Source organism: Beta vulgaris, chromosome 5 (genome assembly GCF_026745355.1).
Source record: "Beta vulgaris subsp. vulgaris cultivar EL10 chromosome 5, EL10.2, whole genome shotgun sequence".
NCBI lineage: Eukaryota > Viridiplantae > Streptophyta > Magnoliopsida > Caryophyllales > Amaranthaceae > Beta > Beta vulgaris.
Window position 1 is genome coordinate 6,102,965 of NC_079206.1, and position 144,179 is coordinate 6,247,143.

The 144,179-nt window shown below is 34.7% G+C and overlaps 9 protein-coding genes and 1 non-coding gene across 13 annotated transcripts; 3 read left to right on the forward strand and 7 right to left on the reverse strand.

Annotated features, from left to right (window-relative positions):
* Positions 1–17,836: 17,836 nt before the first annotated feature.
* On the forward strand, positions 17,837–22,091 carry LOC104892414 (hypothetical protein). The gene is made up of 5 exons (XM_010678341.4): positions 17,837–18,983; positions 20,176–20,243; positions 20,400–20,531; positions 20,969–21,130; positions 21,535–22,091. The coding sequence occupies exons 1-5, from the start codon at positions 18,599–18,601 to the stop codon at positions 21,763–21,765; spliced, it is 978 nt and encodes a 325-aa protein (XP_010676643.2). The 5' UTR covers positions 17,837–18,598; the 3' UTR covers positions 21,766–22,091.
* A 6,954-nt stretch (positions 22,092–29,045) lies between these two features.
* On the forward strand, positions 29,046–31,547 carry LOC125497361 (uncharacterized). The gene has a single exon (XM_048643925.2). It carries the CDS (start codon positions 30,352–30,354, stop codon positions 30,985–30,987), a length of 636 nt encoding a protein of 211 aa, XP_048499882.1. The 5' UTR covers positions 29,046–30,351; the 3' UTR covers positions 30,988–31,547.
* Positions 31,548–36,858: 5,311 nt separating this feature from the next.
* On the reverse strand, positions 36,859–40,600 carry LOC104892415 (ATP-dependent Clp protease proteolytic subunit-related protein 2, chloroplastic). The gene is made up of 9 exons (XM_010678342.3): positions 40,438–40,600; positions 40,300–40,343; positions 40,122–40,194; positions 38,859–38,979; positions 38,441–38,578; positions 38,216–38,332; positions 37,472–37,540; positions 37,272–37,367; positions 36,859–37,138 (listed from the first exon to the last, which is right to left on the reverse strand). The coding sequence occupies exons 1-9, from the start codon at positions 40,509–40,511 to the stop codon at positions 37,001–37,003; spliced, it is 870 nt and encodes a 289-aa protein (XP_010676644.2). The 5' UTR covers positions 40,512–40,600; the 3' UTR covers positions 36,859–37,000.
* Positions 40,601–42,902: 2,302 nt separating this feature from the next.
* LOC104892416 (protein cornichon homolog 1) lies at positions 42,903–54,754 on the reverse strand. The gene is made up of 4 exons (XM_010678343.4): positions 54,427–54,754; positions 48,418–48,599; positions 43,369–43,491; positions 42,903–43,283 (listed from the first exon to the last, which is right to left on the reverse strand). The coding sequence occupies exons 1-4, from the start codon at positions 54,496–54,498 to the stop codon at positions 43,244–43,246; spliced, it is 417 nt and encodes a 138-aa protein (XP_010676645.1). The 5' UTR covers positions 54,499–54,754; the 3' UTR covers positions 42,903–43,243.
* A 1,916-nt stretch (positions 54,755–56,670) lies between these two features.
* On the reverse strand, positions 56,671–57,894 carry LOC104892417 (hypothetical protein). Its single transcript, XM_010678344.4, has 2 exons — positions 57,560–57,894; positions 56,671–57,023 (listed from the first exon to the last, which is right to left on the reverse strand). The coding sequence occupies exons 1-2, from the start codon at positions 57,810–57,812 to the stop codon at positions 56,833–56,835; spliced, it is 444 nt and encodes a 147-aa protein (XP_010676646.2). The 5' UTR covers positions 57,813–57,894; the 3' UTR covers positions 56,671–56,832.
* Positions 57,895–92,824: 34,930 nt separating this feature from the next.
* LOC104892419 (hypothetical protein) lies at positions 92,825–97,936 on the reverse strand. Of its 3 annotated transcripts, none has more exons than XM_057394917.1 (2): positions 95,091–97,936; positions 92,825–93,742 (listed from the first exon to the last, which is right to left on the reverse strand). In XM_057394917.1, the coding sequence occupies exons 1-2, from the start codon at positions 97,573–97,575 to the stop codon at positions 93,696–93,698; spliced, it is 2,532 nt and encodes an 843-aa protein (XP_057250900.1). In that variant the 5' UTR covers positions 97,576–97,936; the 3' UTR covers positions 92,825–93,695. The 3 variants fall into 3 exon arrangements, with proteins under 3 accessions (XP_057250900.1, XP_010676647.1, XP_048501049.1); XM_010678345.3 differs by having other exon boundaries at positions 92,825–93,745; XM_048645092.1 differs by having other exon boundaries at positions 92,825–93,745; positions 95,068–97,936.
* A 6,163-nt stretch (positions 97,937–104,099) lies between these two features.
* On the forward strand, positions 104,100–111,764 carry LOC104892420 (hypothetical protein). 2 transcript variants are annotated; one of them, XM_010678347.3, is made up of 5 exons: positions 104,100–104,251; positions 108,073–110,407; positions 110,549–110,649; positions 110,947–111,118; positions 111,215–111,764. In XM_010678347.3, the coding sequence occupies exon 2, from the start codon at positions 108,113–108,115 to the stop codon at positions 110,399–110,401; it is 2,289 nt and encodes a 762-aa protein (XP_010676649.1). In that variant the 5' UTR covers positions 104,100–104,251; positions 108,073–108,112; the 3' UTR covers positions 110,402–110,407; positions 110,549–110,649; positions 110,947–111,118; positions 111,215–111,764. The 2 variants fall into 2 exon arrangements, with proteins under 2 accessions (XP_010676649.1, XP_048501047.1); XM_048645090.2 differs by lacking the exon at positions 104,100–104,251 and adding an exon at positions 104,263–104,471.
* A 2,275-nt stretch (positions 111,765–114,039) lies between these two features.
* TRNAK-CUU (transfer RNA lysine (anticodon CUU)) lies at positions 114,040–114,112 on the reverse strand. Its single transcript has one exon. It is a non-coding gene; the product is annotated as a tRNA-Lys (tRNA).
* An 8,065-nt stretch (positions 114,113–122,177) lies between these two features.
* Positions 122,178–124,676, reverse strand: LOC104892705 (uncharacterized). Its single transcript, XM_010678693.1, has one exon. The coding sequence runs from the start codon at positions 124,674–124,676 to the stop codon at positions 122,178–122,180; it is 2,499 nt and encodes an 832-aa protein (XP_010676995.1).
* A 6,929-nt stretch (positions 124,677–131,605) lies between these two features.
* On the reverse strand, positions 131,606–140,869 carry LOC104892421 (methylsterol monooxygenase 1-1). Its single transcript, XM_057395353.1, has 6 exons — positions 140,834–140,869; positions 139,744–139,773; positions 134,876–135,198; positions 132,737–132,884; positions 132,600–132,632; positions 131,606–131,851 (listed from the first exon to the last, which is right to left on the reverse strand). Exons 1-6 carry the CDS (start codon positions 140,867–140,869, stop codon positions 131,840–131,842), a joined length of 582 nt encoding a protein of 193 aa, XP_057251336.1. The 3' UTR covers positions 131,606–131,839.
* Between the last annotated feature and the right edge of the window lie 3,310 nt (positions 140,870–144,179).

Sequence of the window (144,179 nt, forward strand, 5' to 3'; positions counted from 1 at the left end):
TCTTGCCGCAGCAATGCGTGTTTTGTAATAATGCAGGTGAATCTATAGGCCATATTTGTTTTGCCTGCCCTTTTACTTTAGATATTTTTTCCCATCTTAAGGCCTCGTTTGATTGGCCGAGCCCCCCTTCTTGTTTAGCTAATATAGATCTTACTTCGTTCCGTTCTGTTTTGGAAGCTTGTCTCTCGCTGTCGTCTAAGTCAGAAATATCTCTTTTTTCCTTTGTTTGGTGGTTTGTGTGGTTTTTCAGGAATAAGCTTGTTTTTAATGATGAAGTGGTTTCCTCTAGGAAGGCTAGTTTCATTATTAGTAATTTTGCTACCTCGTGGTCAAAAGCTCTTAATTCGGAAGAAATGGGCTCTAAGCCTATTCTAGCTGCAAACACCAAGAGAGATAAACCTCGCACAGGTCCTGGTTCAGTCTGGTCCCCCCCTGCGCCTGGCTTTTGCAAACTTAATTTCGATGGCTCCAAATTAAATAATGGTAATGCTGCTTTGGGCTTTGTGATCCGGGATTCTTCAGGTGATGCTCTTATGGCTGGAGCTCGCTCGCTTGGTTCTAACATTTCTATCCTGCAAGCTGAAGCTTGGGGTCTTAAGGAAGGCCTTAGTGCGGCTTTGTCGCTTAATATTTCTAATCTAGAGATTGAAGGCGATAATCTCGCTGTTATTAATGCTGTTAGGAATATCTGGAAAGTCCCTGGGAAATTAATAATATCATTTTAGATGTCAATGCTAATCTGCTTAAATTTGATAATTTTCAGGTTCATCATTGTTTTCGGGAAGCAAACAAGACAGCGGACCTTATGGCGCATCGGGGACACTCTCACTCGGATCTCGCCTATAATTATCCTCCTTATGATATTGATTTTTCTCTTTTCATCCGCAAGGATGTTTTAGGTTGGCCCCCTGATTGAAGGGTCTTCCTAAGTTTTCTCTCCTTATCAAAAAAAAAAAAAAAAAAAAAAAAAAAAAATATATGTCGTCAAATTCTACTTATCTAGCAAACGAAAAATTGATAAACCAGTCAATCAAAAGCTAGGAGCCTAGGACAAATTAGAATTTATTGATCATATAATTTACTTTTTTGTGATTGTGGTTTTGCATTTCAATTTTTTTGTGATTGTTTGTCCATGATTCAAGATTAGAAATGAGATTAGACTTTAATGTGAGCTGCAGCCGAATCACGAAACTTGCTTTGATAGTTTGATTGGGCTTCTCAACACTACAAAAGTGAAAACCCATGAATCATGACGGCGTAATATTGAGCACCAAATGTACATAAACGATAATAGTTTTATGGCTATAAAGCATGGATACTTCATTTTTTCATTTATCTTTTTATATGTGCAATACGATACGAATACTTAAAAAAGGAGAAGGGGATTCAAACCTGTAGTCTATCGTGCACAACACCTCAATTTTAACCATTAGGCCAAGACATCATTAGTTGAAGATATATACTTAGTTTAATTATATCTCTGTATGTAGATTACAAATGCTGTATGAATTATGTAAGAAGATAGTATACCACTTGTAAAATCAACAAAAGGAAATGATAGATCTAGTAGTAAAGGGGTAAAGGAGAAATCGTCATTGGAATAAGGATAAGGCTAGAAAGTAGAAACAAAGCAAGGCGTGGTAATGGACAGGATACATATTTTTGCCATGACAACGCATATCCCCATATAGATATATGAAATTAGTAGTTGAGATTATTTGTTATTATTATGTTACTAAAAAGCAGAACCCCTAGACAAAACTTTTTTCTATTAGAGCACCTCCATCCATGAGGCACCCCATATTTTCTCTCTCCTCATCTTATTTGTCCACCTCATTTTCCACTACCTCCCCATTTTACCTTACTCAAATTTGAAACACATACCTCCACTCATCTACCTCCCCATTTATCTTCTCTCTCTTATTTCCTATACCCCACCACCTTTTCTCTCTCCTACTTTCCCATACCCCACCAATATTTTATCTATTGATTATATATTCCATATGTAACATGATTTCTTTGTAATTAAATAAAAAAATCGTAATTATCCTCATTAATTTCATAATTAATCAATAAATAATTGTTGCACTAATTAAATTCGGTAGTTGCTAATTACGCTATGTAAATTGGTAATCACGCTATTAAAACGATAAATCGTTAATTTATGCTCATCTTTTAATTAAGCTACTTAATTGAGATTTCTTACAACAATGGCTACACTTAATATTACAAACAATAATTCACTCATCATTGGTTGATTGGCGACAATTGTGCCAAATGTGTTGAGCCAAGTCCTTTTGTAAGGAGTTGTGAACATCTCTATCCCACGCATCAGCTCTATTTTGCAAATATTGTTGCATCCCTATATCATTGTAGCGACCAGGTTGAACAGAGAATGTTTCAAGCTTATAACTAAACTACTTCATAAACTCTTCTCTCAGCTTCTCATAGTATTCGAACTCAACAGCATCAAGAGATGGTTTGGTCATCAACAATTGATACATCTTGAACCTCATTTTCTTTTCATCTCGCTGCTTTTGGTAATCCATCATTTCTTCTATATTTTTCCTTATTGTAATTCGTTCACCTTGCATTTCACTTAAGGTGTTGTTGAAATCATCTAAACTTGTAGCTACTCCTTTCATCTTTCTTTGTGCCTTAGCCTTCTTCTGACCATCCGGGCGAACTGATACAACTTCATCACTTGACCTTTTTGAACTTGATTGACTCACAACAGTTGAATCATATCCGGGTTGCCATCTTGAAAGGTGTCTCATTCCCATCCAACAATGGTACAATTTGAAAGCTTTATTATTTTGTTTTTGTTTGTATAGTTCATGAGCTTTAGCCTCTACATCCGTAATAGCCATTCCACTTGATTTCATTCGCTCGGCTTCACCGAGTTGCGATACCACAAAGTCACGAGTCGGTTGATGGTTCTCCAGTGCGCTTTAATTGACTTCATGGTCCTTGGGTGGATGAGTGATGGTTTTTTTACCACTTCAGCATCGTAGATGCGCTTGATTTCTATCCAAAGCTTTGCCTTTGACTGATCTGTTCCCACAATGGATCACCACACAATTAAGGTATCCGGAGACCAATGCTATATCCTCATCATGTCCCCACCTTTCTTTTAGTATCTTATTTTTACCTTTTCCACCTTGGTCCGCTTCATCTTCATCATCATCATCATAAGCATCATCATCGTCTCCGAGTTGTTGAGTTTGGTAATAATCTCCAATCGGTATTCGGTTATTGCTCCCGTCTCCCCCTGGAGTTGAAGGATTTTGATCCATATATTGAGACATTGGAGATGAGAGATTCACCGGAGTATGGGGCGGGGTTTCGAAATTAGAAGGTTGTTGATTTTGGAGTACAAATGCTTGGAATAAGGCTTGGATTTGAGGGTTATTGAGCATATTTGGATCAAAAGCAATATTAGTATTTTGACGATTTGGGTTTTGTTCGAAATTTTGATGGAAATTTGGATTTTGTGGGGAATTTGAATTTTGTTGGAAATTTGGATTACTTTGGAAATTAGAATTTTGTGGGGAGTTAGAATTTTGTGGGAAATTTGGATTTTGTGGGTGGTTGAGATTAAATTGATAATTTGGGGTTCTTTGAGGCCTATTTCCATAATTAGAATTATTAGGATTCATAATTATGGATAATTTGTTTGGAAGTATTTAAAGAGTAGAGGAATAAAATATATAATTAAGAGGAGAAAAATTAGAGAAATTAAAGATTGGAAAAGGTAGAGAAATTTGAATGTATCTAAAATATGGCAAAATTGGTCTCTATTTATAGACAATTAAAAAATATGAACGTTGGTATAATTTTTTTTTTTTTTTAATTAGCAGATTTTTTTAAAATGGCAAAATTGTGCAACGGCTATTTTAAAAATAACCGTTGCTTTTAAAGGAGAAGGTGACATTTGTCACCTTCTGATTGGGCGCGCGTCATCCTTGCCAGCCAGCTCACCCTTTCTTTTTTTCTCCCTCTGCCGCGCGTCAGAAATCAGGGGAAGCAAGCTTTTTTTTTCTCTCTCTCACCCGCCATGTGTAACCTTCTGATTAGAGCACCATTTGGGCACCTCCCCTATTCTTTGAGCATCCTCATTAAATGGGGAACCAACCCCACTCATGGGGAGCCCCATTTGAGGAGAGAGAGTGTATATGGGGAGGGTAAAAAATACCATTGGAGGTGCTCTTAGCTCGTAAGATTGGACGACAAAATGCTTCAGAAGATCCTACACATCATGCATTGCCTGCCAACATCCTAAATAACGGAAAATTATACAAATAGAACTATAGAAGTAGTTGCTATTTATATCTATGCATTGCTGCAGTCGCACTTGTATAGTTGTATGTTTCTTTTTTCTTTTGTAACTTAACAATCAAACATGCATGCATGCATGATTGCATGCATACTTGATGCTTCATCCAGGATACGTCAATCAATTGTATATCAAGTATCTACCTCATAAAATATGCGCTTTTTTCTTTCTTTTTTCTAGCATTTGAAGGACCGATAATTGAATAGTTAGGATTCAAATTATTTTATCGACATGAGTGTTACATATTGAAAACTATTTTTTTAAAAAACTTTCATAGACAAATTCACTTAAAAATAATTCATTATCCTTTTCTTTGGTAAAAGTAGATGCACTTAACGAAAACTACTAGGTTTAGGGGGGGGGGGGCGATATGACCTAAACTCTATGTAATCTCTGCCAAATAAGGATAGTATTTTAGTGTTGATATGGGTAAATTTCATGATTTATCAGTTAGAAATTAGTTTAAGTTAATTACTCATCATGTTGTTCCAAATTAATTTGCAAAGTTATCAAGACAAAGAATTTTACAAGATAAGTTATTGTTGGGTGATGAAATACAAAGTACTTCTTCTACTCGTTATACTATGCTCACAAGAATGCTCCATTTCTTTTTAGTATCTTATGTGATCTCATTGCTTTCATATAAACAACATTTGATACCACCATTTCACTTTCTCATGTACTCTACTCAATCAAATATTAAAGTTGACGTCAAACATATAACTTCCTCAATTTTATTTACTTGCATCAATTCACACATTAGGTAATTCTCTCTTACTTTCATGTTTGATGTCAGCTTTCATAGAACGTAATATCTACTATGAGTCTATGAAAGATCAAAGTAATAGAGAATTGCCAAATGAACGAAACATTTGATTACTTTCATTTTTCACCGTAGATATTAAAAAGAACGAAAGTAGTATATTAGAAAGACGAGGTATTTCCAAGTTACAAGCGCCGAAAGACAGGTCCAATTATCCAAATACGTAAGAATCAATGGAAATGCATGAATGATGAAAAGAGAGCTTTAAAAGAAAAAAAAGGAGTAACGATTAACGAACATGCAGGTACTTAGTACATACTAATGACTAGACACTAGTATTAGTAGGGGCGCGGTTATAAATGCAAATAGAGTAAAGATTAAAGAAGAAAGAAAGGTGAGAAACGCGTGGATGTATTCGGGCTTTGGCTTTGAATACGGCAGACAACTCGGGCCTGCTTAGCTGGCATCAATTCTCAAGACACCTAATCACGTGCTCTGCACCTCTATTTTTTCTAAATCTTCTTTGATTGGCTCTTCTTTTTATAACAGTTGACTTCGATACTTTGACTGTTTTCCAATTGCTATTGTACGGTGGAATTCTATTTCCAAATCAGATAAACTAGCGTGCTAGACGTTGGTTTTTTGCGACCCAGGGATTCGATGCGAATAGTAATGTAGTACTCCCTCTATCATAAAATATATACTCCCTTCGTCTCATAATATAAAAAAACTAATATGAACCCGGTGCACATTAATTAGTGTGCCCCCGATCCATATCACGTGAGTTTATGATAGTGTATATTGATATGATATAGTGTATGTTAAAATGATATAGTGTATGTTAAAATGATATAGTGTATGTTAAAATGATATAGTGTATGTTACAGTTTTATAGTGTATGTTACAGTTATATAGTGTATGTTAAAGTGCACAACATTTGGGACACCCAAAGAGGAATGCAAGCACTATATTATGGGACAGGGGGAGTAGTTTTCATTTTCTCTTTTTCTCGGCAATTTATGTAACTAGGGATAGTAAAGTTTTTTTGTTTATTTAAATAAATGTTGTATGGGAAAAGATGATTTTAGAAGAGAGAATGAAGAATAATTGGTGAAAGAGCATTAATTGTAATATTTTGGTTGAATAAACAAAGGAAAAAACAAAATTCAAGAAGCAAATACATGATGTGACACGTTTTTTCTAGACAAATTACGGAAAATGTGGAACTAAATAAGGAAATGGGAACCATATTTTGGGACACTCAAAATGGAAATGGGAGCTATATTTTGGGACGGAGGGAGTATACTTAAGAAATGATAAATTACTAACTGGTAATGGATTGTCTAGTTACCCAGTATTTAAGGAAATTGATATAAATAAAGAGTGTTTTTAATACACGAACAAGAGTTTATAAATTACAAGATTATTCACATCCCATTATTTACTTTTTCTACGAATATTTCTATCTCAACCACCTACTATACAAAAAGGGGTTCAATTACGATTATATTCTGGATAGGCAATCCATTATCTGTTAGGGATTTATTAGTTCTCTATTGTATAGTTGTACATACCACTACTACCTCCATTTATTAATAATAGTGCACCAATTTTCTTTTTGGAATGTTTATTATCAGTTAACACGAATAAAACTTAATAAGGAAAAAACACAGAACACACGTTATACAAAGATTACTTTTACTACAATCTGGCATTATATTGCATAGTGGTGCATGTAACTAAGGTAATAATTCGCATTATTCTTCATAATTAGCGTATTTTTCTATAGATAGATGTAGTAATATATAACACATATTTCTTCTAAATTTTAATATTCTAGTCCTACTCATCATGTCAACAATCTTTATTATTATATGTTCCTATACACCGAAATGCACGAATCTAAAATTAAAGAATGAATAAAATTATAGATTGTATTTATTAGTGGATCATTTCGAATATTCTTTTGAGCACTCTCCGATGATAAAATATTTTATAACAGTTTAAAATAGGTAAGAAAAATAAAGTGTAATTAATTTATATAGTATATAATATAATTAGGTTGTTTATTCAAAATGAATCTCTAATTTCTCGTTAACTCTATATATGTATTTTGTTTTTTTTGCTATATATATGTATTTATATGTTTATATTTATATAACTCTAATTTCTCATAAATCATTGCTCATAAAAATTGGGAGATGCTAATTCTATTAAATATTTTTCTCTACTCACAAAATTTTCTATTTTGCTGAAATGGTAGGAGAAGTGAGAAGAAAAATAACCCTTCATTTTGATTCGATAGATTCAAATATACATTCCTTATAGTGTTCATAAATTCACTTAATTTGATAATAAGATCTAAAAGAAATTAGTGAACAAATTTAAAATTCTGTAGCAATTTTTCTAACCTAGCTATGGTTAGGGCCTTAGGGCAGAGAAAGGGCATGGAGTGATGAGCTTGGCTAGGCGTCCAACCGTTTGAGTCTCTTAGGGGATTCAGACGGGGGCAATTTGGTCATTTTATGTGTTGGAAATTTCACGCGCTGTGGCAAGGTTTTGCTTGGTACCAATGCTAGGTTATAATGGTACCATTGTCCGAAAATATTGATACCAAAGTAAGGTTTGCTTGGTACCAGTCCTGGTAACTATTTGATACCAATGCCAAGTTATAATGGTACCATTGTATTTTTTTTGGGTGTTTGAGTCTCTTTTGGACTCAAACAGTTGATTACCAAAGCTTTCTACAGTCAAAACTTTGCAAATCTGCAACCAGCTGCAACTGCAAGTGCAAGCAGCAGTAGAATGTCTAATGTGGTGAGTTTTCGTCGTATGTTTTTGGCAGTCAATATTTGTTCGTTTCACATTCGAGGGTATGAATCGTATGATCAACTGATCAAGTTGCCTTAAATTACCTCTTGTTGTGTTTTACTTGTCTCTAGTGCCTACCAAGGCATAGAGGCATAGAGTGACAGAAACAATACCGCTAGCGCCAAAAAAATTAGAAAAACGATACCGTTACTCGTTGGTTAGAGTTTTTCTCTCGATTTTAAGAGTTTTTGGGATTGATTCTCATCATTGACAAGTTAGGATTTCCTTTATTCCCCCACCCGTCAAGGTTTTTCCTTCCTTTATATATTAAGAAAAAGTCAAATGTGTAAACTAGACCACATTTCGTATAATATTTTCTATGCTCTCTTTCTATTGTAATAATTATTATTTTAGGTAGTTTCATATTTATTGTAACGGTTTCACTTTTGGTAAAAAAAAATAAACTTTAGTTGATAATATTTCTCTTACGTGATCTTACTAAAACCATAATTAATTACTCATTTTGTCCCATAAAATTTTTCTACTCTATTTAATTAAAGGCTACAATAATGCCAAATTATTCACTTTTTTCATTTCATTAAATACCGTGTTAAAACCTATTGTTGCAATAAAAGAAGGAAATATTAATTTACACCATTCTGTAGGCCAACGATTTTTATGTGAGTATATCAAAGATAGCTTTTTATGTAGGGTGGATCAATCTGTTATAATTTTAGGGTTGATTTTGATTTGATTTAATTGGTTGTAGACGAAAAAGTAATATATTTTGCAAAATCCTAGTGATTCTAATTAACAAACCAATTTAATATTCTGAACTTTTAGGCCTATTTATTTCGCTATAAAACAACTGAATTGAACTGAACTGATTGCAACTTAACTGAACTTAACAGAACTGAATAGCACTGAATTGAAATGAATCAAATTGTAACTTTTTTTTTTTTTGAAGAGAAATTTCATTAATTGAAGGCCAAACGGCATCTACAATAGGTATTAAAATAAAACAAGATACAATTAAACAAGACTAAATCAAATTCGTCTTCGAATAAACTACAATGAACCAGATCGAACAATACAGCACAGTCCTCTTGTATTTGCTGAATCAAGCAGCTATTGATGAGGAAGTCTATCATTCTGATATAGTTTGGGAAGAACATTCTTGATCGAGTCAGGTTGACCGCATCGGAGATTCCAATACCTTCATGTTGAGTCGCGAACTTCAACCAATGAGAATAATTTCTCATACCTAAAAACAAAAGAACCATACTCACAACTCCCATAGGGGAGAAGGAGATTTCCAAAACGGAAACTAAAAACCCCATAACAGGGTTTGAGAAAATCTCATAAAGAGAGACTAATTTATTGAACAAAACAAGAAAATGAATTAAAAACTGGAAATAAAAGGTGAAAAGGGGCTTACCATGGATGAAAACATCCATGGCAGCCCCTAATTGATGGATAAGGAGTAGGAGAGGCTAGGGTTTGAGAGAGAGAAAAAGAAAGGGGAGGCTAGGGTTTAATCAAATTGTAACTAATAGAAATGATAATTGAAGATAAACTGAACTGATTGCAATTGAACTGAAGATAAGTTGGGGAGAATAGACCCTTAATACGTGAAAGATATTTTAATTTATAAGCAATAAAATTATCCTTTAAAGAAAAGAAGGAAATTTATTCCGGACATTAACTTAATAACAAAAAAATAAAAGAGAATATTGGAGTTCATCATCACCCTAAAATACTGTGTCAGATGTCAACCTCTAAATTGATATATCGATAAGAAAAACCAAGGTTATTTATCTTAACTTTTTTCATCTTAATAGTGTTTGTTTTTTAGCCATCATGGTTTTAAAAAAAGTTATTATTAAGTTAAGATAAGTAACAACTTATATTTCATGTTAGATTGATTATGGTGGATTAAAGATAAATGGGAATGTTAAGTAGCTTTTGGGCCGTTGTTTAGGTCCGTTTAGTGGTGGAAATTCATATATGTTGACAGAAGTTTCCCTTGAATAATGGGCTTTCTTCTCTTGGTCCCAGAATTGCAATCATTGCATCGTCAACTGTCTTAACATATTGGGTCCTATTTTGCCAATTTAACGAGCTCAATGCGCTGAAAACCAATCGTGTTTCTTTCCATCTATTTTTTTTGGCAATTTGGCGGGCTTGAGCTAGGAGACCACTGTCAAATGGCCCCAGTCCCAAACCCAAACATCAATTTTTATTAAATACTACCTCCATTTTTTTAAATATTGTAATACTTTGACATTTTCTATGATTTATAATATTTTTTTTATCATCATTTGTGATTTATACATAAAGGAAATATAATCTAGTCTCGTGAGATCTTCTTATTTGAGCCCCACCAGCCCCAGGGATCCACTTAGTAAGAGAAGAATCCTACTGGACCAACATCTCTCATAGGTCAACCATCACTTGAGAGTTGAGGAAAAATATAGATATCCCTACTCCCAATCACAACTAGGTAATGAGTTCGAACTTGTGACCTTAAAGTTATAAGGTGAGTTTCCCACCACCTCTAGAAACAAGGTTGGAGGTCTTGTGTGATCTTGTTAGATGCGTAGTAATATGTATTTTGTGAATATTTATTGTTTCAAAATATTTGATACATTTATCTCAACATGTTTGTCAGTGCATATTTTTAACTATGACTATCTATAATTTCATATACGTGATAATAATAAAAAATTTATGCTCCAAAGTTATTTGTCGAGATAAGTCTAACAAGATCTCACACGATTACATTTTCCTTACTAAGAAATCACATAATAAGGTCAAAGGAAACTGTATGAATAGTGTGAAAGTTTGAAACAGATGTAGTATTGAAAATAGTTTTTTTTACATACATAACCAGAGATATTAATGCTCAATGTTTTTGCATGAAGTTAATTCATCATACACTCATGCGTAGAGATGGCAATGGGTCATGGACCCGACCCAGACCCGCTATGACCGAACCCATTTATAAGGGTCTAGGTCTAGAAGAGCATGAGTCGGGTCCGAGTCCACGTATGTAAACCCAGACCCGCCCCGCAGTCCCATTTACATATTAGAATTTTTTTTTTAACCTAAATTCTAAGGTTTTATGAGTTGTGATTTTGTGAACTCGTTAGTGTTGTAACTCAATCTAAGACTTGTAACTTTGTAAGTCATGATATATTAATATTTACGAGTTAATTCTTAAAATTTTATTTGGAGAATGCTTTAATTAATCATGGATACAAGACTTATATATATTTGGGCGATAATTTTTAATTGCATATATTCAAAAATGTGATGGAAACTTAAAACTAAGAAGGACCCATGAACCCGCTAGACCCAGTGGATCTGGGTCTGAAAAGTATAGACCCAGCGGATCTGGGGAGGGTTTCGGTCTGTAAAAAATAAACGGGTCTGGGTCCAGGTGGACTCGACCCAGACCTGTCCATTATCCCTACTCATGTGTACCATAATTTATGTGCATGGTACATCGAAGACTAATATATGCTCATTTGAAACTCTTCAATTTTTGTATATTTTGCTTATTTGAAAAAATAGATTTGGGTGTATCGTATACCATTCTCACCGTACACCCGGGTGTATACACAATACACAGGTGTATGATAAATCTTTTGTTTGCATTGATATGTATAAAAATGAAATTGTAACAATCTTTTAGAAACTGAGTTTGTATTAGCTCAATACTTTTTTTTTTTTACTTTAGAAAATTGATATTTCTCCACATTTTTAAGATGTAAAAACAGCATCTTAATAAAACTCAAACTACACAAAACAAATGTCTAAACACTGTGAAATTACTACAGTATAGAAGTGCTTTTTCCGACTTGAACATAAAGGTCATGAGATGATCCAATGAAGATTAACCTGTTGATTAGTGGCTGGTATCGTGTACTCCAAAAATAAATTTTTTAAACAAAGTACTTGATTAATCACTCATCTTTCAGCAATTTATTGATGCTTAGCATTAAATTTGGACGTTAACAATAAGTTAATGTTATTCACATCTTTTTATCTACACCTTACCTAATATCAATGGATGTTGAATATTAAATTGAGCAACTTGAAATATTATCATTTCTTAATTTAAGATAGTAATTTTTAATTAAAAAAGTTCCTTTCCACTATACTTTTTTTTGCTTATTTTTATATATATATGTGACAACCAATTTCTCTCAATACTTGAGATTTTTTTTAATATAAAAAGTCTTGAGTTGATAATTGTAGTGAAGAAAATGGCCTTCTTTGCATTGAATTTGCCGCCCCAGTTTGAAAAATACAGAGAGTGTATATAAAATTAGCCTGTTCTTATCTAAATTTGTTTGTTTCCCAACCCAAAAAAAACTAAATATATTAAAAATAAATAAAATGATTTGTTTAATAATAGATGATATATTTTCTAGACCTGCTTTAGAGATTCTCCATCTTTAAAATTAAATTAATGTCTTATGTGTAGATGTATTTGGATGCTTTTGGTCAATGTTTTGTAAAGTGGCTGAGTTGGCCCTTCAGAATTTCATTGAGTTATTTCTCTTTCTTTTTCATTATCTTTAATGCTTTAATGACCCAGAGAAAGAAATTTCTTCTTACTTTTATACAAGAATAATTAATTTGTCTCACAGTTTCATTTGAAAAACCCCCTTAAAGAAAAAGAAATAGTCTGGAGAATAAAAATGACCTTGTCTCTTTTTTTCCCCATTGACATAGTCAACTTCTGCCATCTTTCTTTTGAAGGGAATTTCTTCCGTCTTTTACCGTCTTGAATCAGTAAATCTATACAAATATATTAGAAGATGTTAGGTTATAGGTTCGAGTTTATAAAGCTAGAGGCCTATAGCTGATCATTTTTGCCCGGCCTGATTTTTGGGCGGCTTTAGGTAGAATTTTTTGGTACATGATCGGACTCGGATAGGTTCATTTTTTTTTTTGTTTTGGATCGGACAAGCTAAAAGTAACTTTTTAGTCTATTTTTTGACCTGGAAAGCCTGCTCATTTTGGCACGAAATAGCGGGCTTTGGGCACAAAATTTTGGTCTGAATTTTGCCTGACCCGACCAATGGGCAATTTTTAGGGGCGGTCCGACTCGAACCCGACCCTTGATCACCTCTATCTCAAGCTTATATATACTAGTCGTATGTGCATGCGCCAACAACCTTATGTAGCTATATATATATATGGACATGTTTTTTAAATCTAAAATTATGTTGGTAGTGATGTAAATTATTGAGGTTTTTTTTGTAGATAATATTATCTTTTTAAATTGAAGGTGATCGACTTTAACTGTTTAATACTGTCACTGAAAAATTTGGTTGATGATTTAATAATTCTTTGTTAGAGGCTTAAGTATATACAATATTTTTAGTGATTATCAACGTTAATAAACCATATTGTTTGAACTTTGTAAATACGAAATATTATGTTGTTAGGATATTACGACTTACATTTTTTGTTGTTGAAGATTCTAATTAGTTTCGTGAATTGATTGTGTCAATCAATTTTGTCAAGTTATTAATGGTGATTGCATATTCCATTTTTGACTTATTTCATATACCAAGTTGCATTAATTTTTTTTAATTTACTTTTTATAAAAAGAAAATATTATTTTAATTTATTATATTCTAGTTATTTCAAAGGGGGACACTACACCTCTTCTCTTGTCTTATATAATAAAGATATTTTTTTTATAAGGAAAGAAAAACTAGGTTTGACTCTTAGGATAGGACCATCCTGGCAACATCCTTGCGGATGATGGATGAAAAAACATTTTTAGAAAAGGAAAACAATTTCACAAGCGAAAGAATCTCATGGTCGTAAAGAAGAACATGTTACATCTTTTTAGAAAGAACCCTAGCCCTCAAACGCGAGAAACCCGGCGACGATTCTCTACTCCCCCTGGTTGCCGGCAAGCCAAGGTCATCCTCTCCCTTTCACTCCTTCCATAGTTTTCGATGCTCCCTTCACCTCTTTCTCTTACTCCTTTAGTTTTTTTTTTTTTGATTTCCCTATCTCAATTAGTTTTTCTCAAGTGTTGTTCTCAATCAGTGTATAGTACCCATTTCGTCCTGATGATAACGTCCTCTGTTGCATGGTACTCGAATCCGACCTCGAGTTTGTTGCAGAGGTTCAATCGCATTGTGAATTTTAGTGCTGGAACTGGAATCGTGCTTATTATTACTGCTCAAAGGCAAACCAGATTTCACGGGCGCTTGAGTCGAGTTTGGTCGATTGAAGTCTAAATATGAGAAATCAAATCAAAGGTAAAGCTTTTCAATTGGAGTTCAGTCATGGTTTCTTAAAAATTGGTGAGTTCTATTACAATAGAAAATAGCGCATTAATTTTCTGGTTAAGTTGATTGAATGGATTTCCGGTATCCTTAAAGATTGTTCAAAGTTTAACTAACCTTCGAGAGGCAGGAGAAGTGGGAGGTATGTGATTTGTGACTAAATCATTGATAACACAGTTGGATGAGTAAGAGAAGGAGTACTATTTTGTGAGAGAGAGAAAGGTTTTACATTAGTGTTACCTCTCTGCTGAGCCCATTTAGAGATGCTTACGACTTCAAATAAAGTAGGTCTAGCCAAAGTGTTTGTTTTCCCCGTATTGGAGGATTCTCTAATTTCAAAATTAGGGTTTTCACTAGTGAAAGGAGGTAAGGGGTGCACTATAGGAATAATATAGGCAGATTGGTTTTCATTAGGGACAATATGAGAGTCCATGGCCCGAGAACACTCGTCTAGATCTGCAATATTCGACATATAATAAGGCCCATAAGGGTCCCCTTCTAAACCAAAGTGAGTGCCAGGAGATTTAATGACCAGCGATTGAGGCGAAGGAGTAATAAGAAAATTGTTTGACATAGGAGAAAAAATACCTTCATGCACCTTAAAACTACCATGCATGTCTTCTCCATCCATCGATTCTTCTCCAGTATCATAATCACTAGTGAAAGAGAAAGATAAATCCCAAATATTTACTTGTGAAGGGTCTTCATAAGGCCTCAAATGCCTAGGAGTTGCCGTGAAGCTGTCTGGTTATCTCTTCTCCATAGATTCAGGTGTGAATTCCTGAACCTAAATCTAGCCGGAAAGCTCATAATAAGTTTGGTGTATAATTGGACATTGTTTGGACCACAAAGAACCTTATGACCATTTCTTTCAAATTCAGCAAGACAATTTTGTGTTTCTTCTTTGAGCTTCTGAGGTAGAAAGATTACAACAAATAGTTAAATGCCCAACACAACCGCAAAGTTTACAAAACTTAAATACACCTTCTTACCTGAAATAGATCCAAATTAACTGATCTTCGTACAAGGATAGGTAGATAGCAACCCGATATTAAAGGATGTAAGAGATATGTAAGCACTTACGCTCTCACTTCTGGTTGAAGAGGAAGAGAATCTCTTGAAGTATCAACTTGATCCATATAATAGCCAACATGATATAACACTACATGCACCCAATATTGGTTCAAAAATCCAAGAAGAAGACCAACGATTCGAACCCAAAGCCTATCTGAGCGTAGCTGAGTTGAAGTTAAGATGATGTGGGATTATAGTCCAATACCCCCATCTGAAAGTGACAATTATACCATTGATGATAGCAGTGTGATACATAATGAGGCCATATACTTCTCGATGGTTGTCACATTCAAAAAGAATGAACCAGTTCTATGGACATTGATGTTACTTCTTCTCTCCTAGTGATTGTTAATTAAACCTTGATTCAAAAAGAATGAACCAACGATTCGAACCCAAAGCCTATCTGAGCGTAGCTGGGTTGAAGTTGAGATGATGTGGGATTATAGTCCAATGCCCCCCGTCTGAAAGTGACAATTATACCATTGATGATAGCAGTGTGATACATAATGAGGCCATACACATCTCGATGGTTGTCACATTCAAAAAGAATGAACCAGTTCTATGGACATTGATGTTACTTCTTCTCTCCTAGTGATTGTTAATTAAACCTTGAACTAAGAGAGGGATAGGTGTGTTTGGTCCAAAAAAGACCCCAATGACTGATGTCTTCCAGTGTATATTGGAAATGGGATTAAATGCAGGTGCATTTAAAAGCACCCCATTCTAGAGTAACTCGGAGAATTTGAAGGTTGCATGTTAAAGAGATTTTTAACTGGAACTAACATAAAGAGAAGAGGAGTAATAAAGAGAAGTAAATGAAAACGAGAAATAAAGTTACAAAAATGTAGAAGATGAAACAAATGTTGCAGAATTTATCTTGAAACGAGAATTGAAGAAGAGATAAGCTTGCTTTCTTGTGTGCATGTATGCCAAGTGCACAAAGTCTGCAAGAAGACGAGTAGAGTAGGTTATGAGACATAGAAGCAAGATAACCCGATTGCCCAACGCAAATTCTGAAAGACAAGAAGCAAAAACTCGAGCGCATGCTACAATGAGGAAGTTTTTGGGAGAAGAAGTGGGAAAGACTAGTTCCTTGTATGCTACATTGACTCTTTGACTACCACAATTTTAGTGGGAAAACAAAACTCTACAACACTAGAGAGAAAACGACAAGAGAGAGAAGTTAGAGAGAGAAGTATACCGAGTTGATATATGTGTGTGATACCCATAACTATGTTGAGATTGCAACAAATACATCAAGGAGAAGGTCACAAATAGGCTTTGTTTTAGGGATTCTAAAAACTTGTGAAAGGAATAATAATCATTATTAGCACGCATTTGCTCAGGCGCGGATGAAGACCATGTTATCGAGTAAGATCAGACAAGACATTTTTTTTTTTAACAAATTGGTATAGATATTTGAATTGAGTATAAGCAATAAAGGTCTAATATTTACATGAGTGTGAAGTGAGTATCATATAATTTCAGCACTAAAAAGTTATTTAAAATTAATTAAGTTATCCTAAGTAATATACATGTTTTTATTTAAATGTCAACCCTAGGGAAATAATATCTATAAAACTAATTATTATATATCAGTCTTGAGTCGCTATACTGATTTTATGTCAGTTTTAAATTATTCTCAATACAAATCAAAAAAATTTAAGCCACAAGTTAATATTCTTTATAATATCTAAAATTATTTTCGTAGAATTCTCATATATTGTAAACATTGACGATATTATTCTCTTCTCTAAAAGTACATTTCTCATATGGAGTAGTTAAATGTAATATATAACTTAAAAATATTGTCTAATATAGTGCCGATGAAATGCAGGACCGAAGGTATTAACAAGCGGAAGACTTTGAGTCACGCAATTTTTTTTTAATTGAAGTGGATTATTTATTTCCACTTTTTGCTTCTATTTATTTTCATGTAGTACATAGGCTGAACTATCGTGTTACTATTATTATATCTTTAATATTAATAATTTATAAATATCTATACCATAATTGTAGAGAAAATTAGTACATAGACTGAACTATCGTGTTACTATTATTATATCTTTAATATTTTATTAATAATTTATAAATATCTACACCATAATTGTAGAGAAAATATCACAAGAATCTTGAACCTATAGACCAATTTTTTTCATGCAACTTATACGAGTCTAGAAGTTATTTTTCTCTTTATATATATACATATTAGAATATAAAAACATTAGAATATAAGATTTGTTATGTTCTATAATTTCTTTTATATATATCTCTTAAAAATAAATTGTTTCCTTTTATTTTTGTCCTAGGTATTAACTAATAACACAAAATATCTAATACTTGCTTTGTTTTCACTGTTCAATTATCTTAAAGAAAAAAAAAGGATTAATAGTTATAACAGTTTTATATTTATAAAAGATATGTTTTGGTCATAATCAATTACTACTATTTAAAGTTCTTTCCTTGTGGATCTGCTTTTGATTTATCCTTATCTCTCAAGAAATGTCCTTTTGCGTTGGCAACCTAATTTAACTTTACCAAAATTATTTTATTTCTTTCCGGACACCAACCCATTTCCTTAACTAAAACGCATATCCCTTCTTTATTTTATGCCAAAATAATTTAATATAAATATTTATAGTGATCAATATGCAATAATTAATATTTATTTCCTTTTAGTTTATTATTAATTACATTTCCGACAATTTTTTTTTATCAACCTTTGTAATGTCTTTTATGCTGTCACCAATAAAACCCAGTTTACCTCTACCAAAATTAGACCTAATTTTTCATCATAAGAAAATTCCTCAAATTTCTTCTCCCCTTCTCCAAAATACCCAAAAATTATTTTCAAAATTATATTTTTTTGAAAAAAAGAAAAAAGATAAACACTCAGCTTCTATCAAAGCTTGCTTCTTTACTCTAATGGTGAAATCCCAATTTTAAGCTGCATAGATTTAATTTTCATCACTTGTTAAATTAAGCTTAGCTTCTACTCCCCTCAAAAAAAAAGCTTAGCTTCTACTCAAATCAATCAAATTAAAACCACCCTTTTCTATATTTTTTTAAAATCTTTTTTGTTGAGCTGTTTTTTTTTTTTTTTTTTTTTTTTTATGATGTTTCAAAATTTTTAAAAACAAAATCAGGAGCTAGCTAAGCTTGATTTGCTCAAATAATTTATGGGTTGTTCTTAAATTTAGAAAAAGATACTTTCTTTGTATTAATTCTTCCATTATAATTTCCTGAAAATAACAATAATAATATTGTTATAATAAAAAAAAAACAGTAAATGAAATGGAAGCAAAAGAAGGAGGAAATAGTGGTGGAGTAACAGTAGTAGGATCAGATGCACCAAATGAGTATCATTTAGCTCCTAGGAATGAAAATAACGTCGGTGCAATCATTGTTAGTGGGGCCCAACTCGCCGGAACAACGCCGGCGCCGGCGACCCAAATGGGCTTGCAAACTCCGGTGACGTCCATGAAGAAGAAAAGAGGACGGCCCAGAAAGTATGGGCCTGATGGGGCTGTTACTGTGGCTCTTTCTGCAAAGCCCATCTCTGCCTCAGCCCCGGCCCAAGCCAACGTTATTGATTTCTCCTCTGAGAAGCGGCCCAAGATGAAGCCCGCTGCTCCTGTGATCAAGCAACATCAACCCAAGTTTGAGTCTGATAGTCATGGTATGTTTTAACTGAATGAAATTATGACATACATACATGTAGTTTGCATTTGATCATAGTAAAGTTTTTATTATTTCTTTTGTTTTTGTGTGTGTTTGATGATTTTGCTAATATGCATGTGATGGGTTTTGGAATTTAGTGGGGGAGGTTGTGTATTTACTAGATCTAATTTTATGGTAAAATTTTATGAGTATAGCTGTATAGTTCTAACTTCTATAGTATAAGTTTCTGTATAAAAAGATATGAAAATTTGTGGGTTTGATGAGGTTTTTATGAGAACTTTATTGGGTGGGAAGTAAAAGTGGGACCTTTGAAAATGTGCACCCAAAAATAAGATCTTGGGAGGTTATGGTTTTAAATGGGTCATGTTTTGGGCCTCTGGGTAGAGCTGTCACAGGTTTGGAATCTTCCAGAAGGTATTAATCAGTTTGTACTTTGTTGTGGGTGAGAACTTTATATATGTTGTGAGAGAATAGGAGAATAAAGAAGATTGTGTAAGGTTACTTATAATGATTGGTAAGAAAAAGTCTATGCAGCTGATTCTGCAGAAAGCTTAAACTTGGTCATATGACCTGTCTATGCACAGCTGGTTGATAGGAGTATATAAACAAGGAAGCAAAGGTTGTTATCAGATTTTTGGCACTCCTTTTCGAGTGCTTCTTCTTGGATATGTAGCCTTGTTTATCACTATGTATGTATGACCTTTTTTTGGTCTTATCTTCTGTTTGTGCACATCTTTTTTGTTGCAACTGTGTAGAGCCAAACACCTTAGGGTTTATGTATCATGGTCTTGTTTGGGCTGTGCCTTGGCGTTTAGTTCTTAGATATAGAGCTGACGAGGTAAAATGAATAATGCTCGCTTAGTAGGAGGTAAGGTCTCTTGGTAACGAGAAGACTAAATACATACGAAATGATCATTGTAAGTTACGGTTGTCATCTTTAACCTAAAATATAAGTAGAAAAAAAAGCCTCCTGTGGGTTGGACAAATTTGAGAAACACAATCTGGAATGTTTCTGTATTTTCTTTGTCGGGGTAGGAGAGGAGGTTATGCTTAAGTAGTGTTGAATAATCTATATGTAGTTGAATGTTTAACTGCTGACAGTGAATTTACTAGCTTTTTAGCTAATTAATCTTTCTTTTCTTGAGTAAATCTAATTTAGTAATAACTTTTTGTAAAATAACTGGTTTCAGGTGAATGGGTATCTTGCTCTGTTGGTGCTAACTTCACACCTCATATCATCACCGTCAATGCTGGTGAGGTAAATATCGGAAGATCCACGCTATAACTTCGCTATAATCAGTAATTTTCTTCTACCTAAATTGAGGATGTGAAAGAACGTGCACTGGATGCACCAATCATGATAAGAACTGTGGAATTTACTCTACTAATAGCTCTGTTTTTCTCATTGTTTCAGGATGTTACCATGAAGGTCATATCATTTTCTCAGCAGGGCCCTCGAGCTATATGCATTCTTTCTGCAAATGGAGTAATTTCCAGTGTTACACTTCGTCAACCTGACTCTTCCGGTGGTACATTGACATACGAGGTGCTACATCTTATATCTATGAGACTATGACTAATATATTCTCAGAGATTCTCCCTCCCCCCCAATGATCTTGCAATTGATTTCACATGCTACAATTAAACCTCTCAAATCATACTCGACCTTTACCAAGCATACTATGCAGATTATTTATGTTTCAGATACTAGTGATCTTTTATTTCAAGTAAGAGAAGCCAAAAGGTTTTACAAATATTGAGGTGCCAACATTGACTTCTATTTTATCTCGGGTCATGCCCAAGATGTGCACGGAATCATGTGGGATTATTTGATGTTGTAGATGTGCATCCCCTAGTTCATGTTTTGTCCTTTCTACATTACCTTAATTACTATAGGGACTGCAGTTGTCCTAAATTTTTTGCGTAGTCTTGAGCTAGTTGCTAACCATCTTTTGGCCAAAACCTTTTGTGCTTTTGCAACAGGGCCGTTTTGAGATACTTTCCTTAACTGGTTCATTCATGCCTTCTGAGAGTGGTGGGATTAGAAACAGATCAGGAGGAATGAGTGTTTCACTGGCAAGCCCAGATGGCCGTGTGGTAGGAGGAGGTGTAGCTGGTTTGCTTGTTGCTGCTAGTCCTGTGCAGGTATTCTTCATCTCCAATATCCATATTACTAACTTGCTGGCCCATTTGATTGGCGGTACTAAATGACGATGACAGTAATGAAATCATATGTAATTTGTAAGGAATATCTCTTATTCATTACCATGATGATAGAATCCCATCCCCAAACATATACCGCAAATTTCAATTCTCACTCAATAGTGAATGCTATCTCTAAAGTGGTAAAGAAAATCATGAATCTGAGGGTGAACAAGCATTATATGGACATGGACTTCATACAATTTATACAAAAATACATATGAATTTATTACAATCACATCCATTTATTACCATCTACCAAACCCGTAAGGAAAATGACTGATCCTCTCCTATTTTGGGGCCGCTACTAGTGAGCAGTTTATTCATTTGTTTCCTGTTGGCTTCAGATTGTTGTAGGAAGTTTCTTGGCAGGAAACCAGCATGAACAGAAGCCAAAGAAACAAAAATCCGAGTACATCATCAGCGGTTCCACCGTACAGTTTTCAAATACAGGAATGCAGGACAGTTATGGGGGCCAAAGCCAAGGTTATCACGCCTCAGGTACCACATACTCGTCTTTTCACGGAGACACTAGGAATGGCTCGGCTGATCATAACGAATCTTTGCATGAAGGTTAGAAAAAACCAGATTGAGTTTGGTGATCTACACCACGAGATGAACGTGCAGTTTTGACTTTTGACAATAGTTAAAACTATTGAGAGTGCCTATGAAAATCGTCTTGTCTGTTTTATTACATCTGTATAATCTTGTGTGATATTCACACTTGCATGGGTCAAGTGCTTATTTACTACAGGTGTTGTTTATCCTTATTTATGTAGGAATGTTAGTCTTAGCTTAACTTACTAGATAGGGTTTTCTACAGGTGTTATTTTTATGTAGAATAAACTTGTATTCACACCACATCAATTCTGAGCATAATGGTTACTTGGTTATTATTGGTCTATATGATATTAGTGTTCTTGCAAGTTTGTTAGAAAGTAAATGGAATTTTGGGGACAAAAGAATGAGTTCTGATGTATCACATGAGTGTTTGATGACAGCTCCAAGAATGAGTTCTGATGTATCACATTATGAAAAGAGTATCAACGACTTGCACCCTTGGATCTTCCCGTTGATAGCTTGATTTACTTGTTTATTTATTTGGGTGCTAAAAGCTTGAGTTTAATTTTTTTAATATGCTTACTTCATGATATGAATAAGAATTATGCAACTTTCAAGTCTTCGAAAAGTCTATATTTGTATATTACTCATGCGGATTGGCAAGCAGGTCTGAGCTTAGGGCCTTACTCTTTAGAAGCGGTAGGAGTCTTAAATTAAATATTTTTTTAGTCATATGGTTCAAATTCGAGTTTTATTTTGTCAAAAATATTTTTAGTAATAATATATTTTGTAAAATATATTATTTTATACATTTAAAATTAATTTATGTATAATATTTTTATATTTAGGGTCTAATTTTATGATTGGCACAGATGCCTCAAAATTTTAAAGACGGCCTTACTTTGAGATTAGGAGGTCACAAGATCTAAACTTGTCACTGTAGCCTTTTGGCCTCAAGTCTAACTTGTGTATGGTTGCCTTTTATTTATCTTATTTAGAAGAAAAATAGGTTGTGTAAGTCATGTCAAACAGTTGAAAGTTTAGGTTTATTTTTTTTTTATACAGTTATACATATAATCCGGTAATAAAAAATGTTAAACACTAACTTGGTTTATGTGTTGAGAATGATAGATTAGATAGTCATGTTAATTTCTTTTAATGTAAGGGTCCATAATGGTCCAGTCCAAGAATGTTGGACCTTTTCTTAATTTTTGTTCAATGATATGTTGGCGCGGGATTCTAGGAAGATTCTAGGAAGGTGTCTGATATATTCCAGTTGTTATGTCACAAGGGTTCCCATATATAAGGAATACCTTACTGCTATAATGACACAAGAGAGAATGAATGAAAATATGGTTAACCTAAAACTAGCGCAACTTTCCTTCCTTACAATCTATCATTGATTGTCTTCATGGTATCAGAGCCTAGGCTCGAAAAACATCCATTGTTTCTTATTCTGAGTGCTTGATTCTTACAGTATAGTCTAAGGAAAGTCTGAAATATTTTTGAAAACATTAACGTTTTCATCTTTAGTGTTTATCCACAAAGATGACAACTAAAATAGAGTTAACTAGTCCTCCTTACTTGCATCCATCTGTTGGAGCATGTTTCATGGTGATAGAGAAGTTACAAGGCTCTACAAATTATAAGTCTTCGAAACGATCCCATGGAGATTGACTTAGCTTCAAAAAGAAAGCTTGGCTTTGTGACTAGAGCAGTAAAGAGAGACAACAATGATAATGTGAAACAAGTGCTTGGGACACCTGTAACAACATTATCATATCATGGATATTTAGATCTGTTGCTAAGCCTATAAAAAGATCTATCATGTTTGTAAGTGATCCAAAGCAAATTTGGATCAACTGGAAGAGAGATTTGCTCTTACAAATGGGTCTAGGAAATACAAGTTGAACAAGAACTTGTATGAAACAAAGCAAGAAGAAAAGCCTATAAGTGAGTATTATACTCAGATGAGAGTGTTGTGGGAAGAGTTGGAATCTTTAAATACTCCAATCACAACTGTGAACACTGAAATCACAACATTTATATGTGAGCTGAACAAGCACAAAGAAGAGCAGAGGCTATTCTTGTTCTTAAATGGTATGAAAACAGACTATAGTGCTCAAAGAAGCCAAATTTTGATGATGAGCTTGTGGAGACTGCTTGTAGTTACCTTGAGCAAGAACAAGCTCAGAGAGAAGTGCTTGGAGGAGTAAAAGAAGAGCTTGAGTCCCTGACTATGTTCAGCAAGGGCACATGGGGAGCATGTACTACTTGTGAAAAATTAGGTCACCTTGCTGAAAAGTGCTGGATTGTTGTAGGATTTCCTAAGGGTCATCCAAGACACAGATCACCTCTGGGACAACAAAGAGGAAGAACAAAGAACTACAACCAAAAACGGAACGAAGGTAGAAAATGGGGGAGGTACAAAAGTAGCATCAAATGCTCATGCTGGAAATCAAGGAGAAGGAAGTTCCAATGCTGGGTCTAGAAGCACCATTACTGAATACAATTAGCAAAACATCTCCTAAAACTTCTTCCAACTCCTTCAAAATCTCCAGACACAGATGATGAGATGAAGATGAGTTACTCAAGGAGTTATGCAGGTATGGTCTCATGTCATTTTGCTGATTGTGTCATTAATGAGAGGATCATAATTTCTAGAGCATCAAACCACTGGACAGGGTCATTTGATGCTCTAACAAATGCTATAAAAAGCAATAATAACCCACATATAAGCTTGCCTACTGGTGAAGTGTCAAACATTTCTCACTTTGGAAAAGTAAAGTTGATGAATGAGATGGAACTTAAAAATGTTTTGTATGTTCCAACCTTTAAACATAATTTGTTATCTAGTCAACAAATTAGCTATAGATACTGGTTGTAAGGTGTTGTTTCATCCCAAATTTTGTATAATCCTTGATGGTAAAAGTGGTGAAGTAAAGGGAGTAAGAAGAGTTAAGAATGGGTTGTATTATTACTTGCTGAATGAACCTGTTGATAAAACTCTCACCTGTATCAAACAACAAACCTTCTGTAATGAGAAATGCTCTAAAAACTTTGGTGTGTTCACAAACTTATGCAACTCAGTAACTAGTGATAACAAATGTCCATCTTGTGAGCAAAGAAACATTATGGCACCATAGACTAGATCATGCACCTATGTCTAGAATTGGTAAGATAGAAGAACTGAAGGATGTGAGTGATGAAGTGTGTGCCTAACCTGCCTTTTGTCCAGATTCACTAAGTTATCATATGCTGTGAGTGAGTCACATGCTAGTGAGCCCTTAGATCTCATTCATATTGACACATGGGGCCCTTATAAGGTGAATTCAAAAGGAAAATATGGGTACTTCTTGACTATGGTAGATGACCATACAATAGTTACATGGATACATTTGTTAGAAAGAAAAAAGTGATGCATTTGATGTCATTCAAAGTTTTGTGAACATGGCTAAAACTCAGTTTGAAAGAAAGGTGAAGGTGCTAAGATCAGATAATGCACCTGAATTTGACGACAAAAAATGTAGACCATGGTTCAGCAAACTTGATATTATACATGAGATATCATGTGTTGAGAGACCTCAACATAATGGCAGAGTAGAGAGAAGACACAGGAATATACTTGAGATGGGGAGAGCTCTCAGGTTTCAAGCAGGGCTTCCCTTGTATTTTTGGGGTGATTGTGTACTTGCAGCTGTTCATATCACAATAGATTGCCTAGTCATATATTGAAAGATAAGACTCCTTATGAGATCTTATACAAAGCAAAACCAAAGTATAATAATCTCAAGGCATTTGGATGCCTTAGCTTGCTATGGCAAGTAATCCTGACAACAAGAAAGATAAAATGGAAGCAAGAGGTGTTCCATGTATCTTCCTAGGTTACCCGTCAACTCAGAAGGGATATAAGCTACTAAACCTTGTCACTAAGCACACCTTTGTCTCAAGAGATGTGAAATTCTTTGAGAGCATCTACCCATATCACCTATTTCATTCCATTTCCTAAAACTTCACTGGTAATCCCTCTCATAATCCTACTGAACTAATACAACATCAACCTACTTGGGTAGATGACACAAACCTGATTGAAGAACCAGAAACTAACAGTGAGCAAAACACAAACCATTCCTACTACAAATGAACCTATCCATATGAGAAAATCCTCTAGAAAGCACAAATCACCAATCTGGCATCAAGACTATGTTATGTCCAACATGTTTGCTACCTCACCCTTCAAACTACAAAAATAAACCACCTCTACATATGTAACTCAACCTTTCTTCTGCTTCATGAGCCAACTTACATAACATTCTGACCCTACTCCCTTCAAAACTGCCATTTAGCACCTTCATTGGCTTCAAGCCATGAATGATGAACTAGAAGCTCTTAAGAGCAACTAGAGAAATCACTAAATTACCACCTGGCAAATATGCCATTGGATGCAAGTGGCTCTATAGGACAAAGTATAATCCTGATGGAAGTGTGGAGAGACACAAATCAAGGCTTGTCATACTGGAAAATAGACAAAGGTTTGGTGTTGATTATGGGGAGACCTTTGCTCCAATATTCAAGCTAGTAACTGTAAGGTCACTACTGTGGTTGCATTTCAGAAGTGGCATGTTCACCAAATGGATGTGAAAAATGCCTTCCTCCATGGGGATATAGATGAAACAGTCCACATGAAAATGCCTCCTGGATATCTAAGTGAAGGATACATGTTTAAGACTAAAGCGATGGACACTGAATCACTCTCTAAACCCTCTAACAAAGTGTGTAAACTTTTGAAAACCTTGTATGGCCTTGAACATGCTCCAAGGCATGAATTTGCCAAACTAAGCAGTGCTCTTAGTCAATATGGATTACAACAGTCCAGATCAGACTACAACTTGTTTATTGCTCACAACAAACATGAATTTGCGGATAAACCAACTTATGTTGTTGATGATCTTCTCATCATTGGAAACTCACTTCAAGCCATAAACAAAGCCAAGCATCTACTTAACTCTCAATTCAAAATTAAAGACATGGGAGAGTTAAGGTACTTCTTGGGAATTGAAGTAGACAGAACATCTCAAGGGATCTTTCTCTCATAGAAGAAATATGTGTGTGATCTTCTTGCAAAATATGGCATGACAGGTAGATGACCACTAAGACTGTTTATGGATGGTCACATTAAACTCCTCCCTATATCATGCAGTTTAGTAATAGATTGCGAAAGATATGATTGGGCCTGAAGGAGCCTTAAAACGGTCAAAATGGAAGGAGTCACACTTTTAGACGTCCACGGGACCCGTGCACCGAATGTCGTAGGATGGATCGAGGGGACATGTGATGGCATATTAAGAACTCCTACTTTTTTGAACGGGCATAAGAACAACTTTTACGACCGTTTCGGGGCCATTTTGTGGCTGCAACACAAAATCATAAATGGGTGGTTGATGGCATTCTGGGGCAGTTCAGATGGTGCGAAGTACCTGAAATGCATTATGAGTCGTGCCACACCCCATAGGAAGGTTTTCGGCGAAAAATATGACCGGGCCTGAAGGAGCCCTAAAATGGTCTAAATTGAAGGCTATAAGTCACGCTTTTTGACGTCAATGAGACCCGTGCACAAAATGTCGTGGGATGGCTCGAGGGGACATGAGATTGTATATCAAAAACTCCCACGGCTTTGAACGGGCATAAGAACAACTTTTACGACCGTTTTCGGCCATTCCGTTGTTGCACCACAAAATAATAAATGTGTGTTTTTATGGCATTCTAGGGCAATTTAGATGGTGGGAAGCACTTGGGGTGAATTATAAAGTCATGCCACACCCCATAGGAAGGTTTTCGGCGAAAAATATGACCGGGTCCGGAGGAACCCTAAAATTGTAAAAATTGAAGGCTATAACTCACGCTTTTAGACGTCCACGGGACCCGTGCACCGAATGTTTTGGGATGGCTTGAGGAGACATGAGATGGTTTATTAAGAACTCCCACGACTTCGAACGGGCATAAGAACAACTTATACGACCGTTTTTGGCCATTCCGCGGGTGCACCACGAAATCATAAATGGGTGGTTTATGGCATTATGGGGCAATTCAAACGGTGCGATGCACCCGAGTTGCATTATAAGTCGTGTCGTACCCTATAGGATGGTTTTTGAAGAAAAATATGATTGGGCCCAGAGAAGCCCTGAAACGGTCAAAATTGAAGCCTATAAGTCACTCTTTTAGACGTCCACGAGACCCGTGCATCGAATGTTGTTGGATGCCTCGAGGGGACATATGATGGCATATTAAGGACTCCCACGACTTTGAACGGACATAAAAACAACTTTTACGACCGTTTCGGTGCCAATCCGTGGCTGCACCACAAAATAAAAAATGGGTGGTTTTATGGCATTATGGGGCAATTCAAATAATGGTGTGAAGTACCCGAGATGCATTGTAAGTCGTGCGGCACCCCATAGGAAGGTTTTGGGCGAAAAATATGATCGGGCCAGGAGAAGCCTTAAACGGTTAAAATTGAAGGCTATAAGTCATACTTTTAAACGTCAACTGGACCCGTGCATCGAATGTCGTGGGATGGCTCGAGGGGGGAATGAGAAGGTTTATTAAGAACTCACACGGCTTTGAACGGGCATAAGAATAACTTTTACGACCGTTACAGGTCATTCCGTGGCTGCACCATAAAATTATAAATAGGTGGTTTGATAGCATTCTGGGGCAGTTCAGATGGTGCAAAGCACCCGTGATGCATTATAATTCGTGCCGCACCCCGTAGGAAGGTTTTCGGTGAAGAATATGATCGGGTCCGGAGGAGCCCTAAAAACGGTCTAAATTGAAGGCAATAAGTCACGCTTTTAGACGTCAACGGGACCCGTGCACCGAATGTTGTGGGATGGCTCGAGGGGACATGAGATTGTATATTAAAAACTCTCACGGCTTTGAACGGGCATAAGAACAACTCTTACGACCGTTTCCGACCATTCCGTTGTTGCACCACAAAATAATAATTGGGTGGTTTTATGGCATTCTGGGGCTATTCAGATGGTGCGCACCCGGAGTGCATTATAAGTCATGCAGCACCCTAGGAATGTTTTCGGCGAAAAATATGACCTCACCCGGAGGAACCCTAAAACTGTCAAAATTGAAGGCTATAACTCACGCTTTTAGACGTCCACGGGACCCGTGAATGTCGTGGGATGGTTTGAGGGGACATGGGATGGTACATTAAGAACTCCCACAGCTTTGAACGAGCATAAGAACAACTTTTACGAAAACCAAAAAATTGATAGGGATCTAATTGTGAGATAAGAACAATTACCTAATTAGCTATCTAATTCGCCTTTTAAATTCGCCAAAATCATTCAAAATGGGCCAAAAACATACCAAAACCAACCATAATTCGCTTGTCTCAATTCGCAATTGATAGGGGAATTAGATAACACTGGATAAGAATATTATATCTAACACATTTATACATACTGTTTATGCACAAATATGCAATATTTCTAAACTACTCTAAATTTCAACAATTCAACACAAACACCATATGATATCCTTACCAATTTTCCAAAAACCAATACCTTTCTACTATACTTTCTTAATACGTGTGTCTAAACCTAAAATGAGAATAAAATAAAGGATGGAAGGAGTATCATATTTTGAAGATCTTTGTATAACTCTTAAACTATTACTTATACTTTGTAACTTTTAATTTTGTTTAAGTATCAACTATATATATATATACTCCATCCGTTTCATAATATAATGTTCATTTCTCATTTTTCACGGGAATTAAGGAAAATGGATTGAGTAGTAGGATTTCCAAAAATTATATTTAATGAAGTGTTTTTTTTTTTATACTTTTGTATTGAAACTAGTTATTTATTTTATTTTTCTTTTAAACAAAATCAAAAGGTAATAAATGTTCCTTGGAATGGTGTAAACAATAAATAGGGTCACATGTTTTGAGATAAAAGTAAGGGTATTTTGGAAATTTTTTGTAGAATTTTAGATAATTTAGTCCAAATAAATTGATAAAAAAGAAAATAGGCGCAACATTTTGAAACATGAAAAAAAAGGAAGGTGAGCCCTAGGACGGAGGGAGTATAAGAATGTCTTTCCTGAGAGCTGAGACATTGCGAAAGCAGAAAGAGCTTGGCCGTCAAGTACCCAACATCTATTGCATCATCACTTGGCGACTTTTGCGGCGTAAATGTTCTCTTCTCCGAAATTCAGTATTACATCCTTAGATGACTCAACTCCCGCAAATATCGGTCTTCAAACTATCACAATCTAATATCTTATGATGATGGAGTCAAAATCAACTTATCAGTAAGTCTTCATAAAGTTGGTTTTTAACAAGTTATAAAATCATTAGACTGCCTTATTATATATACAATCAATCTTCTCTAAGAATTTCCAACCATATAAACTAATCCATATACTGATATACTACCTATAATCTCAAGTACGACGAAATATCCGGGTTATTATTACAGTATTACTAAACTGCATGCACATATATAAACAATATTGTGCTACAAATTTCCACGAAAATCACCGGCCTTATTTCAGTCAACACAAACATTCTCTTATATAAACACCAAATGTTTTTGTATCATTTTTGCAAACTTACAAAGAAAAACGACATGAAGACTAATGTTAGAATATTTATCCTCTTATTTTTGCCTCTTCTTTTAGCTACAATTCTCTTCATTTTACCTACCTTTTTGTCCCCAATCATATCCAAATATCTTCTTCCAAGAATATTTTCTCTTCATAATCTAATTGTTCACTTGTTATTCAACTTCTTATTTGTTGCACTTATAGCTAAGGAATGCTGCAGACAGTCGATCAGCGAATACGATACATTCTCTCCTATTGTAGGCTTTGCTTATGAGATGGAGGAGCATGGTGATCGAAAGACGAGCAAAGATGATGAAGAAAACGTTTACATGGATGATAAGGAAGGTGATGATGATGATGATGGTAAGTGCAAATATGATAATTATTATGTTGTTTATAGTGATGATGATGAAGACGATGAGTACTATTATGATGGTTCTGATGGTTACGATGAGGATGATGATGACAATGGGAGTGATGATGAGATAGGATGGAGTGACGACGATGATGAGGAGGAAGAATATGATTCTGATTTAGAAACAAGAATTGAGGCCTTCATTGCTAAGGTTCTCAATGGATGGAAAGAGGAATGGTTAAGCGACAACTTGAAAAACTAATGCATATTTTGTGTACTTTGTTTTTTGTTTAGCTTCGTTCGGTATCACCGTCAGTTTCCAGTTTTTGGTTTTTATGATTTTAGAATCATATGATATAGGTAGTATTATAAACTTAAACTTGGTTATAATGATAGTAATCATGCTAATTTTGAAAACTGACAACTAAAAACCGGAAACTATTTTTCGGGTTTTTATATTATGGTTTTTGGTTTTCAAAAAAACTGAAAAATGAAAACAGAAAATGATAACGAATAGGCCCTAAGATGATTATTGCTTGTTTGGCATGTAAATTAACTAGAGGGATAGATTAGGAAGTTCTTTTTATCACTTCCTGTCTGCTGTTATTTTGAGTTGTATATAATGACTCATGCTTATGGATGTGACTAAGTTTGCTCCTTTATCTAGGATTGAGAGGCGTTGTATATATACATTTGCCCCACAGGATATGTAGTAACTAGTAAGCTTGGTTTTTATTTTTAGTTTCTGTAATATCGCTTGTTCTGTACATAGTTTATTGTAATGTAAATTACAAGCAATTAATTATAGCAAGTTCTTCCCTGTATAAATGTTGTTTAAGGCTTCTGCCACAATAATGCAGCTCTATTTCAAACAAAACTTAAAATCATGATCTCTTTTAACTTTGGAAGATCATTGCTTGACACTAAATTTTTGGGTGTAAATGAGCAACTAAGCTCAATGTTGTAGATGGGTATCAGTCGTAGGTCTTGGGTACCACCACAAGACTTTACCAAGTGAGCTAGATGACATATACAGTGCTTGACATTCAATTATGATAACACTGAAAGTTTAATATCTCTATTATATAAGGGAAGGGGGAGCAATGGTGTCCCTTTTGAAATGCCTATTTTCCCCCCTTCTCTTTCTAAATTACAAAAGGAATGTCAAAATCAAAATCGGCACTCAATGAAAACTACGGAAAATTAATTTACAACACTCACTCACAAATCACTTAAAAGAAGAAACTTTACAAATCACTCATACAATTGAGAAAATCACGTTATAAAAATCACGCAAATCACTCAAATAATCAGGAAACTTTATTAAAACATAAAATTAACATACAAACCGTCAATACATACAAAAACATTTACAAAACTTTACTTAGAAATCACTATTCTCAAGAACCATTCACAATTAATGGTGGGTCATGATAAAAAAAATAGAGGTGTATTTGTAGTGAAATCAAATTTAGAAGTTAGACAGAGAAAAAAATTATTTACTTTTTTTATAGTGTTTCCTATATATAATGAAACTTTTACATATATTTGGACCTATCTTTTTCTATTATATAATAGCGATTAATTATCAAGGTAAAAAGGTTTATGTAAAATATCATTCAAGAATTAAAGTACAACATATCTCTATTATATAAGGGAAGGGGGAGTATGGTGTCCCCGAATGAAGAGACTATGTTACCCCCCTTCCCATTCTAAATTACAAATTACTTACAAATAAAAGGGGCTTCAAACAAAAATACCAAAAATATAATTATAACAATCACTCACAAGTCAACTAAAATCATAAAATTGCATAATTTCGTTATGCAAATCACTAAAATGAGGAAACTTTACAAAAACTTAAAAATTCACTTACAAACTACAACCTATGAAAAATTGACTTGAAATCAAAGTGTCCACTTTCTTTACAATTTATGAAGTACTGTACTTAATTCAAAAATCAACTAAAAAATTATAATATTAGAAATCATAAATAAATTCAATAAAATTTCTATTTGTTCATAGAATTTAACTTTGAAAAGTAAAAAAAAAAAAAAACAAAAAGAATGGTGAGAGACTTAAGTGACAGAAACTAAACCAATCTTTGCAACTAAAAACAATTATACTTCGTATGTCTAATGTTCAAATTTTGACTCTTATGCCGAAGAAAATCGAGTTTCTGTTTCGAAAAAAAACTCAAGCACGCATCGCGCTCAAAAAATTCTAGTTATTATTAAAGGTTCTATTCTCCTTAACTTAATAATAATGTTCACTATTTTTAGGAAAAATAATTTCAAATAATTTAAATGATTAACTATGAAAGACAATAAGTTTAAATAAGTTATATAGAACCAATATGTTCAGATTAGTTCACTTATCGAATTGTCGATTTAAATATATAAAATGGATCCGTTAATACTTGAACACATGACCTCATGTTTAATGATGTTGCATACATTTTGCCACGGTATAGCCTATAGTAACCCAATCATGATGACAAAATAGCAAAATAAAAAGGAGAAAAGTCAATTTCATAAAGAGAAGGTATCGTGTCGGACTCGTCCGACCATAATCTTTGGTCGGACGACTTTCAGGTGGTTCCAATTTTTTTCAGGTTCTTAATTTTTTTTCAGGTAGTCTTCATTTTTTTTCAGGTAGTCTTCATTTTGTTTTCAGTTAGTCTTCTTTTTTTTTCAGTTGGTTTTTGTACTTCAGTTAGACTTACTTTGGGTTTCAGTTGGTCTTTATTCTTTTTCAGGTAGTCTTCATTTTTTTCCAGGTAGTCTTCATTCTTTTTCAGGTAGTCTTCATTTTTTTTCAGGTAGTCCAACTGAAAAAAAACAAAGTCCAACTGAAACAAAACAAAGTCCAACTGAAAGAAACACAAAGTCCAACTGAAAGAAAACAAAGTCCAACTGAAAGAAAACAAAGTCCAACTGAAAAGAAAACAAAACACTAACCTCTGCTTTCTCTCACTTTCTCCATCTTCTTCATTCCTCTTAGCTGATACTCCATACTCATGTTCAGAACACCACCAGTCCACCACCATGTCGCCTCCAAGAACAGCATCAGAAATCGTCAAAAACCGATCATCCGCCATTTTTATAGTTACCAAAGTTTTTCTCCTCTCTCCTTTCACTCCAAAACCCTTCCTCCCCTCAGTCTTCGGTTGTTTCCTGTCTCCTCTGCTTCCTCCTTTCAATGCTACTTTTCTCCATTTCCATCCAAATAATCGCTACTCCACAGTTCTGTCACCCCGCTTCTCCACCAGAGCTCGCTCTCGCAATCCTCCGATTAGTTTTCGTGGGCTCTTCTTCCCTCACCAATGATTTTATCCGTCGAGCAAGGGCTTCTCTTAGTATAGCACTTCTTGTTATTGTTTCCGTGCTTTCTGGGTTCGACTCCGGGGTGTTGTTGCTGGTTTGCTTTATGGCTTCTACTGTGTTTTCAGTCCGACGGAAAGTATTGGGTCAGACGGTCTGACCCAATACTTTCACTTTCATAAATTATAGAAATACAAATACAATCTATTTTCTGGTAAGAATATAAATAACACAATTACACATCAACTCTCTTTATTTACTCATACAGAGCTAGTTCAAATTTAAAAGGTAATGATTAAGAATTCACAAAATTTTTAAAGATGCTACGTACACAGCTTAATCAATTTATCAACTTATTATATTCTTGTTACAAAACATAATTGCCAAAAATTATAAACTTTCTAGCTCAATGTACAATTTATACTTCGTGTATGCATGACTGAAAATTTAAAAATCTAGTTTTCAGCAAATCAAATTAATCTTTTTTTATATAAATACTTTACTAATGTGCTTCAGTGTGATTAAAAAATAAAAGAAACAAATGAATTTCGAAAGAAACTTTGAATATAAGTTACTCTCAAACTACATGCAACTTATATTTAATCTCAAAAGAATCGGACTTAATTCAAACAAAATCCAATCTTATACTACATCACACACTCAGGAGCCTTACATGGACCACTAACTAGTTTAAATCCATAATCTGTTTTAGACATATATTCACTTCGTTACTATTTTCTACGGTTGGACCACAAACCTCTGATTTCACTAATATTATCAGAGTTTCATCTACTTCATGATCTTAAGTCCTCAAGACCTCAACTACTTTAAGAAGTCGCAGGATTTGCACTAGGTGGACTAATTAGTTGAAAAAAATGAACGCCATATTGCATATTTGCATTACTTATTTTCTTTCTAGAGAGCGACTAAGATCAGGTTTTGGATACCACCCCGCAAATCTTTACCAAATAACGCTAGATGACATCTACTTCTTTTGAACAATTATGAATTTGTAATATAAACTTTGTGGTTCTTAATCTTTAGAACATTTCATGTTTTGGATTTGGCTTCCATATGGAGAAATTTGGTTATTGCAAAGATTGGAGAATCAAATAAAAAAGGTTCTTCAATTCCGGGCCACCAAATCCTGCAACTGATGAGAAGGCCCTATGAAATGAAGGAAAGCGTGTACGTTGTCACATTCCCTACCTTCCAAAGGTGTCTGGTATCATACGGTTGGAGGGTTTCATATGCACTCTACTTCATGGCACCAAGACTGATGCACGAACACTCTCTACGGGTCAACATGTCGCGTTTCCGACACTTTCGGACACTTTCAGACACTCTTAATTTTCTTTTGAAGATAAATGGTGAATTGAAATGAGACCGACATAGTTTTTTGTTACTAGAAGAAATGTTTTTCCTCTCAACCTTACTTTTTCCTTTCAATATCTCTAAATCTCTCAAAATATAGCCTAATCTACTATCAAAACTGTAAAATATCGTGTTCTCTGACGTTTCCCTCGCGTTTTTTCACTTTTAAAATTTGCGCTTTCCCGTGTCTACGTGTCCCCTTGTCCGTGTCAGTGTCCTGTGTCCGTGCAACTTATGCTACAAATTTTGTTACCTCTGCCAGAGGTTGGGTTTCATTTTGGTACACTCTTGTGGTTTGTTAACATGCTGTTAAGCTCACTGATTCTGCTACTACACTTCTTATACAGTCAACTAATGTCAGCCGCGTTAGTGACACATCAACATAACAAACTCTAACAGATTCTTACATTTTGTTATTCAGTTTATTGCTTTCTTTATCTGTATATATAAAGAGATGATTAGCTTGTAATGATTAATTTTATTCATTCAATAATATTCTTCGCTCTGATGTTTTCCTCTCTCAGATTCGCTCTCTTCTTTCTTACAATTAGTTTTAGTTCATCATAGAACTATCTGAGTTTATAACTGAAATGTATTGATTTCATGAAAACTTTCACATGCATGCTAACAAAACATCCTCTTAAATCTCAATGTTTCCTATAGCATAGCATTGATTAGATATATTCCTGCATCATGTGACGAGAAATTCACATTCTAGAATGGAAAATCGTATATCTTGGCTAAAATGAGATATTACATGTGATAATGAGCTCAATTATTTTAATCTCATTGGCTGATTATGTGAAATAATAATTTTAATTCAAAAGTGGTGGACCATAGTGATAATATCAACAAATAGACTAAAGTAACATGCAGATGGTATGCAAATCATGAGACTGGAGATTTTGATACTTCCTCCATTTCATTTTAAATGTAACAAAGGGATATTATTTGTGAGATATAGAATATTCATTTGTTGCATTTAAAACGAAAAGGAGGAAGTACAATATATTTGGTGCTTGGTAGCACTCACTAGCTTCAGTAGGCTACTTTTCTTGTGTTGAGGTTTATATTTGGATAATGTCTGTTGCAACGAGTTTACGATCAATATAATCTCTAAAATGACAAGAGATGAGCTTTGCTCAATTCAAGTACTTCCCTCGACTTATGACTTGCAACGAATGAACTTCCCCCACCACCAGATCAACCATAAATTCGCAATGCAAAACTCCATAGAACTAGCCCTGACATGCGGGCTTGGTGGATGAGGCCTCTAATCTGGACCGGTGGATAAAAAACCGTACAATGCAGGAGCATGTGTTACCTCAGCTTTTTTTCCTCCTAACTCTCAATCATATCTTGAAGCGTTGATCAAACGATGCACGGAAGGGGGAAAATAGGCGCTCCATGCAGGACAAATTTAAGAGGAAAGAAAATCCAACAAAAAAGAGAATATCAACCTTGGAATCAAGTAATATAAATCTCAACACTATATCGACTAAACAGCACATTCCGATCAATACAGCCAATCAGAATGGCAACAGGGTTAACTACATTGCATAACAGCAGACACACACACTAACCAAGTCCTGCTGTTGAATCTTTCCTAGGTGCATCAGCCTTAATACGAGGTGGCCGAACTACACGATCAATAAGCCCATATTCAAGAGCCTCCTGGGCATTAAAACGCTTCACTCGACTTAAATCTTGGTTAATCTGCACACATTATCAAATAGCAATACCTTTATCAGGACAATATCAAAACATAAAAGCAAATTGCACATATCATATCTGTTGTCTGTCAAAACATCAACTTAAATAAAAAAGGTAAGAAAATATAGGTGTGTGCCTTTTCTACTGGTTGGCCTGTATTTTTGGCCAACTCCTTGTAGAGATAATCTCTGATCCGAAGAAGTTCATCAGCTTCATTTCGGATGTCGTCAGCCTGCGAAAAAACAATTGTAAAATTCAGAAAAAAGGTGAAGGAACTATCATCCTAACCAACTACATATCCTTAAGAAGGAACAACTTAAATTAATGCAGGAATACCTGGCCACGAGCAGCACCAGCAGGAGATTGTAGGGCAATTCGCGAAAGAGGCATTGCAAAACGATGACCCTAAGTAATTTTAAAATTGTTAGTTCCATAAATAATTACACAGCAGATCATGTTTGAACCTATTTTTCTAATACCTTAAAGTGACTTTCTAGCAGCACAAATCAGACGAAGCAATATATCACAAAGAAATAGTAATGAAAGGGTTCTGAGATGAGATCTTCAGAGCAACTGCAAAGGTTAGTTAAGGAACCTTAACGATTTGTTCGGTAGGAGGTAACCGTAATGAACTTAACTGCAATTTTTTTAATGGAGTTACACGTCCATGTCATCATAATATTTGTCCATCCCGAACATCTTGTCTTCATAAATTTCATTACCATAATTACCACTTTGGAAGGTGTTATTGACTATTGAGTGACAATGAAAATGTAATGAATAAAAACATATACTATATGGGGTTGCATTTTCATTACAATGGACATTGACATGAGATTTCTCTTACAGATCTACGCTGCAATTTGTTACCATTACAACCATTTAAGATCACATAGTTGATGCTTGAACGGTGGAACATTAGAATTTTAGACGAGCAATAAACTTTATGATTATCTAATGATCATCTGCCTACACTTAAGATAACATTGCATCATGGAAAATAATTATAGTATCAAATTCTCTAAACAAGGGAATGGAAAATGACAAAACGGGTACATATGGAGGTTGAAAGAGTATTACCTTCTCACCAGCTGTTAGGAGAAATCCAGCCAAATTATAGGCGTAACCAACACAATGTGTGCCAATAGGACTTTTTAAGCTTGACATTGTGTCGTAGATTGCCAAACTTGGAGTTAGCTACAAAACCAAACATACCCAATAAAAGCCAGAAAGAATGTGCCGTCAAGCACAGCAACAATAGTTATTCAACCAACCAATTTCAAATATTTGGCAGAAATAACTCACATCCCCACCAGGACCATTGATATACATATATAGTCTCTTGCCATCATCAATACTGTCCAGATACAACATTGTTGCCAGTATTTGGTTGCTGAATTCTTCATCTATATGTTGCCCGATGAAGATGACACGTTCACGGTACTGTCAATAGAAAAAAGATAAACAGCAACACACTGAATATTTTCATTAAAAGTTGTTCTCTGTCTGGACTACACAATTCTCAGATATACAAATAAGTTTCATGGCAATGATACATAGATTACTTGATTGGTGAAGCAAATTCCACTCAACTGAATTGAAGAAAGATACTAGAATATAAAAGAAATACTGGACCCTACAAGTAATACACATCTTTTCTACAATCTTCAGTAGGAAAAGTCCCTAAATCAAAGGGAAAAACCGACTAGTTCCAACGACTTACAAGGGCATTCCATAGGTCCACCCATTGCCAAGTACCCTCACCAGGGGTTCTATAAGGTACTCTGGGGGTTCCAATAGGCATCATGTTGACCCTTCCTCGTGTTGGTTTACTCTTACTACATCTGAGAGAGAAAAAAACATAAATCATTCTAATAATTACAAGAGGATTAGAAGAATTTTTAAGGCTACATAGTGGAATACAAAGCCACATTTTTTTATGCCAAACATGAATTAGTTTACACTTAGCCGTCGATGATTTATCATTAAAGTTTACACACTATACATTATGAAAATATTGATATATAAATTAAAAACAACCAAATTCAAATGAAATCATGACGGGAGACTTTCAACATAGAAGAATTGAAGAAAGCAAAAAACATTTGCAATTTTTGTATAATTTTTTTGATAACAAGTACACTATTTCAGATATACTTCCTCCTTTCCAAAGGGGGCTAGGGACCCTTCTACCGGTATCGGGCGTTTGGCTTCCTGAGCTGGCAGGCCCCTGTCGGGGAACGCCCGTACATGAAGGCTTGCTCTCCTCACACTTGAAATTCTTTCTCTTTCTGCGCCATAATAATAGCAAAAGCAGAAGTTTCATCGGGCTAGGTTCAAGCTCAACTTCAAAAGCAGGGTCTGAGGCAAGCGGGAATTCCCTTAAAGCAAGAAAAAGAGAATTTCATTCTTTTGAGAGACGCTTCTAATTCTTTTCTTGTAACCAATTACGCGGAAGCATCATTTCTACTTTTACTAACTTTGTAGTGTGTAATCGTTATTCTCTGTCATAACTATAATTAATCACAGGGTGGCAAAGTGGTTGGACCGCGCCACAATTTGCCTTTTATTAAGTTTTGTGCCACCCCCATAGTCCCATACGACACACTCAACATAGAACGGAGGAAGTACTAAAGACTCGAATTCATATCACATTCATATCCAAGAATCTGTAGCCTAGGTGTTAAATAGGATATTCCCAAAAATGATTCACAATGTAATCCTGAGAAATGAGTAATTCAAACAAAAATCTATTCTAATTCACTCTACCAAACAAAACGTACACATGATACAACAATATTCAAGTTATAATTATAGCTAACATTTCCAATTAGCTAAGTCATATTCACATATTCATACAAACTTATTTCACATCACACAAAAAAAGAAAATAGAGCTACAATAGAACATTAAATGGGGATTCAAAATCAATAAGCAAAAATAGCGAAAACAAGAAAAATAATAGCGAATAAAGAAGAAGAATTACGTGGAATGTAGACTCTTATAAACTTTATCATAGAAATTAACCGTTAAATTAGGTCTGGCACTTCCAAAAGGACCTGAAAACACAACACAAAGACATGAATTCACCGAATTACAGAAGCTGGGAAATCTATACAATTAACAAAGAGTACAAAAATTAAGGTAAATTTTCGAGCTCTTACTTGAAGATTGAGGCTTTAATCCAACAAAAACTTTGGTTGCGCAGCTATAATTGCGTAAAAACGGAGTTAAGTACATCAATCAAAATTTGAAAGTATTGGATTAATTGCAGGAAATTGAGAGAAAGAAAGTGAGTAAACCTGAGAGGAGGGTGTGAAACTCCAGTTCTTGCGTGGAGGCATGATGTTGAACCAGGGGATTGAAGAGATACCATTGAAGCAATTTGGAGGAGAGAGAGAGAAAACAAGGAAATGATAATATTGAGAAAGTTTGATTTAACGAGTAATGATTTTTATTTCTATTTCCCTTTGGAGAATTGGAGTCATGGCCCAAATAGTAACTTCCATCATATTGCACAAATCGTTACATCGAGTAAATTGACGCTCTTTATCAATCAATTTTGATTCTATTTTCTCGCTATTATACATATAAAAAAAAAAAAATCGAATTATTTTGCTAGATTTGTCAGATGTATCTTTTTAAAATATTACTTGTATGCAATTAATGATAAAAGAAAAAAAAAATATTAGGGGAAGTACTTCCACATTTTTTTATTAATTAATTATTTGATATTTACATGTTTGTTAACATACTACTTTGAACAATTATATTTTTAATTTGTGAAAGTATTGGGTCAGACCGTCTGACCCAATATTCTCGTCAGACGGGCTGAGCCCAGTACTATACAATTTTAGTTTCGACTTCCCTCCACAAAACCAGCACCTCAATCTTCTGAAAACAGCCCGGGTATATTAAAATGGAGGCGACGTCGTCGACAACATCAACCTCGGTGGTTTCCGGTGACGGATCAACCGTAGATTCAAGCAGAACATCAACATCCACGACAGCAAGATCATCGATGATTGATTCATTACGAGGTTGCGGATTATCAGGGATTAGGATTGATAAAGAGGACCTCCGCACTCGTATATCGATTCCACAATATCTACGCCTGGCTATGCGCCGTGCTATAAATTCCAAAGATGTTCATTCAACGGATCAATCTCAAGAGGTGCATTTACCGCCTATTTCTCCCATGGTTGTTTTTATCAATTCCAGAAGTGGTGGAAGACATGGCACTGAACTCAAATTAAGGCTTCAGCAATTAATGGGTGAAGAACAAGTCAGCTGATTTTGATTAAGATGTGATGAAGATTACTGTTGCTAGAATGAAGAGTGGGGGAATGTACTTTTTTTCTTTCGGTTAGTATTTTTTTTCTTTCAGTTGGTTGTTTTTTATCTTTTAGTTGGTTTTTTTTAATTCTTCAGTTAGTTCTTTTTTCCTTTCAGTTGGACTTTGTTTTGTTTCAGTTGGACTTTGTTTCGTAATATGTATACCAACTGAAACACATAATGGACCAACTGAAACAAACAATGGACCAACTGAAAGAAATAATGGGCCAACTGAAACAAAAAATGGACCAACTGAAAGAAATAATGGGCCAACTGAAAGAAATAATGGACTAACTGAAAAAAAATGAAGACTACCTGAAAAAAATGAAGACTACCTGAAAAAAAAATAAGACTAACGAAAAACAATTGGAACCACCTGAAAGTCGTCCGACCAAAGATTATGGTCGGACGAGTCCGACACAATACGTTCTCTTTTAATTTTGATTAATTTGACAAGTATTTGGAATGTATAATATTTTTGAAGACTTGCATCATAGATAAGAAAACAAGCGTTGAAAGGCCTCCATGTGATGATTAATGAGGAGGGGTGAAGGGAAATACACGAATGTCAAGAAGGCATGTAACAACTATTTTAAATATTCCAAACAAGTTGTATCGCAACTAAAACATGTAGATGAAGGTTCATATTTGACAATTAGCAAATAATCGATAGCTAATAGTTGATTGTATTAATTGGTCTAACTAGCTAATTATATTAATTGTTTGTACATAAATGTTTGGTAGATAGCTGACAATTAATTTGTCACTTAATTATACAACATGACCAATATGGACATAGGCATAATCCATTATTGCACTTCTTATTGTTATTTTCAAGAACTTTAGGACGTAAATAAATGAAATCTGCTCCATTCATTCTGAAACCTCTAATTCCAAAAAGCTACTGCTCCATCTTTTCTAAAAAAAAAACTTTTGAACCCAATAAGTTATTTCAAACTTCTTTTTACTAAATACTCAAATTAGAGGATTAATAAGTCAAATCCTACAATATGAGTCGAAAGCTCTAATTTTTCTTTTCGAACTTCTTTTTATCAAACAAGGCCGAAGTATCTTCTAGAGTAGGACTTACGTCAAATTGGACCTCACATTCACCAGCCACTTTCTTCATTCTACATTTCTACTCTTTCACTTTCCCTAAAAATCGAGGACCAATGAAAACCATAGCAAACCTTGACCCCTCAAAAGTCCTTAATGGTCCCTTTTAGTTTTAGGCATATGATCGTAAAAAGTTTAAAAGATTAGTTTAAACCTTCTCTCCTCATGCACCATGTCACCAGCATAATGAGGGCAAAATTTGAATAACTTCAAATTTTGACAGGAAAACTCACCCAGAAATCAGTAAATCACTAGCATGTGACATGGGACTTTGCCAGAAATTTGTTCCAGATTCAGTACGAATATATGGCGTAACTCAATGCACAAACAAGTAAATTAATTACTGCAATAAGGAGAAGCCAACAATTCATAAGTTAGTGAAATAGAAAATACAAAAAAATGAGAGAAGGCTTCATCTTCAAAGCATAAACCTATATAAAATGGAAGTCAATTTAAATTGAAAGAAAAGGAATTATCATTATGGCACAATATATCCATTTCATGGAACAATAATAAATTAGGTGCCTATGAACTTGGGGCCAAACCCAGAACACCTCATCAAGTAGCACTTGCAGAAAAAGCCGGTCCTGGAGCAAGCCCACAAATTAGTCTTGGTGTTGCAAGACTTCAAAAGAAACGACAGTAAATCATCACGGCCTAGTATTGTTCATCATCTTCTAATGTCGTCCAAATCATCCTGAAACATTTGACAACAAAAATGCTTATTTTCTGATGACGGATGATCATTTGCACTCTCTGAAGCTACAGTAGAGGTTACATACCAAAATAATGAGAGAAACAGGATAAACAAAAGATATCCAAGTTTGATGAGACGCTTCTTCTTTTCCCAATTTAGTAAATTGAAGATCTCTGTCACATCTACCAGGTGCTGGTTGTTCATGTACCTGATAATACAGAAGAATGAGACTAGCTCAATATTATATGCAGGAGTTTGTACTGAAGCACAGCATTGCATATCTCCAGCAACCCTGAAGCATAATCAATTCACCAACAAGCTAATAGTGCAGTATGTGTCAATATTTAACATCACTATAAGCCAATTAGAGAGACTCTATGTTACTCAGACTCAGAATAAAGTGTCTACTTGGATTCGGGTCTCGGACTCGGCCATTTAGTAAAAATTTCAAGTTTTTGGTTTGAAATGAAGTATCCAAGTGTCGTATTATGTAAGACACGACAGGAGTCGACACGCCACAATTCGACTCTAGAATAGTATGTAAGTATTTTGAGAAACCTAGGTTCAGAACCAGGGTTGCAAACAACATCAGATACTGCAAGCCATGAGCACGAGATAGGTTTAACAACCTACTCGTATTCCTGAAGATCTCTAACTGTTAGCAGGATGAGAATGAAAGCATAAACTACTAGATTCATTACTAAACACTTTAGCCATGACGACAAGATAGTTAAAAACAACAAAATTTTAATCTAGAATCGAGCAATTACAAATGCCAAGCACACCCCCAACCCGGAAAGAGAAAAGGGGAGAGAAACAATTACTTTTCTGGCTCCATTTCTCCACATGAAAGGAGGACCCGGGAGTCCAAAAATGGCAAAGAAAACGATGATTCACATTTCTGCTACTTAGGGTCTGTTCGACAAGAGTAGTTGTTGGCTGTAACAGTAGTTGCCAGCTGGTGTAGTAGCAATTAGCTTAGCTATTAGATTTTGACTGCTTATATTGCTTCCATGATAATTAATGTTCGGTAAAACTAGCATCACTTTAGAAAAATACTTCAAAAGCTACTCCAAAGCTACTCTAAAGGCACCTCTACCCCAAAAGCTAATATTTATAGCTTTTCTAGAACACTAGTTCAACACTACTTTTCACCATTATTGCTGAACATGCCCTTAGCAGTGAAGGCAAAAGGAAATATGATTCAACGGAAATCTCATTGCTGTGATGTAGTGAACTATATTACTGGTTTTCTTTCACATAATTAACCGCCACATGCTTTATCAATGGTTGGCTGTGGGCTTCTGGCACTCTTGTTTGTCGTGGTTGGAAGTGCTCACTGTAACCAATTGAAAAGGCAGAAGAGCTCCAGCCATTGAGTCCATAAAAAGCATTATTGGTGCTGCCAATCATATCCTTAAATTTTTCTATGGACACAGCAACAAAGAAACTTTGTTACATTAGCAAAACTCCAAGTGCTAATTTGCACGTTCCCATTTCCAGTCTAGATCTAAAGGCTCCCCCTTAAAGCTTGGCAGAGCCCCAATAGAGCTTTCATCCTGGTGCGGTCTGATGCAATCCTACTCAATTGGAACAAAACATTGTCGAAGTTGGGAATCATCGTACTTTTCCATACACAACTGCTGAATAGCCTTTATACATTCAACGACAGTTATCATCAATCAGATTACTCTGACTTCCCAGGTGGCAACGGCCTTGCAGAGTTGTAGCTACACAGTGGATATAGACTTAGCCTAAACCTTCTAAAGGTTCACTTGCTTGGTTCTTCATTTCTCAAGACCCATAAGACGTGCAAGATCAACCCCTTGATACCTTAATGAGGTTTAGTTATCTATAGTTTAGCTATTTGGTATGTATATCCTAATACAAAATGAAGTTTAACCAAAATCAGCTGCACCATCTTTTCCTAAATTGCCCGTTTGCAATGGACTTGTTCAAAACAATAGCCAGATCATTTAAATGGCCAAGATGTTGGGAGATGACGTTCCAATCCGAAGAAATGGTGGAAGTCCTAAACAAATTACGAGCTTCCATGACATCGGAAGAACTACAAAAAATTATGATTGGATGGTGGTTCATTTGGTTTTTTAGAAACAAAGTGTGCTTCAATGAGGAAGCCATTAACATTCAAAATGCGGCTTTAATCATCATTAATTTTTGTGAGGCTTGGTCTAATTCTTTGGATGAGGATGTGGGTGGTAACCCATCCTCGAAAAGAGCTCCCACCCACCACCAGACAAATTGCCCTATTTCGGTCGCCTGGACCCCCCCTCCCCGCGATTGCTTCAAACTTAACTTTGACGGATCCAAGTCAGATTCTAATCACTGCTCTTTTGGGTTCATTATTAGAGATAGCTATGGTATACCAATCCATTTTGGGGCTAAGGCCCTGCCAGCCTCGTGGTCTATCCTTATGGCGGAAGCAATGGGCATGTATATTGGCATAAAGACAGCGATTTCCCTGGGCATTAGCAAGCTTCTTGTAGAAGGAGATAACTTAGTGGTAATTAATTCTATTAGGAGGGAGTGGCGTGTTCCTTGGAAGATTACTAACATCATCGAGGATGCAGGTCATGATATCAAGAGGATGGAGTTCTTCTCGGCCCAACACTGCTATAGGGAGGCTAATCAAGCGGCGGATCTGCTAGCAGATTGGGGCAACTCTGGGTTTCTTCTTCGGAGTTTCCTCCGGGGCTCCCTCTTATCATCCGCAAGGATGAGTTAGGTTTCACTTCCACTAGAGTGTAACCTAGTTTCCTTTCCTTTTCAAAAAAAAAAAAAAAAAAAAAAATCAGCTGCACCAGATAGCTCACACTGCTTCCATAATTCAGAGTGCTTCTGTTCCATCTATTGCTGATCAAGTGATCAGTTCAACTTTGACAAGTAATGCCCGAGAATATAAGATGTGCATAGTTCTAAGAGATGTGTCGCCATTAAGCACTTTGTTCAAGACCTCATTAAGGTATCTCTGATCTTGATGACATTTTATCTAATCTGAATACTCACCGCTTATCCAAGCATCCCTTTTTGGTTCACTTTACAGTTATACTGTGACTACCCTCCACTTTGCATCTATCATAGCTTTCAATTCTCATCTGATAAATCTCACGAGCATACTTTACCAACGTAAATTTTAAGTTCTATATCAATTTCATAATCGGTATACTGGTTTCTTCCTAGCTTCCACATCATTTAGCTTGCCACTCCACAAATGGATTTCCAGGATACTAGACACCTGCACATCATCTAGTACAACAATCTTCATAGGGTGCTCATTTGACACACTGAACATAAAGAACAACTCAGATAGGCAAGGGAGTCAACTAACTTCCAAAGTCCAATATGTTTTCATCTTAAAATATCATCACTGGCACATTAGTATCTCGTTCACACGAATACAATGACAAACCTGAACTCCTGAAGTCTTGTCTGCAGAGTGTCCTGTTAGACTACTCACTACCCAGCTTACAGGGAGCACCAAAGGACATTGAATTTTCTCTCGCTAGATGGCTAACCTAAGGATTCAAACTGCATTCACATGATCCTCTCAGGAAGATTCCCATTTGGCCAAGTAGATCTCCCATGACGACACCATTTCTTCTTAAGATTCAATTCTCACTACAGGCCCAACGTCACCCACCCTGTCTTCTCAAGATTCAATTCTCATCACAGGCCCAACATCACCCACCCTGTCTACATAGTGCGTACCATCATGATCACTTCCAGGTTAAACTTGGCATCATGAAAACGACCTCACTTTGTTCAGTTAAAACATCCAGATTTCCCACCCAAAGGCTCATGTCACCTTAAGCAAGGTATTGTGTCTCACAGGGTGATCAAGATTGGGAGCCCCAGTCCACCATGCAACATGCAATATTAAGCTCCGCAATTCCTTGATAGTGCTAATGAGACTCTTGACCTTTTAACAGTTGATGTCATATTGTGTGTGTAATATATGTATTCCCTAATTAGTCTATTAACGGTACTTGAGGAGGAAGATAGTCGGTTAGTAGGGGGAAAAGAGAATTAGAAAATGCTATATGTAAGGGAGAGTATGCCAAGAGAAAATCATTTAGAATATTGAGTCAACTCAGTTTGGTTTAGCTTTTGGGAGTGAATCAGGCCACTCAATATTTGATCATCTGTCGTTGACTTTCTGTTTTCCGTGATTTCAATCAATCTCTTTCTTCTTCTTTTAGTTTCTGCTCCAGCTGTGCTAATTCATTACAATATGTAAATAATATCAAGCCTAACCTCTTATAAGGTAGCCCACTTGGTTAACTCATGTCTGCCTACATGCATGCACACAAAGGAGGTGAGAGATAAAGTACTTGACAATGTATTGCTTGGTACGGATTACTTCGACATTGAACAAAGAACAGCCTCATACTTGCATCCATATACCCACTTCTCCATTTGGTAGTTCTTATTAATCTCACATCTTAAGTTGCAGTTATCCAACTATGCACTATGAAATGAAAAGAAAAGAAAACAAATGCATCACCTACTTGACAATTACCCATCCACATCTTCTACTTCAACTTCTGTCATTACAAAGTCAAGCAGAAAAAAGACACCAATAGAAGGTTTAGATATGAGCTATCTTTATTAGAGAGACCCTTGTACGAGTCCTTTTAAGTTTGACAAAGGACCAAAGCAATAAGTAATCACTGGACTCTCACCAAACTACCTGAACTTGTAACTGTAAACAGCTTTTAGAAAGATAATTAAGAAAGTTGGTGTTGAATTATCATAACCTAACAATGATGTCCACAAAGAAGTTCCACCAAGTTTAAGTTAGGGTCTCAGAGTATAGTGGGAAATATTTTCATTGAAAGATTAAGTTACAAAGTGGAGAAAGTTGATTCAATATCTGACATGTTTTCTCTTGTGATTTCAGTTAAGAGTTAAAGAATCAAACATTAAAATTACAAAACTTATTATGTGCAACTTTTCTTTTGAAGATGAATCTCAAATTTACAAAAATTTCAAAACTCAGTACCAGGAAGAAACGCATTTGAAATCAACCAACGGAAAAAGGAAAAACAAAAAGCACTTCCCTTTCCCCACAAGAAGGGGAAAAGGCAAAAGATGGAGCAGCAAAGAAGCTTACCTTGTGACATTGTAGTAGAGATACGGGGCACATAGAAGTGCCATAATCCAATGGCCTGTCAAAAGAAAAAGGAGGGAAAGTCCTGCTTGTATTACATATTCTGGCAAGACCACTTGGTTAATCCGAATAGCAGAGTCATATGGGTTGATGTAATCAAACTCTAGATCTGCCAAGCACATAAGCTGCAAAAAACTTCTGAGCAGTAAGAACAGATCTTCCATAATATGCCTTTAAAAATATATTACGTTCATCCCTAATCCTGCACCACTATATTATATTATGTTGTGAACTGACACTATAACTTCTTTTGAAGAAAGTTACTTCAGGACGAGGTTTCAAGACAGCACAAATATCAAGTACAAGTATACAACTGTATAGTAAACTATCTTTATGTCTAGCATATAAGCATATAGTTATCAGCTACCACTTCCATTTGTACAGCTGAAACAAAGGTCCAGGTCACATATTACAATATCCCATATTACTTGTTTGTTAATGAGAATCTCATGAATATTAGGTATATGATCTCATATGACAAATAAATCAAGTCATTGCCCCTGAAGTAACAATAGTTTTTTTAGAAATTATAACCATAAACATAGAAAGGTACCAAAGAAAAAAGTTGTAGTTTCCCCTGTAGTAGCTGCATAATAGATGCTATCAGTTCAATTTTGCATTACCTCCTTTGTGCAAAAACCCCACATCTCCTTCAGCACATCATCATCCTCCTCACCACTCAGAAATTCCCTTTGTTACTTGCACCAATTTGTTAAGAGACAACATGCTTATAAATTTCCCAAACACACAGACGATACTAAAGGATAAAGTTAATCTTTCCCATATATCTCCAATGAAACGCAACAGCACACAACCTTCTTCACAAGCAAATCATCTTGTAACTTACTAGCTAAACGTGTACATTTGCTCCATTCCTCCCAGATATAGTAGGTCGTAGCTGCTTAAAACTAAACATTTCTAGAATATTTTGTAGGCTGTAGCTTCTCAAAGAGGCTATACACTATACCAGATCATACTTTCAGTGTCACCTCAAATTACTTACACAAAGGCTCCGTTTGGTTGGATGTAAAACATTTTCAATGTAAAATGATTTTTCATGTAAAACATTTTACAATGGAAAATCCAAATGCAAAGCTAATTTTCCTTTGTTTGGTTCAATGTAAAAAAAGCTATGGAAAAGAGAAAAATAGAAGGGGAAGGGAGAGGATGGATAAGAGGATAGTAAAAAGTTGCTAAGGAAGAGAGAGGAAAATGTGTTTTCCCTTCTTTTTGAAAGGAAAATAATTTTCACCTAAAGCTCCCTTGATGGAAATCTTGTTTTACACCCCTTATCAAACCAAACAACGGAAAATGGAAGGAAAAGGAAAACTCATTTTCATGGAAAATATTTTACACCCTACGAAACGGAGCCAAAAACTTCAGCCCAGATATTTGTAGAACAGTACGAGACAATACATTATCCACGCTACTATGCAGTAAGAGAGGCATTGCAACCTAAAAACACTAGCGGCACTTTGCCTCCTCTGCAGTTCAAGACTCCATAAACATGTTCCTAATAAGAGCGAGTCCTTAAAACATGATATTTCTTCAACATACATCATTATCAGCAGGAAGCACTACGAGCAAAATTCTTCTTGCAGCAGAAGCATACTATACTTTAAAGGATTTCCACCATGTCAAATAGTATAAGAGTAGGCATGACAATTTCACCAAGATTATCTCCCCCAAACACACTTAGCCTGCATGTAGCAACTCTGATAATGCAACTTAATGCCAATAAATTAAACTGATCAATCCAATTATTGGATGACTATATTGGAATCACAGAAACTGCAAGACCTAATTACAGATTTCGTTAACAGTAACAAATCTGCATATATAGTAGCAATTTAGCTCTTCAAGCTCAAATTTTTTTACAAATTCTATCAAGTAATGAGGTCCATTGAGTGGCACATGATTTTGTTAAAAATGCTAACAACGGATGCGTCTTTCTTCACATTAAAAAAAAGTTCCTAGGTAAATAATTGTAATCAAAAGGAAGTTTCCAAGCTAATCAGGTCCAATCAAGTATAATAAGACAATATGTGTAGTTGAGAAATATTCAGGTAAACTAAATATTCCATAAGTTCAATAGATTTGAAGGGGTGAGTCTCCTCTAAGATTCCGATGCAGAGAGAACTCGTCAATAGGGTTGGCAATGGGTCGGGTTGGGTCAAGATCAGGTTGGGTTGGCGGGTTGGCGGGTTGAGAACCCCTTGACCCAACCTGACCTGTTAACTTAAACGGGTTGAAATTTACAACCCAACCCAACCTTATGATAAACGGGTCAACCTTCAGGTCGACCCGTTTATTTTTTTTTTTCGTGTTTTTTCTAGAAAAAAAATAAAAACAACATAATTTATTTGCAAATAACAGTAGGCAGCAAATTAAAATTAAGTCATTACATAACCATATGATAATATTGTTCAAAATCAACCAATTTTTGTTCAAAATCAATAGAAATGTTTAAATTTAACATCATTACAACTTCGTAAGCAATTATTCAACCTTAAGTGTAATGACTAAGTCATAATAAGCAAGAGCTGTAGAGGACTCTAAATTTTTTTAGGAAATTTTTAGCTTGTTTTTTCATAAATGGGTTAGGTGGGTCAAAATCAGGTTGAAATTTTCAACCTGACCCAACCCATTTAATTAAACGGGTTGGGTCAGGTCGACCCATTTAATTAAACGGGTTCAAATTTTTGACCCAACCCATTATTAATGGGTTGGGTTCGGGTCGGGTTGGCGGGTTGGGTAATATTTTGCCAGCTCTACTCGTCAATCACTGTAATCCTTGGACTCAAAATCCACATGCTTCAAAGCATGGTGACCATACCATATAGTTTTATTACTTTTATATCATCTGGTCATGCAGTGCTGTACTAGTTCCAAGTGCTTGTAACCAACAGATTCACTCTTTAATGATAAAGCCATTTCAATTTTTTATGATATACCCAAGTTTTTGATACTTAAAACCATAAGTACATTCACTTTCAAGTTTGATACTTGAAACCATATGTGAATTCACTTTAATAGCAAGTCTAAGTAGTCTAGCTCCCATCTCAGTTACAAATCCACAAAAACCAAAAAAAAAAAAAAAAAAGACCTACGGAAATATCCCCTAAAGATCCTCCCAATCATATTCAAAGTATGAACTTATCACTAAATATTCAAAAGATACACTGCCACAAGTTCCAAAACTTCGCCCCACTAGGGTGTGTTCTCTTCACCTATAATTTGTTCACCGAACTTACCTAAATTTATTGGAACTTATTTTCGTAAATTACTAGAACTCATTGGAACCAATATGAACTTAATTTTTGCTAAATCCTATTTTTCAAGGTGAAGAGAACGTACCTCTAGTATCTCTCATGGTAATTGCTAACGGAATCACTTCTCAACTTATACCTGATCTATTCTTACTTCAACCACATCTTATGTTATCATGTTTTAAAGAGATGTCAACCATTGCAATACGAGTGAGATTGCCTCTTAAGTCCAAACTAATTCCTGCATGGCCAATTCTTCACGACTATTACATTCAACTAAGCAATGATTCCTTAAGTCAAGCCTGTACCGAATCAAGCAATATTTATTGCTCCAACGATGCCCCCTTTCGGAACTATTAAGATCTATATACTCAACAAAATTATACACCAAACCACTAGCTATGCAAGGCAAAAAGATGTAGTGCTGATCTCTGGAGCATGGTTTACTTATTTCAACACAAGTCTTGTGACACTTGCCTCTAGCAGTCTTTCCACACTTCAAAAAAATTGTTGAAGAGTGCCTCATATAACTTGCCTTCTCCATACAACCCAAAAAAGTGCCCCTCCCCCACGGAAGTCGCCCCAAAATTCCTAATTTAAGTTGGCAGCAAGAAAATTTGGCTAGAATATATAAAACAGAGTCCTCCACGAGAATCGTTTATAAGGTAATGCCATGACCAAGGACCTCACAAATTCAGATAGGAGCCATCCTTTATCTTCAAATTCTTAATTCTCAAAAGAGAGATTTTTCTTTGGAAGAATAGGATGTCACTATCATATCAAAGACATTTTTCAACGTATTAGATTGATTATAAGTTCACCACTTGTAGTAGCACTTCAATTCAAATTAGGCAATTAAGTTAGCAAGTCAAATTTTCTTATTAGGATTTCCTTCCTAAAAAGTAAGAAAATTTATAGTTGACAAGTATGATCAACAACGCTTGTGTACAAAAAGATCAGCAGATGATCTACCTCAACCAAGAGAGAGGGTCTCTAAAACAAAAAATAATATAATATAAAATAAAACAATAATTCAAGTTAAAAGCTTTACATACTTGACTACTACAAGGATCCAAGGGAATCTATAATCAACAAGTCTATGATCATTTGCATCTAGAATGTAGAACAATACCATATACACAATGACAAGGGAGACAAAACAAGAGACATAGATTAGTTGACAGTCTAATCATCCACACATCACAATGCAATTTAGAACAATAAGCTTGCATTGACATAGAGACCAAAATACCAAAAGAAGGAAGAATTATGATCTCCAAAACTCGTCAATTACTTGATCAATTCAGGATCTTCCCAAAAAAAAGTTCCTTTCTATACTTGGCAAAAGCACAATAGCACACACCATGAGCTTACAATAGAGTTAAAACCTCTAACATGCTCCCATAGCTTCAGTTAACAAGTAAACATAGTTTGCCATCACATCAACAATCCTGTCCTTTCCTCCATTAATAATCTGGAGTCTGGATCACAGACCCTAATTTAGTGAGCCTCAAGCTGAACAAACAAAAAGACAGACCCTAAATTGCCCACTTCATCCAACAAAGAATCTCCTCTTAAAACTGAATATAACTCAATCAACCTATTGTCTCACATACCTCAAGAAGTTGTCTTTCATACACAGAAAGATGGAGAAAAATACATAAACATACTCAAATATTTTCTGATGCGGTGACAGCATAATGTCCGGTCATCAATAATTAGTCACCAAAACCTTAATAGCTCATCTCAAACTATCACTCAATTCCAAGAAGATCAATCAAATGCTCAACGTCTCGACCATTCTATCTCAAATTATCCTAGAAGACCTATCACTTAGCACCAAAAAAAACTTACCCCCCTCAATCAACCTTTTTACCAAGACAAACAACAGCCTAAATTACTAGTATCTCGTTCTCTTCCTAATCTACACAGTTTGACTTTCGCGCTTGCCAACCAACTTTGACCATCATTATCAGTAACAAACGTAACCCTAAGGCTCCGTTTGGTAGGGCGTAAAACATTTTCCTGGAAAACTGTTTTCCTCTATTTTCAGTTTTACATTGTTTGGTTTGCAAATGAGTGTAAAATCATTTTCCTTTGGAGTAAAACTTCTCTCTTAATGATGGAAAACCATTTTCCTTTCAAAATGAAGGGAAAACTGTTTTCCTTCCTTTTTCTTGTATCTTTTGTACACTCCTCTCACAACCTCCTTACTTTTCCTTTTGATTTTCCTTTTATTTCATCATTTTCCTTACATTGAACCAAACAACGGAAAACTAATTTTGAAATTGTTTTTCCATTGTAAATTGTTTTCCATGAAAATCATTTTACGCTGAAAATGTTTTACGCCCAACCAAACGGAGCCTAAACCCTCAGAGGATAAAATTCTAATCAGATAGATTTTGATTGAACTTTACAATTATGCTTCTAAAGCTAACACATTTAAGATTCTCAGTAATACAACAAAACAACTGAATGATAGATTATCCTCACAATTAAAATTAACCCCCCAAAAAATCCCAGCTAAATTTTGAGGCAAATAAAAAACAAAAGATCAAAACAAGAACAACCCAGTATAGTATTGAAATTCAACTAATCGTTAAAACATAAAGAAGAAATTAGAAAACGTTAAAATTACCAAACTTTCTAAAAATTTGGGGAATTGGAGAGAGAAAGAAAAGACCTGGTAAACGACGACAACAAGAAGGGCGATGATGACAAAAAAGGAAATCAGCCATGCGAAGAGGGCCAACATTGAAGCTTTTCTCTCTCCTTCCTCGAAAACTGTGAATTGAAAATTTGAAGCTTTCTCTCTCCTCTGTAGAAAACTGTGTTATCTCTCTGTTACCGGCGCACGACGACCTGTTTTTCCGGTGAGACGTGGGAAGGGAGGAATCGTGCGAAGCCAGCAAAAATTGTTCTGTTTTTAAGAGGATGAAGAAAAACAAATACTAGTATAGTAGTTGATTTCGGTTTTTTTTAATTTAAGAAGTGGAGCAAGTCTATAAGTTGAATCAATGAAAGTGAAACTATAAAGTTTTGTGTAGTGGAACTAGTACTTGTGTAGTTCACAACACAAACTCTTTGACCATCCTTGGGCTCAATGACTGGTTCTTTGAATTTGGGCTTCATTGTGGATGTCATGTTACTCATGTAGTATTGCATTTGTAGTTTAGTTGTAAAGTTTTATGGGAGTAATACTCAGGTTATTTGTCTGTTCTCTAGTTAAGGGTCTATTTGATTTAACTTATTTTATCTTGTTTTATCTTATATTATTTTGTCTTATTTTATTTTATTTGGTCTTTTCTTATCATATCTTATTTGGCCTATTTTATCTTATCTTATCTTATTTTTTCTGAAATAAATGGAGATAAATTAATAGAACATTTTATCTTATCTTATAAGATCTAAATAAGCTAAAATAAATTGAACAGAACAAGACCTAAGGGCTTGTTCTCTTCGGCATAAAACAGCCGAACTGAACTGAACTTAACTTATTGAAGCTGAACTGAACTGAACTGAACTTATTGGAGCTGAACTGAATTGAATTAAATTGAATTAAATTGAATGTAATAAATAAATAAATAATATTTTAAACAATAATAATATGAATATTAAATAATAATTACAATGATAAGTAATAATAATGAATAATAATAATAATAATAATAATAATAATAATAATAGTATTTTGGATATTTTTAAATGATAGTTATAAATAAATAATATTAATAATCGTAACTTAATAATAATAATAATTAATGATAATAATGATAATTAATAATAATTATTTTATATTATTTGTATTAATATATTAATACTTAATGATGATATATAATAACAAAATTATTCTCTTAGAAGTAAATTAATATTACTATTTTAATAATATTAGATTTAATAATATAAAAATATTTAGTAATAAAAATAATAATTGGGTTGGACCGCGAAAATTACATCATAAAACGTCTTGACGTGATTTGATTGGTTTATGGGATAAAAAAAGTGGGTTTATTTGTGCTTTGACCTAAACCATGTTTCTCCTAATAATAATAGTAATAATAATGAGTAAAGGTATAATAAACAAAATAATATATAAAAACAACAACAATAATAATAATACCAACATAATAATAATATTTAACAAAATGGTTATAAAAGAATGGAGCTGAACTGAACTGAACTCATTGGAGCTGAACTGAAATGAACTGAACTGAACTTATTGGAGCTGAACTGAACTGAACTAAAAATAAGCTGGGGAGAACAGGCCCTAAGTAGGAATGAGAGTAAGGAATAGCTCAAATGGTTAGAGCTTTCCTCCTATTTCCAATAAAGGTGATCATAGGCCAAGTCGGGTTCGGGTCGAGCCGCGCCTTAAAAAAATTGCCCATTGATCTGGTCGGGCCATGCCAAAAATTTGTGCCCGAAGCCCGCTATTTTGGGCCAAAATGAGCGGGCTTTTCGGGCCAAAATCGAGCCAGGCAAAAAAATAGACTAAAAAAATTTTGCCCAAAATTGGGCCGGGCCAAAATAATCAGCTCTAGGTTCCAAGAGATCCTGGGATGGATTTTCATCATTGGCTCTTGTGACTCTCTAAACACCAAAAAAAATTAATAATTAGGAATTTCATATAGTAAATTTTTAGTATTGAAGAATGGTTTTAGGGACACTAATTTTCGAAAAAAGAAAGAAAATAAGTTTATATTTAAGCCATGTATCTTTTATGTTGAGGTCAATGCTGGAGATTCTTGATCAATGACAGGAATCATGTAAGGGGTGGCTTTAGACAAAAAAAAAAAAAGTTAATAAAAGATGGTTTGGTGCCATTTTTTTTCAAAAGGTCATGTTTTACGAAGAGTTCTATTTAAAAAGTGATTTTTGACAAATTTTTCTTAATCAAATTACAAGTAACAAAATTTTGATATGAAACTTCGTAATAAGAACTTTTATTTCACTATATTTAGATACTTATTCAATTTCAAATTACATGTAATGTTTTATGACACTGTTCGAATCACATGACGAATCAATAGTTATACATTATCTCTAGAGAGCTAAGTACTAATTATGCCAGCTAAGATATAAAACTTAGTTATGCCTTTGTTACAATATGATACAATGATCTCATAATTTGTTGGAAGAAGTCCATGAGCCTAACTAATGGGAATTGGGATTTGTCTATCTTCTTCAAGCATGTTCCTCCAAGATATGTGCTAACTGGCTTATGGCACAAGAAGAAATTCCTTGATCCCAAATTTATAAGTTTCTCCTCCACTTTCAAGCCTGCAAAAACACAAATGTGTATACCATGAATGTATATGATTAATTAGATTTTTTGAAAAAATGAAGGTCAAATGTTTCTCCAATGGTAATTAAAACTACAAGTTCCCATTTTGAAATAAATGGATCATATTATTATTATTATTATTGTTAGTGTCAAATTAAATATTGATTTTATATAAAGGTAGAGAACTGATAATATAACATATATAGAAGAGTCAAAGACATTGCAATTTGCACTAAACTTCAAAGGTACATCTATAAAAAGATGAGTCAACCCAATCCCAATATATGGGTGCACAAACTGCAAACATCATGTTACGCGAGTGTTTGGATCCTCTACAATTGTAAAATAACTCGGTACAGTTTAAACAATATCAACAATTAAATAAATAAAAATTAATGACTCATATATTTTCTTTTTAAAATCTATCCTATTTTTTCTCATCAAAATTCATCAACTCCCTCAGGAGTTTTCGACGTACAAATGTTTTGCTTATAAGAGACTGTTTTTTAACATATGGCATGACAAAACTTACTCTGGAGACAAAAGGGAGAGTAATGAAGCTCAAAGCAGCTAGGATGATTCTCACTCAACAAAGGCCTTCTCTTCTCTTTCTCATACACTTCTAACACAGCCTTTATTAAGTCTTCAACCGTGTTTTCCAGCGACATAATTACCTGAACTTTTCCAGCACTTCCCTGAACCGTTACACTTAGCAACAGCTTCGTTAGCCGGCGGCGAGCCAGCGGCATCGGATGATCATTTTCCGGTGAGAGAGCCTGCATCATATCATCGGCTAGCTATGATTTCGGTGCCAATTATTGAAGCAAAATTTGTTTGCCACATGTTACTTATTGATGTCTTATATTTGGCTGGTTAATGTTATATATGGTAGATACATAAGAAGAGTTAAGAGGCGAAGCTTCTTCGAAAGTGAGAAAAAACAGAGCCCACCGTAGTTCATGGACTTATATGGCTATCGTGATCTTTCTTAGGAGATTTGTTGTGCTTGCAGATTTTCTAGCTCATGTGAGCTCTAATTTAATTTGTTAAAGGACAATGATAGGATTGGAGTACTTGCTAAATTATGTTTTTTTTTGGGATCTTAGACTACGACTGATAAGTGTTGTGATGTAAACGGTATTCGATTACAGGTTTTAAATACTACTTTTACAAGATTTTTACTTAGCATGATATTCAATGCTAGCTTAGTTACGGGTTTTTCATCGTATATCCCTACTAAATTGGAAAATTCTCCATATACCCTCAATATTTCAGATATTCACCATATACTCCTGATTTTCTATAGACGTTCACCATATGCCATTTTTTTTAATGGGCATTAACTCGTCATTTACCACTATTTACGACTTTGCCACTATTAACCTAATTACCCCTAATCTTTAAAAAAATATATACTTCCTCCGTTTTTTTAAGATGTTACACTTTTGAAAAATCCGCTTACCTAGGAAAAAATTTAATGAGGGATTAAGAGAGCATAAGGGTGGGGGATTAAAGTTGTGGGGACCATTGCACATGGGGGTTTAAGGGAAGTATATAAAGATCCTCATCTCTCTCCTCCACTATCAACATTGACTAATTGTTGTCGTATTGGTATTCGTATTGATTGGCTTCTCGAAATTCGTACCCTTAAAGGGTCGTAGGTACCTTCCTTTTTTTCAGGATAAGTTGTTTTGCCGGCGAGATCGGCCGTTTGAGATCGCCTCAAGAAGTGTACCCTGAATACTGTATTTGTTTTGATGATCTTCTCGAAATTCGTACCCTTAAAGGGTTGTAAGTGGTGTCTGTTTTTTCAAAAAAAAAGTCGGTTTGCCAGTGAAATCAGTCGTTTAAGATTGTATCGGAAAGTGTGCCCCTAATGTCGTCGTATTGGTACTTGTTTTGATGGGCTTTTCGAAATTCGTGCCCTTATAGGGTCAAAGGTGGCATCCATTTTTTCAAAAAAAAGTCGTTTTGTCGGTGAAATCGGCAATTTGAGATCGCCTCAAGAAGCGTGCCAGAATATTGTAGCATTTGTACTTGTTTTGATGGGCTTCTCGAAATTCATGTCCTTAAAGGATCGTCGATGGAGTTCGTTTTTTTCAAAAAAAAAAGTCGTTTATTTTCCGGTAAAATCAGTCATTTAAGATCGTATCATGAAGCGTGCCTAGAATACCGCCGTATTGGTACTCGTTGTGATGGGCTTCTAGAAATTCGTGCCATTAAATGGTCATTGATAGTGTCCGTTTTTTTTTAAAAAAAGTCATTTTGCTAGTGAAATCGGCCATCTAAGATGTCTCGAAAAGCATGCCCAAAATACCATAGTATTAGTACCCAAAATAACAACAAAGATAACAAATTCTTGAAGGTTTTTTCAAATGAATAAAAAAAGTTTGAGGAGGAGATGCATGACGACCCACTAGCCACGAATTGACCACGAGCCACCAACGATTAGAGAGGAAGAGATGAAAGGCGGTGGCGATGATGAACGGCGGTAATGGGCGAAGACCGTGAAGCTTGAACAATCCAGCGATGGATGATTGTGCGAAGAAGGTAGGCGTTGATCATGGACCACAGCATGGATTGTTTGTTGGTGTGGTGGCGGGAGCCGACGATGTTGGTGAGGCCGAAGAAAGGTAGCAGGAGGAAGGGTGATTGGTGCAGGGCTAGAGTCGGAGCAGGAGTGAGAATGAGGGACATTGAGATTGGAGTAGGAGTGAAGAAAATCTGTAATGAGAGAGAGGGAGGAGTAGGAGTGAGAATGAGAGATGGTGAGATCGAACTAGGAGTGAAGGAGATCTGAAATGAGAGAGAGTGAGAAGTGAGAGGGAGAAATGAGTGTGAGGGAGGCGAGCCCAACTTATGTTAGATTTAGGGTTTGGTTTCTATTGTTGCGGTTTCTTTAAAAAAAACGCAGCAATAAATTAAAATATTGTATTTTAATCTATTGTTGCGGTTTTTTTAAAAGAAACCGCAGCAATAGTTACGGTCAAACCGGTCAAACAATTTTGAAAATCTCCCGTTGACATCTATTGTTGCGGTTTTCGCCCAAAATCGCAACAATAGGTTGATTTTCGATTCTTCTTTTTTTCTTGACGTGGTTTATTGTTGCATATGAGTAAAAGCGCAACAATTCAACCACAACAATAAATAATTATTCTACTAGTGATACCTCATAATTATCTAGGGCACTTCTATGACAATAGGGAAACTTGTTGAATTTCACCACACCTTATAAGTATTTAGGCTCTATTTTTCTCAAGTTTTAGCAAAGTTAAGCAAATTTAAGTTATGTTCGACAAAATGAACCTCAAAGTTCATCAAAATAAGTTGAGGAGTACAGCCTTATGATGCATTTCTATCACCTCACAAAAAACACTCTCCAATCCCATATTATTGATGCAGTTTGACTTTCATACATGTCAATATGCACAATTTTAACCATTAATATCTTTAATTATATATGACTAGTAATTATTAAAAAATGATATTTTGAGAATACACATGTGAGACTAATCCAACACCTTATAAGTAACATTTAAATTTTTATATTAGTTGAAAAATATGGTTAAAATAGGTTATTTGAATAGAATGGTCATATTATATCGATTTATGAGGGAGCGGAGGGAGTGGAAGTAGCAACTTTCAAGAAAAATAAGTTTTTGATAAGATTTGAATGTTCCAATAAATTCTAAATAAAAGTTACAATAAGTCTTGAAAAAGTTGGTAATTTATACTATCTTTGTCTTTTAGTAATCGCAAAAATTTGATTTTATTACCTTATTAATTCACATATTTCATTTCGATCATTGTAAGATTCGTATCCACATGATTTTACTAGCTAAACTAGTACATATGCACCTATTCTAGAGCTTGTTCTATAAAGTATATTAATTTTAATGATAAATTAGTATAATAGAAAATGATAATTGACGTCTCTGTTTATAATTATTCTAATTTGGATAGTATTAATTTGGAAAGAATCACTCTCCAAAGTCTCTCCATGGATATGCAATTCCCCTTTCAAATTGGGAGAGTATTAATTTGGGAAGAACCACTCTCTGATCCAAAGTCTCTCCATGAACATCCCTCAAGAAACAAGGGAGACACCCATTGTGGGAGGTACAACTAGCTCTCTATTTTCTTTCTCTTTGGAAAACTAGTTGGACATACATATTGTTAGTAATTTAAGAAAGAAGAGATATTTGACCATCATTAAACAAAAAGAGAGCAAAAAACACCCCATCACCACTAGAACCACTTTCTTACATTGTTTTCCTTCCTCCTAGTCAAATTTCTCTTAATTTTCTGTATTAGCTGTCAGATTGTATAAAGGGGAATATAGGGGGGTTTTAAATTGTATTAATATTAATTTAGATTGGGTGACACAATTTTGAAGCTAAGATATGAAACGAAAGAAGAAATGGAGATTAATTACATGGCAAATATCATCTTTTGACAAGTACTAGTAGCGTAAAACACTTACTTCATGTCTAAAAACACAACAAATTGACTTTTTGCACTATCATATACTCCCTCTGTTTTTTTAATCTTTCTCACTTTCCTGTGCATATCACTAGTACAGAAAGCTTGATTTGTATCGGACCTGGGACCCCTATTTGCATTGGACTTGGGTCCAACGGCACAAGTCTCGGCACAGATGACCAACAATTGATCTGCGTCGTATGCAGAAACGACGCAGATTTTTACCTATAGGCGTCGCACGTTGTATGCGGTGCGACGCAAATGGCCCTCAATTGGCATACTAGGAGAGAGCAATTTGCGTCGCACATGGCACTGAGTGCGACGCAGATGGCTCTCCCCTTCCCAACAAAGCAGCCTGGATAGAATGGGAATTTGCGTCGCACACAGTGCCATGTGCGACGCAAATTGCAAGCATCTGCATTGCATGTGGCACTATGTGCGATGCAGATGATGGTTTTCTTTTTTTTCGTTTTTTCCAGCTTTTTTTGTTGATTTGTATCCATATTACTAATCCTCATGATTCAAAAATTCTAACTCATAATCGAAACACATAATTCTAAAGTGAGCATTCAAGAATTTAACTCATAATCGAAACACATAATTCTAAAGTGAGTATTGAAGAAAAGCATGCAAGAAATTGATTCAATACAAAACATAATGAATATAATTATATATTACCTAGCAAGGAAGTATTTTAGAACACTACACAAACTATACCAATTCATAAGCTACAAACATCCTAAATTCAATCTCAAAATTATCCCACACATGTTTATCATGATTTGAATTCTAATTTTAACCCCTTAAAAAAAATTAGAACTAAAATTATTCAAAAACCCCTAAAAAAATTAAGAGAACTTGAAAATACATGATTAATGTAAATTCATACAAAAAAATTAAGAAAAAAGAATGACATATATCGCCGGCAGCGGCACCGACGGCGGCAAGTCGGTGTTAACGACGGCAAGCGAGAGAGAATGAGAGTGAGTCAGACCGAGAATGAGAGAGAGTGCAAATCTTCAACCGTCGGAGATTGAGTTGGACCGAGAATGAGAGAAAGAGAGTTCACCGGAGATGCAGTGTCGCCGGCGAGAATGAGGAAGCGCCGGCGAGATAATGCCGTCGATGTGGGGAGAAGTGGGGAGGAGAAGCACCGAGAATGAGAGAGAGAGAGAGTGCGAATCTGCAAAACCTTCAACCGCCGAAGAGGGGTCTTGAGTTCGCCGGAGAAGTAACGTCGCCGGCGAGGGTGAGGGAGCGCCGGCGAGATAATGCCGTTGGGAACCTTAAACCGTCGTTTGCAGGTGAGAGAGTAAGGGGATAGGTTTTTTGCATGGGAGAGGGCGGAAAATGAAATAATGCCGTTGGACCTGGGGCGAAAATTGTTTTTGGCTCAAGGCTAATTTCGTCGGATGGGCCTAAAGGCCCGACGCAAATTGAGCTTTTGCAACGCACCCTTAGGACATGCGACGCAGATTACGTGAAACTTTGCTTTCAAGGATGAGACAATTGGCGTTGTATGTGTCATGTGGTCCAATGCACATTGGGCTTTTGCAACGCACCTATGATACATGCGACACATATAGCTCGTACTGGTGCTCATTTACACATGATGTGCGTCGCACTCTTCTTTGCGTGCGACACAAATTACCTTTTTGCGTTGTTTTGCTTTACATACGACGCACTTGGGGCGACGCAAATCGTCATTTTTCTACTGGTGATATCTCTCAATGCACATCTTTGAACTTAAATATCTTTTATTATAGATTAGTAAAAATTATAACAATTGAATATTAATAATGTACTAATTGAGACGAATCAAACAAGACCCCACATGACTATTTTTTTTTATAAATTGAAAAAAAACGAAAAGATTCTCTTTAAGTATGAATAGTATCAAAATTCTAAGTGAGATCGATTAAAAAAAACAAAGGGAGTACTTCACTTTTCACCATATTTTTTTTATCAATATATAAAATTAAATATTATATATGTAAAATATTATTAGAATCTCATAATGTTTACTTTAAAATTTTTATTATTATTTCTACTAATTACAAATTAAAAATAATAACTGATTAAAGTTGTGCATTATTGTAAATTTTAAACATTAGAGCAAGTATAATCATTTCATTTTCGTACTTGATGAAAGAGGTAGATTTGTGGCGATGATCAAACTTAGCCCAAAGTTTAGATGTTTAAGACTGAATCAAACTTGATCTGACCCAGCCCAAGTTAAGGAGAAGTTCAATAAAGGTTTTGGACAAAACATAACTGGCCATTTTAATTTAGAAGTATGGTCCAATTTTATATGTTTCAATACATCCAGCCAATTGCTGCCAAAAAAACACATCCAGCCAGATGTCCTAATACTCGGGGGATTTCTTTGAGCTCTGGGCTTTATAATATTCTTGTTGACGACCACCTTTTCCATAAGCATAGTAACTGTGAAAGTGAAACTAAAAGACCCTTATTTCAAAAAGTTGCACATATTAGGTAGACACCAAATTGTTCGAAAATATAACCAGAGATCAATTATAATCTTAAACTTTGATAATACATTAATACCTTTTGATTAGTCAAATTGGTTGGTCCGGTCGAATATGAATCATTCCCAAGTTGGTAAATTTTCATGTTTGAGTAATGGTTACTCAAGATCCAAATTGCTAAAATTCAGGTTAATCCGATACATTCAGTGTTTTTTTTAGTATGATACATTTTTTATTTTTTTTTTTCTTTGCGCTACTGATGGAGTATAAAATTAATTTTGGGCATCAATCATCAAATTGAGTTTTTGATTGAGTTGGTCATTTCGCATGTTATCGGTTTATTGGAGTCAACATGACATAAATATCATGAGTTCATATCTCATCCACCCCTCCTTTCTAACTAAAAATATTTGGTGCCAGGTACAAGGGACACATATGTTGCATCCACATATACCCAAAGGGCTCTTACGTGAGGGGGAATCATAAAGTATATAAAACGATTGTTTGTGCTTAAACTATCAATTTAAACTTTGGTTACATTGGTCTTTAACACTAACTCTTTCTTGATAATAAAAAAATAAAACAACTTATACATCCCAAATATAATTAAATACTTATTCATAGTCAATATTCAAACATACAAAGATCGCTAATGTCTAAATCCCAAATAACAAGTCATATAACATACTAATGTCAATATTACTAGGTGATAACCTAGTGGTATTGACACTATCTCGGATCCTACAGGTCTTGAAATCGAGTCTCACTCTCCAATCCACCATCAATCTTCAACCTCCCCTGTCTTTCGATCACTTCTTTAAGATCTTGTTGATGGCTAGTGGCGGACATGAGTGGTAGATAGGAAAAATAGGGGTGGGGTTTGGGTTTTAAATATATAAACTTAAAGTTGTCTAGCACCAACAATAATGTCGAAAATCTCAAGCCCATTTGCAACGGTGACAACATGTACAGTGTGGTGGGTGGAGTCATGGTGTTGTGGAGCTAGTGGTGGCTTAGGAGTTAAAAAAATCGTTAGGACGATCTGGGGGACCAAGATGATATGGAGAAGAAGAGTCAAGTTTCGGTTTTGGAGGATGTATGGTGCCATCATCACCGGCCATGATCGACAAGAAGAACGAGAGATGGAGGTACCTAGATTGATACCATGTAGAGAAGTAAAAAGATTGAAATGTTGTGTTGTTGATTCAATTGAACGTGAATAAAGATATGCACCCTACTAGTTTGTATCCTAAGCTAATTAGGAAACTATCAATACATATCAACATACTTCCTAAAAGAGAATATTTACATACTAGACAATATATATCTCAACATCCCCCCCCCCCCTCAAGTTGGAGCATGGGGATCCAAAATTCCAACTTGCAAAGAAGAGTATCAAACCGAGTCTTCCCAAGTGCCTTAGTGAAAATATCGGCCAACTGCGTAGTAGTAGGAACATAGGAAGGATCAATGAGGCCATCAAGAATAGCATCATGCACAAAGTGATAATCAACCTCAATGTGTTTTGTGCGTTCATGGAAGACAGAATTGTTAGTAAGATGCAAAGCTGACTGGCTATCACAGAATAAAGGAATGGCTTTAGGGCGATGAACTCCCAAACTAAGAAGAATACCCTTTAGCCACTTTAACTCGCAGGTGATAGCGGCCATGGAACGATACTTGGCTTCCGTAGAAGAGTGAGAAACAATAGATTGATTCTTCGTCTTTCAAGAAAGACAAGCCAACCAGTAAAAGAGTACCGAGTAACAGGACAGACGACCTAGTCAGAATCACACCAACCCTGTAAAGTCAAATCAATGTCAGAAAGAAGAAGGATACCCTGACCAGGGATACCTTTGAGATAACGAACAACTCGTAAGGCAACCTCAAGATGATCCTAATGAGGAGCCTGCATGAACTGAGATAGGATATGCACTAAATAAGCAAGATCGGGACGAGTGACAACAAGATAGATAAGACAACCAACAAGACGTCTATAGACTTCAGGGTCATCAATAAGAGCATCTATAGCAAGACCAAGCTTATGGTTTTGCTCAATAGGAGAATCAGAAGGCTTGGCGCCTAACATGCCATCTTCAGAAACAATATCCAAGGTGTACTTACGCTGTCAAAGGAATAGACCCGTGGAGTTGCGAGCAACTTCAATGCCCAAAAAATACCGTAAGGGACCAAAATCTTTCATACGAAAACAGTTACTCAATTAGGCTTTAAAAGCCAGTAAAGCAGCGGAATCATTCACTGCAATAATGAGATCATCAACATACACTAGGACATTAATCTGAACAGAGCCCATAGTGTAAGTAAAAAGTGAATAATCAGAATAAGACTGGAGAAATCCATAGTGACGAAGAACAATGACAAGCTTAGCGAACCAACAACGCGGAGCTTGTTTCAAACCATACAAGGACTTGCAGAGACGACACACAAGATTCGAATCAGAGGCACCAAAACCAGGTGGAAGTTTCATATAAACTTCCTCTTCGAGATCACCATGAAAAAAAGCATTTTGAACATCCATTTGATGAAGTTCCCAATGCTTAGATGCAGCAATAGCATGAAAGGCGCAAATAGTAACCATTTTAGCAACAGGAGCAAAAGTCTCGGTATATTCAATACATTCTTGTTGATGGTTGCCCATGACCACTAAGCGAGATTTGCACCGATTAAGAAGACCATTAGGATCATATTTGTTGTGGTACACTAACTGGCTAACTAAGGCTCGTTTGCCAGGATGAGTATTGGATGGTCCAAATACCATTGTTTTCAAGAGCAATGATCTTTTCATGCATGAAACAACACCAATTTTCATCTCTCATGACCTCCTCAAAAGTCCGTTGTTCTTTAGTAGAAGTAAGAGCTGCAAGAAAAGCACGATAATTTGCAGAAAAACTATCACAATTGATATAATGTGCAATAGGATAAGGTGTGCCTTTGGAGCAATAAAAGCGATAGGAAGCTAGAGATGGATTTTGAAGAGCAATGATGTGAGTGACATAATCTCGCAATAAAACTGATGGCACTTTGGTGTGAAGGCCACGCCCAAGGGCCTGAGATGTATCTGGGAATCTGACCCAGAAAAAAGCAGCCAGCAGGCCCATGAGGAGCAACAGAATTAGGAGGGGGAGGGTCTGTGGAGGACACGGAGTCCAAATGGCGAGACCCATTAGGGAATGTTGAAGGTTGGATAGAAGGGGGAGTGAAACGGGCCCAAGAGAGGGAGTAATGGAAAGTGCAGAAGTGGTGGTGGGTTGGGAAGTGTGGGCTGGTTCGGTAGAGAGAGGAGAAGGGTGAGGGATGTGGGTGGGGATGGATTGAATTTTTGAGGAGGTTTTGAATTGGGTGGGTTGGATGGATTAATTGAGCTGGACGAATTTTATGGAGGAGGATGGACTGGATTAGAGAAAGCAGAGGCTACATGAGATGAGGGAGGAGATAAATCATAAAATGCAAAGTCATCATTATCCAAGGGAATATCAACAATGTACTGCGGGACTATATAAATTTGGTGGGTTGGATGGATTAATTGAGCTAGACGAATTTTGTGGAGGAGGATGGACTAAATTAGAGAAAGCAGAGGCTACATGAGATGAGGGAGGAGATAAATCATAAAATGCAAAGTCATCATTCACATCAAGGGAATATCAACAATGTCCTGCGGGACTATATTAACACTTTTCGGGGTACCAAAAGGATACACATCCTCAAAAAAATTCAATCCCTTGAAAAAAAAAATCTTTGCTCTCATAAAAAAGACATCACCCCTTCTTACCAAAAGGATATCCTAAAAATATGCATTTTCTACTTCTCTTTGCAAACTTATCACCATGAGTTTTATAATTGTGAGTAAAACATAAAGTCCCAAACACCTTAATAGCATCATAAGAGGGTGAGTTTCCCGTTAAACATTCAAAAGGGGTTTTTATTGTTCAATAAAGGAGTAGGAGTGCGGTTAATCAAATGGGCGGCAACAAGAAAACATTTACCCCAAAAATAAATGAGAAAATGAGATTGAAACCTTAAATCACGACCTACATTCAAAATGTGATGGTGTTTACGCTCAACCTTGCCATTCTGTTGAGGGTATGAACACAAGAGGTTTGAAGAAGAACACACATGGCATTAAAATAATCACGAAGGCAATTAAACTCAGTGTCATTATCAGTTTGCACAATTTTGATGGTTTGAGAATATTGACGGTCAGTCGTATCAATGAAGGACATGAACAAGCTAAAGACTTAAGTTTTATTAACCAACAACTAAATTCATACAATAAGAGAAAATTCATCCACAACAATAAATAAATATCTAGCACCACAAGAAGAATGATATCTATAAGGCCCCCACAAATCACAATGAACTTTCTCAAAAAATACGAGTAGGAAACTTATCCCTAGGATGCTTAACATAGAAACAAACATCACAAACATTATTGAAACTACCATTAGATGACTAACAGGACGAAGCAACTTTACAACTTTCACCAGTCACAGAGACATGCTGAACAGAAGCCACGCCACCAAAGAAGTAAAGTCCATCTCGCTTAAGTCCCGTTCCAATCAGTTCCATCGATAGGTCATGTATCATACAGAATCATATTGGACTATACAATGCAAACCATCATACAATTGAGAGATGGATAACAAGTTGCAATAAAGTTGAGGCACATAAAGCACATGAGTAAGAATAATAGTGCTAAACAAATGAACAGAGCCTTCTTTATTTGCAATAACAATGATTCCATTAGGAAGCCCAACAGGACGATCCGCAATATCATGAACAGTAAAGAGCCAAGTAATATCACCAGTAACATGGTGCTTAGCACTAATATCAAGAATCCAGGAATGACTGTTAAATGTACCAGTAAGACGATTTTCAAGAATTTTAACGTTGCCAAACATTCCCGCTAAAGCCTTACGTTGATGTGGCGAAAAAAGAGTGGAAGAAGAACTCGAACCACTCGAGGATGGTTCTGTTGAACCCCCAACAGTAGAGATAGTAGCACGAGAAGGTCCTCCACAGCCGCTGCCGGCGGTGCGGCCATGGCCATGGTCACCTGATTCGGCCCATTGAGGAGAGTAACAAATGAGTTTAAAGCATGTCGCGACGTCATGGCCATATTTTTTTGCAGTGAGTACACACCATGGTGGTGCGATTAGGACAGACACCACAACCACGACCCCTGCCATGGTCAACCCGAACAGAAAAACCGAGGGCCTCAGACGGCTAGGATGATGGTGGATCAGGTGGTTGAGTCATAAGACGAACACTCTCATCTTGTATAACCATCTGGTATACACGATCAAGAGAAGGCAAGTTTTCTAGGGCTAGAATGACATCCCTAGTTTGAGCATAAAAAGGAGTATAAATGCCCACAAGAAATCGATGTACGATGCGTTCTTCGTGGCGTTTGGCATCACGGGTACCGGAATCATAAGTAGCGGAACATGAACAGGTGAGTAAAGGTTCATGGATGCAACTTCTCCCATAGAACGTGGAGTTGAAGTTGATGAATCCGGGGACCATTAACCACATCATATAGTGCCTTAAGAGACTCCTAAAGGCGACAAGAATCTTTAAGTTTCGGAATCGAAGCCTTCATTTTCGGGGTAATGATGTTCATTATCCACGAAATTAGCATGGCCTATAAAGCAGCCCAGTCGTCGGCGGTGCAAGGGGGTGAAGGACGGTGATAGTACCATTAAGGAAACAAAATTTACAATGGGCTTTAAGAGCGGTTTGAATATCGATCGCCCAATCATCGTAATTATTTTCACGCAAGCGATTAGGAGTAAGAAAATTGCCAGGACGATCTTGGGGACCAAGATAATATGGAGAAGAATAGTCAAGTTTCGGTTTTGGAGGAGGCACAATGTTATCATCATCGGCCATGATCGACGAGAAGAAAGAGAGATGGAGGTACCTAGACTGTACCATGTAGAGAAGTAGAAAGATTGGAATATTGTGTTGATTCAATTGAACGTGAATAGAGATGTACACCCTAGTTTTTATCCTAAGCTAATTAGGAAACTATCAATACATATCAACAAACTTCCTAAAAGATAATATTTACATATTAGACAATATATATCTAACATGTTTGGTTGAGGAGAAACAAGTCCAGCGTAGGTCAGGTAGGAAAGAGAATTAGTTGTTTTTTTTTTTCCTATTTACACTTGAGTGATATGTGAAATAATATGAGCCATTGATTTAGGATGTAGGATTATGATTATTTAAAATCTACATGGTAGAGTTATTTCACAACTCCACCGGATCGAAACCAGGGGACATGCATTTAAGCTTGTATCCACATTGGCAGGTGGATGTGATATATTTGTACTTACCATTTTGCATAAAAATTTAGGTGGATACACGAATAGGGTGTGGTTCACATACACTTCGATTATATTGCCATCTCTATATATATCATATTGGTACTTCCTTTGTTTGTTTGTATATCGCATCCACTTTCTTGAAAATTCATTTTCATAAATTAATAAGAACATGGACTCTGTGTCTAATAGTATGGTTTCCTATCTCCCACTTGGGAGATCAAGGTTCGAATCTTGGTGAAAACAGATTTAATGTTGGGGAAAGGGGGTTGAGTCTTGTATAATGACTGCAACAAATGAATATTTTATACCTCACAAATAATACCCATTAGTTGCAGTTATTATATTAAAGAGGAATTAAATAGGATAGATCAAAATTATACTGTTAGTTTTTTTTGTTATGTCTTTCTAAGTATTTACAGAATATTATTTTCTTGTATAGTTATCACTTATCAATATACATTGAGAGTAAAAAAAACCATTAAATTAAAATTTGTAAGATGACATATTGCCTGAGGTACGAAATAGGAGTTTTTTTTTCATAATTGCAATTTTTATATCAGAATTAGATTAGTCGACAACTACCTAACGCTACAAATCAGGCCAAAAGCATCACACTCCTGAACTTTATACCTATACACCATTAGACATGATTAATTATTTGATTTACTATGCCCTACCTACGATCCATCATATATATATATGGACTAAATTCAACACAATAGAATGTCTAAAGATAGATGTTAGTGTTATGTATAAACAATTGTATAATTGCATAATACTTCCTACGTTTCATGATACTCGCTACACTTTTTATTGTGGGAAGTTTCACATTACTTGCTACACTTTCTTTTTGGGCAATAAACTCCTCTATCTCTCTCCTTTCACGTGGGTCTCTTTTCTCTTTACTCTCTACCTCTCTTTTCTCTAAAAATTACCTAGGAGTCCGTGAATTGACAAGTGTAAGGAGTAATATGAAACAGAGGAAGTACTATAATTATATTAGTATCTCTTTGTGTATAAGGTTCAAAATTGTGTGGTACATCTATATATATACAAGTAAGTATGGACAAAAGAAAATGATTAGGAAATTAAGAAGACAAAAAAAAGCTAGTTCATTACAGAAAAAGTAATTGCTAATTACAGAAATTAAAATTAAGTGGACAAGATATTAGCAATGATGTGTTTTCCTGTTCGTGAAAACCAAGTTCCAACTACAAACCTAATTACTCTAAATACTACTGATACTCTGCCCTTTGCAAAAGAGAAGACAGCATTAACAACTCCCATCATAACCCATATGTAATGAATACCTGTTACGTGCGAGCTACTGTTGAAGCACGTGAGAATTCGAAAAATATTGCAAAAAAGGAATTTTAAATACCCACGTGTTAATTCACAACTATCAGATTAACTCATAAATGATTTTGGATGAATTATGATGTTAAGACCACTTGATTATTGCAAGCTACCTTGCATATGATGAAATCATTACGGAATACAACCCTAAATTGCTAAAAAGCTTTGTTAGATTATCCCTGTTAGGCCAGTTAGATACTTCGAACGAGTTAAAGACCGATTATTAGATGACTGTTAATTTGATTAACATTCGAGTCGGATAGCTTTCAGATTAGGTCGAACATGTTGAAATGCCTTGAATTTTGTTTGTCTGTTTTTTGCCCTTCTTGGCCTATCTTGTTTAGGTTAGTTAGAAGGAGTTTCGGTATGGAATAAATGGTAGGGTGTGAACCGATATCTTCCGCATATATGTAAGCCGGTTCGATGTCCTGCAAAACAGAGCACGTAAACTAACCTCGGGGGTTGATCCCAGGAACGCCCCTCCGATGCCTAAGTCAGTAATGGGTAAACCGATAGCTCTCAAGTGGAGTATGATTGTGTTTTTGAACATACCTTATGACTCTGATCAACGGGGTATTTATAGGAGCCAGCAAGAATCATTGCTCAAGTAGGGCTCTGCTCCTATTGGTTGGACGTAGGTATATTCCTTTGGGATATACTTTTATCCTCTATTGATGTTTATCTTTAGGCCTGTAGGCACATTTAGATAGAAACTGGATCAAGCCCAGGCCAGGCCCATGGAGAATGGCCCAGGGAGGAATACCGTCTTGGTATCCTGACAGAACCGATAGCCAAGGTCAACGGTTTTGTGACAAATGCATTGACAATGACGATTCTTATCGGTCTATGTAGACCGGTATAGAACTTAGTCAGCCCCCATACAGAACAGAAGGGTATTAAAAAACCTTCTAATCAAATTCTGCTTCTGTAGTCTGTATATCTCCTCAAAGATAATAAAATGATTATTCCTTTGTCTGTCGACGTACGTAGCTAATACTTTATTTGTTAGTAAAGCACATTAATTTCATGCATGTGCTGATTGTTTTCTATATATTTCTTTGTTAAATATTGCGTTTTTCATAATAGATCGAACAATTAAATGTTCCAAGTATCATATATAATATTAAAGCAAGAAAACTTCAACCTATGTGGCAAGACATGAAGCTTCCTCTGCTCTCCTTCACCCTCAACTTTCCAGCTTTTTCTTTGGTTATGCCACGTGGCACAAATAATGTTTTTCTAATCACCCTTCATCCTCCACCGAGTGCATTGTGCAACAAATAGGGTAATAAAATCAATTACAATAACTAAGGAAATTAATCAAGCTTCTATCAATTAAGGAAACAAAAATCTTATTATAACCGATTATTATAATTCAACCAATATTAAAATAAAAAAAATAACGCTTCCCTTCAAAAATCCATTATGCTATATATAACTATATGAGGAGTATGTTGAAAAAATATTAAATGCACATCAACACATAGGGTTAAGAAGATGAAAGTTTCGAAGGAGTTTCATTCTTTAATTGTCAATAAAATGAGAAGGGGTTTATATAGTTATGTTGTACAGAAAATTCCAAATCATTTTTCATAACCAACTTGCCATGCCTCACAAGTTACGGCTCATAAAAATTGAAACCACTGGTACACAAATACAAAAGCTAAACTTGCTGATAACATAGTATGATAAATGCTTTCTATCATCTAATATAAAGCCTTTGACTTAGCTATTTTTGTCATATATGTTGTATAGAGTGTACAAGATAACAACAAGACTCATGATATAACTTACGTTCGCTTGATATTTCATTTTGTACTAACTTAGGGCCTGTTCTCTTCGGCATAAAACAACTGAACTGAACTGAGCTGAACTAAGTTGAACTGAACTGAACTGAATTGAATTAAATTGAATGTAATAAATATATAAATAATATTTAAACAATAATAACATGAATATTAAATAATTATTATAATGATAAGTAATAATAATGAATATTAATAGTATTTTGGATATTTTTAAATGATGGTTATGAATAAATAATATTAATAATCATAAATTATTATTATTAATAATAATAATTAATTAATAATTATTTTATATTATTTGTATTAATATATTAATACTTGATGATATGATTATATAATAACAATAATATATAAGAAGTAAATTAATATTACTATTTTAGTAATTAGATTTAATAATATAATAATATATTTAGTAATAAAATTAATGATTGGGTCGGATCGCGCAAAATTGCATCATAAACTGTTTTGACGCGATTTGATTTGTTTATGGGCTAAAAAACGTGGGTTCATTTGTGCTTTTGACCTAAACCATGTTCCTTCTAATAATAATAGTAATAATAATGAATAAATCTATAGTAAACAAAATAATAAAATAATAATAACAATAATAATATAATAATAATACTTAATAATGATATAAAATAAATAATAATAAATAAGAGTAATCAGTAAAATAAATTAGACCAACATAATAATAATATTTAACAAAATGATTATAAAAGAATGGAGCTGAACTGAACTGAACTGATCTAAGCTAAGCTGAGCTGAACTGAACTGAGTTGAACTGAACTGAACTGAGTTGAACTGAACTGAACTGAGTTGAACTGAACTGAACTGAACTGAACTGAAAATAAGCTGGGGAGAACAGGCCCTTAAATGGTCCATGTTTTTCATCAATCTATAAGATAAAGAACATAAAGTCGTATACAATAAAGAACATTAGCTATTTAACAGATGAAAAATTTCCCCTTGATTTAGTATGTTTACTATACTCTAAAGAACATAAAACATTTCCTTCAATCTTGCAGAAATTGTACAATATAGAAAAGAAATATAGAGCAACTTTTATTTATCTAATCGGCCTAAGCATACAACAACGCCGACTCAATTATTTTTCATTCAATTTTGCTCCCAATAGTCCCAACTATCCATTATGTTAGTAAAAACACATTGCTCAATTTTAAAAACATTAAAATAGTATTTGCTTTCAACTCTCAATCTATTTTCAAGCAGCAAAAATGAAGAAATATTATTCATCAAAATTTATTATTATAAGAACCCTTTTCCATAACAAACCAAGAACAATTTATAGTAAGTAAAAAAATTGATCTACTCTCATATATGTTTCAAAGTATGAAGATTTTAAACTAATAAATTATTGTTTATTGCGAGAAATTGAAGGATGTTTTGGTCTATATTTATAGATATGTTCTGGATATATAGATATACGGTAACACCCTGATTTTTATACTAAAAACTAAGACATAAAATATAAAAAACGGATGGATAAATGGGTGATGAATGGACATAGCACCACCCAAATCTAATCTAATGTGTCACCAGCTCCATCCAACAAACCACCACCGACTTTTCATCTATTTAATATGAGCTTTTATCTGTTTTCGAAATTTGGGTGAAATAGATAATCGAATATCCATTTAAATTGATCATCCTTATCTACACCCTAATTTTAGGAAAAATATCAATATATCATAATATAAAAAAATTTCTTATTTTTTATCAACCTTTAATGTAACCATTAACTATAAATATGCATCGAATCAAATTTGAAATATAAATATATTGATTAAACGAAAGATTTTCCATGCTATTTGCACGGGTCTAATAGCTAGGAAACTCTTTAGATCTCAATTAGAAGAAACAACAACTACTAAGTTAAATAAAGTACCCATCAAAAAAAAAAAGTTAAATAAAGTTAACATGTGTTCATAATATGTCCTTTTTGAAATTATGCTAGATTAAAGAAGAAAGAAAATTAGCTAACTCTTTAAATATCAATGAATAGATGTTAGGATTATATCATATTCAAGATCAATTTCATCATCAATGGGCATAATCACTTAGAAACTAATACATATAACCAAGATAACCAGGTTTATATCCATTACACGAAATTGTCAAATCTAAATAAATCGGTTGATTATTTTATTGAAAACTTTAAGAAATTCTACTAATCATACTATATAAGTTTAAACAATAGCTGAACAAACTTGACGTGCTAAATTTATTCAAATATTATACTTAGACCATGATATTTATAGTGGGACTAAAAAGTGGCAACATGTACAAAAAACAAAGAATCAAAACTTAACGTTTTAGAATGTTTATAATCACAAATAGGGTTGTGTTTATTCATTAGATTTTCCTATGAAACTTTTTTTTTTGACAGACAATGACAATGTTGAACATTAGCATACAACAGTTATAAAATTATCAAGGTATAAAAATAAACAATATATTTGATACTTTCTAATAGATATAAGTAATGATAAATAAAATATAAGATTTGAAATTATTAATTGAGGGATAAATGAATACCAAAAAAAATCACATAATGCAAGATAACCACAAAAATTAAAAGTCATAAGTTGCTTTAAGTAGAAGGATCATTCCAACCATGAAAGTCTAAATAGTATTCTGAGACAAAAGAGAATAAAATGTATTTGGATTACTCTAGAACAAAGAGGGTATTAAAGATTAATTTACATTAATTTTCAACGTAACATACAATGATATAAGACTATAAAACAAGTATATATAACAAAAATAATATAATTAGACTTTTGTGACAGGTCATTGAAGATTCTCATTTATGTGTAATTATTCCCTTAAATTGTAAAATCTGCCAATTTTTTTTTTTTTTGAATAGATAACGCCTGTCAAAGTTCCTCGTGGCATGGTGGTTCGGTGGGTGGTGAAAAGTGGGTTGCCAGGTGCGGTATAGTGATGGTGTAAGACAACAAGAAATTGGGGATGAGTGGAACTGCATAAAGCGGGAGCGAAAGTAGTTGTATGATTGAGTGTAATAGTAGTGCAAATTGTGTTTTTATCAGAGCTTCCGAGTGAAGCTACAGGCAGAGCGGCAAATTTTTCAGTCAATATGTTTTATTCTAAAATGATGGTTTGCAATACGTCCTACCATAATATTAACTAAATTAGTCACTGAACGCACGAGTCATAAATCAGTTTTGAACATTTTTTGTTACATGATATGACTATAAAAACTTTGAATCGTGAGCTAATATCACACTACGTTTTCAAAAGAAATGTCTTAAAATCTTAAAATTATATTTAAAAAAATATCGTGCATTTTGAACGGGTCCAACAACTTTAAATGACAAAAATATTTCAATCACCATAATCGATGTAATCATGAGTTATGGATTTCAAATTTTAGAATGCAACTCCCGGGTTATAAGTCATTAGTCATAATCGTGCAACTCACGGGTTGTAAGCCATTTTCACCCTAATCAATGGAGTACTAATTATTACAAATAAGTGATATGTCATAATTTAACTCACGGGTTGTAAGCCAATTTCAAATTATTATTAACTTACCCTAAGCAAGGTACATGTTTTTATTTCATAAAACTATATACTAAAATATTTCCCTAAATCTTTAGTAAAATTTTATTCATACATTATATATTGTACGATACAATAAGGATATAGCACAGTTATATTACATTTGTGAGCACTAATTTTTTTTCTAATATTACATCGTTGGTAAATTAAAGAAAATGATAAACAACATTAGGATAATATATTCTAGATGATTTATATTGTACAATATAATTAACAAGGATATAGCATGGGTAACATAAATCATAATGATGCAACGCATGAGTTGTAAGCCAGTTTATAATTATTTTGAATATAAAATCATAAAATTTTAATTCAGCAGCTAATACCTCAATTATACATTTTATATTCTTTCAACTTTATATGCATGTATTCTAATAATTATACATTTAATAGATTTGAAACAGAAAAAAAACTACTTAATAAATTAAAGGATTCCCGTGCATTATGCACGGGTCCAAAAACTAGTTTTATATGACACGGCCAAAATTAAAGTCGATTCAAATTAATTACTTAAACACGAGTCAAACTGAGCCTGATATAAACGATTCGTTTGTCACAACTAATGTCAAGTATAAACATGAGTCAAACCGAGCACAATATAAAATATCCGTTTGTCACAACTAATGTCAAGTATAAACACGAGTAAAACCAAGCCTAATATAAGCGATCCGTTGGTCAAAACTTATGTCGAGTATATTGCTCATGGCTTACTATGGGTTAGGTTGAGTGAGGCCATGATTTTATAATACTTATGAAAACTACGACATTATTGTTGGTAGGAATTTTCTTACATGAACCGTCAAGACGAAGAATAGACGTCATAGAAACATAGACAATGTAGAATTCAATGAACTACTACTTACTACTAGGGTGTAGTGCTGTTGTAGTTATAATCAAATTATGATCATTCTATTTGTCAAATAGCGCCCACTTACCATTGCTTCATAAGGAAGTTGTACGCAATACTGGATACATACATAATAATCAAAAAAATCATGCTTTATATCTATCAGAATTGATTGGTTAATTAGTCATTAATAAAGGTCTCCATCTCTTAAGCAACCTTGATTTTCTTGGCAATTATATAAGAGATTTTCGTGCCCCACTCAAAAAGTACCCTTTAATTTAAACAACAATAGTTTAGAACCACACATAATTATGTATTAGGTACAACGCACAATAATCCTCATATAGGCATATCATCATATGTTTAGGAATGTGGTTCATCGAAATATGTACTCCCTCTGTTTCAAAATATAAGTCATTTGTGTTTTACGAAAATTTGCTTTGACCACAAATATCTCTCGAATACGTTAGATAAAAATTATACTGTTGGATTCGTCTTGAAAAATACTATAATAATATTATTTTTAAAATTTTTTATCAATATAAATTGAGAGTAATTAACTGTCAAAGTTCGACCTCGAATATCGTGCGTGCCTTATATTGTGAAACGGAGGGAGTATGTAGTTATATTAAATATAATCACTACTTCATTACTCCCTCCGTTTCACAATATAAGGCACGCACGATGTTTGAGGTCGAACTTTGACCGTTAATTACTCTCAATTTATGTTGATAAAAAATTTTAAAAAACAATATTATTATAGTATTTTTCAAAACAAATCCAACGATATAATTTTTATAATTTTTACTTATCGTATTTGAGAGATTTTTGTGGTCAAAGCAAATTTTCGTAAAGCGTAAATGACTTATATTTTGAAACAGAGGGAGTAGTAATTATGTAATTACTCCTACTAGCTACAATTATATATCCAATGGTCCACCAACATACTAATTGTTAATTAAATATTCTATCTTTCTTAAGTAGAATAAGATTATTTTTTCATTGACTTAGAAATGTGGAGCAACATTGTAATTTCTTAATGATCTTTCTAAAAGAGTAGCTGCTTTTTATGTATTCAACTGTGCTTTCACATGCTAATTTTTTCCTTTATTATCAGTCTTTTATTAATGGGTTGAGCATATACGTTGCTTTGTATCAACAATGCTTCAAAAAGCTTTTAGTTTTTCCTTTAATCTCAAAAGACATCTTTTACTTGGATGTTTATATTTATATGGTTGCATTTTTTCTTCTTATGGCGTCAGAAATAAAGTTTATATTGAGATTGATTGCTCTTATGCTATATATACTCGAATATATACGAATGCACTAATGCAGGTTTTGCTGATCGTTCTTTCTCCCCTCTTCAAGGAGGAAAAGAGCCTATATGCATAATTTTTATTTTTTTGACGGGAAGAAAAAATATATTATTAATAATAAGTCAAGCGGCACATACAATGATAATTAGGATCTGAAAAAATACAGATTTAGCAAATTGCAACAATATTCAAAATGAAACCTATTAATTTTAAGCATATTCGAGCACAACTCCAACTCCACTGCTTCGAGTTTGACGCGAGCAATGTATTTCGATGTCTTTGCATCTTTCCAAGTAAGTAGGGATCTTTACAATCTAATTTTGTGATGTAATTATTCTCAGTGACGAATTGCTGAAAAAACATAAACCCTCATAGATCCAGACCATCTTCCAAATTATTGATACCATGAAAATAAAAAAACTAATACAAAGATGAGAAGCAACCACCAAAAAGTGGGACAAAAACTCTCACAGATAAAGAGAATTTAACAAAAGAAAGCAATAAAAAAAAAATAACACTGAAATCTAAGGAAAAGAAGAAATTAGAATATTTTCGACAAAAGGAGGTCAATAAATACAAAAACCCTAAAATGAGAATTGGAAAGGAAGAAAGGAGAGAAGATATATGGTGTGAATATGAGAGAAGCTACAACATTGCGTACTTCTATAAAAAGGAAATTAAAATGTAACTTTTTTTATAATGGTAAGAAAAAGAAGATTAGGAGACCCTCCGCTCGAGGGGAGCTCCTACCTTATCAATGATATTGTTGAGGGCAGAGGAAGTACAGTCTATAATAGAAAAAGTGGTAGCAAATAAGTGACCAACATTGGCCATCCAATTTGCAGCCCTGTTTGCCTCTCGAAAGACATGGTGGATATCCCATCACTGAAAGTCTTGAAGGAGGTAGTGAATGTCCTCGATGATGTGCGCGATCGACCGGGGGGACCAAGGGCCTTTGACTGCGTTGATGACGAGAAGGTTGTCGCCCTCTATGTGGATGTGCTGAATATGAGTCCGACGAGCATGGAGAAAACCCTGATGCAGAGCCGTGGCTTCGGCTATGAGGACGGTTGAGGCGCCGAGGTTCACCGCCGCAGAGGTTGATATGAGATCTTCAGCTGAATCCCGGATGATGTAACCTGCTGCTGCGGAATTATCTCGAACCGAACCATCGAAGTTGAGTTTGAAAGAGTTGGGAGGTGGGGGCTCCCAAGCTACAAGAATGGTGTTGGGTTGGGAAGGGTTGTATTTAGCCCGTTTATCATTATATAAAAGTTTTTAGGCTTGTCTCGTATGATTACAATTTTCGTTTGTTAACATTTTACTTCATAGATATAACATCCCTTGAGGTCATGGGATCAAATTAAAACTTATAAGATACATTTTTTATATTTTTTTTTATTGTATGCGTGTTTACTTTAAGTAAATAAACACCCTAAGATATAGCGTCACGTGGTGTAATTCCTTGCTTAGGAACACCTTTTAATATATTAGTATAGATTGATTGATTGCTTAAAAAGTTCTTCAAGAACCATGTTAGATTATTGTGTTTTCATCCATATGGGAAATACTAGTAATGTTTCTTTACGAAATATACTAATTTATGACCGCATACGTTGAAAGGATAATTTTAATTTTGTTAATGTATTTGAGTTCCTATCCTATGATCTAAAGTATACTTATATCTAATGGATTTTTGTGTGTTTGATGTTATCTTACCTAAAGTTATACATATAATGCATATTAGAGGTGATCATTTTGGCCCGCCCCGGCCCGCTTTTGGGCTGAATTTTTCGGCCCGCGAGCCGAACCCGACCGTATTTTTTGTGTTTTGGGCGGGCTTTGGGCAAGCCAAAAACGACTTTTTAGTCTATTTTTTGGCCCGCAAAAGCCCGCAAATTTAGGCTTTGGACACAAAAATTTGGCTCGCATTTAGGCCTAGCCCGGCCCAACCAATGGGCATAAAGAAAGTCTATGTGCCACGTGGCGCTCTCCCTAGGGAGTTTTAGTTCATGTAATCCATGTACATTAAAAAAATTTAGAAATTGCATAGCATAGGATTTGATCCCGAGACCTCAAGTACATATACTAAAGTCTTAACCACTAGACTAAGTTGTATTTAGTGTTATTACCATAAAGTGTTATATTAATAAATGAAATTGTTTCTTACCCGGGGCATAGCCCGGGCCTAATAACTAGTTTACAATCAAATACGGTAGGAATACTTTAGAATATATATTGCTTCAATTCAATAAATTTAAGCTGTTTATATGTACAATAGGATCGTGATACGAAAATAGATCATGAATAACTATTGAAAGAATTTAAGAAAGGCATAAACTGTCACATACAAAACAAGTATAGGTAACATTGTAAATAAATAGAATAAAAGAGAAAATACATTTATTACCTAAACAACAATACTTAAATATGTGGCCCAACTAGTTAAAGAGTGGTGAATTTCCTTCTACTAGTCTCAGGCCCAACTGCAAATGGGAGAAATTGAGCTTCAAATTATACTCCCTCAGCCAAATACTAGCTCACACTGGTAAAAAGTGTAGCTTTTCCGGGGTTTACCAATACACATCAAAGGTGGCACTCCGGTGGCTGCGGATTTCCTATGTAATACTACCTTCGCTGCACATTTAAGGTTGTTCTATAAAGTTCAACCATTTATACTTTATTCCGTTCATAAATCTGCAACTAAAACATTATGGCGCTAGGATTAGTATATCGAGTATGTTTTAGTTTCGAGTTTAGGCTCATCTGTTTAGATTAATTAGTAGGATATTATATAAATCATATAATTAACTTTCTGCCTCCATATTATGTATGTAATTTGTACTTTCTCTCCTAAAACCTAATAAAATATGTTTTCCCTGATGTGTGGACGTAGCTAACACATTGTTAGTGAATCACATTAGATCCGAGTGTTGATTGTTCTTTAATTCTTCGTTGCTTTATTGCATGCATCCGTTAGAACAAAAAATCAATGCATTGAAGAAAATCCAAGCAATATCACATGAAGATTTCACTCTCTTCAAGGCCGTAGCTGCTGCTTCTTCTTCTCCTTTCTATATTTTCTTAAAAGACATAGAAGCAGATAGGTTAGGTAAACATGACCAAGCAATGGCCAATTTATGTTGGTTATGTATTAGCTAATGCCATTGCCGTGCATCTCAATAGTCAACGCTATAAGGTGGAGGATTAAGATGAAGTCCCTTGCAAGGAAGGGGAGAAATTGGGATTCCCTCTTAGAAAGGGTGAGACTTGATCCCTTGATCTCTGAAATCGAAGATGATGTCAATATCACTAGACTATCACCTGCTGCTCGCGTGACAGAGTCTTATAAAAGACAACACCTTTTAAATATATAGTATACACATACACATGCATTATGCATTGATTATTTGGTTTCCTTGCTCCAACATTTGAAAATTGTTATATCGATTGTTCCTTCAGGCCTTGAACATATTCAATTACAAATCAAATAATCTCATAATAATTTGTTAACTCTTTCAGTTTCCTTACTATATAATTAAAGTGATGTTGTAATCAATCCTTGCTAGTTAATTAGCTGGGTAATAGTACTACGTAGCACATAGTTGAAAATGGGGTTAGCAGTTAGAAAAAAAGAAGGTTAATAACGACCTCCACGAGGACCACAAACAGATGCAGAACTATTTGCGAAGCATAAGTCAAACATTGTGACATCATTCTCAACGTAAATTTCACCCAAAACAAAATTTATTTGCCAAAACTAACGCTTATTCTGGGATGATTTAACTGCTCAACCATAAATCTTTATTAGATTCTGCTATTTGATTATGTATCATAATTATTCTACCTACAACTTACTTGCTCTAGCCTTTAGTTGCTCTTATAACAAAGTGAGCTTTACTATAAGATCCCTGGAAAAAACTAAGCCTGCATGCTGCTATGGTAAGCTAGTTACTATCTTGCCACAAAATTCAAACTATGCAACAAGCCAACAATGACAGTGACAAAGTCTCAAAACCTGAATCCAATATATAATAATGGAGATCGTGATCGTAATATTATTTTAATGGTCGTCTACTCGTCTACATATATAGATTTAGGGGCGAAGCCAGACTAGCTAGGTTTAGGTGGAGGGCTAAGTATACTTCCTTTTTTTATTATTATTACATTGTGAAGGCGGCTTTACTAGATTCCTAATTTTCATATATTTGGGTCTCTTATATATTATAGGTACGGCCGGACTAGCAGGAGCCATGACCCTCTTAGGCTCATTAATAGTCTCACCCTTGTATAAATCATGTACCTCCATTCTTTTCAATCTATCAAGTTTTATATATATACTCTTACCAGCCTAATTTTTTCATATCATTCTAAACGCCTTACTATCAAAGTCATCTTTGACCTCCCATACTTCTTCTACATATCACTAACATCTCAATCTCTACTACCATGTTCGTTCATTATCTAGTTGACGTCTCACATACCTTTACAACGAAATTGAAACTACTATGGCATCAAGATTGGTAGGCGTGTCGCGCACCTAACAAAAATAAATAACCTAACTAATCCTCCTAACTATGTAGTAGGGTAAGTCAGGGTCGATCCCACAGAGAGAAAGTTGTTCTATGATTAGTCCTTAAATAATGGTAAGACTAAAGGAGATTAATAACAAGAATAAAGGAGGAATTAAACTACACTAATCAATATATAAATAGAAGACTCTACAGTTAAGTATCCCCACTAACACGAAATAATACAAAATAATTTCTACCCCAAACTAATAAATTAAATGTTCACAAGGAAAAAGTACACCCTATAAAGTACCATAAACCTCTCCCGAGTATCTATGGCTTCTCTAATATGCATTCAGCCTACACCCTGGAATCATGCAAATTAAAGACATTAAACACGATACTTTAACTTCCTAACAATCCATTCTACTCTACTCGTGGAGAATTCATGTCCTTAATTGAAATACTCAAATCCGTCAAAATTCAACTCCCGTTGTGATCAAGACAATGGAATCATAACAATACTAGTTATCCCTAATCTAGTATTGGCATATGCACAATCAATTAAGCAAGAACAATTAACAATTAATATGAGAATTTAAAGAAACAATCATGAATTAAATCATACTAGGGTTCGACTTAACCATAGATAAAAGAAACTACTCTATCATGAAATAAATATAAAAACTAGGGTTTACACTAAAAACTAGAGAGAAAAAGAGAAGAGAGAAAACTAAAACCTAAAAACTAAGAAGTAACGTGAAAAGGGAGGAGGAGAGAGAAAAAAAAATGAAAACCTATCTAAATAAATATTCAATCACCTAATATGACTTGGAAAGTAATTTACAAGATAAGGAAAATCTTAAATAAATCATTAATACGCGGATTAGTGATCCGCGCGTACGCGTGGCATATTCCAGCAGAATCAGTGCAATCTTCCGAAAGGCATAACTCCTTGACTAGAAGTCTCCTCGGGGCGTGCCACCTATTGTTGGAAAGCTCTTCAAGTCTAGTTTCCAAATCTGGTGGAATTACTCGATTTTAAGAATCACATCAAAAGTTATGATCAGAAGAGTAGATGTGACTCCTTTTTCACATTTCTTCTAATGATTTTCCGCTTCATTTTCGCTCAAATTCGTACTATAAAATATCTATGATGATCCTTATTCATTGTAGCTTCTTTCCACGCGCTCTTAATCCTTAAGCTTAGCTAATCATACTCCAAATACGTTATCAATGCCTGAAATTCATCAAAAACAAGAAAACATACCGAATAGGAGTAGAAAATCATAACTTAAGAATATAATGCAATAATGAACCTAAATATGAAACTAAATGCTCTAAAATGCAACCTAAATGCATCTAAAAACTATACATAAAAATGACATATCAAAGATAAAGTAACATACTAGCAAAAATAATGTTTTATATGCTATATATCCATAACCGAGATATCTATATTGTTTGAATAAACTAACTATGGCTAATTTTATTGTCAAAGGACCAACTCAATCAAAAGCTTAAGCTTTGATTGGAGTCTCAGAAATAGTTTAATACTCTATCACGCCCCCTCACGCAAGAGCCCAATGAGCTTAAAGTGTGGATGAGATTTGAACCCATAACCTTTATGTCACACTGGCTCTGATACCATGTCAAAAGACCAACTCAACCAAAAAAGTTTAAGCTAATGGTTGGAATTTTAGGAATAGTTTAATACTCTATCATTTATAAATAAGCACATTTTACATAATTTGATAAACCTAATATATTCTAATAAACACTTCAAGCACAAGAGTCTTATCTTATCAATCAAGGAGATTGCAAAAAAGCTACAAAATTTTTTTAGGACAATCAACAACATCTTTAGGACCACAAAGAATAATTATCAAACATGGTAAAAAAAAAATTTGACATAAATATGTAAATGAACAGGCTGTTTTGTTTTGGTTTTGTAAGGACAACTACAAGTTAGAAAGACAAGGTAAAAAAGCATAGAAAGAGGCAAAGATTGATGTAGAAAAGAGAGAGATAAGTATGTGTCGTCCTTATACTAATCATTATATTTCACCCCTTTTGGCTTTGAACAAAAATGTTGATGTAATTGATGCACAATTTAGAGAAAGAGAAGAGTATATGTACACTTTAGTAGGTAAGCAGTCAGCTTACTAAAAACCCTTTGCCGACAATAAAATCGTGTCCTTCCACTAAAATGAAGAGTAATTAGACGACCCCTCCTTCTTTTAACTTTTGGCTCTATAATTATACTACTTATTTCAATTCAATATATACTTTTCTACTACTCTCTACCAAAAAATATAAAAGGTGAGAGGCCCATTTTGATTCTTAATTTAACTTTACACTGTTGTATTTTCCTTATCTTGGTAGGTGGGGTAATTTCATGAAAGGAAAATATGTATGTATAGTATGATACTTTTTATTTATCAATAATTATTATTGACAAGGGTTATTGGATACTTTAGTTACAATCTATTATCTAGTTGAAGAGTATAGAAGAATAATATTGGTTCATATGAAAAACGTTTTCAAGAATGCCAAAAAGGGAAGTAGCTAACATTAAATTATCGAAAATGTCATAAATATCATCTCTAATTATCGTGAATTTGTGTGGATCGATGTCATCAACTAATTTAGTTGGTAAATTCTTTAGGGGTGTAAGTAAAATGTGAGAGTGAATCTCATATACATTGCGTTTGGGAAGTGATAGATGTACACCAATTTTCTTTATCCATATGAGTCATGAAGGCAGTACAAAAAAAGGGAGGGGGCATTTGAACCTGAGACCTATCGTTCACATCACCTCAATCTTAACCTTTAAGCCAAAACATCCTTGTTACACCATTTTTTTAGTGATAAGAAATTTGAGAGCCGAAGTTATTGTGACTTTAATCCAAGAGTAAAGCATCACGATCGAGTTTCAAAAATAAAAGTGTTGTACATGTATAGTAAAGGGAAAATTTTTGTCTACCTACTGGGTAATCTACCCACTAGAGATACATTAATAATAAGTGGAGTCCAACTCATCAGAATTATTTATTTTTTAATTGTCTATTTCTAGTGGATAGTCTACCCAGTGGGTAGATGTAGTAATTTCCGTTAGTAAATGTACATCTAACCTTCCCTATTGCTTTGTGACTTTCCGTCACTTATTACATTCAAGGCAAAACTGTTCATTACAATTTGATTCCATAACTTTATTCCAATAATAAGTTTTGCGTCTTTTTTTGAGGACTTGTCATAACATCTAATCATCTTATGTAAATTCATACCTTGGATAAAAGGGATTCTATTATTTATGGAATTAATAATTGCTTGGATGGAATATATGTGTTTGTTTTGTAACATTAAAAGTGAAACAAATAAAAGAGGTGCATCATGAAATAAAAGCAAAACGGACAAGTGTAGAATAAAATACTACTACTATATACTTCTAAGTTAACCTAATTCTCTCAAATAGTCAAAATGCACCCCCAAATGATCCCATCATCCACCTTACCCTCTCAAATTTGTTGCCCAAGCCACCACCCACAGTTATCGTCAAAATACCTCTCCCAATAACCTCTTTGGCCATGGTTGCCATCTAGTGAACGTAAATTTTTCCTTTTAGTTAAATATAGTAAGAAAAAGGACTATGTTATGTGAATTATATTATACACTCATATGTATATATAGTATATCAAATGTTATCCTTTTGCTCATTTATTGCTCATTTCTAAATCTAGTTCTAGATGGAAAAAAATCACCAATGATCAAATAAATAGCTAGTCTTACGTGTACGCTACACCTGGATAAACGGTATAAGCTTTGTGTTAGATCGAAACATCTGGTAAGTAAATCTAGTCCAACTTTATAAGGGCGTGTTTGGCAATAATAGTTGTGGTAGTAGCTTTTAGCTGTGCCGGTAGCTGTTAGTGGTTGACGTGTAGCTATTAGCTGTTCAAGTAGCGGTATAAGATATTGATGTTCGGTAAAAGAAACTGTCAAAGTAGTTGTGTACAAATAATTAATTAAAAAATCAAACAAAACTTTAATATATAATTTATGCACCACTAAACACTATCCCAAAAGCTACAAATTGTACCTTTTCACAAATACTACTAAAACACTACTTGTCACACTAAAAGCTACTTACACCACTAACTTACCGAACACTACTATTTTTCTTAATTAGTGTTTTGACTAGGTCAAAACACTAAAAGCTACTTAAAAAACTTGTGCCGAACACGACATGTTTGTAGGAACCAAGTAATACTCAGGTGAAGTTAGTAGGATTTTTAATTTTTGAGGTCGTGTGTTTGATTTTTACTTATTACGGTTTTAAAAGTGGAAATTTTATTTTCTATCATTTCCCTCTATTTTTAAGAGTCTGACTTACTTAACGAACGACCTCCAAATATACTCTTTCAATGCGTGAATAGTTTCTTTTGAATTTTTTCCTTGAATAATGCAAAAGCGGGTTTTAATTTCAGAAATATGAAAGTTCCCTGCATATCGTCCACGTAGGACGGCACGCGAGATTTTTTTTTTTCTACTTAAGTAAAACCGCTACTATGAATTGCGGTTTACCCTTATAAGCCGCTACTCAAAATAGCGGTTATTGTGAAAATAAAACGCTATTTGAAGTAGCAGTTAATATTAATTGACTGCGACTTTAAGTCGCGTTTTACTGGTCCCTGAACCCCCCAGTCCATAGCTTGGCGCTGAGTGATACAAAACCGCTACTTCAAGTAGCGGTTCATTAATGAAAACCGCTACATATGCCAGAGTTTGATATGTGCTTGCAACATTTTGCCCAGGTAAACCGCTACTTGAGATAGCGGTTTATGTGTATAAACCGCTACTTAAAGTAGCGGTTTACGTGGGCAAAAACAAAAAAAAAAAAAACAGTATTTCGCGTGCCGTCCTATGTGGACGGTACGCAGGGAATATTTTTTTTTTGGTCATCTTTCTAGAATTAAAATCCACTTTTGCATTATTCAAGTAAAAAATTCAGTTTCTTTTTCCTTTTTTGAACATATCAATGTGTGCAAAGTTGATGAAATAGTTTAAAGATAAATCTAAACGGTGCTAAATCATTCTAAAAGTATAATTGTGAAATTTTTATCACTCTAAGAGCATGACATACTCCCTTAAAAAAAAAAAAAAAAAGCATGACATACAATTATTCATCAATCGGTAATACAACTATTTATAACGGCTATAACACATGGTAATCCTGAATTTAGATTATTTTTTTCAATAATTATTGTGAATTATAGCAAATTCTCAACATAGTACTAGTTCCTAAAGTATTGAAGTCTCTTCCAAATTAACCTCATTTCTCATAGAATTATGGTTCTATACTTCTGTTCGAGGAATATAATCAAGAACATGACTGACAAAGTAAATTTTATGACAATCCATACTATAGTACTTGACTAACACATTTGGCTTCTTATTAGCTTAAAAAGAAATTTAATGCACTTTAAGGTTTTATTTCAGACACATTCTCAGTTTTTGGCTTCTTATTTGCTTTCATTAAAGGCAATCTTTGTGACATTGAACCATAAATTATTCGTGACATCACTGCAACCTTGCTTTGTTTGGTGTCAATCGATGTTAAAAAAAAAAACATAAACTCACAATTATATATATATGGTGAGAATCGTGAGAATCAATTAAAACGAGCAAAAATTTTATAAAATGAGTAAAAAAAAAAAAGTCAAAAGAAGAGCAAAAATGTAAAACGAGATTAAAGTGGAATGAGCAAAAATGTTGCTAAATGAGCATAAGAATAATGTTAAATGAGCAAAAATATAAGATAAGCAAAATATAAAATGAGCAAAAAAAAGTTGTGCAAAGAGCAAAAGTCTTTGTAAAATGACGAAAATGAGTGGTTCTCTCACCATACGAATTGTTCTCATATAATTGAATATATATATTTCAAAGGAACCAAATTTTTATACTTTTTATTATTATATACTTAAAAAATCAAATACATTACGTATTTTTGATACCATGTAAAAAAGATTATAACAAATCTACTAAGAGATGGAAAAATTATCATTAATTAATATTTGTTTTAGTAAAATAGGTTAGTATAAGGATTACTTTCTACTATTGAAAATTCCAAACAAACAAACAAAAAATGGAACTTTCCACTAATACTTTTACCACTCCAAATTGTTTGACATTATTTCTCCCATTCTAAAGTCAACAAGAGAAAAAGAGGGAAAGAGGATTGATGAATTGAAAGGTCTGAGTAATGAACACTAATTTTGTATGATGATGAGAATAGTAAGAATATGATTACTGAGATGAGAGACTCTAGTGAAGTAGTAGTAGAAACAATCTAGAAATAAATTGTAATCTAACTTAAGAAATTTTACCTCCCTAATTGGTGAAATAATGATTATCAATTATTGTTGATACTAACCACTCAAATGTGTCAATCCATATTTCACTCAAATTATCCATCCCAATCACCAAGAAGAATAATTACAAGTAACTAGATACATAAATTATGTCTAGTTTCTCTTTTAACACATGAATTTCATCATTACTAATAATTTTGCTTATCAAATTTTGGGGATATGGATTTTTTTTATATCACTCTCATAGATGATATTACATTCTCCATTCTTAGGGTTGTGCTTCATATGTAGTTGGATCACATATTTATATTGCAACACAAATTATTAAAAAAGACGGTCTAATTTTAATATTAGAGTAGATCCAATCACCAAATGGATTAAAGTAGTCACTGAATGAAATCAAACTAGTCGCTATTAGGCTAAAACTAGTCGATATTACAACTTGCAAGAATATACTTCTTAGTTCCTTCAATTGATATAATCATGCTCTAAAACAAAACAAAAAGAACACTCGCAAGATGTTTAATGGTGTGGTGTGGCTACGTAATCTTTTTTTTTTTTAAGTGTTGATGGCTTGATGCTTAATGCTGTGGTGTGGCTACGTAATCTTTTATTTTTTTTGAAGTGTTTTTCCTAATGTGTTAATGAAATGATTAAGTAAAATGGAAAATTATTGTTAATTGTTGGTTATCAAACAATAATAGAATTTAATTAAGAAATTTAAAAACTTTGTATTTTAACACAAGAAGATGTAAAGTAGGGGTGTTAATGAGCCTAGCTGGCTCGTAAACTATTCGAGCTCGACTCGAAATTTTCTAGAGTCAAGCATAGTAAAGTTCAATTCGAAAAGTTCGTGAGCAGACTCGAAATATGTTTTAACTATATTATTTTCCTTATTATAAAAATTAGATGAAAAGTTATTATATTTAAATTTTGCACAATACATGTGAGAAAACTCAAATTAAGTGGTCTAAACCTATTTATAGAATATATGTAATATAGTTTTTTGCCTAAGTTTGGTTTTAAGGTAAATTAAATAGAAAACTTAAGTTCAAAAAAGCTCGATACTCGACTTGACTTCGAATAAAATTGTAACGATTCGAGCAATCCCAAGTCCGGTCTCGATTCAGCTCGTTAAAATTCTTATATCTTCTTATTTAGTCTTATAAAAGTCTTTATACATGTATGCATGTGTGATTATTATAACGGTCTATTATAGTTTTACTATTTTACTTTAGTTACTTATCGATTTTGTCTTTTAGCTTTCTTTTGCATTTCAAAGATTCTAACTATTTATTCCAACTCTTCGTAATTATTTATCTCATGGATTTTTCAATAGGTAAAACTTACCACTCACTAATTAATTCTTTTAAAAAGCTTTAGAATATCTTGACTCCTAAACCCCATTTTACTATTTCTCTATTTTGTTCATTTCACTAGCTACTCGTGCCAATTGTTTTCGTGCGAAGATTAAAATTCATTACTTAGCTACCAAATTAGCCTTTTCACGCTCATATTGTACATTGGAATTTGTTAATTTTTTTTGACACTTTGACAGGATGTTTGATTGTCAATATTTTGTACTTCTTCTGTTCTTAAATAAATAAGACACTTTTCTTTTTTACATGAGAGTTTTTACGAAATACCTTTTATTTATTTCAGAACAAATGAAGTAATTGATTTCACTAATAAAAACTCATTTTTGTTAATTACAAAAATTGATAAATACCAATTAAAATTGAATTTAACTAATCGAAATTGATTTTATTAGTCTAGTGTTTTTGTATACAAATATACCAATTTTTACTAATCATAGATGAGTACAGCTACCGATCAAAATTTCATTTCCACTGGATTAAAACTAAAGCTAATTTTTTCCATGAATAATGTCAAAAAGAGTATTAATTCCTCCTGCACTAAACTTCAAATTAATTCCATAGATACCGACCACATAGGACAACATGCCAAAAATTTATTTTTAATAAAATGCTGCTCCGATTAGCGATTAATACTAATAATATTACACTGAAGTTTACAGCTACTTCAAATAGCACTTATATCGTGTCCTTAAGACAAGCTATAAGGCACGTATGTAAACCGCTACTCAGAGATGTAGCGACTTAACTTAAAGTTAACCGCTACTCGCCGAAAATAAAATTTCGTGCACGCCGTCCTACATGGACGGTATCCACAAAATTAATTTGAAGTTCAACGCATAATAGGAATTAATACTCCCTTTGACATTATTCATGGAAAAAATTCACTAATTTTTGCTATTAAACTGATTTATGTTTTATCATTGTTTTTCAATTAAAAGGAACATGACCTAAGTACTTCATATTGGCCAACATGGCCCTTTGTCCCCCTATTTTCTTTTTAAAGACAGCTTTCCAATTCCCCATCAAAATAATAAGGATTAGAAAAAGGACACTCTCTTCCTTTCATCAGAAAATTTATGTTACTCCAGAAAAATGCGAAACACCTGTGCAGAGAAGTTCATACTTCATATAATATTCTTAGGAGGACCCACCTAATTATCAGCTTGTGCAAATTTCCAAACCTCTGAATTCTGATGGGCTGAAAGTAACAGTATCAGAAAAATTGAACAAAAATTGTAGTTAAAGCATGAATCTTTTAAAGGTCACAGAAGAATTTAGATTGATATCAGACTTGGAAATCCACCATTATAAAAATGAACCAATAAGATGTCAATTTGTCAATACTGTTGCAGCGACAAATTTGGCAACTCAGCATCATCTTAACTAACAAAGAATGAACATATTATTGACATAAAGATCTAAGAGAATTATGAAAAGGACTAAACTAAAAGTTGAAAACTTAGATTAGAAGCAAATGTACAAAAAACTCAAATAATGCCTACTCTAATATTGACTTAAATCCTCCCTATCACCTGCAAAATCATCAGATTGGTGTTGCAAATCCTGATTCAAATCAGATTTGTTGCAAAATCTCTATCAGGCTCTCATCTGTTTATTTCTTTCCGACAGTCTTTGCGTCATTTTTGGGGTCCTCCGTGAAACAGTACTCACACAAAGACGGGATGCATCAACCAATCAGTCATTTGCATGAACATGATGAGCTAAAGGTTGATTATTTCAAACAGAAGCTAGCTTAACCCAAAGTTTCTGATTTGATATAATGAGAGACCCCCCAAATTAACTTTCTTTTTCATTTTTAGCTGAACCACAGTAACCAGTAACCACCAAAGCTTCAAAAAGGACTCCCACTTCCTTTTATGGTGGGGTTCCATGCTCTGGTGTGCACACTCAAAGCTAGAAACATTTGAAGATGATATGGAAACCAGCAAAACCAAGTGCAACTCCAGCTAAAAAGACTTATTACTCTTGTTCAATTGCAATGCTTTGCAATCTATGCCTCTGTCCAAATCCAAACAAATATTAACAGCGTATCAGGCCTTAGACAAAGTGAATTTGGCAGTTACCGTGTTTATTTTCTGCTGATAATTTTTACAGCTTCCTTTTCTTCCTCCATGCTATTACTGACTGACCTAAGGAGGCCTTCCAAGTCCAACAGTTTCATCATCCGAAGCTCCAGCTACTAAAAAAAAGACAGAAAAAGAGTTGCTTTAGTTTATTAGCATATGGTCGATTTATTCATAGATTAAAGAGTAAAGGATTAAAGGTAAAACTTCATTTAAGAGACAAACACAGGAAAAGAAGGGAACTAAAGTGCACTGGGGAAGAAAGTCAAAAGCCAAAAAAGGAAACATATGCCTGCATTGAATCAGCAACATAACAATATACATATGCTGACACCCAGTATCACATAAATTATCCAAAGATCAAGAATCATATGTTATCATAAACAAGCCAAACTAAACAAATCATTCAATGAACAACCGGAGGAGAATGGTCAAGCGGAATGAATGTCTAAGCTTGAAATGTGCATGATAAGCGGAAACACTTAATGTATTCAGATAGAATCAAAGAGTCAAGTTCTGACATAAATTAGAAAGGATAAGGGAGAACCATCAATGACAATTAACGGGTGCTCATGTCGTGTTGACACCACCAAATCAAAGGACATAAGTTAAAGCGAAGAGTTCAGAAGTTCTTTGAGTTAGAGATTTGCAATAAACTTAAACTTTTATGGATAAAAAGAGTGTGCAGCAGCACAGGGGCGCAAGTCAAGTAGAGAAACCAGGGTTAAATAAAGTTGTCACAAAAGATAGTCATTCTTTATTGACTTAAGATATCTAAACAAGTACTGCATTAGCAATGGCTGCCTGCTACCAACTCCAAAAATTGTTGTAAACATGCAGATTTCGGCATGTAGAATAATCTAATTCCTGTATTCCTTCCAAGGTATACAAGAAGTCATATAAAACTACCACAAGGTATGATCCTAATAGTTAATTGCAGAACAACTTTAACAGATCAACACCACAAATGACAAGACTGCAAAAACATTGCAACTCACAGGTAAACTGAATGAAGAGTTAAGTTCAAATAATGTAGAGGAGAAATGTAAAACTGTTCCCCTTCAAAAAAATCATTACTCAAATCAACAGAATCAAAAGTTACATCATTCTTCCTGCTCCTTATGAAATCCTCACAAGGAAACTAGTCTTTTCTACATCTAAATGGATTGAAAGTCATAGCCATGTAAGAAACAAATCATAACTCAATTAAGTTTTCTAGAAAAGAAAAATAAATACAAAAATCAAAAGAAAAAATCCTAAAAATGTAGCTCCTTTCACCACAATCCTGGTCGTGTAAGACAAAAATACAAAGGTGGGAAGAGTAGATAAAGTGGCTCAAAGAATTTAATAAATTCTGCTATTAGATATACTTCTAAAAGAAGAAAAAAAGAATAAATAAAAAGATTGCATTGAGGACATATCATGGACCAACAAAAACCTCATTCAAGACATCATCCTCACCAGTTGCAGATGCAAAAAGCTCCTCATCCTTATCTTCATCACTAGTGAAATCCCTTCTCTCAAGCTTAGAATGAGCAGCAATGAAAATCAACTTCTGAGCCCTGTCCATTCCCAACCTCGAGCGACCATGAGCCTGAACCCATTTCGAGAATGACGAGTTGCATTTGAACCCACGAGTCGTGGCATGAAGAAAGATAAGTCTAATAGCCACCTTTGCTAGTGACTTAAATTCAGGAAGATAAGTTTCCCAAACAAGCCTACTGCCATGAGGATTTGCAATTTTCATCTTTCCAGTGTTGGGATCTCTCTGTTTTAACTGTACAGCTTGTGCATAAACAGGATCAAGCCCTTCTGTCCTCCATTTCATTAGTTCCATTAATGCAATGTGTGCTTCCTCCCTCGAAACTAATCTAGTAATAAGCTTGTCCACATCCTTCTCTTGCTCGGGTGTCAGGTATTTGAAGGGTGGAAGGTACTTCCCACTGCTGTCCCTTACCAAATAAAGAGGGTCCAAAATGTAAGCAGCAGCCCAAGCAGGATGGTAGTTTTTCCTGAACCGTCGTTCGATCACCTTCTCAATGAGAGCTTCAGCAATGTGGTACTTAACACACCAATCTTTCACCTTGGTCCTAAGCTCTTCCCACAGGTGCAGGCATTGTCCAACTAAAGGCCTATCAGTTTCAAACTCATGAGCCATTTCCTTCACCAATCTTACCAACGACCGCACTGCTTCCAAGTCATTCCAAAACCCCATATCCCGAATCATTTCCCCAAATTCCCTGGCAATCGGGTCCTCCATTGAGACTATCTTGTATGATTCATCTAAAAGTACCAAATTCAGCACTCGAGCTGAGCTAATTATGTCTTCTATCAATGCATAAACAGGCTCGAAATTCAAAATTTCGTGCTCTTTCATGGGCACTCGAAGTAAACCAGCAAGACCATACTCCCTCAATTGGTACTTGTGGAAGCTATTTCGCACCTGGGTTTTGTTGTTCACAAAGTTCGCAAGCTTAAGGCAATTCTCAGCAACATTCTTAAACAAAGGAAGCTCCCTGTAAAAATCCTTGATCAAACTATTAAAGGCCTGATACTGACAAGAAAGATTAACCATCCATTGATTCTGAGTCTCTAAATTCTTTAATGCTGAGTTCTTAAACTTATCAGCTACAATTCCTACACACTGCTGCAAGGCATTGCCACAGATATCTGCCATTGTCTCCCACAAAACCTCCTCAGCATACTTACAAGGCACCTGACCACCCGTAAAAACCGCCCTGCGATAAACACTAGTACCATTGGGTAAATTGACAGTCAAATTCACCAAATTCTCCTCAAAAGTACCCTTAGGCTTCCACCCATCAGAAGCAATTTGAAAGAACATAGCATCCCTAATTCTAACCTCGGACTCGTTCCTCATCTCATCATACCTAGAATCCAACCTAGACCCACAAACCTCCCTCTTAGAAACCTCAGGAACACCCACTTGATTAAGAAAGGCCTTAAACTTAGGATGCTCAAGGCTTGAAAATGACACAGACCCACATGACTCATACACCCAATCACTCAAATAATCAAGAGCACATTCAACTTGAGACTTGCTTAAAGCAGGCCCAGGTGATGCTTTAGGACTCTTCAATCTCTTTATACTATCCTCAAACATACCTCGAGCATCCGACAAATCATCCCCTCTCCCTCCACCACCACAACCACTTCCTCCACCACCTCCACCACCACTACCCACCAATGCCAATTGTTGATTTTGTTGAACATTACCATGATGATGCTGTGTTGCTTGATGATGAACCACCAATGCACCACCACCTGAAAAACCCATCTCAGACGAATACCTAGACGGGTCAATCACACTAATAGGCGCAACATATGGGGCAACACTCACAGTAGTATTCCCCATAGAACTATTACTATTAGTGTTGGCGTTGGTGTTTGCATTCGGTGTATTCCCACCAACGCCAACACTTACAGTACCACCACCGGAAGACGATGAAGAACTCCTCTTCCGGTGGTTGTACTGCGCCGGCGGCGTAACAGCCACCACCGGCGTAACATTAGTATTCGTACTAACTGCATGTCCACCACCAGACGAAAGACACTGAGATTGAGATTGCGACTCAATACTAGGTAGTTGAGGTGGTGGTGGTGGTGGTGGAGAAACAGATGACAAAGGTGTAGGAGTAGTTGTAGGAGAACTAAAATTAGGACAAGTACCCCTTTTAAGATGTTCAGAAGCAGTTCTAGATGGATTAGAAGCACTAAACATAGTATCACACAAACAACACTTTAACTTCACTGCCTTTGGTAAACCATTGTCGGCGTTATGAACCAACAACGGCTCTAAATGAGCCCAATACCACGCACCTTTACCTCGTACTGCTTTGTTCCTAACCATCACTAAACCTTCGTACCTCTTATGTACGGCCTTCGCCGTCGCTTCTTCCCCCATAACTTCCCCTGTCGCCGACATTCCCTCCGACAAAACTTTACAAAATGGGGGATTGTTACTTTGTTTAAGGATGTTTGTTTTCTGGGTTTGTTGTTTGTTGTTCAGATAGACAAATTTAGCCGGAAAATACCGTTGGTTTTCGCCGGAGTTTGTTTTTCCGGCGATTTTCCATGTTAAGAGGAGAGAGAGAAATAAAAGGAAAGGAGAATTGAATGATCTGGAAAAGTCAGTGATTTTCGTTTGAAAGGTGGGTTTGTTACAGCAAATTTTTTGGCGAAGTTGTTTCGCAGTGAGTGATGGTTAATTAGAGAGGAGAGAGAAAATGGGAAGGGAGAGAGATAAATGAGGAGGAAATGACTAATAACTAATATGAGAGTGTGTGTATGTGTGTGTGGCTTTTCTCAAATCCTTTATTATTTGTTTTTGTTGTATGATTTTTACACGCGCTTTGTTTTTGCGAGTGTGGTTGTTTTGTTAATTGTATTCATTTAATCAATGTATCCCCAAAGTCCAACGTACGATATCACTACACGACACCAATCCGTACACTCACTTCGTTAGAAGTATGGTATTCACGCGCTATGGTAAAAATAGAAATTTGATTTATTTTAAGTCCAATTTTGTTAGTTTTTTACCGTATTTTTTTCCGCTAATTTTTTTTAGTATAATTTTGTAGATGAGATTCGATTAATGTAACTTTTGTTTTTTCTATTTATTTTGAGTAGTTATTGAGGTGTTAGTGCAAATGAAGTGTTTGAGAATTATGTGGATGTCGTTCATCATACATCCAAGTGTACCATGTACGTGTTAGTATAGTGTATTTAAGTTTAATTTTTGCCATTTAAAGCTATTTTTTATTTAGTACATTTTGATTATTTGGATTATTTAAAATGAGAGCAAAAAAAAAATAGTCTTGGGGTGTACCATGCGTCATGCTCACGATAGACTTTGGTGTATAATAATTTTTTAGAATTATTTGACTGGTTATGTGAGTTATGAGAGAAATTAAAATTTTAGAAAGAAAAATTATGCACATCAAAAATAAAGTGACTAATTTTTTTGTAAATTAGAGAGATCACATCGCAAAAAGAAGAGTGAAGAGAAAAAACATGAGGTAATATTATTTTCTTATAATATAGTTGAAAACAGTTTTTAAAAGTATTATGTTTTAATACGGAGTACTTCTTTCGTAGCAGCATTTACAACATTTGATAATTTCCTGTTACTCATAACGTTACTGTTACATAGTACTAGACTAGTAAATATACTGTTATCCTTCAACAGGTTCTTCAATGAACACTTGTGCAACTATGTCTTAGTTAGATAATTCCGCACCAAAGCTTCGTTCCCGAACTTGCAAAAAAGGGACCCACCCTGGAGGTATGGTGGTGGCTCCCCCTCCAAAGCTTAAGTCAGATTATCAAGAGAGAGAAGGAAAAGTAGAGAAAGTGAGAGAGAGTTTTCACAGAGTAATAGTACACACTGCTTCAAAAGGTACCTTTATCCTGATTTTAAGGAATATTTATAGTGTTTGGGGTCCGATTGATGTACTTTGAGGTCACTCTAATTTAAGGGCATCTGATTGGCTAGACAATCAGAGCTCGACACATGGCGGGCGATGATTAGGAAGTGAATATCAACCAATCATATGCAGTCGTTTTTTGAGATTTGAGCCCAGATATTCTGATAGGCCAAAAAGGTGGATTGATACTTTTCCTTAGTGAAAATCAGTACTTCAACCATCCCTTTTTCTCTGTACGTCTTTTTGAATAGGAGACACGTGAATGCTCCATATGGATCCACGTGTTCCTTAGAGAGCCATTAATTTCCAGACTACAACAATTACAATTTTAGCAATATGTTATCTATTTCTTTCTTTTCATACATAAGATTGTCTTTTTATTTTTATCTATCTCTCTTCTGCTTGGTCCTTGTGCAAATTCGGATGCTACAAGTAAAAAAAACACAAAGACTATGTATTTCATTAGAAAGAGTGTAAAAAACAAATAAATCAATTTTTTTAGACGGGAGGAGGGTAGTAGGAGTACTAAAGGTTGAAAATTCTACAAGTATTTTTATGGGTTGGTATTGCTGGGGTCATGGTAAAAGAGAGGGTCCCCCAAGATAATGGAGGAAGAGGAAGAAGGGAGGGAAGGTCCAAATATTATAATACTTTTTTATATAAAAAGAGATTTTTATCTTTCTTTTTCAAATGTGGGATCCCTCCATAGTTCTTGTTTGTTTCTACCTTTTTGGTTTTATTTTTAAAAAGGATATTTGTGTATAAAAATACACCCTTTTTGAGGCTACTAATAATATAATATAATGATTTTATGATATATAGAAGATTTTTCTTCGGCAAGCAAATTTGGCTTTCCCTTTGAGCTTTGCCCTTGTTATTCATGTGGTCATATTCAATAGGTAAGAAGGTATAATATAAAAGGGGTAACCTAGGAATTTAATGTGATCCCACCAATATTTGTTGGGGTTGTGTGTGTGTTTTGACCAATTAGGCTCAAGGAGCTATTATAGTTTTTATTTCTTTGTTTGTGTTTGAATAAGTTTTTACCAAATCTATATGAAAATCCAACCTTGGGTTTTCAAAAGCCTCTAGAGTAGGTAACATACATAGATTTGGCAAACTATAACCTATAATGCTCTTTTGCACCTGTTCAACCTCTATCGTTCATTACATTTACAACATAATAATCATTTATGTGAGAGGCAACTAGGATGGGGGATGGGTGGCAAGTAAGGATTAATACTTACTCCCTCCGTCTTTTTTTATTTGCTACAAGCACTTTTTCACAAAGATCAAGGAGGGAGTGGGGACCATTGACATATATGGAATTAACAAAAAAGCAAATAGGTAAATTGTGGGACCTATGTATTATATATGGAAACATTTACAAAATCAAGAAGGGAGTGATGACAAATTTGTAAATAAAGTGTGGGACCTATGTACTATATATGAAAATATTTGCAAATGTAGCAAATAAATTGAAATACCCCTAAATGGCAAAATGTAGCAAATAAAAAAAGACGGAGGGAGTATTAGATTCCAAACTTCATTTTGTCTATGTTTCTTAACATTCTCTATCAAGTCATTCAAAGTTTTATTGTTGAGGTCAAATCATAATTAAGGTTAGGGCTTTAGAGATCAACGAGATTTTTACCTGGACAATTTTGCCAATCGGGTTGAATTTGCAAAAGGAGGAGTCGGAACTTGGATTTAGTAGAAACTGGTTTATGTTCAGAGTACCTAGTCAATTTGCCAATATTTTTGCCCATTATAATTTGGAAGATTTGACATGACTTAATGACTCCAACTTTCATCCATTCGATCACAATAATCTCATTTTGTTTGAGAGACCTTTTTCAAAATAATCCAAATTCAAATTTCTTGCCTTGGATGATTTATCATATATAAAAGAAAATACCAAGAATGTTTTGGTCTAGTATTTAAGATTGAGCTGCTATGAACAATAGATCACAGTTTCGAATCCCCCTCCCCTTCTTTATACTGCATTTGTGGCTCATATGGATCATATATATATATATATATATATATATATAAGAAAATAAACAATTCAAATTATCATAAGAAGGTACCCCAAATTTGGTATATTTCAAAATAATCCAAAATAAAGTTAAGATTATTTTGAAAAATGAGTGAAAGTTGAGATTATTTATGCCATTAATTTTCTATTTTGTTATTGGTAAAGCATTTAAAATAAAATTGTTATCTCTTATTATTCATGATATCAAGTGATTTACGTGGTAGTGTTAGTTTTTATTATTTCACATTAATGTATATCACATTTATTTATAATAATACTAAATTAATGACCAAATGCTTGGATGTGAAATCATATCTATTGGGTATCGTATTTCAGAACCGAATACATCAAGTATCCATTGGATGACGGGTTTGAAAAACTAAAAATTTAACTAATTGCAAAGATCATATTTTTAGTTCCGGACTCTGCAAATATTTGTTGGTTTCGTGTCCAAAATTAGTACATTGTATCATTCTCTCCCCTAATTAAGTTCACAATCGTAATTTAGAGGGATGCCTTTATCAATGTTGGATCAAATCCATTGTAGTTTGAAGTAGATTTGAACTAGGCCAATAATCTAAAATCCTAAGTCCAAAATGTTCGCTTATGCAATCAATCTATAAAAATGATAACATTTTAGAGGGTCATCATCTAATATCTTGATAAAGGATTGCATTCTTGTCCTACGAATTATTATTCTAGTGTTCTCATATGAAAAATGTTTTCGCCTAAAACTTTATTCTATATATACATGGTACTTATAGTTTGTGCAATGATGTTATCATTTTCTGTCATCTCAAATTGTTTGCTTTAGAAAAGAACGAGTCGAGATAAATTTGAACTAGAATGAGTCTCAAATTTTTTAGTACCAAATTTTTTAGACTAAAATAAATCCATCTAATTTACGTCCCCAATCTTGAGTTGGGGTTTTTTTTTTTTAGAATCTTAGACTCTTAGAGGTTAAGAAGGAGACATTGAAGAGTTTTTTTTGGAGGTGTGATATGGTATTGTACGGAATCATCTAGACATACTAATAATCCCTGAAAAAGACCAACAATGAGAGCTGAATGAGGCTGATCTTGCATGAAGGGGAAGAGGGTAGGTTATAATAATCCATGAACGGATGGGACAGGGACTTGTTATGCATGAAGGGAGGGGGTTGATCTTGCATGAGGGGCAAGGAGAAGGGTTAGGTGGTGGTTAATGCATTAAAGTTTTGGAGTAGAGGTAATCCGTAATTATGCCAGGCTTTGGCAAAAAAAAAGTGTGGCCAAAGGCTCGGGTCGAAATATCCGAGCCAAAATCGTTAATTTGAGTCGGTAAAAAATTAGTCTAATTTTGCATATTTAAGCCGCATGTGGTCCGGTATTTTGCTTAAAAAAATCTGACCGGATCGGGTCCAATTGTAGGCCGCAAACTCGTGATCAATAGTTGCCCCTTTCGGGCCGGACCAGTTTGGGCCCATGTTAATCACTTCTATTTTGGAGCTAAACAGGGTTGCACTAGTTGCTAGGTAAGGAATAACATTGCACCTTTAAAATCCCCAAATATATTAATGACCACACTAATATATTAAAAGGCGTTCCTAAACAAGGAACGGTGTCACATGACAGTCTTCATTAGGATCTTTTAGTCCATATAATTCACATATAATAAAAAAAATTAAAAAAATGATTTGTATACGATTTGATCCCGTGACTTCAAGCTCATATATTAAATTCTTAACCGCTAAATCAAGTCAAATTCAATATTGTCATTTGAAAGCAAAATATTAATAAATGAATAACGTCATTACGCAAGACATAACTCACACCTAAAAACTATAAATTATGAAATCACTTCATACTCTTTAGAATAATCACAAAATATAACCATTAAACTCGTAATTTAACAATTAACTAGTATTTGGGTCCAGGCGTTACCCCGGGTTGGTATTGTGTTTCCAAACTTGATATGCATTTTTTTCATTCCCATTAAAATATATTAAGGAAAACTCAACATTTAAAAGGTACAAATATAATAATGTGGATACTAACGCGTGATTAAAAGTTGGTTGAGATGGTAACTATGTCATGTATAATAGTCGGAAATCACTTCATACTCTTTAGAATAATCACAAAATATAACCATTAAACTCGTAATTTAACAATTAACTAGTATTTGGGTCTGGGCGTTACCCCGGGTTGGTATTGTGTTTCCGAACTTGATATGCATTTTTTTCATTCCCATTAAAATATATTAAGGAAAACTCAACATTTAAAAGGTACAAATATAATAATGTGGATACTAACGCGTGATTAAAAGTTGGTTGAGATGGTAATTATGTCATGTATAATAGTAATAGGTCATGAGTTCAAATCTTGTTGCAAGTAGATTTAACCCTTAATATCTCTTATTTCGTTTAATTAAAAATTTTAAAGATTATAAAAATTTGATATTATGTACACATCGAGACGAATCTAACAAGACCACGCATGACTATATTTTCACTTATAAAATAATCAAAATATTTGGTCAAAGTTAGTGGCTTCATTCCTAAAGCAACAATGTAACAAATAAAAGTACCAATTAGGGTTGGCGTAAGTACCAACCGATGCTGCCCTTTGAGGTACCCATGCAAAGTCTCGCAGGACATTAGCCCACTCGTCGAAGGCGTCATGACTTATGTACATATCGGGCAATTATAATGGAGTAACAGAGGTGCCACGTAGCGTGTATACATTATAAATTTATCGCGCACACCTTTTAATATATTTGTATAGATAAAAGTACCAACTGGGGTTGACGTGAGTGGTTAATAGTCTCTCACTCTTTACTCCTTAACCAAGGTCTCAGGTTCAAGCTTTGGGTATGAAAAAGATCCTAGTTGGGAGGAATACGATCCTTTGAGGTACCGATGTAAAATCCTACAGGAGATTAATCCACCCGTCGAAGGCGGTGGGAACTCCTCGTAGTAGTAAAAAAAAAATTAATAGAAGTATTCATTCTCTCATAAGAACAGGCCGAGTCGCTGACCCAGCACAAACTCGACACTTCGCGCGCAACAGCACCCGCTAATCAGCAGAACCACCGAATTTGCATTTGGCAGCTTCTGTTTCTCCATTGTAGCTGAGTAATATACTTGCTCAACTTTCGAGGTTCTTCTTCTCTCCTTCTGTCTTCTTTATTCTTCAATTCACCGTTTTATTCGACCTAATTTGCTTCAATCGTTTCATTACCGAATTTCTTGCTCTATCTTTCTTTATTTCGGAATTTCATTCACTCTTATAAACCCTAATTGCTCTTATTGTCGTACTTTTTCTTTAATCAACTGCATTTCGCAAGACTTGATTTGCTTAGACACAATAATATATCGCGGTATGTTTTTCTTTCTTTGTTTTTGGACCTAATTTATCACAATCTTATTTGTGTATTTTGTCTTTAATTTAAAGAATGATGCTAGTAATGATTGTAGCATTTGTAGCATTGGAATTAATTAATAAGTCAACGAGATTAGAACAATTTGTATGAGTTCTTAGTATAAATCGGTTCAATCTTGAGTGTTTCAATAGCTTGTTTTGATGTTCTGGAAGTATGGAACTTATTTTGACCGAATGCGGAGAGGAATTAGGATTTGGTCATCATGTTGGAGAATTCTACTTCAATTTGATTCTTATAGTGGTACTCGATTTGATGTGAAATTGCTGGTGATTTAGCTTATCGATAATGTAGATCATTGCTTGTTATAGTAGCAACTAGCAATATTAAGACATTATTTCAGTTATGGGCTGGCTTGGCGTTACTGACTGTTTTTTTTTTTGAAAAAGAAATGTTTCCAATTCGTATAAGGTCATAGTTCAGAGGACTTGAATTGTGCAATTTTGTTGTAAAATAAGTTGGCCTACATAGTGGTACATGGTCTTATTTATCCATCCTCTTCTATCAAGTGGTACATGTTCTTATAATCCTAATATCTTCATGTAGTTTCTAACACCCTCCATCCAAGTCATTTCTAGCCTCCCCCGACTTCTATCTCCAATGGGCGAATCCTTTCCATCTCATTACTACCATTACACTCCATCTCTGTTCTGCTTCGACTCAACCAAAACCCTTAACTCCATCCTTGCTCTCATCTACAATACAATATGATCTGCAAAAACATATGCCAATGTATCTCATACTTGATAGGTCGTGTTAATTTATCCAACCGTGAAGACTCAATGGAAATCCTAGATATAGCCCTATTATAATAGAGATATCTTCGAAGACCCCTCATCATACTACCTCTGTTTTTTTTCATTGCAATATTTGATTATTTAAATACACTCACCAAAAAGTCAAATGTTGCAACTAAAAAAAGAAACAGAGGAAGTATCATGTCCTGACATAACATGTTAAAAGAGACAATATAATTACAAGGCATACCCTTTGTGGACATTGACCTCCGAAGCATGTCCCTCGGGATATATCATAAGCCATTCTCGATAGATCCTTCTTCCTTGTCCAATAACATTCTATCATATACTTCATCCGTTTCGAAATACTTAATACCGTTTGACTTCTATGATCATATTTTATGATTTCTACTTGAGGAAACATTAATCATGTTAAATCTTGTTATATTTGTGTCGACATATACTTTCAAATTTCTCATTTTATATAATTATTAGTTATAAGGAATTAGAGATGTAAGTGATCAAAGTTATGCATTGGTAGATGTGTCAGAAGAAGTGTGTTAAATATTTAGAAATAGAGGAAGTATCTCATAAGATAATGACCTCTATAGTGGACCTTCCTGGTATATATTCAATGGGTTCTCTGAAATGCTTGTACATTTCCTTAATTGATATTCTGTTATTCTCCCACATTTTATAGAATGACTCAAAGTTTGGTCCCCTAGTCTTAGGACATCTCCCTTTGTTTATGTAAATTGGTAACAAGATGCTTTTTCTCCAATCTTCTGTGTATTCCTTTTGTCCTTTTTGTCCTTAAAATTCTGTTGAATAGGCCTAGTAACCAATCAATACCAATCTTCCTTGGGCATCTTCAAATTTCTACAGAAATACCATCTTGGCCAACTGCTTTCTTCAGTCTCATTCTCTTTAATTGCAGATCTACCTCTATCTTCAGAATTCTTCGCGTATACTCTCGCTCCTTAATGGAGATAATTCCCATGACACTCATTTGGCTTCCATTAAATAACTCGTCAAAGTATTATCTCCATCCGTCTTTAATCTCTCTATACTAGACTTCCATCCTTTGGTCTATTACATCTGTATGTATGTATGTACATGTTGTATCATGTTTGGGTGACAATGATCTTTTGGCATTTCAGCAATATTTCTGTAGCACTTCAAAGTCACCTTTTGTTCTGGACGCTGTTGGCTTTTGATGCCAACTTGCCAAGTCCTGATGAGATAACAGAAAGGAACTGCACATAAAATAAAAAGCCGATAAAATCCACGCTGTTCTGTGCTTCCACTAGTTTAAATTTAAGCTCCTTTCTTCATGCATCCTTTTTCCTAACTTTTTTTTTCAGTGAAACTCAAAGAAGACAGACCTTGATTATAGAGTGAAATCACGGTTACTCTACAGCCTTCTTTTTCAAAACTGTAGGTATACGAGTCATTGATTATGTAAGAATATTTCATTATTAACTAGTAGCAGTTCTCAGCAGGAATAGAACAGGTGAACAATTAGGAGCAAGAATACTCTTGTTTTTTTTTGTGCTATATATGATAAGTGATGTTTCTTATGTATGTTGTGACAACTTGTGCAAGAGGAGATTTTGTTTGGTGAAACATTCTCTCTATTTTGTGTCATTGGTGATAGCATTGTTACAATGCATACTTTTGAGAGGAGGAGTTTCTATGTAATCCTATAAAAGGTAGGGTTTGCTTCTCTTATGTACTCCGTCCATTTCACAAAAATAGATATACTTTGATTTTAAATGCTTGCTTATGTAAAACTTTGAGCATAAATATCTCTAATTTTGTATATGTAAATATTAGAGTTTTTTGCGGGGATATACCAGGGTAATAGATCATTTTGTGGGGATACACCTCACTAATTTTTTTTTGGTGATATACCAACTTAAATTTAAGTTTTGTTAAAATGTACCAAAAACACTATTTTTGGCGAGAAAGTCAAATTTTCGGCCTTTGAATTGCTTAGTTAATCTTTTTATAGTGCATATTCAATTGCTTTCATTACATTCATTTCCGTCCAACTTACACACTGTCATTGGTATATCTCTACAAAAAAAAATTTAGTGAGGTATATCCCCATAAAATACCCTATTATCCTGGTATATCCCCGCGAAAAAACTTTAAATATTATATAAAATTGATATTTCAAAAATACATATTGAGACATATCAAATAAGATCCCACATTATTATATTCTTCCTTATGTATAAAGATTAAAGCACAAACGATAATCAAAGTGGTGAATGTGAATATTGCAAAAATACTAAATACAACTGATTTTATGCAATGGAGGGAGTATTTGGATTCTAGTTGTTTTTCTTTTCTTTTTCAATGCTTTGCAATCTCAAAATTAGAAGTGGAGGACATGCACGAGTGCTTAAAAAGGACTTGTATATATTTTCTTGTTGACATGATTTTCAGTTAAACTGAGTATGGAAATTATCAACAGTATATGATCGTAAGCACTTATTAATATTTTCGCTTTCAACCAGATGGCTATCTTGCAGCTATCTATTTAAGTTTGATAGTCAAATTTCAGATTGTTCAAATTTTAGAAAGCAGCGCAAAAATGCTATTGAGTATTCACACATGCAATTCTGCTTATCAGAGCTACTGTTTCTTACTGGCATTGCTGATACAATAATCATGGACATACATCTTCTTTTCATTATCTTCTGTTCAATATAATGACCTACATATCATGAGCCATGACTAGTGTTCTAGCATACTTATAATTTCCATCTTATGCCTATATATATTTGTTAATGCAGGAATGAGTATACTGTTGTTGCACAATTATCTTTTGTAAGGATGGATGTCAAAATAGACCCTACTCTGGAAACAAACGTGCATGATGGAGGCAGCCTAGAGACTGACTTGGGTTCTGCTACCAGAAAAGATGGAGATAGAGCATACAGAGACCATGCTGCTTATGATAAATCACCTTTGCCACATAATTTGTTTGTTAAAGCTGTAGATCAAGGATCGAAACATGAATCCTCAGTGCCTGACAACCTGGAATATAGAACAACAAATGATCTTACTGATGTGGACACAAACATGGAGGAAGTCCAAGAAGTGCAAGAACAGGCTGTCAATACTGAAGTAGTTGAGTCACTAGAAGAACAAGACGTTGATCAGGAGTTAATTTCTGATTCAGTAAATCCTCGGAACAAGGAAGAAGTGAAGGCCTTGGAACCTGAAAGCTTGATGGAAGATCACCGTGTTAGATATCAACTACCACCTGAAAATGAGGTTAAGTTTGCAGTCTTTGATTTGGTTTGGGGCAAGGTAAAGAGCCATCCTTGGTGGCCTGGTCAAATATTTCATCCTTCTGATTCCTCAGAGAAGGCTATGAAATATTACAAAAAAGATTGCTATTTGGTGGCATATTTTGGAGACCGGACATTTGCGTGGAATGAAGCTTCAGTACTTAAGCCGTTCAGGAATCACTTCCCTCAGGCAGAGAGGCTAAACAAGTCAGAAGCATTCCGAAATGCCGTGAGTTGTGCTTTGGAAGAGCTTGCCAGAAGGGTGGAATTGGGGCTGGCCTGTTCTTGTATGTCTGAAGAAGCCTATGGCAAGATCAAATATCAGATAGTTGAAAACTCTGGGATAAGGGAAGAGTCAAGTAAGAGGGAAGGAGTAGATAGGTCTACAGTATTGGATTATTTTCAACCTGATAAACTCAGCGAGTATGTAAGAGCACTAGCATTTTTTCCAACTAGTGGTGCTGATCGGCTTGAGCTTGAAATAGCGAAAGCTCAGCTATTAGCTTTTAGTCAACTGAGAGGTTATGATGCATTACCCGACTTCGAGTATTATGAGGGGTTGGTAGAATATGATGCTCATGCACTTCCTGGTTATCAGAGGATGTCAGGTGAGTTTGAACATGCAGATTCTGTGGCAAAAGTTAATGCCAAGAAAGGCCCTCGTAAACGCAAACACAATTTGAAAGACATTGTGTGCCCAAGGAGAAAACAGAAAAATATGACAGAATCAACGAATGAGGCGATGTATTACCCTGATGGTGAATTTGATTCACATGAGGAAGATGATATTACTTTGACTTCCCCTATTGTCAGCGCTAAGCGTAAAGCTTCTGAGTTCCTTTCAGATGATTTCACAGCTCCGAGAAGCACAAAAAATATTTCTGTAGCTAAGTTTTCACATACAGCAACCCCGAATCCTCAGCAATCCTTTAAAGTTGGTGATTGTATTCGCAGAGTTGCAAGCCAGCTGACAAGATCGTCCATAGATGTCAAAGGCGGCAGCGTTAAAAGTAACAAGCAATTAAGGGATGGTGCTGATGAAATGTTAGAACCTCCTAATGACTGTCTGACTGATAGCGCATCAATATCATTAAAACAATCCTCTTTGAATGAGATGCTTTCACAGCTTCACTTATCTGGTCGAGATCCAATGAAAGGATACAGCTTCTTGGGTGACATTATAAGCTTTTTCTCTGAATATAGAAATTTAGCTGTCACAACTCAGCTGCAAAGGTTGCGCAAAGCACCTGGCAGAAAAATCAAGTCTTCTGTTCCTGTTGTTGGGTCCCCTGAGACTTTTGAATTTGATGATAGAAATGACTCATATTGGACGGACATGGTTGTCCAAGATAATGCTGTAGTTAAACAAGCTAGACCTGGTCGTAAGAAAAAGGATGAACATGTCGTCTCTGGTGATCATGAGGAGCTTCTTACTCGTAATCCTAGGAAGTATTCAAAGAAGCAGAACTCTCATGGTATTCATGTTGCAGTTCCTGAGATGCCTAATGAGGTCGAGAAGAAGCTAGACCTGCCAACAGAGCTCATGCTGAAATTTGGTGAGGTGGGTTCTGTACCTTCAGAGATGAATTTGAATAAAATATTCAGGCGTTTTGGGCCTCTGAAGGAATCAGAAACAGAAGTAGATGTGCACAGCAGTCGTGCTAGAGTGGTATTTAAGAAACGTTCTGATGCTGAGGTTGCTTATAGTAGTGCTGCAATGTTTAACATTTTTGGGTCAACAGCAGTCAACTATCAGCTTAAGCACACACCTCTTGTTCCCTTCAGAAGTTTACTAGCAATAACCAATGGAAAAGAGGAAACAACTTGATGTCCTGTGAGTCCATTTTTATAAAAGAGATTTAGGCACGAGCATGAGCTCTGACCCTCTCGCTTCCCCACTACTTAGTAAAAGAAAATAAATCAATTTTATGGCTTCAATTTCTCAATTGGTGTTGAGCATATTTTATTTTTTCAGTGTTGCCAGAATTTTAGGTCATTGCTGGAGAAGAGCAGTTGGTGCTCTGTGAACTGACGACAGTATGGAACTGATAAATATCAGGATGGCTGACGAAGAAGGTAATAAGGCATTCATCCGGTTGTCTGCATTTTGCTTCCTGTTGTCCCTTACTATTTTGTATTTTCAAGGATGGTATTCATGTTTCCTTTCCTTGAAGTTCTAGCTAAAGTACAACATGACAACTGCCAGTGAATGTATAGGATCCAGTCAACTCAACAAAGCATGTGGTTATGACTTATGACTGCAGTTTATTGGATCCACTTGCATGTTTGTCTTGCTCCCAAGAGAGCTCTTTTATGACTATATCTGAATAGAGCTTATCTAGCCATGGCCTAATGGGTGACATGTTCTTCCAGGAAGCACCATCATAAGGCTAGTGGAAGCACACCAGTTATACGTCTGCTACCCTGAAATGTATTGAACCTTTTACTCTCCCAATCTAAACTGTGGATCTTTGGGAGTAGCATGTGAACAAATTGCCATCCGGGGTCCGAGCACCAAAGATTTCTGTTTAGAGTCACTCCCTTGGTGAGTATAAGATGTGTGGCAATCGCTGTTCTTCCTAGCTCTACTTTTTGGAATCTCTTGAAATGACCTATTAATACCTTTCACTGAAATGTCCAGATGCCATCTTTGAACATACCTGTACATTGCTGTACATTCAACATCTTTGCTGCACTTTGCAATGTGATTTTGCAAATCATGTGATCATATTTGCCAATGATTTCGCAAGCATGGAAGCGTCTAAACACTCGTTGCATAAAAGTTGCCTTTGTTGTTCTCGAAGCAATTCTTTGAGCTCCTAGATGCTGTATAGACCATTCTTTGATTTTATTATTTTGCAAGTTATTACTTCATGTCTATTATACGAGTGTTCTGTTACTAGGTTCATGTTATATGGGAAGTCAATCTGCATTAGAAAAGATTTAGTTTCAAAACTTAGATCTTTCATACTGATGGTTGTGTGACATAACAGTGAAGGCCTCTCTACTTTGAAGGATGTAGTCATTGAACTTCACTTACAACAAGATTGAAGCCATGGGATTTGGAGTTCTTATCAAGTATGATTTTAGTTAATTTATTTTGATTGCACAGTTTGTGTTTATGCTGTAAATCTATGTTTTTTTAGATCTAATAATATCATAGATGCAATGGAGCATTATATTAATGATAATCCTTTCGTTCCATAAAGCTCCTTTTAAATAATGCTGCAATAGAAACCAAGACAATGAGAAGATAGTGTGCGAAAGTGAGTCATTTTTGTTTTCAGAAAAGGAGAATATGATTTTGAGATAGTGTGGGATAAGCAAGTTCTACAAGTGTATTAGTAAGGTAGGATGAAAAGGGAACAAACATCTATTAAACAAGAAAGAAATTTATGTAACTAACTAAAACAAAAGGCTGGAAGATTCTCATGAAGAGGTATTAGTTTTGAACTTCTTAGTAAAGGAAAGGTACATAATAAAGACCAAGTAGTACTTGGTCTAGTGGTAAGGAGAGCACCCTTCCAAACCTCAAGGTTGGGGGGTTCAATCTCCATTAGAGGCACTTTGAGGGTAGGGATTTCCTTTATCCTTCCCCTTACTCTCAAAGTATTTGGCCCATTAAGACTCGAGTGGGGTTCAGACCACTTCTTACAAAAAAAAAAAAACATAATAAAGAAAAAAAGTTAAAAATTTCAACTTATCTTATTGTATTACTATTTACTTTTTTTAAAAAAAATAACTATTTATACTATAAGTAGCCACTACCACTAACCAGTGAACAATCAAATATATCAATTCTACAACCAAGAATATCTTGACCTACTGATTAAAATTGAGGTGTTGGGAACTATAGATTATATGTTTGAATCTCCCCTTTCCTTTTTTATACTTTGTACTGACTTCGTGGTTCATATGGATAAAAAAACATATTAGTTCTACTATATCAGGATTAATTTCTGAACCTTCTTTAGGACTTGAGAAACCTAGAATACTTGAATTGAATTGGGCGGGAATTTATGTGGATTTGTCAAAGCAGTGATATATAAATTGGAAATTGGTTTTAGCTAAGGTCGACACAGAACATACTCTATGATTAGAGATGGATTTTCATTAGAACCAAACATAATTTTGATCTTAAATATTGAAGATGAACAAGGAATTGTAACCTTAATAAAAAATGCTATGAACATGGAATGCATTTGGTAATTGCCTAATGGTAAATTAGCAAGAAAATTTGTCTTAACTAGTCACTAAAGATTTGAACTTCCAAGACACGAAAAATGAATAATAGATACGTATTCTAAAATTGGGTCCCAAAATTACCAATAAGGCAATAAGGACCCTGTCGGCTGTCACATGTTGAGCAATGGAAAAAAAAAAAGGAGGAATTTGAGTGAATGACTTATACCTATACCTATGATGACTTTATAAAGTTAGACAAAAGGTGAAATAAAGAGATACTAATAACTAAAATTCATTGGATAAATTTCATCTTTATAGAAAAGCTTGAAAAGAAATATGGGACCATCAGGAGGCAAATTATATTGAAAGCTGTTGTTACTAGTTTTGGTGGAATTAATACAGCTGGGTTTATATAATCACATTATTATTGGACCCACCACGTAGAAGAGTATGAATTTTTGTACTACTTTTTTTTTGGCACCATCCGAAAACTCATAATAAGAATAATTTACTTGTGGATTACAGTACTCTCACCTAAAAAATACTCCCACAATATTGAAATTATGCTTCCACCAAGATTTGAATCTTGATTTACCATGTGAGAGATAGGAAACGATTACCATTGAACCCAATGGTCCTTGCTATGAATTTTTCGACTACTTAAGTTCAGCCAAATTGCAAACTAATTTTGAATCGGTGTTGGTGAATTTTCATTTTGCGCTTAACATCTCCACACTCATATTGGTATATGTCCATTAGGTATCTAACATATCTAAATGTCTTTCTGTAAATCTATATTGATAACTGTCCATCGTGTATTCTTGAATTCGATATTTGTACATCCAAGTTGATAGGTTCATTATGTATTCAACACTCGTGATCATAATATTAATTCAGATTAAGTAAAAGAATATTCTAGTCTTTTTGAGTTTGATTGGCACGTAGCTTTTTTTTCGTTATATGAAGCTATAATAATGGTGACATATCTAGAGAAGATATAATTTATATTGAAATGAAAATTATAATTTTTATCTAACTTTCAAATATAGAGATTGTACAATATATGTATTATTGATAAATAAACATTACCTTTAATATATTTGCCTACTTTTTCTATGTCAATTTAAATAATGTCTCAAATGTCAACAAAGCATTGCTTTTCAATCAGGCTTGGAGAATCCACAACAACTAGTCAACCACCCTTCCCTAATTTCAAGGATCTTTCAAGCCAAATACAAAGAAGACTGTAATGTGTAATAAAAATTAAAAATGCCTATTTTCCGCCCACCGTGGGGCTCGAACCCACGACCACAAGGTTAAGAGCCTTGCGCTCTACCAACTGAGCTAGACGGGCTTATTGATTATTCATCTATGTATTAGTTAGTTGTAGAATTTTATTTCGTTGCTCAGTCTTTGTAGCCCACAAAATGCGTAAAACTTCCTTATGTTTTAAACTTTTAGGGAATTCCCCCAAAGACTAAATTTCATTAATAGAAGCCATTTAACATCTACTATATATTTTCAAATAACAAGAAAAACAGATATAACAAAATCAAACAAAAATCTTCTATGACAAAGCTATGAATCAAAAATCTAAATTTGATAATCAGGCACATTCTCGAATGAGTGTCTCAAAACACTTTTCATGAGTGTGCTGGTGTAAAATTAGTTTGTTGACCTTGCAAACAAGTCAATGCACACCCAATAGTTGGATATTAAATGCCACAGGAGGTTTAGTCCCTGGGGGTTACCAGTTTAGTTTAGTAACGTACTTTGTTGCAATTTAATTGATGATTGAACTATAACGCCTATTAAATTCAGGCGAACTAAAGGGAAAACAAGAAAATTGTTACCTCCATGGTTTGTTGCTTCAATCGGTGAATTACAGAACTTGGCGCTAAGACATGTTCTAAATCTAGTGAACTAAACTATAACCCCATGATGGGTTTGGCTAGACTAAGGCTAGGCTACGCTAAGAAAAGAGTAATTGCAATTTGTTGCGTGATGTTTGATTGTTTTCTATGCTTGATGATCCTTCTATTTATAAGCCAACGTGATACGCAACTTCCCTACTTTCTTGGAGGGAAAACATTTGAGTCATCTTTGATTCAAATCTCAACCACCTTCTGCCGCTGAATAATCGTAGCTTTGCACGTTCTTCCTTATGTGGATTCGTCTCATTATTACTCTTTAACTGTTTATATATTTGTTATTCTTAACTTTCATCTCTTGATGATCTTGATGTCATTCTTCTATTGATTTTGACTTACGTTGACCATCCAATGGGCTTTATACTCTTGTTGGGCCGTCATATTAAGGTAAAGTTAAACCTTTTGAGGTCTAATATAATTTACCATAATAAATGCTATCATACATCTAAAAACGATGGTAACAAAGTGGATTCATTGCTCCATCTTAAATTTGCAAGGAAATTTTTTGTATTGGTTTAGCATGTAGACTTATACTCTCTCCGTCCCGAAATATAGCACTTGTTTGATTTTTGTACAGTTTTCAAGACGTACATTCGACCTATGATATTTTCTATTTCATATTAGTAAAAAATATAAAAAGTTGATATTATGAATGTATACATTATGGCGAATCTAACAAGACTTCACACGCAGTGGCGGATTATTGTTGGGGCCGGTGGGGGCTTGGCCCCCCATAACCATATAAGATAAATTAAGTAAATTGTAAGTTATGTTATTAAACAAACTGTGGCATACTGGTCTTGGAGAAAGGTGTAAAAGGAAGTTTTGAGCCTTAGAGGTTGCAAGTTCAAACCTTGCATCAAAACATTTGGACTTTTTTGTTTTTCTTCATTTTAAATGCTTCTCTTTTTTCTTTTTTTCTTTTCCTTCTTTCTTTTTTACTTCCTTCTTTCTTCTTCACCTTTATCTTTGGCTTATATCAAATTGCCTAATTAATTTAGAAAAATCTTTTTCATTGGTTGTACTATCTTTTATTCTTCTTCTCTAAAAACTTTCTTTTTTATTTAACTATAATAGTACTTCTTATTTCCTCAAACTCATTCCTAATAATCATAAAATATAAGTTTATCTTTTTTTTTTTGTGACTTAAGAAAGCAATTTGGTATTTATTTAGTTTTGTTTTTTACTGGAGTAATTTATTTAGTTGCTAATGAACAATACCTTTAATTTCTTAAAAAATTACTCATTTTTTTTTTGAACATTTCATAATGGTCAAACAAATAAATTGAAACAATTTTTTAAAAATTGCACTTTGAGATTTTGATTTATTACATTAGCTACAAGCTCTTTATAGCCATTAATAATAGTATATTAATATTTTGGTGTGTATTAGTGTTTTTATTCATCATTTAAAATTTTATACTAAAACTTTTATTTTATCAACTCGACCCCTGTTAAATAGTTAGTTAAGATCCGCCACTGCTCACACAAGTATGTCTTTTTATATACATTGGTGACGGAGTGAGTAATTGATAAGCATTGCAAAAGGAGTAACAAACTGATAGAGTATAAATCTGTTCATGGGGCCTCAACCATCAGCTTAAGCTTTTGGTTGAGTTGGTCCTTTGACTTGGTATCAGAGCCAGCGTGACAAAAAGGTCACGGGTTCGAATCTCATCCACCCCTCCTTTCGCGGTGGAATATTTAGTGCCAGGTATGAGGGACGTCTGTGCTCCATCCACACTTCAAGTTCAAAGGGCTCTTGCGTAAGGGGGCGTAATAGAGTATAAATCTATTCCTGGGGCCTCAACCATCAGCTTAAACTTTTAGTTGAGTTGATCGTTTGACACAAACTATTAGAAAACCACCATTAATTACTCCCTGAATAATCAGAGTTCTAGACAAGTACTAAGAGAGAAGGCAAAACCAAAACAATAGATGAGAGAAAACTCTTGTAAAAATAGAGAAACCTAAATGATTTATTGGATACCTAAAAATTAACTAGAAATATAGGCTTACCATCCCCAAAATTGGTGGATGACAACCCCTGGATGAAGCATAAAAGTTAGGATTTTTTTAAATGAAGAGAAGGGTGATGAGAACAGCTAACTTGTTTTCCTTTTCTATGGCCAAAATAATTGAAGGTGGTGGATATATTAATTTCAAAATTTGTGATAAATTAAGTGGTATTTAGCTTTTAGCATGTGCCGGATTTTCAGACCCGGAAATTTTCACCTAGAACCACACCATACATAAACCCCTTAATGTTACGAATTGTCCTCAATCTTCAAAATCTGATCTTTAGAAAACTGTAGTTGTGACTTGGAATACTTAATTTATACTAACTTGTAATACTTAATTTACTAATTCTCAACTATCTATTTTAAATAGGTTATATTTTCGTTTATGATACTATCAGGTTATCCGTTTAACTTGAATTATGAGTACAATAGTGTTTTTGTAGAACAACTACAAAGAAAGCCGATGATCTATACCATGACTAATTTGAGAACATATACGTCATTCTTATAACAAAGACAAAACCTTGTATAATACAAACTTACACAATAACTTAGACCTTGTTTTTTTAGACGGAACTGATGTGAACTATATATAGAACTGAATTAAAGTGAATTAAAATTATGAGAGGAACATGTCTTAATCAAACTGAAATTTTATTAATACAGTCAAAAGAACAAGGCCTTATTATAATGTATATTAGACTTTATTCCTTGTGGCTGATTATTACTTTTTTTTTGGAGGGTAGGCCTCATGAAAGATTTGCTTGATGTAATGTTTGAGCGGTTGAGCCTTGAAAGCATCATCTTAGAAGGAGCATTATCAAAATCTTTCGAAAGCGAAGAATAAAATAATGGTGTACAAAAAAGTCGTGCGCCCTCAATTGTATAAATGTTCATGATGTAAACTTCAAGGTCCTTTTATTGACAAAAGATATTTTCTCGTAATTTTGATAATCCATACACAGAAGTTCATTATATCATAAGTTTCTTCACCCCATAGGCCATAACAAGGAGTAAAATTGTGAATCAAGCAAATCTAGCTTGAGGTTTAGAGAGATTAACGAGAGAGTAACATAGAGTTTCTCATTATTTGAAAGAAGAGAATGAATCAGTTATTACAAGTGAGAGATAAAACTATATATGAGAGGTTGTTACAATAGAATTAACTAACTCTCTTATTACAGCTCAGCAACATATTATTTATGTAATAATCTTCATATCCCCCTTCAAGTTGGACTTAATGACAATTTAACAAGGCCAAGCTTGGAAGCTAAATGAAGGTGCAAAGGCCCTTTGAGAGGCTTTGTAATCAAATCAGCTAGCTGCAATGAGATTTGGACATGAGTAGTCTTTAAGAATCCAGCTTCCACTTGTTCTCTGACATAGTGGCAGTCTCTCTTCAAGTGTTTTTGTGTGCTCATGGAGCACCGGGTTCCGTGCAATTTGTTCAGTAGCCATATTATCACAAAACATATAAATAAGTAGCTTAACATTAACTTGCAAATCTTATAAAAGGCCTTCAACCTAAACTACTTCAGAAGTTGTGTTGGACATGCTCTTGTATTGTGCTTCCGCAAAAGATTTACTCACAGTTCTTTGTTTTTTTTGTTTTTTCAAGAAATCAAATGATTCCCAAGAAAGACACAATAGGCACTAAGTGACCTATTGCTAAATTGGCAAGAACTCCAACCAGTATCAATGTAAGCAGTTAATTAATGTGAGATCACTGGAGGATGAATAAAAGAACCCTTTGTTGATTGTACTATATAAATATCTAACTACATACATTGTTGCTTGGAGGCGAGGTTTCCCTGGACAACTCAAAAATTGACTAAGGTGTTGAGTAGCATAAGATAGATCTGGCCTGGAGATATTCAAATACAACAATCTCCTTATAAGCTTCCTGTAGACCCCAGGTTCTTAAAGAATCTCACCAACATCAGTAGATTTAACCCTTTAGGTAATAGAGAAGAAACAGGTTTCATGGATTCCAAATTCATATCTGTAATGATGTTTGAAATGTATATCCCCTGACTCAAAATTGTATCGGATTCATTTCTAAGAACTTCTATCCCCAAGAAGTATTTCATATCAGCCAAGTCTTCTATAGTCTAGGTTGTGTCTAAGGCAGATTTAATCTAATCAATTTGAGGTTAACTTGTTCTCATTAAGACCATGTCATCCACATATAGTAGTATAACAATGAACTCATTATCAAGTGTTCTTGTAAAGAGAGAATAGTCTTGTTTTGATTGAGTAAAACCAAGACCAAGTAAGAATTTACTCAATTCTTTATTCCATTGTCTTGAATCTTGCTTCAATTAATAGTAGAGATCTCTTTAATCTACACACCTCACCAAGTTTAGCTTTCTTATAACCCAATGGTGGTTTCATAAAGACCTCTTCATCCAAAAAAAACCATGCAAAAAAGTGTTTTTTATGTCAAGTTGACATAAAGGCTAGTAATGAGATAAGGTATGTGTAAACTCTTCTCCAACAACCTATTGGTACCCATAGTGGCTACCAACCTAGCCTTATACCTCTCAACAATTCCATCAGATTGTATTTGACTTTAAAGATCCATTTTGAGCCAATAGCCTTCGTACCTTAAGGCAACAATTGTAAATCCCAAGTATCATTAGCTTTAAGGGCATTGTTTATGCCAATTTTGTACCAGGTACACAAAAGGTATTGGGGAGCCAACAACAAGAACAATATACTAATGTGATATGGAATAAATAACGAATAATGAAAATGTAAATAAAAGATTAAGAGCACAAATAATTGTTGACGCGGAAAACCTAAGGAATGGGAAAAACCGCGGGTGATACTATTGACCACCAATCCAATATGAAGATGCCGCAGTCAATACAAGTGCATAAATACAATTATCCTTCAAGCTTTGTCGAATAATAATGGAATGGATGAGAGAAAATATTAGTTAGAAGCCTAGAAATAATGCACTGTGAGAGTGTAGGAGCTAGAGAGAGAATATTAGTTAGACAAGACTGAGAGTTAATGGTAGCTAGTCCCCCTAAAATAAACTACATATCTCCTATTTATATTTGACGAAAAGAAAGTCTTCATTGCTGTTGTAGTGCTTCCTTCAAAATAGGGGGCAACTCTATCTCCTCAACTGCCTCCTTATTCCTCTCTTAATTTGTTAAAGATTGAGTCAACTTCTCCCACCATATGCTCTCTTGTGATAACTGATTCTTCTTATTTCCTTGCACTTGAAATCCAACACGTAAATTCTCGGGCCCAGCAGGCATCTAACTCTTTTTGCATTTCTAGTTACCATTCAGGAGAAACAGGAGCTTGATAATAAGTGGAAGGTTTAATCACATGAGAATGTGTATTAGCATAAAGAGATAAAGAAGTGGAAAAAGATGGTATAGCGGGACACACAAAACTAGGGTGTTAACGAGCCGAACCGAGACCGAACATACCCAGGCTCGGCTCGAGAATGAATGAGTTCGAGCTCGACTCGAGCTCGAAGCTCGTCGAGCCTAAAAAAAATTAGGCTCAGCTTAAGCTCGAAACGAACAAAAACAGGCTCGGCTCGGCTCGAAGCTCGGGTCATGAAATTAAAATTTAAAGTATGGATGTCAGGCTAATTTTCATTAAATAATGCAAGCCCAACAACCATACATTTTACACCTATCTATACTCCATATATAATACAAGAGGTCCCCTATTGCTCTTGCTTTCTCCCCAATGTGGGACTTTTAAAGTCCCAACAAAAGAACTCACTTAGGCTCTATAGTGAGCAGTGAGAAAAAGAAGAGATGGGTGCTTTAGATTTTTCAATCATGCGCCTTTTTATAGTTGGAGATGTGAAGTTTTGCTTTTGCCTCACCGATGTGGGACTTATAAACCTTAACTAAATAAGCTCAACATTATGTTTTGTCAAACTCTTTATAAGTATGGATGTTAGGCTAATTTTCATTAAATATGACAAGCTCAACAACCATACATTGTACTCATATCTATGCATGCCCATATAATACAAAAGGTCCCTTGTTACTCTTGCTTCCTCCCCAATGTGGGACTTTCAAAATCCCAATTTATATTTGGAGATGTGAAGTTTTGCTTTTGCCTCACCGATGTGGGACTCATAAAACTTAACTAAATAAGTCACAAACACTGTGCATTATTCCTCATATTCCCAATATGGGTAGAAGAAAGGTGATAGAATTATATATAGTAAAAAAAATTCATTTTATGCTAATCCAAGTTTCTAGGCATTGCATATTTAATGATTGTCCAACATTATAAAATAAGACAAATCAAACAAGAATTATAATGAACTTAAAGGCTAATAAGATTATATAGGGAAAATAAGGTTGGTGTTTACTTTTTCTATCGATGTGGGACAATACTTTTTTACATAAAGCCTATCTAAAACATTTTACGAACATGTTTGCGAACTTTCGAGCCGAACTCTACTAGGCTTACGCTCGGCTCGCTAAGGTCACGAGCCGATCTCGAACTCGAGTCGAGCCCTCCCGAGCCGATCTTTGATCGAGCTTTGACCGAGCCCTCCCGAGCCGATCTTTGATCGAGCTTTGACCGAGCCGAGCTCGAACAATTTGCGAGCCATCCTGGCTCATTAACACCCCCCACACAAAACCATAAAGTTTAGCAGGAGGTTTGCTAACACGTGTGGAATGTCTAGGAGGAGGAGTAGGTATAAACATGTGAAAGGAAGAAATAGATGGAGATGTAGAAACCAGAGTTGGAATAAAAGAATTAATAGAAGAAGAAAGAGTGGCAGACTTAGAAGTATCAAACTAAGGTGAGTGAGGAATAAACCGATTATACATATAAGGTTGAACTGGAGTATGAGATGGGACATTAGGTGTGAAATTAGGTGAAGTATCACTATGAAAAACATCTATATGCAAGAGATTTAGGTAACAAAAAATCATCATGGATGAAAAGGAGTGGAAGACTAGGATTAGAAGAAAAATCTGAGTATGTAATTAAGTGTTTAAAAGGGAAAATGTGTTTTCTAAACACAACATTCCTAGATACAATATATTTGTGTGATTGCAAATATACAATTTGTAACCTTTCTGACCAAAAGAGTATTAAAAAAAATACACATTTAGATGCTCTAAATAGGAATTTGTCTTTAATTCTAGAGCACACAAACAACCAAACACTTTGAGCATAGAGTAATCGGGCTTATTATAGAGAAGTTCAACAGGAGATCATTTCCAGTGTAAGATAGATGAAGGTAGATGATTAATAAGATATGTGGCAGTAAGGATAAAATCACCCTAGAATTTTGCTGTTAAAGATGCATGAAATTTTAGGGCCCTATCTACCTCTAAGAGATGTTTATGTTTACATTCTACACGTCCATTTTGCGGGGTACACCAGCAATGCTCTTTTGATGTAAAACACCTTTTTTTTTTTTTTTTTGACATCAAAGAAACTTACAGAAAGTAATAAGAAGAGACTACCCTACATTTACCCTATGTAAACGACAGTGGTGTGCTATCTCGTGGGCTTGCTGCACCTGGCCCCTACTGACTTTTATAATGCGGCAGCTATGAAGCCCAGTCGAAGCCTCGATAATGCCTGATAGAGTGTGGCTGATGGAGATGTCTGCTGGTGTGTTGGGTACCAAGTTCCTGACCAGCTGTTCAGAATATGTGAGGAGCAATATACGGGAGAAGCTTGTTGTCGTGATCCATCTTAGTGCGGAAAGACACGCCATGCTTTCTGTGTGAAGGGTCGATGAAGCTTGCATAAAAGATCCGTGGCTGCGTATGTGGTGTCTATGGCAATGGGCAACCCATGCGAAGCCTCCATGACCATTAAAGTGATCCCAGGACCCATCTATTCGGATTATAAGATCCGGTACCCCCATTTGACCATGCCTTAGATCTGTGAAAATAAAACCTGGGGGGTGAATGAGATTCGGTGCTGGAGGGGGATCGCCTATTAGGACATCATCAACTATGTACCGCTTATGAAGCTGCCTGCTTTCCGAGATATTGCTATTATAAGCATCCAGCATAGTTCTACCCTGACGAAAAATTTGTTCATTCCTAGTCTTCCATATTGCCCATAAAGTTCCAATGAAAATTGGAACCCGAAGCCCCCTGTATCCATCCTCTTTGAGATATTTTTCGAGCCAGAAAACAATCCACGAAGCCAGCGACATTGCATGATTTTCCGACGAAGAAATAGAAAGAGGGGAGCCCTCCCAGGCCTCCATAGCCATTGGGCAGAACCTGAAAATGTGCTGGTCATCTTCATTATCATCTAAACACATTGAGCAGTGTGTGGTATTGATGATACCCCGTCGTTGAAGATTGGAAGAGGTGGCCAAACAATTGTGCCATAGCTTCCATATGAAAATCTTCCACTTCGGCATGATGTTCAGCCCCCAGAGGTGATGAAAAAATTTCGAGTTTTCTGGGAGTGTCATGCTGTGAGTTTGTTGTTGTTGTTGTTGTTGTAGAAGGAGACCGTAACCAGATTTTGTAGTGTATTCCCCCGAGCGAGCCAAAGGCCAGTAGACCCTATCTGGAACATCGAACCGAGCAGGTAATTCTATCCTTTGAATAAGATGAGCATCCGAAGGAATGAAGAGGGTATAAAGTTTTCTAATATTCCAACCTTGGTTATGTGGTAATATCAGGTCTGCAACACGGGTTTGCGCTGCTTCGCGTAAGGTAATGCCATCTCTGAAGGTTGGAATATTACCAAAAACCCATGGTTGTAATCCTGCTCTGATAGAGGTACCGTTACCCACTTTCCAGACACAATTCTTACGGAGTGATTGGCTAGCCGAAAGGAGCCCTCGACGACCCAACGAAATTTTAGACTTAGTTGATCTTATCCATGAAGTTTGCGGGTTCGAGGGCTTAAACACCTTGGAGAGCAAAAGGTGGGGTTTGTTGTGAATTCTCCACACTTGTTTCATTAATAAGGCTGTATTGAAGGTTCCAATACTACGGATGCCGAGGCCCCCTTGTCCACGAGGGTGGTGCAAAATCTCCTTCTTTTTCCAGTGTAACCCAGTTTGGGAATTATTTTTCCAAAAAAACCGGGCGAGCATAGCATCCAACTTGTTAGTAATAGTGGTTGGTATTTGGAAGATGGATAGATGATGCATAATAGTGGCCACGAGTATAGAGTTGATAATTACCAATTTCATTGGCTGAGATAACCAAGTGTGATTCCAGATTTCAATTTTCCTTGAAACAATGTCGAGGAGGAAAGTGAAGTGCGGTACCTTCGATCCTTGGATATCAATGGAGGAGCCCAGATATGTACCAAGAGACGGTTTATCATCCAGTTGGAGACTATTTTTATAAACTTGTCGCTGATCTGGAGGAATGTTAGGACTGAACTTCACAAAAGATTTAGTGTGATTGATCATCTGACCCGAAACGGAGCAAAATCTTGTAATTATTGTGTTTAAAGTCGCACATATTGCTGGTGTAGCACGGAAGAAGAATAGAGCATCATCGGCAAAGAAAAGGTGGGAAACTGTCGGACCTTGCTTCCCAATCTTGATGCCTTGTAGTTGGCGAGTAACCGTAGCCCGAGTAGTCATTCTGGATAGGATGTCCATGCAGAAAAGAAATAAATAGGGAGATAACGGGTCTCCTTGCCGTAAACCGCAGTGGGGAAGGAAAGTGGGAGTTGCTGTGCCATTGATCATAACTCTATACGAGACAGTTTCAATACATTGTTTGATGAGCATGATCCAATAACGAGGAAATCCATAGGCACTTAAAACTTTGACGATGAACTGCCAATTAACCCTGTCATAAGCTTTATTCATATCGAGTTTTAACGCTGCCAGGTAGCGATTTCCCGATCTCTGCTTATTGATAATGTGAGTTAACTTGTGAGAGATCAATATATTATCATCCATATGACGTCCCTGAACGAATGCGTTCTGGTAATCATATATCAGAAACGGCAGGAGAGGCTTCATTCTGTTGACCAGGCATTTTGCGATGCATTTGTAGACAACGTTGCATAAACTTATAGGACGGAATTGGGTTACCTCTTCCGGAGGGGAAATTTTCAGGATAAGAACCAATAGAGTTTTATTCCACTCTCGTAACAAGTGACCCGTATTGAAGAACCATTTTATTGCTTGGGAAATCGAAGCACCAACGACTTCCCAATGGATTTTTTAAAATTTTGAAGGGATTCCGTCAATCCCTGGCGACTTGTCGTTGGCCAAATCGAACATCGCCGCTCTAATCTCTTGGTCTGATATAGGTTCACTCAATTTATGAGCTTGATCATTTGATACATGTGGCAGATTTAAATCACTAAGAACCATATCAATTTGTTCTTCCCGATTTGTGTTTGTCGAATAGTCTGTGTCCTCAGCTTGATAAAGAGTCTTGAAATAGCTTTGGATCATTTGAGCAATTTCAACCTGGTTTTCCACCCAATTCCCTGAAGAATTTCTAAGCATGTAAACATAGTTCTGATATTTCTTTTGTCTTAGTCTGTTGAAGAGAAATTTCGAGGGAATATCCCCAAGCTGGAGATGTCTTTCCTTTATACGCTGATGCCAATACGTGACAGCTAATGAAGCTTCTGTGATTAGAGATCGGTGACGGGAGACTAAGGAAACCCCCTGGTTAATTGTTTGTACCTGATTACCTTGATGCTGGAGCTCACAAAACATTTTTCGCCAATTAAAGCCCCAAAATAATCGCTTGTCTAAACACCACACCTTAAGACGTTTGCGAATTGAATCCACTTTTCTGGCCAATTTATACATAGGCGAGCCAACTATTTGTAACTGCCATATTTCAAAAATGATTTGCCTAACTTCCAGGTAGCGAAGGCACCAATTTTCTAATTGGTAAGGCCTTTTGGGACTGGGACATTGTGGAGTTGTCTGAATCCAGATAGGAGCGTGGTCCGATTGAATAATTGGGAGATTTTGAACAATAGTCGAAGGGAACTCATCTAACTAAGTTTGTGACACATAGGCTTTATCCAAACGCTCCATTATTAGCTCCGAATCAGTTCTGTTATTAGTCCATGTAAACCGAGGTCCACAAAAAGGAACGTCTCGTAATTGGAGGGCGTGTTTCCAAGATATAAAAGTTTCCCACCCTCTAATTAAGTTTGCTCCTCCTAATTTGTCTGAATAGAGATCTACCTGATTTATATCTCCAAGTATGATATATTTGTTGTATGGTTGTAGCAGAGTATACAATTCATCCCATAACGCCGCTCTATACTCTACATTAGGTTCTCCATACAAGAAAAGACAGTGCCACGTGTTTCCATTCATAGCAGTAATTTTACAAAGTACGTAGTTCCTAGATAAGTCAACCACATTCATGACATATGGCCCCCAACAAAAAACCGCTAGGCCACCCCTGGTATCTATAGCATCTACCCCACAAAAAGAAGAAGGACAGGTTGACCTAAGCATACTTTCTACATTATTAACACTAGTCTTAGTCTCTTGCAAAAACAAAAACGAAGGATGATAGCTCGAAAGGAGCCATCGAAGGTAGGGAATTGTCGGACTTGTTTTGTCATTAAGTCCTCGACAATTCCATGCGAGAGCATTCATGATGATTTTGGTGGTTGATTAGGGTCAACCACTTCCCTTACAGATTCATTTGAGGAACGACCTATTGCCAAACTGAGGTGAACTAACATGTCAGACCCTGTAGTGTCATGATCCGGAGTATCTAACATAGGTGGTGTTGAGCATTTTTTATTCTTCTTTTGATTCCAGTAGGAAATATGCTGATTAGGTGAGGCTGCTGCTAAACGTTTCCCAGATTTGGAATGCCGAATGAATCCGTCTAGCTCAACTCCAAAAGCCGTCGCCATTTCTATATCCGTTATTGCCTTGCTTCTGACCCTGTCATTCTTATGTCTTCCCACAACATTGAAACCCCCCTTCGCATCCCAATCCTCCAATTTCTTTTTCTGTCTTATAAAACGGGCTTGAAATTCATCACCATCAAACTTAAAAAAAGAATCAAAAGACTGGCTTTGAGCACTCGGAGCATCACGCCTTCTTTTACCAGTGAACATTGATGCAGTAACAGGAATACCAAGCACAACTTGTCGGGGGTTCACGTTTTGGTGGTGGTTGGTAATGGATTCAGTTGAGGGAGGGGAGACATCCATTGAGAGGTTGATATCTAGGGGTGAGGTTGGAGAGTAATCTTCATCAGAGTGGCCTAGTTGGTTATTTTGTAATAACATAGGGTTGAAAGTGTCTGCAAAAAGTGGAGGTGAAAGTCGAAATCTTTGGTTGATGAGGTTGGAAATGTTTCTAAGTTCAGTGGGTTCATTACTAGACTCAGAGAGTGGTATAAACTCTTGTGTTGTGTTCTCAGGTTCATAAGACCCATACAATTCATTAACCGCACGTTCATGGGCTCGGCCTACCCAGTTACTTGGTCCAGCCTCTTGTGGGCCTGGAGGAGTAATTGGCCACCCTCCTACTATTAAGGCTTCTAGAGTGTTTGGGGGGTTATGATCAGCATGTGGGCTTTGATGGTTTATTTGTGGACTGGTTCGTTCGTCGCTAAAGGAACCACATAGGTTTCTCACCAAATTCGCAGATCTACTGGCCCAGTTTGTCAGGCCCATGTGGTGGAAAATAGTTCTTTGTGAGTTTGTGGGTTGAAGTGTAGTTTGTGTTTGTGAGTTGTGAGGATCTTCATTTGTTGACAGTGGTGGACAGTTTAGGTCTAGTAAAGGGTGGGTCTCTATAGGATGGTAGTTGTGTTGCGGAGGTCCGTTAATGGACGCGCCCGGGTCCGGGCTTAGCCCAAACCTTCGGCCAGGTGAGGGAGTGATATTTTCCTCCCATCGGGTTGTAGGGAGGCGTTGGAGAAGTCTGGAGGGGGATTTGTATGGTTTTGTGAATTGTCATCGGAATAATATTGGTGGTTGTATCCCATTAGAGGTGGTTGAAAATCTGGGGTAGCATCATAATAATCTTCTTGAGAACTCTCAGATTCCCCATGATCATGAAGGTAAAGGTTAGGGTATAGGTAAGGGTCAAATTGGGGACCAGCCATGTGTTGAGGTATTTGAGTTAAGTTGAGTCGTGGATTTCTGTGGATGAAACGGTCATTGAGGCCTCTAATCAGATTTGAGTACAGTGGAATACCCGAGTTGGTTTGTAAAACTATCATCCCATCCCTTTCCAGGGAGCTAACTCTCCTTTGAATTAACCTTGTAGCCTCGTAGGCGGAAAGAGGGCATCTCCCCGTATTGTGCCCTACACACCCACACTCTTTACAAAATTTAAAAACTCCTTCATAGCGAAAGTATACCCACGAAACCCTATTTCCCTCCATTGGCAAAAAACATCCAGGTATCAAAGGTTGTGTGAGACCTATTATCAGTTTGGCACGAAGGTACGGTTGGGGCGGGAGCCCTAATCCGTGGTGTTCTATATTCTCAATAAGCCCAACATGACTCAAGATTCTTACTGTCCAATCAGTATTAAGATAATCCCATGGAAGGTCGTGGACACGAACCCAGATGCGTGCCATATTAAAATTCATACTTGTTGGGATTTGGTTTGCTGAGCAAGGTCTAAAGGTAATGGGTTTGCCATCAATAAAGGTAGTGTTAAAAAACAAGATCGCATCCCTATCACTGGGATTCTGACACTCTAGTATAAAGTAGGGTCCTGTTCGAAACACTCTAATAGGTTCACGTGTATCCCAATGATTGTTTACTATATTAAAAACGAAGCTTGAGTTGGGTGGAGAGGAATCAAAGAACATACCGACAACTGCATGTGCCCAATTTATAATATGATTATTTAGGCGAGATTGCGGCGGATTTATAAGGATGCCCATGCGTTGGTTATTGGTAGGATGATGTTGGGTATTCGATCTATGGTGTGATGATTTGGGGTTGGATTTGTTATTCATGGCGTTTTGTAAAGATAATTAAATGAAGAAGTAGGTGGGATGTAGGTGAAATTTAATGGGTAGGAAGGAGTTAAAAGTTGGGGAAATGGAATCAGGTGAGATTTAAAAGGAAACAAGTAATAAATAGGAAGCAGTAGAATAGATTTTACTCAGTGAAGTTAGGTGTCACTAACCTGGAGCTCAGGGATTGATGCATGTTTAACGGATGTCCCTTGGGGAGACAAGATTTGCATGTTGAGGCGGCGCTTTGAGATGCAGTTGCAGGTTCTCACTGGTGAGAGGGTTTCTCTAGAGAGAGGATTTTTCCTAGTTGACTCGATGTAAAACACCTTTAGACAAGAAAAAAGAACATTGTTCTTGGAAAATTTCAGTGCCACTGTTAGGTTGATACATTTGATCTATACACTAAACTGAGTATGTATTTGAGTAAAGAAAGATTCAATAGTCTTAGGAACTTGCATTTTATATGCAATAAAAAGGTCCAAGTGCTTCTACTAAAATCATCTAATATAGTGAGAAAGTAAGAAGCACCTAAGACAATTTTGGTTTTATAAGGACCCCAAAGGTCAATGTGAATGAGATCAAAATAATGATGAGCTCTACTGACACTTTTAGGAAAAGGGGATTTGTGATGCTTTGCAAACACACAGACTTCAAAAAAATAATCATGAATATGGGAACATTGACAAATGGGTATGTGTTTCATTGTGGATAGGGAAATATGCCCTGGTCTGGCATGTAAGATAGAAAGATCTGATGTTGAACTTTTGTGAGATGCAAAAGAATATACTGGATGAGTGGATGTGTGAGAAGAAATATGAGATATAGAATTGATGACTGAAGAATTTTTGTGTGAAGTAAGAAGATACAAACTTTTATCTTCTTACCAACAGGTAGAACTTAAGAGGATATGAGTTAGAAAACACTGTGGTTGTAAACTTCACATGTATGACATTATTATCAATTAGTTACCCAAGGGATAATAGATTATGTTTAAACATTGGAACTAACAATACATTTGTGAGTAAAATACCACAAGAAATTATGATACGACCAATTTCAGAAACATAATTACAAGTGTCATCAAGTAATCCTATTTCAAGAATTTTGCCAAGTTTTCTTCTCGCAACAAAATAACTTTCATCATAGGAAAAATTGACAATAGAGGTCTGAACTTTGGGCGATAATTTTTAAAAGGTTTGAACTATTGATTAACCTGTGTAGGTCCCAACTTTAAGGGGTCTTAACTTTTAGCGGGCCTCGATAACTTAAAACTGACGATTTTTAAAAATCTCACCTAGTTCTTACTTTCCCCCCTCAATTAACCCTTCTAATGTGACCCAAGTTTTACAAATTATGACCTATTAAGCCAGTTTCAAGTCACCAAGGCCCGCTAAAAGTTAATACCCCTAAAGTTGGGACATACACATGTTAATCAATAATTCAAACCTTTTAAAAATTATCACCCAAAGTTGAGACCTCTATCGTCAATTTTTCCTTCATCATATGTCATATGATATGTGGCACCTGAGTCTATAATCCAAAGACTTGAATTAGTAGATGAAGATGAAGATATACCCGAGCAATATGCATAATTTTGACTACAGGAAGATTCTCCATTAATCCCTTTGTAAACTCTGGCTGAATGAGCAAAGGAACCTTCAAATGAAGACTCTTCAACTTGTTTTCCTTTCAGGATTCTCATGACTTCATGAATAATTATATGCATCATAGCAGAATCTACAATACCTCCAGATGATGAATTGCCAGCAACAACATTACCACCATAAGATGGTCCAGAAGCACTGAAAATGGAGGATTATCCTCATAGTCATTACCATATGTAAAAGCATTAGCAACCATTTTTACAGTCTTGCTAGAACTAAAGTTGTTGCTCTTCTTAGGATTATACCAATCTGGATATCTTATGAGCTTAAAACATTGGTCTGTAGTATGACCTTTGGCTTTGCAATGATCACATTTGCGATCAAAATTGTCTTTTCTCCAATCTTTCTTAACAAAATATTGAGATTTTTGAACAACCAATGCATTAATCTCATGAGACACATGATTATCATTGCTTACTTCCTTTTGTTTTTCAATCTGTTGAGCTATGTAGTAAGCTTTATTAATAGATGGCAGAGGATCTATTGCTAATATGTTACTAATGGCATTGTCAAAGCCACTATTCAATCCAAGAAGAAATTGCATCAACTTCTCTTCAGCTTCAAAATCTGCCAGTTTCTTTAAGAAATTGCATGTACATTTGGACAAAATTCCACAAGAACATACTAGAAAGCTTCATAAATGCTTCAATTCATCCCAAAATCTCTTCAGCTTTCCAAAATATAGAGCAATAGACATATTCTCTTGTCTAAGCTTATCTAAGCTGATAAATCCGTGGACCATTGGATTGGCCATACCATTAAATCTAACCATAATTGTGCGGATTTATCAACATATGTGAAGTTTTCAGCAATATCAGGATCCATAAAATTCATTAACCAGTATGTAACTAAATAGTCACATCTTATCCACCTATTATGATCTTTGTCAAGATCATCAAATTTTCCAATTTCACCATCAACAAAACCTAATTTGTTTTTTAGCTATAAGAGCACACTTAACATTGCGTTTCCAGCTCAAGAAATTGTTACTAGAAAGATTCACATCAACTAGTTTATTGATTGTTTGATCAGAACTAGAAATGTAAGTAATAAGGATCGTTATACGCATTACTTACATTGCTTTGATTTTCAAAATTTTGAGAATTATTCGATACTTCTTATTCGATCGCCATTGTTGATTAAGCTCCAATTCACAAATTAAATCTCAATAACAAATAAGGAGAAACAAAAATTAGAAACAATGGAAGAAATGAGAGAATTTGAAGAAATCACTGATTCGAGGAGTCGGAATCTGCTCTGATACCATGTAAATCAAGAAAATCTAGTTTGAAGTTTAGAGAGAGAAACGAGAGAAAGACATAGAGTTTCTCATTAGATGAAAGAAGAGAATGAATCAGTAAGTTATTACAAGAGAGAGATAAAACTCTTTATATGAGAGGTTTTTACAACAGAAGTAACTAACTCTCTTATTACAACTCAACATATGTAATAATCTTCATAAAAATACAATAGGCCAGGCCAAGTATATTTATTTCCAATCCAATTTGAGCCCATGCATTTTGTTGACCTTTACAACTCGATTATTCTTTCAGCTGCATAATTTAGTGGTGGAGCACAAATCATTCATAGAGTTAGTATAACCATTATTGTCTAAGATTGTTCATTTGCATAATATAATCTATTCACAAAAAATTATTCATAGGTCGTGGACATTATAGCAGGGGAATCTATAACCATTATAAATATGCTCAAAAAACCAGTTGACAATAATTGGAGTAGCTCATTTATCTTATAATATAGTTTACTTTCTTACACAATAACAAGTTATTCAATAAAGAGCAAATCAAGCATAGAAGATTAAGGATATTGTTGAGTAATGCTCAAAGAAAGAAAAATGCACACTTGCATCATTGTATACATTATCTACCGTCATAGCTTCCACATAGGGTCAATTAATTTGTGGTTCAAATGCAAATTGCTATAATGAATTGTGAAGTATATTCACATATGAGATAACGATTTTAATGAATAAAAGCGCTACTTGAGGTAGCAATTTGCACCCGAACATAGCATATATGGATGGTATGCTCGTAAAGAAGTCTTAGATTGATGGAAGACATTTTTTTCTTCTTCTGGAATTATTCAAGTAATCAAGTTAATACTCCCTCTTTTTCTTTGTAGTATATGCAATTTTTCTATTCGGTCTATTTATTATTTATGTATACATTGTTTCATTTTCTCTCAGACTTTCGTACTTTATCCTCGATTTCTCCCAAGGTGAAGTGAATAGACTAAAAAGAAATCGAGCAAGTACTTAACATGGTGTCAGTGGAGTAATACCTTTGTGAGGAGCTTCTTCTGGTAACGATATCCCTTATAATAAAAATAAATACAGAAATGCATTAACAAATGTATATATGTAAGATGAATTGAAAACATATGTAATTAATTAGTTAAAACAGAATTAATGCAATCACCTTATCAGTACCGTAGATGTAATCACAGTAAGTGAAGACTGAAGCAAAATTGCTATGGCTTTGTCCTCCAACGTAATGATGGTAATCATGGTACTCAGCACCACCATAGAATGGGATATACTTTGTAGGGCTCCATGGAAAATCATATCTGCAACATAATGGATGTATGAACAATCCTAAAAGAATCAAAATTTTCCCACTTCAAAAGTACATTTTACATGATTCAATAATTATAATTCCATGAATCAGGTTTAAACAGCCTAATTCCAATCTAATCTTGGGAATTTGAAACGATAATCGAACGTGACAACTCTTTCCCATCCCTCACTTAGTTGCTTATGGTGAAATTTGAAGAATTAACCATTGGTACATTATGATTAACATGATTTCGCTAAATTTTAGCTAGTTAAATTTTTTGTATCGTGACCAAGGCATTTTTATAACTACACTCTAATATTCAGATTTTCCTTGCGTTAGCTAAAATTTAGTCAATTAAAGTCTATTATATCATATACTATGATTCAATAGTTACTCCATGAAAAAAGTTTAACAAGATTAATTTGGCCTCTATAAATAAGGCTAAAATTCATAAAACTAATACATACCGAGTACTTCCTTATTGGCGTTTGCATACAACTAGCAAAATTAAAGTGTGACGTTTGCATTTCAATGGTCAAACTTTATTGGCAAATACGAATTGGTAATACGAGTTATAGACTTATAGTGTGTGTAATTTTAAGTAAAACGAGATTAAAGATATTATAAGTCAAATGCATGCACTAAGATGTCTATCAAAAGACGGAGCTTGCTTCAGTCCCAATGGCTGCAGCGTCCAAGAAAGAAAAGCAGTACAAAGGAAATTGATAATTAACTGTTTATCATCATCATATCAAAATGAATGAGAATGGCAACAAATCTCTTATATAAGGGAAGCTAGGGGGAGCAATGGTGTCCTCTTTTGAAATGCCTATTTTGCCCCCCTTTCTTTTCTAATTTACAAAAAAAATGTCAAAATCAAAATCTACACTCAAAGAAAACTACCGAAAATTAATTTACAAAACTCACTCACAAATCACTTAAAAGAATAAACTTTACAAATCACTCATACAATTGACAAAATCACATTATAAAAATCACGCAAATCACTCAAATAATCAGAAAACTTTATTAAAAGTTAAAATTAACATACAAACTAAAACTAATAACCTAGAACGTCAATACATAAAAAAAATATTTACAAAAATTTACTTACAAATCACTATTTTCAAGAACCATTCACAATTAATGATGGATCATGATAAAAAATAGAGGTGTATTTGTAGTGAAATCATTATTTAGAAGTTAGACAAAGAAAAAAATTATTTTACTTTTTTATAGTGTTTCATATATATAATGAAACTTTTACATATATTTGGACCTATCTTTTTCTATTATATAATAGCAATTAATTATCAAGGTAAAAAGATTTATGTAAAATATCATTCAACAATTAAAGTATAACATATCTCTATTATATTATATAAGGGAAGGAGGGAGCTATGGTGTCCCCGAATGAAGAGACTATGGTACCCCCTTCCCATTCTAAATTACAAATTCACTCACAAATCAAAGAGGGCTTCAAACAAAAATACCAAAAATATAATTATAACAATCACTCACAAGTCAACTAAAAATCATAAAATTACATAATTTACGTTATGCAAATCACTAAAATGAGAATACTTTACAAAAACTTAAAAATTCACTTACAAACTACAACCTATGAAAAAATTGACTTGAAAATCAAAGTGTCCACTTTCTTTACAATTTATGAAGTACTGTACTTAACTCGAAAATCAACTAAAAAATTATAATACTAGAAATCATAAATAAATTCAATTAAATTTATATTTTGTTCATATAATTTAACTTTGAAATGTAAAAAATAAACAAAAAGAATGGTGAGAGACTTAAGTGATAGAAACTAAACCAATCAAATTTTACAACTAAAAACAATTATACTTCGTATGTCTAATGTTCAAATTTTGACTCTTATGCCGATGAAAATCGGGTTTCTGTTTCGAAAAAAATTCAAGCACGCATCGCGTGCAAAAAATTCTAGTGGAAAAAGAATGGAGTTAGGGTGATAAGCATAATTACCCGCCGTGAGTTTCAATAGCTTCAATGTGCCTCAAAACCACCCATAACAAAAATGTAGTTATATGACACGGAACAATTGCAGGCCCAAGAAATGAAGGAAATCCAAGCATTAAAATCTCAGCCCAATGAGCGTAAGAGGCTGCAAAACCAATTGGGGCAGTATACTCATGGTGCACCTTATGAATCTTTTCATACCACCATTTGCAATGTAGTAATCTATGAATCCAATAATTTGTGTAGTCCTCTATTATAAAATATACACCCAATTGAATCAGTGTCTCCCATATTGATGGCAATGGTAATCCTGTCCTTATTCCAATAATCTGCCAGAAACATCACTATCAATCAATTGAATTTTAGTAAGACTCTATGAACTAAATTGAACTTAATTTATCTGAACTCTACTGAACTAAAGTGAATGAAGAAAACTAATTGAACCGAATTAAATTGAATTTGTCTAAAATGAAATGAACTGAATTTTTATTAATTCCATCCAAAGAACAGAACCTAAACTTCATATTATAGAGTTCTCTCCCAATTGATAAGGCAATTGTTTTACTAGGCCATCCAAGTAAACTTTCGACCATCAAAATCTTTGGGTGAATGGCTCTGTGCGAGATAGTTTAGAGGAAATTCATCTTATCATAAAGGACCCATAAAAAAAGAGAACTTTTTACCTCTTAAGCCATCTAAGTGAAAATAAAAAACTTGTCACGCCACTCAAGTGGGAATTTTTTTGCTAAGCCACTCTAAGTGGACAATGTTGTTCACAGTCTCTTTATTTTTATCTCTTACAACGTATTACTAAATAATATGATTATTTATTTATTTATTTTTTATAAAAAAAAGGAATTAATCTAATTTTTGTTATAAATTTAAAAAATATTAGTAATTTTTTTTCTACAAATTGTTTAGTATCTATGATTACATTTTGGATTACGGACCTGTTTTCCCCAGCTCATTTTCAGTTCAGTTCAGTTCAGCTCAGTTCTTTTATAACCATTTTGTTAAATATTATTATTATGTTGGTATAATTTATTTTACTAATTACTCTTATTATTACTATTATTATTGTTATTATTTATGTATTTTTATATCATTACTATTAAGTATTATTATTATTATTATTGTTATTGTTGTTGTTTCTATATATTATTTTGTTTATTATAGCTTTACTAATTATTATTACTATTATTATTAGGAAGAACATGGTTTAGGTCAAAGCACAAATAAACCCACGTTTTTTAGCCCATAAACCAATCAAATTGCGCCAAAACGATTTATGATGTAATCTTCGCGGTCCAACCCAATCATTATTTTTATTACTAAATATTATTATATTATTAAATCTAATTATTAAAATAGTAATATTAATTTACTTCTTAGATATTATTGTTATTATATATCATCATCAAGTATTAATATATTAATACAAATAATTATTATTAATTATCATTATTATCATTAATTATTATTATTAATAATAATTTATGATTATTAATCTTATTTATTTATAACTATCATTTAAAAATATCCAAAATACTATTATTCATTATTATTACTTATCATTATAATTATTATTTAATATTCATATTATTAGGGCCTGTTCTCTTCGGCATAAAACAGCTGAACTGAACTGAACTGAACTGAACTTATCAAAGCTGAACTGAACTGAACTTATCGGAGCTGAACTGAACTGAACTGAACTGAACTTATCAGAGCTGAACTGAACTGAACTGAACTGAACTGAACTGAATTGAATTGAATTAAATTGAATTGAATTATATTACATTGAAATAAATTGAATGTAATAAATATATAAATAATATTTTAAACAATAATAATATGAATATTAAATAATAATTATAATGATAAGTAATAATAATGAATAATAATAATAGTAGTATTTTGAATATCATTAAATGATAGTTATAAATAAATAATATTAATAATCATAAATTAATAATAATAATAATTAATGATAGTAATGATAATTAATAATAATTATTTTATATTATTTGTATTAATATATTAATACTTGACGATGATATATAATAACAATAATATCTAAGAAGTAAATTAATATTACTATTTTAATAATTAGATTTAATAATTTAAAAATATTTAGTAATAAAAATAATGATTGGGTTGGACCGCGAAAATTACATCATAAACCGTCTTGACGCGATTTGATTGGTTTATGGGCTAAAAAAAGTGGGTTTATTTGTGCTTTGACCTAAACCATGTTCCTCCTAATAATAATAGTAATAATAATTAGTAAAGCTATAATAAAAAAAAAATATAACACAACAACAATAATAATAATAATAATAATACTTAATAGTAATGATATATATTTAAATAATAATAATAATAATAGTAATTAGTAAAATAAATTATACCAACATAATAATAATATTTAACAAAATGGTTATAAAAGAATAGAGCTGAACTGAACTGAACTGATCTGAACTGAACTGAACTTATTGGAGCTGAACTGAACTGAACTGAACTTATTGGAGCTGAACTGAACTGAACTGAACTTATTAGAGCTGAACTGAACTGAACTGAAAATAAGCTGGGGAGAACAGGCCCTTATTGTTTAAATATTATTTATATATTTATTACATTCAATTTAATTCACTTTAATTTAACTCAATTCACTTCAGTTCAGTTAAGTTCAGTTCAACTCCAATCAGTTCAGTTTAGTTCAGCTGTTTTATGCCGAAGAGAACATGACCTACGTATATCATCACTCTCATATTATACCTAGCCTTAGTAATTTGTGGGATCTTAATATTGTCATGGTAAATCTTTTTCATAATACTTTGGGGAAACATCGAGTAGATATCCATTGCTTTTAGTGGTTATATGGGGTTAGCTTGAAATATACAATGGCTTATATAACCCAACTATTGAAAATAAAAATGTTAAAATTATCCGAATTCGTAAAAGTTTAAGGCACTTTCTAAAACACAATAATTTAGAAATTTCTACAAACCATTTTCATCTGTAATTTTGCCACCACCAATTCTAGGCTTTCACTTTCTAGATTCTTAATTTGGTTTTATCCAACTATATCATCAATCAATCCCCAATTACATAAATTACAAAAATCACTAACAAAACTTATTCTATAATTGACATAATCCGAAACTAGTTTATACGAGAGTAACTAAAAGATCAATTAATTTGATTTTTTTTTTCCGATATTGCGGGAGATATTTGTGGTCAAAACAAATAGTCGTACAATATGAAAATCTTATATTTTGAAACAGAGGGAATAGTATAACTCTCGTCACTCGTGGTTAGAAGTCCATGCCATGAGGCATGTGCAACCCCTTATTAATTATTGTGTATAGACTGATATAAGAAAATAAATGAGGTGAGTAAACAAATTTGTCCCTTTCTAGATGACGGTTATTTCACTTTGCAGAGCAAATTGAAAGATGGATTGATTGATAGTTACACCTAGGGGTGATAATGAGCCTGACAAGCTCGCGAGTAGCTCGGGCTCGGCTCGGTCAAAGCTCGGCTCGTTGAAGCTCGGCTCGAGACTTAAACGAGCCGAGCCGAGCTAGGCAAAGCTCGGCTCGTAAAGCTCGTGAGCAGCTCGTTTATTATTTTATATCAAAAAAATATTTATATTAAAAAAATATTTTATATTAAAAAAACTTAATACTAATTTATATTTTAATTTAGATTACAAATTATATATTTTAATTTGTGATCCAACTTCACCTCTACTCCACTAGGCACTAAAGTCCCACATTGGTTAAGAAAACAAGGATCAACATTATTTTCTTTATAAATAGCTACTATTCCTTACTTCAACTTAAAGTATAATTTTGTATCTCCTTGGTTGAAAAACAAAAACTATACTTTATTTTCTTCATAGAGGGAATAAAGTATAATTTTAAATAGTTGATTATTTAATATTTAAAATATTTGATAATTTTTTCTTTAGCAAAACATGGAGTCCCACATTGAAATTTTAACAACGCTAGGAAGGATTTCAAGTTATAAAAGCATATGTAAACAAAACAAGGGTATAATGAGTTTTTTTTTCTTAACAAAACATGGAGTCCCACATTGAAATTTTAGCAATGCTAAGAGGGATTCCAAGTTATATAAGCATATGTAGAATGAGTTTGTTTATCTTAAACAAAACATAAAGTTCCACATTGAAATGGGGATAGTGAGTTTGTTTTTCTTTAACAAACCATGAAGTCCCACATTGAAATCTTAGCAATGCTAATGGGTGAGTGAACAAGCTCACCTACTTCGAGCCAAGCCGAGCTCATTAGTCGAGCCTAAATGAGCTCGCGAGCCGATCCTAAACGAGCTCGCGAGCCGAGCCTAAACGAGCTCGCGAGCCGAGCCTAAACGAGCCCCAAATTTCCATCACGAGCCGAGCTCGAGCTCGGCTCTCCCAAGCTCGGCGAGCTCACGAGCCGAGCCGAGCCTGGGAAATTTTAAACGAGCTCGAGCCGAGCCCAGTGCTATTCGGGCTCGGCTCGCTCGATAAGCACCCCTAAGTTAAACAAAGTCAATCACTCCTTCACCAAAGGGATTCAAAGATTTCCAAAAAGAAAGAAAAGTAATGAAAAGAAAGAAGCCAAATTCACTTAATTCTCCTTAAAATATCATGAACAAATAGCTGAAATTCTTACACCAGAGGATTGTCGGAAAGAAAACTCACATGCGTTCAATCACAATTTCTGAATTTCATTTATAATTCTTGTCTATGTCGAGCCCTCGCTTTAGAAACCTGAAATCGTATAAATATATTAATATGAATGCTAACTAATAAACTACATTGTATAAAATAAGTATATCTTGCTTTTAAATAATAAAAATAAGTATACCTTGCCCATATCTCTTCCAATTTCACCATTCTGCAAAATTGAACAAGATGTATATTAAATTAAAGAAAAATTTATTTTGAACTTTTTAGTATTTTATTATTGTTAATTAAAATTATACCTCAAATATTCTTTGGGGTACAAATGTTGATGCTCAAGTACATATCTTAATCCAGTGGGACAGAAGCACCCGAGATCATGTTGGTTGAATGTCATCTCTAAGTCATTCTATATATAACAATCAAATGAAAAATAAAGCATAGCTAAATGCAACTTTCATTTACCATGTACAACCCATCTAAATTCCAAAATTACCCTTATTCACTCACAACTCATTTCTCCCTCTTCCTCTCTTCTCTCATCACCCTCTTCCTCTTCGAAGATTTCTGGTTCACGAAATTTCACAAATTCGTCCACCATTATACCCCAAATTCGTTTCCAAGCTCTTCAATCTTTTCGAAAATGTTGGAAATTTGACAAATGACTAGATCTTATACACATTTCGGGTTCAATATCAAGTGAATAAGTTTTTTGAATTTCGTCCAACTTTCTTTCAGAATTTCGAAGGGAATACTGGTATTTCGTGCAAGGTGCACGAAACGGATCCAATTGTTTCGTGTAGATTGCACGAAACAGAATCATCTGTTTCGTGTAGTCCACACGAAACAGAATCAATTGTTTCGTGTAATCTACACGAAACGGAATCATCTGTTTCGTGTAGTCTACACGAAACAGACATTACGAAAAAAAAATTACAACTTGAATCTGCGAAAAAAAAATTCACAACCTGCATCATAATTACGAAAAAAAAATTCACAACTTACATCAGATTGAAATTCGATTGGGTCAAAATTATGGTCCATTGAATATCAAATTAAAATTTGTAGATCTTCGATGAAGTTTTTTATATCTAACAGTTAGAGAGGTGGAGAGATAATATTTGTAGAGAGAAAAAGGGTTTTTTAGAAAGAATATGATAATAAGGGTTTTTTAGGGTTTTTTTAAGGCTGCGTTAGTAAAGTGAGACTGCGTTTAGCAACCATGTAAATTAATTATCTAATGATTTAATATTAAAAATAAAAAAAATAATTACCAGCTTTTCGTTAAATCCTGTCCAGTTATCATCCATATGGAATATAACACGCCCTATACATCAAACTAGTTCCATGCTCATCCCGAGCTCTCTTGATCCTCATTGTCCCCTTTTCTCCCCAGCGATCACCCCAACTGTTATGAAGTAAGAAGTATTTATCGGTAATGAAAACTACCCTCAGAGTCAATCTCATCCCCTCCAAAAATACCCTGCAATTCATCCAAGATTTATCTTTTTTAGTAGAGAACCAACACTAAATATAAATACAGAATTCATAGGTGTCTCGAGTCTATTCCATGTTGACAAATCTTTTAATAGCATTATTAAGATGCACTTGTACTATATTCAGATGAGTTTCAATAAGATTAGATAAATCCTAAACTTATGCATAAACTTATTTTATAAATATTAACGGAAGGATAGGGATAGGGGAAAGAATAAAAGGGGATGTAGAGAGAACTTATTGCTTTAAAAAAGAAGTGATGCAAATTATATGTAACTTTCAAAAATGAAAAATGATACAAGTAAAAAAAATGGAGGAAGTAATATTTTGTATAAATAAATTTAGTTTAGTAACATAGGTTTGATTCACTAAAAACATAATTAATTCTTAAGATTTTGTGAAGGATTGTACTAACAATAATTTTGATCCAATAGAAATAATTTCAACTTAGAATAACTTATTTTAGTTCACAAATAAATAAGTTTACGTATGAAAAAATAAGTTTGATTCGGTAAAAATAAGTTTTGCTCAAATCACTTGACAAAAACATGGTGATATATAAAGAGATAAAGAAAGAAAGAAAGATAAAATCGGTTCAACAATTTTTTTTGGAGAGAACAGAGATTAGAGAAAGAAAAAGGAACCCATGTGATAAATATAAAAATTATTGCCTAAAAAGAAAGTGCGGCCTTTAATTTATTAGAACCAATTTTAGAACTTGAAATATATTTTTACAGATAACATACATGTAACAGGCTAACAGCTTAGAAAGTGTAACACATATGGGAGCCAACAACTGCATTGCTAACACCTTTTCCATTTCAACGTTTTTTTAAAGGAAAGGTACACGGTTGCTACAACCTCCCTATTTGGAAAGGCCAAGCAGCTAGTGATTTACCCTAAAAAACAATGATAAAGAAAATACATAAAACAAAACAAGGCTTAACAAGCCAACAGTCATAAAACAACTAAGTACTCCTTCTGTTTTTTTTTATCTTTCTCACTTAGAATCTTGACACTATTCATGCATAGAGAGAATCTTCTCAGATGTTCTCAATTTATACGAAAAAACATAGTCATGTGGGGTCTTGTTTGATTCGTCTCAATTAGTACTTTATTAAAATTCAATCGTTATAATTTTTACTAATATATAATGAAAGATATTTAAGTTTTAAAACGTGCATTGGCAAACGTGCAAAGTCAAAGTAGGAATGATAAAAAAAAACAGAGGGAGTACAAATTAGCAAGAGATGATCGCCAGGTATAAGAATAATGACAGCAAGCTAAGTAAACCGATGTGTAAGTGACCTGGCAGCAAGAAGTGAGATGGCGGTGAGGGGAAGTAAGTGGATGGTGGAGTGAAATGACATACAATGAGTAAAAGTGAGCCAAGCCAAGCCAAGCCAAGCCAAAAAAAAAGGCCATAACATAGAGGGGCATAATTGAGCAAAACAATATAACAAACAAAGGGACGAGAGGGACAAAGATAGAAACTAAAAATAGAACAAATTAAAGAGAAAATTGCGAATTTCTACCAAGTTTTTATAGCACTTTGCCACTTAACAAAACAAAAATTATTAATAAGTACCAACATGTTACCAATATCTTTGAATTTACTACCAAATTTACAAATCTGTTAATATTCAACAAAATTTAGACTAAACCTTTGATTCACTATAATCTACCATAAATTAAATCATAACCTAGCCTTACTTTTTTTAAAAATCACTCATATTCTATTAAACCATACTCTCTCCTCCCTTCATCCTTTCTCTCTATTCCCCATAAACACCAACCCACACAAACACTAAGCACTATCACTCGATCTACTACAATGCTGCCACCAAGTTCATATCCCAAGTCTTCTATTTTCTCCCCTTTTCTCCATAAACCCTAAAAACTCAAAAACCCCAAATTGATTAGTTGTTGAAATTGGTGATTTTCCATTCTCATTATGGATCAGTTTCGAGTGGTGTGACTTACACTATCATTAGAAGTAATTAAGGTCACTTTGATTCTATGAAAAGAAAACTGTAACATTAAGGCTAGCTCGCTTTAGAGCTGCTAATCGGTTGAGAAACTATTGGCACATACCTGTTATGGGCCAATAGTGTCGATAATGGGGTATGTTCGTAATTTTGTCAGAAAAAGACAAACAAAAAAAATTGACTTAATGACAATTTAGACAACTCTGATAATGTAGGAGAGAAATCAGATCAACTGTTATATGAATTATAATCAACTATAATATGAATTAATCAAATCAACTCTAATGTGAATCATATCATGTATTAGTAAATTTTGCCAAAAAAAAGTTGACTTAATGTCAATTTAGACGACTCTGATTATGCAGGAGAGAAATCATATCAACTATTATATGAATCAGATCAACTACAATGTGAATCAAATCAACTATAATGTAAATCAGATCATGAATGTATGTAAGTGAAAATCCAAAAAAAAAAAAACCGAAAAAAAAAGTTGTATTTATTTACAACTAATCCACGGTATGGACAAACAGTGTCCGTACCGGATATGCGCATATCAGCGTGAACTAGACGGCTAGACCTTAAGTTACTGAGAGAAATCCCAAATAAACACAGTTACCAATAAAACTAAAAAACCAACCTCTGAGGATATAGACTACACTAACAAAATCACATAAGAGTGCAGAGATGGACCTTGATAGAAGGGTAAGAAACTAGTTGAAGCGGACCGATAACGAACAAGAACTTGTTGATAACAGTCTTATAGCAAGACATGATCTCGGCATACGATAACCTGACTTTCGGTTGGATTTTGTAGAGCTTGATGTTGCCTACGCGAAGGAGCTCAGCGATGATGAGTGGGAGTGGGATAAGAGAGAAAACTACGTAGACGAATATAATGTTGTGACTGTACAAAAAATAATCTGATTTCTTAGCAGAATAATTAAACCAAAGTTTTTCTGCATAAGTTAGAGTTCGATTTAAGGATGTTTCAGCCTCTACAATGGTATTGTACGGCAGCATTTTTGAACTATCAAGCAGGGGAAGGGATAATAATGGACTATGTTTGTGCAAGCCTTTTTGTTTTTGTTTTGTGTTGGTAAATTGGTGGCTGTTTTGTTGTGCTGGGATAGGC

What these genes read in the sequence shown, in the direction of transcription:
- LOC104892414 (XM_010678341.4), top strand. Translation starts at nt 18,599, where the DNA reads ATGGAAGCAAAAGAAGGAGGAAATAGTGGTGGAGTAACAGTAGTAGGA. An exon ending in TCACCGTCAATGCTGGTGAG is followed by an intron (nt 20,244 to 20,399) that starts GTAAATATCGGA and finishes TCATTGTTTCAG; the next exon opens with GATGTTACCATGAAGGTCAT. An exon ending in TTGCTGCTAGTCCTGTGCAG is followed by an intron (nt 21,131 to 21,534) that starts GTATTCTTCATC and finishes TGTTGGCTTCAG; the next exon opens with ATTGTTGTAGGAAGTTTCTT.
- LOC125497361 (XM_048643925.2), top strand. Translation starts at nt 30,352, where the DNA reads ATGTTTTTGTATCATTTTTGCAAACTTACAAAGAAAAACGACATGAAG.
- LOC104892415 (XM_010678342.3), bottom strand. Translation starts at nt 40,511, where the DNA reads ATGGTATCTCTTCAATCCCCTGGTTCAACATCATGCCTCCACGCAAGA. An exon ending in ATTAAAGCCTCAATCTTCAA is followed by an intron (nt 40,195 to 40,299) that starts GTAAGAGCTCGA and finishes TTGTGTTTTCAG; the next exon opens with GTCCTTTTGGAAGTGCCAGA. An exon ending in CAGGCCAACCAGTAGAAAAG is followed by an intron (nt 37,139 to 37,271) that starts GCACACACCTAT and finishes TAATGTGTGCAG; the next exon opens with ATTAACCAAGATTTAAGTCG.
- LOC104892416 (XM_010678343.4), bottom strand. Translation starts at nt 54,498, where the DNA reads ATGTTGGCCCTCTTCGCATGGCTGATTTCCTTTTTTGTCATCATCGCC. An exon ending in TTGTTGTCGTCGTTTACCAG is followed by an intron (nt 48,600 to 54,426) that starts GTCTTTTCTTTC and finishes AGTTTTTTGCAG; the next exon opens with CTTATGTGCTTGGCAGATCT. An exon ending in CTGTTTCTCTCATTATTTTG is followed by an intron (nt 43,284 to 43,368) that starts GTATGTAACCTC and finishes CAAATGTTTCAG; the next exon opens with GATGATTTGGACGACATTAG.
- LOC104892417 (XM_010678344.4), bottom strand. Translation starts at nt 57,812, where the DNA reads ATGATGCAGGCTCTCTCACCGGAAAATGATCATCCGATGCCGCTGGCT. An exon ending in CTCTCCCTTTTGTCTCCAGA is followed by an intron (nt 57,024 to 57,559) that starts GTAAGTTTTGTC and finishes GTGTTTTTGCAG; the next exon opens with GCTTGAAAGTGGAGGAGAAA.
- LOC104892419 (XM_010678345.3), bottom strand. Translation starts at nt 97,575, where the DNA reads ATGTCGGCGACAGGGGAAGTTATGGGGGAAGAAGCGACGGCGAAGGCC. An exon ending in GCTTTTTGCATCTGCAACTG is followed by an intron (nt 93,746 to 95,090) that starts GTGAGGATGATG and finishes TCTTTTTTTTAG; the next exon opens with TAGCTGGAGCTTCGGATGAT.
- LOC104892420 (XM_010678347.3), top strand. Translation starts at nt 108,113, where the DNA reads ATGGATGTCAAAATAGACCCTACTCTGGAAACAAACGTGCATGATGGA.
- LOC104892705 (XM_010678693.1), bottom strand. Translation starts at nt 124,676, where the DNA reads ATGAAGCCTCTCCTGCCGTTTCTGATATATGATTACCAGAACGCATTC.
- LOC104892421 (XM_057395353.1), bottom strand. Translation starts at nt 140,869, where the DNA reads ATGGATGATAACTGGACAGGATTTAACGAAAAGCTG. An exon ending in CAGGATTTAACGAAAAGCTG is followed by an intron (nt 139,774 to 140,833) that starts GTAATTATTTTT and finishes TCAATTTTGCAG; the next exon opens with AATGGTGAAATTGGAAGAGA. An exon ending in TTGGAAGAGATATGGGCAAG is followed by an intron (nt 135,199 to 139,743) that starts GTATACTTATTT and finishes TGTTTCTGGCAG; the next exon opens with ATTATTGGAATAAGGACAGG.